Below are 144,179 nucleotides of genomic sequence, written 5' to 3' on the forward strand. Positions count from 1 at the left end.
CCCCCATCATATGCTGTTTTCAGATAATATTGTCTATCTCAACCTGAGGGTTGGTATCTATCAATATACCAGATTACCAGATAACTGACGTGTGTAGGTGTACCACTCTTCACAGGGCAAACATGGGCAGCGAAGAGTGCGGGGTGTGAGAGAGACCTATATTGAAGCGAGCCGAGACATCTGATGTTCTTATTCTAGTTATTCATGTTGTTCCTTACATTACCCCACAATCAGTTTATTTGTTACAGTCTCCACAATCCGGAGGTTGCGAGTACAGCTCCCTGCAAGTCAGGGGTAGTCATCACTTCATGGGGAAGTCTGCAATAATTCATCCTCTGATCACAGCGGCGCTTAAGTCTGCCCAAATACCCACCATGATGATGAATGTTTCATGCATATTTCTGGAATAGTTTTGCATCGAACAGGGGCGCATTTTTAAAACAAAGGGTCAGTTCACCAGCATTGGTATTCAAGCAAGCCTGCCTCTTCTGATGAGACGCTGAATGCCGAACCCGGTCTGCATTGTTCTTTGTGTTTAAACAATTCCGGAAGCTCGTGCGGCCCGATGAGATGTGCAAACAAAACTGCCTTTCATTTCGTTTTTATTCGGAGAGATAAAATGTTGGATGGAGACGCATTGCACGCTTGTTTAATTTTGTCATCTTCCAGCACCGCTTTGCTAACTTGACGTGAAGATTATCTGCTAAGAGAGTTCGTGAAACATTTCCCCAATCTGGTGACACGAATCCTCTAATAGCGCAATTGACGTAGATTAAATTGGTGATTTTAAAACAAATTCACATCCAGCTGAAGCAATGGAACTAATTATTATGCAGAGAATGAAAATAAATCCCAGATATGTTCTTGAAATTGTAACTGAGCCTCAATGTTTTTCAAGGAGGGCCCTGCACTGACACGTTAGTCTCTTTAGCTCATTGCTCGGTATTTGCACGTGGGATGAATGATATTTCTCCTGACGAATTACGAGCATTATTATAAAAAAAAATTACCAAACGGTTAACTTAATAGATTCGCACCGTACGTAGCCAACCGTGCTTAATCGGAGTGGCAGTCGGAGGAGAGAACACGACCGGAAGTCGTCCACCGTGGAGATGAAGCGATGAAATCAGCTCGTGTGCAGAAGCTAGATGGATTGTTACATCACGCGACCGATGGCTTGGGAGAGCGAGTGGATGATGATGATGAAGAACATCACTCGTAAACAATTGTTACCGCACGTACGAGTCGAGCACAAGAGACGCTGCTAATAATTATGAATGTCCAGTGCCTGCACCTCATCATGGACTTGCTGACCCGCCCATACTGGACAAAAAAGAGCTTCATAGCTCTTTCTGATCAACCATGGTCAATCCGCTGCTGGATGAAGGCCTCCCCAAGCCCCCACCACCTCTCACCATCCTGAAATTTAATAATCCACCTAGCGCCTGCACACTGATTCCATCGCTCCGTCTCCTCCGTTGCACGTTTTCTCGGACGCTTCCACTCCTTGGCTGCCCGCTCCGTGATTATTGCTGACCGTCGGCCATCACGTCCCTTCTACCATGACGTGTACCAAGCCACCTTACTGCCATGCTCTTGAATCCACATGGTTCTTACGTTCTGTCTCTCAATGTCATTTCGAGCATGCGCCTCTTTGCCGCGCTCCTTTGCGCACTTGTCAATTTTTTGGTCCTGTACTTTTGGTTTTAAACATACGTTGGGCCAACGTCGGCATGTTATTGGAACCGTTGGGACCAATGTTCGCCCGACGTTCCATGTTTACTGGGTTACATTCATACAAAAAAACACACACATTTGATGCATGGTGTGTGTAATGCAGGGTGCAGTCTCCAACTATTATTCAGTCCATCTCTCGAGTCCCCTATATGTTATGCAGAAGGGTCATTGCCCGAAACGCCGCCTATTCTATATACACAGTATATTCCATTTTAATGCCAGGGCACTTATGACGAATGCATTGAGATTATTTATATTATTTTGGTGGCTATAAATGTCCAGATAATGGGCCACTTTGTTGAGCTATCATTTGTGGCGAGGTCGCTCCTGAAAGATAAAAAGTTAATACATCGGTGGACTTTTGCCTGGTAGGATGGGGATGGTTTAGTTGTATTTGTTTGCGTTTGGGCGATTTTGTTTACCTTTCTTGCACTTTGCACTACTATCGTATTTTTTGTTTGTTTGTTGTTGTAATGTTCTTACCCGCCCCTACTGGGAGCTTTATAGCTCATCGGATTCCTCCTTGCAGTATAAATAAAATATTCTCATTTCTGAATACTGATCAGGTTTCACCGCCCCCCCCCCATCTTCCAGAAGCTGAAGAAGTCTACCGGAAGGTCGCACCCCAACCCTCTTACGCTTTATAAAGCCTCGCTACCTTGTAAGACCAATCTCAACCTACACAACCCGCCATTCGCACACGAAGTGACGGCGATTTCCACCATGGCGACCGTTGCCAGGTCGGGGCGCACTTCGAGGCTGCCGCGTGAAGTGGTCGAAGGCTCGGGCCAGACTCGGCAAGCAGGTGGCGTTTCGGGTTTCAGTTTTCAGTTTTTCAATTTCATTTATTAGGTATAGCCCTGTGAGCCATTCGGCTCTTGAATCGGGTGCAACCGCAACAAACAAAAAAACATGAACAAGAAAACATCTTAAAGTGACTATTTGCAAACAGGAAATCCAAGAAAAGACAGCTAAATATTGCAAAAAAACCACACGCGCACACACGCAAACAGAAACCTCCCACAGTGAAAGAGAAAATAATAAATTAAATAATCGCATACGACGTTTCGATTGCAACACAAGCAATCATCATCAGGTACAAATGAAAGAAAAAACAGAACCTAGTAAACTTAGAAATGTAATGCAATACAACACAGGGAGTCGGCTAACATAACAGTCAACACCCCACCTGGTTGATTACGTTCTTCCAAAGATTGCTAAATTTGAGAGACAAAATACAGACACGGAGACACATAGACACACAAGCAGAGAGAGAAAACACAGAGACACAGTGAGAGAGACGCACTCATAGGCACACAGGGGAGTAATTCTTGCAGGCACGAAAGCTCCAAAACACATTCCTCCTGCGGAGGGAGCTGGTAGGAACGTTGGGTTGCTCGGTCAATGGCCAGAGTCAACGCGGCGTGGTGTATTCCGCAAATATGCCCGACTGTGAGGGCGGGCACAAGCCGGCGTGAGTAGGTTAAACGTTGATCTTTATAAGGGCACCACGGGGTGACCAGCCCCTCCCCACCCAGCCCAACCCCTCCCACCCCCCACCCAGCCCCTCCCCACCCAGCCCCTCCCTGCATGACGGACGGACACAATAATCCCCTGTGGGCTGGTGGAACCAGGTGGGTTCCTACCAGTATAAAGTTTTTCCCACAGTGACTTAACTCGCCGGTCTTCCGGAAGATATCTTCCGTATACGGAAGACCTCTTCTATATACGGAAGATCTCTTCCATGTACGGAATATATCTTCTATATACGGAAGTTCTCTTCTATATACGGAAGTTCTCTTCTATATACAGAAGATTCCTTCCGTATACGGAAGACCTCTTCTATATACGGAAGATCGCTTCTATATACGGAAGATATCTTCCATATACGGAAGATCGCTTCCGGATACGGAAGACCTCTTCTATATACGGAAGCAGACCGTTGCCCAACCGAAACAACCCCCCCCCACCGCCCCAACAGGAAGATCTCTGCCCAAAACGGAAGATTGTTTTCGGTGTTGATCCGCGAGAAGACGGAAGAGTCGACCAACCCCGAGGTGGAACCATGGCGGGCGTGTGGTGGAGACGCGCGCTGGGGCTGCTGGCGGCTGCTCGGGGCAGGCTGCCGCCTCCCGCGGGCTGCTCCCTGGCGCCGAGGCCTCCTCTGCCTCTGCCGCGGCTGCGGCGGGCGCGAGGCGGAGCGGCCCTGTGGGCCCTGGGGGCGCTGGGAGCCGGCACGGTGGAGACGGCGAGGCGAGGCCTCATGACGGGGCCAGAGGCGGACGCGGCTTTGCAGGCGGTGAGGTGGTGGTGGTGGGTGGTGGAGGGGGGTGGGGGGGATGCGCTTTGTAAGTGGACCTAGCCTGGCACAGGGTGGCGATGGCTCCGTCAGTCAGTTAGGGGCGAATGTCGGGGGCCGGCGGTTGTTGGTTGTTGGTGTGGTAATGTGAGCATGGGGGGGGGGGGGGTGAATTTGAAGTGATGGGGGGGGGGTGAGTTGTGATGGGGGGGGGATGTGTGATGGGGGGGTGATGGGGGGGGGTGATGTGTGATGGGGGGGGGGATGTGTGATGGGGGGGGGATGTGTGATGGGGGGGGGATGTGTGATGCGGGGGGATGTGTGATGGGGGGGGGGATGTGTGATGGGGGGGATCTGTGATGGGGGGGTGATGTGTGATGGTGGGGGGTGATGTGTGATGGGGGGGGATGTGTGATGGGGGGAGGCATGTGTGATGGGGGGGGGGTGATGTGTGATGGGGGGGGGGTGATGTGTGATGGGGGGGGTGATGTGTGATGGGGGGGTGATGTGTGATGGGGGGGGGGTGATGTGTGATGGGGGGGGTGATGTGTGATGGGGGGGGTGTGATGGGGGGGGGGTGTGATGGGGGGGGGGGATGTGTGATGGGGGGGGTGTGATGTGTGATGGGGGGGGGATGTGTGATGGGGGGGATGTGTGATGGGGGGGGATGTGTGATGGGGGGGGGGGGGGTGATGTGTGATGGGGTGGGTGATGTGTGATGGGGGTGGGTGATGTGTGATGGGGGGGGTGATGTGTGATGGGGGGGAGGTGATGTGTGATGGGGGGTGATGTGTGATGGGGTGTAATGTGTGATGGGGGGGGGGGGGATGTTGGATGGGGGGGGGATGTGTGATGGGGGGGGTGTGTGATGTGTGATGGGGGGGGTGTGTGATGTGTGATGGGGGGGGTGTGTGATGTGTGATGGGGGGGGTGGTGTGTGATGGGGGTTGATGTGTGATGGGGGGGGGGTGATGTGTGATGGGGGGTGATGTGTGATGGGGAGGGGTGTGTGTGATGTGTGATGGGGGGGTGATGTGTGATGGGGGGGTGATGTGTGATGGGGGGGTGATGTGTGATGGGGGGGGGTGATGTGTGATGGGGGAGGGATGTGTGATGGGGGGGGGGTGTGATGGGGGGGGTGATGTGTGATGGGGGGGGGGGGTGATGTGTGATGGGGGGGTGATGTGTGATGGGGGGGGGGATGTGTGATGAGGGGGGGGGGGTGATGGTGTCCAGCTAGGCTCGGAGCCCAGAGCGCTGTGCGGACCCTGGTTCGAATTCAGGCAAGCCACCTGTGATGAAACCGGATCGTCAAATCTAGGGAGTTGTACGTACGTTGAACTTCTTTCGCACCGTACGTAGCCAACCGTGCTCGTCGAAAGGTGCAGGAACGTATGGTCTCGGACCGTTCACCAACGACTGCACGCACAAAAAAAATCCCGTTACGTTACACTTGGTTATGCACCAAGTACTTTGTTTACATTCCAGCTCTGACGATTAAAATATATGTTTGAACCGTGGTGCGAGGAGCGTGACAAAGCGAGTGTGAAAGTGCTGCGCAGCCCCTTGACTGCGTGATGGACAGAGTAACTTGGTTTTGGATCTCCCAGGCAGCTCTGTAATATCAACTTCCGCAGGCCGCTCTCTGCGAGAGATGAGCACGTGTGTGCTGCCGCTGCTGCATCTCATGCCAACGGCGCAGATGAGCACACAATTGCGTTCAAAAGGGATTCTGCTAACAAAATAAAGCCGAGACGAGGCTTGGGAAATAATCACGCTTCATTTTAATAAACAGAGTCTAAAAATAGAGTTTGTGTTTAAATAACCTATGAGCAAACCGCCCGGAATTAAGCACCAATCTGGTCAGATCTCAGGAGCTTAGCAGAGTTGTCCCTATATGGTGCTTGGATAGACCACCTCCATGATACGTCGAATAGGTGTTATAGTATATTTATCATTGTATAGAATTTTCTATATTTATCATTGAGTATGAATATGATGGCGATTTGAGTGGCAGATTTTGTACCAGAAATGCACCATGTGTGTAAGAAACAAAACTTAACTTGACTTGTCTAAACTCAACTATTTAAACTCCAAACTATATTTTATTTTACCATGTCAGGCACCCTGAGCTATAGAGCTTTTTTCAGAAGCGACCTGGCCACAAATGATAGCTTCACGAAGTGGCTTATCACGTGGAAATTTCTCGCAGCCACACACTCAAAATGCACGTTGATTCTAAATATTGAGGGAAAAGCCGCAGGACCTGGTCAAAAATCCATGCAGCTATCGGGAAAGAGACACGCAAACTCCAAATATACAGTTTAACACGTAGGGTTTCGTGACAAAAAATCATCCATAATCCAGGTTTCCAAATATACAATCGTCAGGGTCTGGATGAAACTCACGACCTCCTGTATACCAGGCGAGGTAGTTAATATCTCATAGGGCAGCAAAATCCATTGTCTATGTTCCCTCCCTTCACTAATCCTACACTGACCAGTGTCGTGACATATACTTGAGTCAAGTAAGACCCTTGACCCACACGGTGTGGGCAGTCATCCAGCAGTTCTGTACATGTTAGAATATTATTCATCTTTAGTAATCTCTGGAGTATAAGATGTAGCCGCTGTATTTTAAAGAAACATTTTTTGGAGGTGCGTCTTATAATCCAGTAGGCGTTTGTGAATGTGACCAGATTTGGGTAAGTTTTTTGGCAGCGGGGGTGGTGGGGCACACGTTTTTCAGTGTGTCTTATTTTCCGGGGCATCTTCTAATCTGGCGAATACGGTAACAGTGGCTAGTGGAGTGAGTGAGCGAGCTGCAGGCATGTTTACTAAACAGAGGTGCCCATAAGCAAGCCCGTTGCGTGCCGAGATGCCGGGTCATAACGCGGAACCCCGGGGCGCATCTGGTTATGGAGTTATTTTTAAAAGTCCCTCCGACCTCTTGTTACAATCATAGCCACGACTTTATGAACGACTCGTGAGTATATCAAGTTCATTGAGGGCATCAAGGTCAGAGTTATTTCTTATTCAAATGAGCATTGAGGCCGGTGCTCATTTCCTGTTTATAGTCTGGAGCCATTGATGGAAATTCCACCTTGCTATGGTGGGCAGTGAGTTAATCCATAAGACAATTACTGTTAATGTCCACCAAAAAGTAGTACTTATATATATATTTTTGGACCCCGGAGGAATGATGGGCTTGAGTCAAGGCCCGACCAGGATATGAATTCGCAACTCTCTCCGATTTACGATCCGCCAGCTCCACCTTCGAGCGGCGTGACAAGCTGTTTGGTCAAGTAGTTGGTGTGCTCACCACTGGACCCTTTACCTCGGGGCGCCATGGTTCACATCCCATTCAGCCGCCCAATGATCTCCCCAAGGCGTTATAATTTATTATCATCAACCAAAGCCAATGACCAAATAATCCCATCCCGTACATATCTCCAAGGTTAAGGAGAGTTGAGCCTGGATAGCGATTGGGTTGGTGACTACCACGCACAAACAGGTTTCCACAGGGCTTATGGGGCTATGTGGTGGACATCATTTGACAGTGCAGCAAATCTATGGTTGTACTGTTCTTTTATGTTCACTAACTCTGTTCCCCGCCTTCACCAACCTGCTCTGACAAGTGCGGTGAAGTATGGTCAAATAACAGTTCCGACCCATAGAGTCTGTGGAGGCTGTCATCCAGCCGTTGATTTATAACAGGTGCTATACGTGTACTCGTGTATGAACCAAAGCATATGGTTTGCAGTAAAGTGCAAGCTGCAAAAAAAACGACTCCTGACTTCTTTTAAAAACACAGACCGTGGTGTTCCACAGCTGTCAAAACACAAATATGACATTTCAAGTTTGTACTTGCAACTAAATTGTATTAATGTCTCTCCGAAAATAACTACGACCTCCCAGGTGTGCATTTAGAGGTGACCATGTGATGGCAGCACAGCAACGGATTCTTCAATCTGTGTGGAGCTTTGAGTGGTTTCACTGTCGTGTACATGGGTTTATTTGGGGTTCTCCGATTTCCTTCCATATGAAGCCAATCGCTCGTTATCGGAGTTGAGCAAACATCCCATTTGCAGGGACCTTACTGAAAAAGAATTGGTAGGATTCAGTGAGGTTGTCATGGGAATTACCGTATTCTCTAGCTTATTAGACAATCTCCTGATTATAATACAGACCAGTGTTCTTCATTGCAAGGCCCGCGGTCCACTTGCAGCCCCTGGTGGCCTTTAGTGCGGCCCCTGACGTGTGGCCCCCGACAATACACAAATGTGGAAACACCCCCATCATCTCGATTTAAAGCTTTCGTGACTGTAGGGATTCATCTTCTTGGTTTTTTCGGTAAAGTCATGTAGAAGGGAAATAATAAAATAAATAAAATAAAACATTATATTAATAATAAAAAATAAACATAATAAAATATGATGTTTTATTTTTATTATTTTATTATTTCCCTTCTACGTGACTTTACCGAAAGAACCAAGAAGATGAACCCCTATCATCGTGCTGTCAAACCCAATGGTTTCAAATCTGTGGCGGCCCTCACACGTCTTATCGGCGGAAGTGCCCCCCCCCCCTTTGAACATTAATGAAGAACACTGATACAGGCAGAAGATATTCCAGTAGAACAATTAATGTTGCTGCAGTGCACTCTGATGACGTAGTTCGGCAGCAGTCTACAACATCTGTGGGTTTGTATTAATTTTGGTTACCCATCCTAGCACTATCCTCGCTCAACCCCGCTTAATGTCTTTAGATTAAAGATTTAGTGAACGTTATGGCGGGACCCCGGGGTCCCATAAGCCCCCGGCTCTCACGTAAACATTATATTATAATGTAAACAAAAACTTTGCTCTTTTTCACCAATGGGTTTGAAGGATGGTGGCAAGTGTTGTCTTGTTAAACTATGCCGCCTTTAAAACTGAGAAACTTCTTACCTGCAGTACCTATATTTAAATACACTGTCGAAAAAACAATTTACACTCCTCTGTCAATCATCGTGTTTCTCAGTATGGATTTGTGAACACACTTTGTAAACGGTACATAAAATAGCACGCGTTTTCAATGCGCTGTTTAATATTGTAACAAGCGTTTATACCAATGTCACTCTACAGAGTAGTGGGTCGCCGCTCCTCTTATCCGCATTGATACGAGCGGTATGTGGGGACTATGGCTTAACCGCAAAAAAATACCTATCTGAACAGATGCATACGGACAAGAGAAGTATTATCAAACAGGAGGAATTGATGGTGCAACGCATCTCATCTGTTAAATATCTGCAGGTAATAGGATTGTCATCGATTGATCCTGGCTGCAGACATTGGTAGGTCACAAATAATAATGAAGATAAGAGAGCAGTTTCACTGTATTGTGCATACCGTGGTGACAAATAAAGGACCTAAGTCGTGTCGGCAGTTTGAGCAGCTTTGGATAAGACTTGTGATCCTGCCCATACCCGAGCATGGAGTGCATTCGCTTGTTCAGCTCTTCTGCGCATTTGTCCTCGCTGCTGCGCTTGGACACAACACGACAACAGAATGATCCGCACCAGGTGGGTCGCGGCGTTCATGTGCGCAGTGGGACGGAGTCGCCAAAAATAAATACGTTAATTACGATTTTGACTTCCGTCTATTCAGGACTCCGGGGTTCCGCCACAATGTTCAAGTGTGACCAATGTTAAAATGTGTGCTCAACCTTTCTATTGCCACCTTAGGCGCTCATAAAACACACCTGCTTACACCTGCAGGAGCACATCAGATGTGCCCGGCACACTTGTTGGTTTGTGCACATACACACACACACCCACGCGTACACGCACACAGGTGCGTGTGTTGGGCACTGGGCCTAAGAGCCAGGAATCCCAGGCACGGACCCCCTCAACTGCCTCCCCCCTCCACCAAATTCGGGGGGTAACCCTGCATTCCTCTAGTTTTGATCGGGAGGGGGTAAGTGTGTGCGTATGTGTGTGTGTTAGTATGTCTTTGGGGAGCAGTGGTTTGCACGCTGCACTTCGAACCTGGTGATCACAGTTTTATCCCTGGCTGTGGACAAGTGACAAATATTTAAACCAGTCCCAGGCCTCATGTAGGTCGACTCAGCATCACATGAGTACTTGCTGCAGTATGTAAACATCAGTACTCGAGAAACAAAGGCACCACGCACAGTGCCAGCCACGTTGTGCTCTCGTGTGCCCTGTCGGCGGTAATAGGTGCTCATTAACTGCACTCTTCTCAACAGTCGGTATGGCTAGAGGGAGATATTTGTAACTATGTGTGTCTATGGGGAGTGGTGGTGCAGTGATTAGGGCACTGCACTGCGATGCTTCAGTTCAATTTCCAGCCATGTTCAAGATCGGTAGCACATGCTATCTGAAAGAATCTCAGGCCTCACCTAGATTGACTTGGCTTTCAAGTGTACCTGCCTAGGGCCAATTTCTTACGGAACGGATCAAGCCTATAAACATTGGGTAGTTTATAGGCAAGCAAACCTGGCTCTTTTGATGAGACACAGAATGTCAAACCCGACCTAGAGTTTGCTTGTGTTGAACCAATGCTACTGATCTGATGGAGTCCCAGAAGGCCATTTGGAAGGTGGGTTGTGAAAAAAGGTTATTTTTTATCGGGAGAGAAAATTACAGTGGAGGAGGCATTTATTTTGTGCATCATTATAAGCACTGGGGAGACAAAGGTGACCGGCGGTGGTGCTCGCCACACGACCAACTCGTCCATAGTGCTGATCTTAACAGGTGCTCGCTAACAGCACTTTCGTTTGTTGTGAACACATGCCAGTGTGTGTTTTGGGGTGTTTGCAATAAATTGTCACCATTCGTGGTCATTTAAAAATCAGGTTAATGTTGCCTTGTTTTTCATGATCTTCAATACAGTAGCTTGTATGGCTTCGTATTTTGCTGTCATATCTCATGAGTTTTTTTTGCTCCGTTAGTCCAAATTTAACACTTGCGTTTAAATTGCACAAGTCACTTAATTTAACGCACGTATGCAAGAATCGTTTTCAACCGAATAATCGATTCGCGATGTTAAATGCCAAATAGCGACCTCACTACTCCGTTGCCACGCGATCTTGGTTACATTTTTGGCCACACGTCAGAAGTGACAGATGGCATCATCAGTGCTGTAGGGACTGGAAGGCAGGTAACCATCACCATCATCCCCTCATTTACAGTGCTCGCCTGCATAGGTGCTTGCAAACATCACTCTTCCTGAATAAGTTTCTCCTGACTCATGGGAATCTGCGTGTTCATGAAGGTGTGTGTGTGTGGGGGCATGTGTCTTTGCAGTTTGTGATTGTATTGGCTTTTTTTGGACGCTATTACAGTATGCGTATATTTTTTTAAAGTCGTACGTTTATGTGACTGACCAGAACACCCTGAATGTGCCCAATCTCATCCGATCTCTGAAAATAAGCAAGGTTTGAGCCTGGCTAGTACTTGAATGTGAGGCTGCCTGGGAATTGCTTGATGTCATGGGCTTAGGCTGCAGTTTGGCAAGGCAATCGCAGTACAGCAATGGATATCGTGGATCCGTTAGTGCGCAGCTCTGATTGGTGACCCCCTCCCTCCCATGTGCAATTGGCACGGTTGGCAATGTACGGTGTGAAAGAGGTTCAACAGACATACGTTCTCTGGCAGTCCGTGGGCCAGAGCAAATATCGGCGCCACCTGAGGTAGCAAAGCTTTCATCGTGCCAATTTATGTACGCGGCTAATGCGAGTGAATTTCTTAATAACCCATGAATTTCAAGTGGTTATCACAATTCACTGTTCTTGGCCACATTAAGAAATTGTAACCATCAGATTTATACTATGTGAAGCGGTACCAACTCTCTGATCTGGGCTCATGGACTAAGTATAGGTTCTGTGGTTTCCTTCCCACATGCCAAACACTCATCAATAGTATTGGCCAACCAGCCTGATGCAAGGACCCTCTTGAGAAAAAAGTGTTAAGATTCAGTGAGTTCTTCCTAGGTAGAGGGCATTGGTATCATTTAGAATAGACGCACGTATATGGACGCGGAAAAACTTGAGGAGGCCTGGGGGACACTGCACCCTGTTTCATATAGTTCTCACGTGCCTACATATACACACAAAAAGACAAAGATCTCCGTATAACCTTACAGACTTTTGGCGCAGGTGCTGTTAGCGAGCACCTATGAAGACCGGCACGGCACACGAGAGGGCGGGTGGCAAAAACCACGCACGTGTCGATATTTACACACCGCACCAGGTACTTATTTGAGGCTGAGTTGACCGAGTGGAGGCCCAGGACCAGTTGAGATAATCACCACTGGTGTTGGCCGTGAACGGGAATAGAACTCGCGTCGCCAGGTTCATAGCGCGGCACGCTAACAGCACCTCCACCGCTCCCCACAGACACACGTGTGCACACACATACATACACACGTACACACATTCTCACAGACGGATTGCATGTGTCTTCTGACATGGGTTGCGTGCGTCTACTTTATTTATTAAATTCTAAAATTTCAACTATTTAAAGTTTGCGATGGGCCGGCCAAAAACATTCCCTTCAATGTAACGTGCGTGCATACACGCAGACTTACACAGACACGCAGACACGCTCACTTGAGTAACACTTGTAACACACGCACGTACTCATACGTACACAGGCACAAAGCTCCCCCCGCCCCCGTTCGGCCTTTTGACCGAAGTGGCTGGTGGTGTTAGTGAGCACCTATTAAAACGATGCAGTGTGACCAGCGACACCGCCAGCTGCCTTTGTCTCCCCCATTGCCGCTGTTAAACACAACACCCCTGCACCAGGTAACGACTGTAGGTTGTGTCACCCGAGGAGAGTTCCGGGCAAGGTTAAGAAACGGAATGGTCACCGGTGAATCGTGACCAAGGGGAAACCACTACAGAGCAACCTAGCAACACATGTACACAGACAAAGATCCCCCGTATAGCCTTAACATACTGTTCGCGCAAATGCTGTTAGCGAGCAAGCACCTATGAAGGCCGGCACTGCACACGAGGGGGTGGGTGGCCAACACCACGCGGCCTTTGTCTCCCCAGTGGTGATTTTTGCACACTGCACCAAGTACTCATCTTCAGCTGAGTCGATCTAGATGAGGCCCGTATACGGTTCCGATAATCGTCACTGGCGTTGGCCGTGAGCGGGAATCGAACTTGGTTCGTCAGGTTCATAACGCAGCGCGCTAATCGCTACACGACCGCTCCCCATGTACACACACACGCACATGCACACGAATGGACTTTGCTACACATATGCATGTATCCACATTGTTCACCTACGTATGTATATGTATACATCTACAGACTTTATATTGATGTGGCACATGAGGGGGCAGCATGGCCAGTGCCATGCCCGGCAGCCTTTGTCTCCCCAGTACTGATAATGACACACAACGCATGGGCTACTCGACCTCGGTGAGGCCCAGGACTGGTTCTGATGTCACCACTGATGTTTGCCGTGGCCGGGAATCGAACTTGACTTGCTGGGTTCGTAGCGTTAACCGCAACATCTCCGCTCCCCACACACACTGATGCACACGTTGCACATATCCATGCACACACCTTGAGGTTAACGGAATGCTCACTCCTGCCTAACGCATTCGTGTGTAGTTTATGAATCATGCCGCAGCATGGTGTCTTATCTTATTTTACCCATGAATACTTGTTTTCAAGTTGAATATTTAACATTTTTTAAACAATTTTTTCTTGGCTGCGGGGACGTCACGCGAGCGCGTGCGCACGCACACACAGATAACACAGGTACGCAGCTACAGGTGAATTTACTCACTGACACACACGGGGACAAAGATCCGTGCTGTTGGTGAGCGCCCATTAAGGCGAGGGGGTTCAGCGGTCAGAGCAAGTGGCTCGCAATTGGTAGGTTGTGATTTGAAATGTTTGTTGGTGGGTGGTTGACTCAGCCCATTCCCCCCCCTCTCCCAGGTCCGATAAAATGAGTACCACTTTTTGGGGAAGTCCACAGTGCAAGTTCTATGGAAATGATGTACTTGTGCCATTTGTACTTTTTTTCTGATCCACCCCTACTGGATATTTGTGAAAAAGAGCTTCATGGCTCATTGGATTCCTCCAGTCTCAATAAAGATTCTGATTCTGGATAGATTCGCCCCTGCCGTAGGAACGAGGAATTCCCACCACCGACTCATTTGACCTTCAACTTTTGTTAAGGCGAGAACCGTATTGAAGAAGGTGGTGTGGCCAGCACCATGGCCAGTCGCCTTTGTCTCCCCAGCACTGATGTTCACACACCACACCAGCTACTCGTTAAAGGCTGAGTCGACCTAGGGGAGGCCCAGCTGGACCGCTTCAGATAATCGTCACCCATGTTGGCCTCGAGCGCGAATTAATCTTGTCGTCGGGGTTTGTCGTGCAGTGTGCCAACCGCTGAGCCACCACTCCCCACACAAACAGGTACACACACGCACAGTACACACGCATCGGGCACGCTCGCCGTTACATGCTTGTGAATGCCAACGCGCACGCACGTAAAGTTTTCATGGAATTTGTCGGCGGCAAAGAAAAAAAAAGTTTCCCAAATAAAAGACAATCGAGTGAAATTGAATTAAAGTTGAAACGCAGCTCCACATAAAGGGCGGCATGTGGAACGCGCACGCGGGTGTGTGCATAAGTATGCGTGCGTGCGTGCGAGAGAGAGAGAGGGAGGGAGCGAATGCCATGGTGACCGCCTGGCCCACAGACGCTTACACCGGCCCATGGCTCGCACTTCAAACTCACGCACGCCTCGCACCAAGTGCACCCGCCGACTCGCTCGCCGTCCTTGGGATCACATCCCATGCTCACGGTTGAACACTGACGCTTGGCTCGTACACTCACAAATTGCTAACATCTGCCTTTGACTGACACATGCTCGCTGTCACATCACTTGCGCCTTGCTCTGACTGACATATTTACGAACGCCTTGCACCGCCAGGAGGTTGTAAACCGATTCATTAGTGAGGGCCGATCGGACCTGTAGTTAACTTTGCCACATCTGATTCGGTGATAAAGCGAAAAGTAATTCGGGGGCAACCTATGTTTACAGATTTCTCCAGCTTGAAAATTATTCCCCTCTAGAACCGGTTTCGTGCGGCTAATATGACTACGGCGACGTGTAAATATAATTTGCGAGCCGTTTTGAACATGGTAGGGCTCATGACGATTAATTTGCTTTTTTTATCGTACCCGTATCGCCCCAATAAAAAAGGGGCAATGTCGTTTCGTCATGTGTCTGAGTGGGTTTGGTTTTAACCTCCCGGGTAAATCGAGGAGAATGGCTCGCATGTGGTCGTGGACCGTGCGCGGTGAAGTGGTGGTAGGCCCTGTATGCCCCCTTGTGCTCACGCCGTTCAAAATGTCACGATCGTTGATGCACAGCTGACACTTGGGAGAAGTGAAATCTGCTTTTCGCAGTGCTAAGAAAAGAAAAAAAGTTAACACCTGCTGGACCAGATGGAGTAACTGTGGACATCATCAAAGAAGCGGGGACCAGCTGTTGGAACAAAATTAGCGCGACCTATTTACTAAACGCTTGCGTAAAAATGAAATGCCTCAATCAAGGAACGATGTCTCAATCATTAGCTTCGCATGTGTGTCTAATAATGGTGTAATAATAACACTTGTAATTATTAATTATTGCACACATACCAAATCAGACGTATGTATGTTGAACTTCTAAGTATGAATGAATGTATATACACTGCACGTACGTATATACAATATGTGAGGAGTGAGTGTGGGGCACTTTGGAATGTGTTGGATTCACCGTAGCGCCGCTCTGATTAATGCGTTGAGGGAGGAGGAAGAGGCGAGCGTGCGTGCGTCTCTCCCCCCAAAACCACTTCTCGCCGCACTCCCTCCAAGTCTTTAGAGTCCTGGTTGGCGGAATCGCGGTGGAGACGGCTCACAATCAAAAATGTTTGTGCGTTCAAATCCAGCTCCGGGGAAATCTGAGGCCGTCATTTCACTCGAGTCGAGGAAATTAGCACTGCATTTTTGAGACCTACCGGTAGGGGTTTCCTCCCCTCCACCTCTCCCCTACAGTTGGACTCACCACACCATAGGAATTGTGGGATTTATCACCACTTCGTAATTTACGAACTGCTCGCCTGAGCGTCGAGAGGCAACAAGCCCAATTCACGCGCTGTTGACGAAACTTTTAATCTTTTGTCCGATTTTTTTTGCCAAAAATGCGTCCCATGTTTCCCCCGTCACCAAGGGCGCAGCAAATCGCCAGCACAACGTGTTCGCGACGTTTCGCCCTTGTTGTCATCATTGGCCATGCTCTATCCGCTGCTGGATGAAGGCCTCCCCAAGCCGTCTCTCATGATCTTGCCTTGCATATAAAGACAAAGATTCCCTGTATAGCCCAAACAGAATATTGGGGCAAGCAAGTGCTGTTTGCGAGCACCTATGAAGGCCGGAAACAGCACACCAGGGGGTGGGTGGCCAGCACCACACCCAGCCGCATTTGTCTCCCCAGTGGCGATGTTTTCACATCACACTAGGTACTCATTTGAGGCTGAGTCGACCTAGGGGAGACCCGGGATCGGTTCAGATCATTGTCACTGGTCTTGGCCGCGAGCGGGAATCGAACTCACGTCGCCGGGTTCATAGCACAGTGCGCTAACCGCTGCACCACCGCTCCCCACCGTGCACACAGTCCACATTGGCACCTGTACACGAGCTGATCTCGTCCCTTCCACTCTGACTGCACCACCTCTCGGGGCACGTTCCTTCCTTTGGCTGCCATTCCATCGTTAGTCTCGACCTCCGGCCATCGTCCCGGCGAGCAAGGTGCCCCTGCCAGAGGTCGCAAACGGGTTTTGATTCATTACCCGTACCCGTACCCGGCCGCACCAGGGTCGCAAATGGATACCCGTACCCTGCCGGGTAAGGGGACCCGTACGCTACCCGTACGCTACCCGAAATGAGTGACAAACAGTTACTCACCAGTGACTTACGGCCTACCCGTACCCGTACCCGGCCGCACCAGGGTCGCAAACGGGTACCCGTACCCGTACCTAGCCGGGTACGGGTAGCCAGGTATCGGGTAGGGTACGGGTATCGGGTACCCGGTTGCGACCTCTGGCCCCTGCCCAAGTCCACCCACTTAGTTTTTTTAGCAAGTCCGTGTGAGCCCTCGAACTTGCGTATGTTCGTTCATCCAAGCGTTCCTGATCCTGCATCTCGGTATAATTTCAAGCGTGCACTTCTCCGTGCTTCTTGGCACACTTTTCAATCTTTTTTCATTTGCTTTATCATCTGACCGTGTTTGACCGTGACCATATTTCTTTTTTATTTTACCAGGCAAAGCCCACTGAGATATATAGTTCATTTTCAGAAACGTCCTGGCAACAAATGATAGCTCAACGAAGTGGCTTGTCACGTGGACATTTTTTGCAACCAAATAGTCTAAACTCATGTTGATTCTAAATGTGGAGGGAAAAACCAGAGGACCCGGAGAAAACCCCACGTGACCATTGGGAGAACATGCAAACTCTAAATATACAGGCGTCGGGGTCGGGATCGAACCCACGGACCTCCTGTATACCAGGCGAGGGAGTTAACATCTCGCCACCGTGGCTGCCCCATTGTGATTGTGGTTACCCCATTGTGGTTGTGGTTATGTGTTGATGGTTCCTGTAGCTAACGCAGTTGTGTGGTTGTGCAGCATGGGCTGGTGGCGTCGGCCCCCGTGAGTGTGGGCCCCTCTCCGCCCGAGATGCGCTTCTTGGAGTTTGCTTCACTGCAGCTGGGGGAGCAGATGTACATGACCCCCCTGGACTTCCTCGACTCGGTGACCTCCGACACAGCCAGTGAGCCGCCACCACCACAAGCACCACCACAAGCACCACAGCCAAAACCACCACCACAACCAAAATCACCACCGCAGCCAAAACCACCGCAGCCAAAACCACCACAGCCAAAACCACCACAGCCATCACAACCACTACAACCACAACCTCCACCACAGCCAAAACCACCACAACCATAACAATCGCGACCACCATAACTACCACCACAGCCAAAACCACAGCCACAACCACCACCACAAGCACCATAGCCACAACCACTGCCACAACTACAACTGAGCACCATCAGTATCTTTAGATGCGGTCACATTTAAATGCTTCATAAATACAAATGTAGTTGTAAAAAACAAAATAGTACATATTCCTGGGATTATAAGATGCCTTTTTCTGCTGTATTTTAAAGTAAAAGTTAGGGGTGCCTTTTACAACCCAGCAGGTGCGTGCGTGTAACTTTTTATTAACACCGGGCACAAGTTTGGGGTCCATATTATTCTCTGGAGTGTCCGTAGAACACGGTAACACCCCCAATAACCACCACAAACACCACAAGCCCAAGGCTGGTAGTGCTGGGCCAGCGGTGGGTGGTTGTGAATAGTGGATGGCGATGTCGTGTATAGCGTGTGAGAGCGACGTGGGATGGGCAGTAGTTCAAGGCAGATAGATGGTCGTGTGGGATGGGCGATGGGTGGGCGTGGGGGGTTGCTGATGATTGATAGCTCATGGCAGGTGGTAGTTTGGGGTGCTTGGAGTGTGGTAGTGTGGAGTGGGTGGTAGTTCAGGGTGGGTGACAGGCTAGAAGTGTGGGATGAGTGGTGATTGGGGTGGGAGGGGACGAGTGGTAGTGCTGGGCAGGTGGTAGTGTGAGATGGGTGCGTGTGTGGGATGGGCGACGTATGTATGGCAGTGTTGGGTGGGCGGATGGGAGTGTTGGGTGAGCGGTCGATGAGGGTGGCTGATGGGTGGTAGTGCGGGGAGGGTAGTAATGCGAGAAGGGTGCTTCTGTGGGGAGGGTGGTAGTGCATGGAGGTTGATAGTGCGGGGATGTTGGGAGTGCGGGGAGGGCGGTAGTGCGGGGAGGGTGCTGGGCCCCGTGCCGCTCGTTAGCGCCTCGAGGCTGCGTGGTAACGGGCCGCGGATGCCACATTGCAGTCCTGGGCGGTACGTTACCACGGAGACACAACGACAAACAGCCTGGGTAAAGGTCGCTCCCCCGCCCAGCACCTGACCATCTCCTCTCTACTCTCTCATCTCTCCGTGCGCTCTCTCGTCTCACCCTCCATGCTCTCTCCCCCCCCACCCTCGTGCCTCTCTCCATTCTCTCACGCTCACACTCTGTGTCCTCTATCCTCCATCCTTGTCGCCCTCTCATTGTAATTTCTCTTCCCTCCTTTCCCACTTTTCTTCGCTGCTCTATCCGTCTCCTCTCCCTGACTCTTCGCTGCCATTGTCTCCTCCCTTTCTTTTCCTTCACTTTGTCTCTACCCTCCCGTCTTAAATTCATTCACTCTTCCTCTCTCCCTTCCTCTCCCTCGGCCGCCTTCCTCTGCTGCCTCTCTCTATCTCTCTTCATTTCTTCTGTCCCTCCACCCTGCCTCTCCTTTTTTAACCATCTCCCAAGATCTTCCATCAACTCGCCACTCACTGCCTGCCTCTCTTCTGTCATCTCTCTTTTTTTTATCTTGCTCTACTCCCCTCCGCACACACTCCACTCCGGCAAACCAAAGCTTTCTGTCGAAGCCCTCCGTTAACTTTCACTTCGTGGGAGGTCGCTCATTCTCCTCTACTGCCCCCCCCCCCCATAGTTACCGCGCACCTCTGATTAGTACGGTTGGCTACGTACGGTGCGAAAGAAGTTCAACAGACATTGTTTAGAACTCTGTTCCCCCTTTGCCGTCTGTCCTGCTGACTCCCGCTGTCCAAGTCCAGGCTTACGGCCCTCCTTTATTCTTCTCGCTATGACTGAATGCCTCTTTATCTCCATGAAATAAACATGCCCGCGGTTTCTGTGCAGCGTCTTGCGATTCAATTGTATTTAGAAGCGATATGACCACAAATTGTAATTTTCAATCCCATTCCTCCCACGTCTCTCCCACTCGTCCTCCCCCTTTCTCTCGCGCCCTCCCTTCTCTTTGAGTCTCTCGTCATTCCTCCCTGGCCGAGTGAGTGCGGGATTGTGTCGTACATCAGCGTTTGCGGGTGCGTGAGCAGGTGAGGCGGCGTGTGGACGGAGTGAGTGGATGAGCTCGTCAGTTTATGAGTGGGTAAGACAGTGAGGGGGGTTAGTGAGTATTCGTCAGTGACTAAGTTAGTGAGTGAGTCACTGGGTGGGTTAGTGTGTGCGTGTGTGTGTAAATTTGGCCAATGCCACCCTCCGACCCACCCCAGCCGCCCCACCCTCGGGACCCCCATTTTATTTTTATCTCTCGTCCTTGAATAAATTTCACTCTGTGCCGTGTTTGTCCGCGGTGCAAATTAAACGCAGCGGATTCCTGAGGGTTCATGGCTGCTGGCTCGTCTGTCTCTTTACTTAAACGCCTTTTAAAAGGGAAGAATCTTGTTTTTGTCTCCCACTTCTTTTTTAATATAAAATCGTCTAAATTTAAACGTGCGTGGGTGTGAGCGTGCGTATGTGCGTGCATGTCGTGCGTAAGCGTGTGGGTGCGAGAGCGTGTTCGTTCGAGTGAGTTTGTGAGTGCGTGTGTGTGCGTGCGTGTGTGCGTGCGTCTGTCCACGGTAGTGGGGAGCTGTAGTGTAGCAGTTAGCGCACTGCGCTACGAACCTGGCGACGCAAGTTCGATACCCACTCATCGCCAACACCAGTGAACCGGTCCTGGGCCTCCCCTAGGTCGACTCGCCCTCAAATGAGTACCTGGTGCAGTGTGTAGTAAACATCGCCAGTAGGGAGACAAAGGCGGCCGGGTGTGGTGCTGGCCACCCACCCCCTCGTGTACCACAGTGCCGGCCTTCATAGGTGCTCGCTAACAGCACTATATGGGGGATCTTTGTCTTTATGTGTGCGTGTGTCCACACATGAGTGTGGGTTGCAACAGTGTAGCAGTTAGCACGCTGTGCTATGAACCTTGTGGCCAGATTCTGATTGACAATCATGGCCACCAACACTAGTAACAATTATCTGAACTGGTCCGGGCCGCCCCTAGGTTGACTCGGCCTCAAATGAGCACCTGGTGTGATGTATAACCATTGCTACTCGGGAGACAAAGGTGGCCGATTGTGGTGTTAGCCACCCACCCCTTCGTGTATTGTGCCAGCCTTCATAGTCGCTTACCAACAACACTTGCCTCAACAGTCTTCTAAGGCTATACAGGAGGTCTTTGTGCATCATTGTACATGTGTTTGAATATCTGCGGGTGTGAGTTTGGAGGCAGTTGCCCTCCAACATCAGCGGAGGGCCAGAGGAGCGATGCTCACAACAACGAGCGTAGTGCCAGGTGGCTAAAATGGAGCAAGTTGGCACAATACAGGGGGCACAGATGATCCATCTGCCAGTCATCTCAGTCAGTCCACCCATGGCATATGGGTCTGTCCCGTGACGTGCTGCCAGCAGCGAGACTTTGTCACTTCACGTGGCCTCGGAGTGCACCTGGCCTGGCACTTTGCGCAAGCACCATGGTGACGTCACCGCCACTTAGTGGCGAATGGCGGTTGCTGTTTGTCGTGGTTCTGCGAGTAAGTGGTGGGGTAGCTATCGAGTGTGCAGGAGGGTAGAGCTGCACTCGGGCCCCCACGGGCTGGACGGGGGAGGGGGGGGACTGAGGCACCGGACTTGAAGACAGAGGAGGAAACAAAATTAACAGGGGGGGTCCCATTGCAGTCGTTGCACCAGGGCACCATGCCCATCGCGCTACACCACTGGGTGGACATGACATTACCGATTAATGTCGTTGTGTATGCGGTCCACGATAATTGTATTGGCAGTCTTTCCAAAGGCTCGTCAAGTTCAAATCCCGGTCGTGAGTCAACCCAAATCTCTCCGGGCAGCTTCATTCGGGACCACTTTACGGGAAGCTATCAATGGTTGCTACTTGCACAAAGACCGGCTCCCACCATGGGAATGTGGGATTTCCACTTCTTGCCGTAGGCCACCATTGAAGATTAGCACCACCCCATCATTAATTTCCAACGTGAAGGGGAGTGGGAGGGTGGAGGGGGGTGAAAGGGGTGGGTTGGGCTGGGGCGATGGAGGAGGGGTGGGAGTTGTTGGGGAGGTGGGTTGGCTGCCCCTAACCCCCTCTCCCTCCGTCCCCATTCTCCGGGCCCTGCTGGGATCCAGGTGAGCAGCAATCGTCACTGCCTCCCCCTCCACCTCATTGCCGTCACCTGCCACTCGCGCGTTGTTTGCGCCAGGTCCCGCCACGAGCGATAACGACCGTACCCACGTCGCAATTTGAGCAGTTCCGATTTGTTTGCTGACAATCTTTATTATTGACTGTCGATGCAGTGATTTGCCAGGGCTGCTTGTTGCCGTCTGGCTGGTTGTTGGTGGGGTGGGGGGTGATGACGACGATAGGGGCCCAGAGAGGGAGGAGAATGGAGAGAGTGAGCGATGGGAGAGTTATGTTTGATGGCTGTGCAGTAACGTAGCTATCCAGTGTGCAGGGGGTGACACTGCTGTATGTATGTTGTATTTTGAACTACTTCTGCACCATACGTAGCCAGCCACGCTAATCGAAGGTACGGGGAAGGACGACAAACTGGGATTCCAGGACCCATGCCAACCAAGCGATGCCACTCTGTCCCAACCTTCACCCCATTCAGGACTTCCAACTTATCGCCTTCTCTGTAGGGGATGTCTGTACCAAGTTCATCCCCCTCAAGACTATAATTCGTCCCTTCCTCTTGAGGGATATCTCCACTCACATCCACCCAATTCATGACTCGAACTCATCACCTTGTCCAATGGGCCATCTGCATCTTAAATCCACCCTGTCCAGGGCTCCAGCCTATCACCTACGCCTCTCTCCACCTGCAGCCCAGAGGCAGGCCCCCGCTCCCCTGCAGGTGTAAGACCCCCGCTGTAGTCTGGGTGCCGTGATCGCCAGGAGATAGGGCACAGCACTTAGGACTCTGCTCCCCGTCCCCACAAACACACCCGAGCCGTTTGGGCATCTCCCCTTTGCTTTCTCTCTCTCTCTCCTTCTCCCGTAGCCTCTTCGTCTTTCTCTCTCCACCACCTCCTCACCATCTCTGTGTTCGACCGCTGCCGCTGTGCGCTGCGGTAGATAAGGCACGTGCGCTTGGAACGTTACCGGGCACGAAGTTACTGCCTCCTTATCAGCAGCCGCCCGCGTTACGGCTTTGGATGGCGTGGTTCACGTGCGCCTTTGTTTAAACACCGCTGCATACACAACAACAACGACGACAGCCATTAAGTGGTGGTCGTGGTGGTAGTATCATCACCGTTGCAACCGTGCCAGGCTAGGTGCGCTTTGGGACCGTGTAGAATGACGTAGGTTTACTGGCACATTGACACACGAGCGTGCATATTAAACTATAAACTGAACTATTTTTATTTTACCAGGCAAGGCCCACTTAGCTATATAACTCTTTTTCAGAAACAACCTGATCACAAATGATAGCTCAACGAAGTGGTTTATCACGTGGGACTGGATAACAGCCAAATACTCTTAATGCATGTTGACAAATGTGGAGAGGACCCGGAGAAAAATCAACGCGACCACGGTGAGAACATGCAAACTCCAAATTTACAGCAGACATTAGGGTCGGAATCGAACCCACAACCTCCTGTATACCAGGCGAGGTAGGGAACATCTTGCCACCATGACGTCACAAGAAGTGGCGTCGATTTCACGAGGTCACTTGCACGTTTTTCCACTAAAAGCTCCGTCACATGGCATGGGGTGACGTCACTGCTGTTAGCGCGAATACATTTTATACGAGCACGTCATGTAAACTATCCGCAACGCCGAAAGAAAAATTCGGCAACGCTGAAAGAAAAATTCCAGATTACCCAGAAAAATCTGAAGCGCTCAAACCCTAAACTCATCCCGATCATCTCATGTTTTCAGATCAATCCGAAACAATAAATCTTTCGGATTGTCCATAACCTCATGAGGTGTTAGCTGCCCTAATGCTGCTGTGTGGCAGGGAAGCTCCCAGAGGCAGACCAGACGATGTTGCCCTGGGTTCGGAGGTCCTTAAGTGCCTTGTTCTGTGTCTTTGCCCTCTCTGCTTAGGCTGGACGAGCAGGAAGTTCATCACAAAAAAAGTGAGTTTCTCCATCCATCAGGTGCCCTTTTTTCCAGCGTGTGCGTGTGACCGATCGTCTATGGGCCGTAGATACCTGCGTGTCGATGCGAGTGTACGTGTACACACTCGCACACACATACAGCACTGTTGTCGCTCCACCATGGGATGAGGGCCCTCCCCCGTGCCGTACAGGTCTTGGGGGCTGTTTGACCTTACTTCACGTTGGTCAGTGCGGGTTGGCGAAAGTGGCGAGTGTAGAAGTACAGTACAATAATGGGTTTTGCTGTGCTCCCCATCGCGTAACCCCCGAGCCAATGACAACCTTTTTTGAGCATCGCGGTGGCCCTTCCCAACACTATCTAGGCTCAAACCTGCTCAGCTTTTGGTTTCTGAGATCAGATGCATTCTGGGTCATTTGATCATCGGCATATCTGACTCTGTTTCTGGGCCTTCGCTAGGTTGACTTGGCCAGAAGTAAACGCCTGGTGCAGTGTGTAAATATTAGCACTGAGGAGACAAAGGCGGCCGGGTATGGTGCTTGCCACACCACCCCCTCGAGCGCCATGCCAGACTCAATAGGTGCTCGCTAACAGGACTTGCCTTTGCCGTAACAGTCTGTACAGCTATGCAGAGGTATTTTTCTTTGTATGTGTGTGTATGTTTACTCGTGTAAACATGTGCGTACGTGCATGCGCGTGTGTGTGGATGTGCAGGAGGCTGATCGACTTCTCAAAAACACCCCCAAGTTAAAGGAAGGGTCGCTCAACTTTTTCACCTCCCAGGGCCACCGTGGTGACCACCGCAGCTACTTCAATTGCACAACCACAGCGACTCGCAGCCACGCGAACCAACCCAGCCACGCGAACCAACACACCCACAGCACACACCACACAGCCACAGCGCCTACCACACGACCGCTCACATCACTACTCGTGCTTAACGAGGGCCGTACTGTACGGTGCAGCGCGCACCACCCAATACGCCACCGTCCCTGCCACGTTTGGGAGAATTCTCGTAAATTAAAAGAATAAAAATCTCTTCTGCAACCGATTTCTGCCGTAGGTGGTGCACTGCTCTGCGAGATTTCTGAATGGATTCTTCATCTCACAGCAGTACGCAGCAGATGATACGGTTAGGATTAACCGCAGAAATATAACCTAAAATATTCATTATAAATGGATGGACGGCCACATATGTTGTGCATTGCTTACAGGAATAAAAGCTTGGTTCCGATATGCTTAACCACGACCACAACGTCCTCATTCTCACACTCACGCGCAATCACGCAAACACACATGCACGCACACCCTAACACCCTGTCATGCGTTAGGGTCTAAACTGTGCCGTTCTGTCCCTACCCCCTCCCAGGAATGCTGTCGTACACGGACTACCTCTTCCTGGTGTGCATCCTCACCAGTGAGTCCCCCGCAGAGTCAATCGCTGTGACCACCAACAGCACCACAACAACGATGACTTAACAGCACAACAACCACCGACATCACGGCAACCACCATAAAAAATATGACACCCACTAACATCACAGCAGCCACGTGAGTGAGTGGTCGGCGGATTGTCAGCAGGCAATAGTGAGAGTGCTTGGTGGAGCACGTGAGCGTGAGTCTTCTCACGCTCACGCGGGGAGCTCTAGCGGTTAGCATGCTGCGCTAGAAACCCGGCAGCCCGAGTTCGATTCCCGCTCATGGCCACCAACATCAGAGACGATTATCTAAACCGGTCATGGGCATCCCCTAGGTCGATTCAGCGTCAAATGAGTAGCTGGTGCGGTGTGTAGACATTGCCACTTGGGAGAGAAAGGTGGCCGGGCGTGGTGCTGGCCACCCACCCCCTTGTGTGCCATACCGGCCTTCATTGGTGCTTGCTAACTGCACTTATCCCAACAGTCTGCTTTGGCAATATGGGGGATATTTGTCTTTGAGTCTTCTTAGTCAACTCATGGCACGGGGGTCTCTCCCTTGACCTCCTCCCAGCAAGCCTTCGACACTTCACGTGGCCTCAATGTGGACATAGCCTGGCACACAATCACCGTGGTGGCGTCACCGCCACTTAGTGGTGAACGGCGCTTGTTGCGAGTGGTTTAGAATCGAGGTGCATTTAGAGGATTTGGCTGCTATACATTTCCACGTGAAAAGCCACTTCATTGAGCTATCATTTGTGGCCAGGTCGCTTCTGAAAAAGAGCTATGGAGCGCAGTGGGCCTTACCTAGTAAAATAAAAATAGTTCTCGTTCGTTTGGTTGGTGAATTGTGTGATCAGTTGAATATGCACAAGAGTCATGAGCGTGCGAGCGACTGAATGAGGGCATGGGGGGGGGGCTTTGCGTGTCTCTGCCACAGAGCCCCGTGCCGGCTTCCAGGTCTTCTTCAAGATGTTTGACACCGATGGAAATGAGCGCGTGGACAAGAAGGAGTTCATGAAGGTGCCCGCAGCAAGAGGCCCACCCCCACGCCATCGCGGCCCACCCGCACTCCCCTCACCCTGAGCCGAGGCAGCTTCGCTGGCTCGGTCGGGGAGGCTCGTAATGGCCAGGGCAAGACACTAGAGCCGGCGAAGCTTGTAGCCAGATTCAGAATATATTTTTTTATACTGGAGGAATCTGATGAGCTATAAAGCTCTTTTTCAAATATGTCCGGTAGGGTCACGGGGTCAGAACGTTACAAAAACAAACAATGCAAAAACACGATAGCAGGGCAAGGTACAGGAAAGACAACACAAATCACCCAAAAACATACAAATAAAACCAAACCATCCCCATCCTACCAGGCAAAGCCCACGGAGTTATTAACTTATTTTTTCACAAGCCAACCAAGTGGCTTATCATGTGGACATTTATAGCAGCAAAATTATCTCAATAATGTTGCTATTTGATTCCTGCTTGCGATTGGATAATTTGCGGGCAATTAACATTTACTTTGGGCAAATTTGGACCATGACCCTGGCACATGCGGCCTATACGTTTTGCAATCGTCAGTATCCACTTTAAAGCGTACGGCACGTGTCTATGGTCAATACGTACAAAATGTAATTTATTTTTAGTTGAGTTTGTTGTTCTCCAATTGTAAATGTTGCGGGTTCACAGTGTGCTGAGCTAACATGTAATTACCACGTGTTGTTTACGTGACAAACCTTACTAATTGGCGGTGGTGGCGGGTTTAATGACACATATACGCGATCTAACCCAAAAAACCTCTAATATGGATAATATTAGTCGCGAAAGCGTATGTGTTGAACTGACCCGAGTTCGATTCCTTCTCACGACCAATAACCACAGCAAATATCTAAACCGGTCCTGGGTTTCCCTTCGGTCGTCTCAGCCTTAAATTTGCATTTGGTGCGTTGTGTAAAACATCGGCACTGGTGGGAACACGTTTCTTCGGAGTGGGCAGATAGGAACTTGGTTGGACAGCGCATTCGTGCGATCCGTGTCATGCGGCGCAAGCTGCGTGGGGCGGCGCGTCACGTGGTGCTGAGCCCGCCCGAAGCGCTCTATGAAATACAAATCGAGGGCGTGGCTATGCACGACAGACAGACAGACAAATAATCCCTGGTGGGCAGTGTGGAACTGTTGTTCCTACCTGTATAAAGACGGCCATGCGGGAGTGCTGGCCGCCCACCGCTTTGTGCACCGCGTGTACGCCTTCATAGGTGCGCGCCAACAGCACTTGCCACCAATAGTCTGTTAAAGGCTATGTGGGGTGGGGGGGCATTTGTCTTTGTGCATCTGTATGTGCGACGCAGCTGCTGAAAATTTTTCGGAAAAAGAAGGAAAAATCTACGAACTCACTCGAAGAGACCACAGAGGTGACGCACACGCATCTATACACGCACGCACGCAGCTCTGGGTGGTGATGTGAGCTGCGATGCAGGTGGCAATCGATGTCGTGCTGCTCGTGTTTATACTGAAGTCGATGCTGATCATGGTGGTGGTGGTGATGGTATTGTAGATGTTGATCGTGGTGATGGGTGGAGCGGTGGCGTAGTGATTATCTCATTTGAGTTGCCGGTCCTGGTTGACATCAGTGATGGATATCCAAAGTGGTCCTGGCCGCCCCCCCGCCCCCCAGGTCGATCAGCTTCAAATGAGTACCTGGTGCGGTGTGTAAACACCAGCACTGGTTAAACAAATGCGGCCGGGCGTGGTTTTCCGGCCACACCACCCCCTCGTGTGCCGTCCCCGGCCTTAGTTTATGCCTGCTTAACAGCACTTGCCCCAAAAGTCTGTGTGGCCTATACAGGCTGTCTTTGTCTATGTTGTCTTTGTTGATGCTGATGTTTTTGGTGATTACTATCAATTACGATTTGCTTTTACAATAGCACCCTTTACACCAGGGTGTCTTGGAGAATTCTACACACGATAGGAAACTTGCATCGCATCTCCTCTCAAACAATTGAAAGGGCACGCCCAGTGACAGCTTTCCCCAGGGCCACGAGATAACTCGGCACTTGGCCTGTAATCCGTCATTCGAGCAGTAGAGGGCGATGATTGCTGCGTGTAATCCCAATTGATTTATGACGATTGTTGGTGTAACGATGCATCGATATTAATGCTTGAACTCGCAGTGCATGTGTTGAATCGTGTGTGTGGTGTGTGTGGTGTGTGTGTGTAAGAATTTATGTTTTAGATTCACTCTTGTTGTACCCAATGGGTTCATGTGACCTCTGCAGTCACTCAAGGCCGATGCATTCACTACATTGTAATTGAATTGAATCTCAACCCTTAAAGTTATCAACTTCCCTTGGTGTGAGGTAGCAGTGGGGGGGGGGGGGGCGGTGGTGGGGCGTGGCGGGCTGAATCCTTCCACTCTTAATAATGATGATAGTGGTAACGATATAGTTAATTTTATTTAGTTGTCCACTTTACGTGCGTTGATTGTGATGTTTGAGCGATCGAGCGAATGTCGGTGGCGATGTCGCTGACGGTGGTGTTGGCCGTGTAGGTCGTGGGGGGTGCCCCCCCTTTGGAGACTACGCTCGTCCTTCACCTCTTCAAGGATCAGTCCCTGAGCTACCAAGAGTTTGAGAAGTGAGTCGCCTCCTCACGTGGTCCACGTTTGATTTGTGAATCGTTGCTTGGTTTTAACGAGAGCGGACCTGCAGGAGGACCGAGTAACAATTAACGTTTTCTACGAATCAATGAATCACCACGATTCGTGGTCACGATTCGATTCCTGAAATCTAAATCGAAAACAAACATTTTCAAGCAATAGTGGTTGAGACGGAACGGGGCGGTCGCGCATTTGTCGATTGTTGCAGAGGTTCGCGGTTCACATCCCAGCGGCCGTCCTGGTTCATACTTGTGGGTAAATGATACGCGCCGTCTGCTTCACAGTCGACGCTAAACATCACGTGACGCGAGTCGAAAAAAGATTGGGCCACGTGTGCCAGCGTCACGGTTCAGATTTTGCCAGATTTCTTTAAGTTACGAACGATGGTGCCCACGCGCAGGTTCATGGTGGAGCTGCAGGGCGAGGTGCTGCGGCGCGAGTTTGAGGAGCTGGCGCGCGGGACGGGCCGCGTGACGCAGCGCGAGTTTGCCAGCGCCGTGCTGCGCTACACGGGCGCGGCACACCGCGGGCGCCGCAACCTCGACTCCGACGAGGTGTGCACTGCACCTTCTCCAACTCCACCTCCTCCGCCTGCTGCCTGACTCAGTGCGGCAGAAAACGCCAAACCACACGTCTGCACACACCACACCTCTTCACATACCACACCTGCAGACGCCACACCTCTTAACACACCACACACCTCTTCATGCATCATCCCTCTTTACACCCCACACACTACCCATTTATTTGACCGTTTGCGCTCTGATCCACGTGCTCCTCTTCCTGATTCGCAGTATAATTCCCGGCTTGCTCCTCTCCACGCTTCTTCTCTGCGTACCCTCAGCATGTTTTTGTTTTGTTGTCTTTGCTAGTGTCCATGCTTTTTATTAACCTCTCATAGCAGGTGATGCAGACTGCTTGAACGTAACAGTGACAAGCAACGATATGTGCAATATTACTGCGTTTGTATTATTTGTTTCCTAAATGCTTTCAGAAGGATGGCTCTCGTGGTAAGTGTGGAAGGATGACTGGTGGTAATTGCTAGTTTGCGATTCCTAGCCTGGGCGCAACATCGGTGGCCAATAATGGTTGCACCCCTTCATAGGCCTCCCCTAGGTTGACTTGGCATGAAATTAGTGCGTTAACATCAGCACTGGGGAAACAAACGTGACCGGGTGTGACCTGACGACACCACCCCATCATGTGCACTGCCACCCCTAATAGGTGCTCGTTACCATCAATTGCCTGTTGGGCCTACAAGGCTACATGAGGCTCTAGGTGTGTGTCTGTATCGGGGTGTTGTGTGTGCTGTGTGCGTGTCGACTCGGCCTCAAAAGAGTACATGGTGCGGTGTTTAAACATCACCAGTTGAGAGACAAAGGCGGCAGGGCACGGTGCTGACCACCCACTCCCTAGTGCCGGCCTTCATAGCTACGCTCGCCAGCAGCACTTGCCTCAACAGTCTGTTAAGGCTATATGGAGGGGGGGGGGGGTCTTTGTTTTTTTGTGTGTGGTGTTTTATGCATATCATGTTCCGTCTGCATGTGCTATGTCTGCGTGGCATGCTGTCCGTGTAGTGTGCCATGAGTGGTTTGCTGTGCGTGGCGTACTGTCCGCGTGGTGTGTCATGCATGTGATGTGCCGTGAGTGGTGTGACGCCCGTGGTGCGACGCTCGTGGCGCCACACGTGCCGAAGAGGCTGTGCTTTGCTGCCGTGCTTCCCACAGGGCATCACGTTTGAAGAGTACCGGGCGTTCTTCCAGTTCCTCAACAACCTCGAGGACTTCACCATCGCCGTGCAGATGTACACGCGGGCAGGACTGCCCATCGGACCGGGTACCCGGGGGCATGTGGGGGGACACACGCACAGGGATGCATGGGGGTGGGGGGGCATACGCTGTGACACATGGGAGGACACGCACGGGGACAAAAACAGGGACGCACGGGGGAACACACACGGGGATGTGGGGACACACCTGGGGACACATGGGGACACATGGGGGACATATACAAGGACACATGGGAGAACACGCGGGGACACACCGGGACACACCGGGACACGTGGGGACACACAGAGTGGAGACACTGTGGGGACACGCAACAAGGATACAGTTAGGGGACACACATTTTGTAATATGTGTCGTGTGATGTTGATGATGATGTGCACTGTTTTTTCAGTGTGTTGTGTAATGCCGTGTGTTGCGTGCGATGCTGTTGTGATGTGTGTCATGTAATGCTGTGCGATGTGTCTTGCGTACTGTTATCGTGTAATGTGTGATTTTGGTGACGTGTGTAATGCTGTCGTGGCGATGCCGTATGCACTAATGTCGGAATGCTGCGTACTAATGTCGCGATGCTGTCGCTCTGCCTGACGCTGTGCCGCCAGATGAATTCCGCCGCGCGGTGCTGGTGGTGACGGGCAGCCCGCTGTCAGCGCGCGTGACGCGTGTCGTCTTTTCCCTGTTCGATGCCAACAATGACGGGCGGCTCAGCCAAGCCGAGTTCATCGGCGTCATGCGGGAGCGGCTGCACCGCGGGTTCAAGGTGCGACCACGCGCATGCAACTACGCACATGCAACGACGCGCACGCAAGCACGCACACACAACCACGTGCACACAACCACACGCACACAATCAAGCGCAATCTTGTGTTTAGTTTGTTGTCCTTTCCCCGCACCTCCGATTAGCGCGGTCGGCTATGTTAAGTACGAAAGAAGTTCAACGTTCTTGCGAACATACATTGTGCGCACCCACTTGCAACCACTCGCACGTACAATCACACGCAACCGCTGCAACCACGTACAATCACCCGCAACTACGCAATCACGATCGACCGCACACAGCCATGATGAACCATGTACCATTACTTATAACCACGTGTAACCGCGTGCACGTACAACCGCGATCAACTACGCGCAACCATGTGCAATCAAGTATAAACTCAAGCAACCACGTGCAATCAAGTGCAACCACGTGCAATCAAGCGCAACCAGGCACATACTGCGACACCATGATGTAGTTACACCACACCAAATTAACACGACACTAATCCCAACACCAAACTTAAACACCGTGCCACCAGATAAAAAAAAATATCATATCATGCTAAAACAACACACGACCACATTAAATATAAACAATACTACGCCACCTGGCAATATGACACACCTCCAATGCGTTCCACCGTTACACCAAAACATTCTGATGGCAAATGTGCAGTGGAGACATGATGTCCATGCAATGTGTCAGTGATGTGATGTGGTCTGTAATGTCCGTAATATTTTAATATTGCCTGCGATGTTGTAATGTTGTAGTTATGTCTGTTGTAATATTGCTTGTAATGTTGTCAAGTTTCCTGTTATCTCACAATGTTACCTATGATGCCGTGATGTCGCCTGGGATGTTTTGACAATGTCCTGTCGAGTTGGAGCTTCATGTGATCAACCAGGTTGAGAACGCAAGGGACCAGTGTTAGTCTCATTTGCAAGAGTGAATTGGGTCGCTGAAATGGCAAAAAAGCTAAACTAATTTTAGGGTACAGCGATGAAGCAAACATAAATCGGAGCCAAATATAACTGTGTCATTTCAGAAATAGAAAATATTCTAAAAATATAAATCCGTGTTAAATAAGACATTTCCTGCAGCGTAATGTTGGCTCGGGGACATTATCAGACCCATTGTAGCACAATTACAAATTAAGTTACAGATATACAAAACTGATATTGGTGTGGCTTTTGTCCAAATATGTAAACAGACGAGGATATATTTTGACTTAAAACTTTCGTGACTGCAGGAATTCATATTCTTGGTTCTTTCGGTAAAGTCACGTAGATATCATTTTTTTTTATAAAAGCAAAAAACCACGACGTTTCGATCGCAACACAAGCGGTCTTCATCAGGCGGAGAGAAAAGACAAAGAAGACCGCTTGTGTTGCGATCGAAACGTCGTATTTATTTGCTTTTATTTATTATAAATTTTTAATTTTAACTTTTTTTTTCTATCTACGTGACTTTACCGAAAGAACCAAGAAGACGAGGATATATGATGTCAAAATGCAATTTGTAGGCGCAGTCATCGTAAAGAATCTGAGAGCGTAGCATCAAACTGTGGTTTGTCCGTGATTGCAGAGCGTGCCGTCTGTGGGTCGATCTGGGTACGTGGACTGCGTGAAGAGGGATATGGTCCGGGGCCTCCAGGAGTTCCGCAGGATGTACCAGAAGGCCTGATGGCATCGCCGCATCACAGCCGTCTCATCACCACGTCACGTCACGTCACTCTACGTTCTACACGCGTCATCGTGTCGCATCGCGTCGCGTTACCCCACGTTCTGCACTCACCACGTGACGCGCGCCACGCAACTCGCGGCTCATCCCACCGCGTACCGCATCGCGTCAGCGTTTCATGATCTCGCGATGCCGTAGCGCTGCGTCGTCGCACCACGCGGTGTACCTATACGCGTGGCTGCAAGCAGCCCACGTCTCGCGCACAGACGTTGTACGGCACGCCACATCACATCACATTTCATGGCACGTCACCGCACGCACCGTGCTGGGATTGAACCCGGGGTCAGCCTTAACGTATGTGCATCTGTGTGGGGTGAACTCAATTGTGGAGGTGGTGGTCTTTTGGCTCTGTGCGTGTCCGGATCTCTCAAGCGTCTCTGTTTCTGCGCGCGTGTGTGTACCTTTGTATTTTTCACTCTCCGTGCCAACGTCTTTCTGTGTTACTCTCGTGTTTCTCTGTGTCTCTTCCACCGTCTTGAGAAATGTTGTCCCTCAAACGGTTTTCGGCGCCGCTCACAGTCCACGGGTAGCCGCCCCAGTCGCCCAGCCGGACCCGATTGGCCTAACAGCCGTGTGGAAGAGCTTCAAGTTAATTTGTTTTCAATTCGATTAACCAGCTGAGAACTCGAGAGACCCAAATAGTCTCGTTTGCAAGAGTGACCTGGGCAGTCTGCTCTGCCAGCAAGACTGCAAAGTGATGTTGATGATAAGTGTGATGATTGTTACCTACGATGAAGACAATCTCATGGGGTGGTGGCTGGACTAACGATGTTATAATAAAAATATTGATAATTGGGGGGGGGGGGGTGGGGGGGGCGTTTGATGCCTTTTGAGGTGTCACTTATGCACTTGCACTGTTGATGGTGTTGGTGTTTATAGTGGTGGTTTTGGTATATGATAAAGAGAGTGAGCTTTTTACATTTCGCACAAATGACGTAACAAGGCTACGCTGCTGCCGAACTAATCAACATTGTGACGCTGCTTTGGCAGTGTCGCATAAGTCCAAATAGACAAGCAAAAACTGTACACATTCGTAAATAACATTGCCCTGAAAGGAAATAATATATAGCTATAATAGGCAACATTTTGGATAATGGGCCCCACTGTTTTAAAGAAGTGCCATTGTAAGCAAGCTCGCATGTTACACACATTCAACTTAGTGCATTGTTATTAACGAATGTGTTGAGTGTTATCTAGACCGGTGGCTGTGTCTGGCTGCACTGTGTTGTTATACAGTAACATGTAACATTTTGCGGAGTTTGCAGTATATTGTGGGGGAGGTAGGTGATTCTCGTGATGCTGTGTGGCTGAAACATGTCCAGGACAACTGGCGTGCGTTGATTGACAGTGATTGAACCTGCACCCATTAAATTAGCACTGCTTGTCTACCTGATTTTGGATTATCGGTATTCGCATAAATGTCCTGGAATGCAGAATATGCTCCATTCAACACGCAGTATTTAGCTGCTGCGGATGCTGCATTATGGGAAATGCTCTCTTTGCTGGTTTCTGTCTATACGTATATACTGGTTTCACCTTTACCTGCGATCCTCAGTACAATATATATCCCAGCTGGTGTACCCGACAGGTAATCTCAGATTTACCTTTATAATCTGGTGCAATGTAGTCGTGCTCCAATGTCTGGTAAACCCAGAGCAGTTTCACCCTTATTGTGTGTGGATCGTCGGTACAGCACATTACCACCGAATTACCGGCACAATTATCGAAGGTTGATGCGAGGCTTTTGTGAAAGCAGTGATGTCAAGTGTGAGTTTAATTGAAATGTAATCCTCAAAACCAAGGCATGGGCCCTACCCCTAACCCAACCATGCCTCTATTCAAACTCCACCAGTCCAGGGTTGGACTCGACCACCGGGTCACAGGGAATGTACCAGGAGAATGGCCCAGGAGTTCAGTCGTCACACTCGCTACGAATTTGCAGCCCTTGGGTGTCAATCCACTGCTGGATGAAGGCCCTTCCCCGTGCCGTCGCTTCCGTGGGTGACGTTTGCCCACACGTCACCACGTTGGTCATTGTGGGGGTGTTGAAGGGTGGGAGCAGGTAGGAGTGCCCAGAACCGGTTTAAGTGTCACTCGCCACTGATGGTAGCCGGGACCGGAATCAAACTAAGGTGCGTGGGGTACATGGCACAGTGTGAAAACCATTACACCGCCGCCCCCCCTCGCCACGCTGATCTACAACTTCAATCATTCGCCGCACAATTGGGAGTCCAGATTTAAGGTGTTGGGTTCGAGAGTGGTGGTCCAAATCCAGGGCATGCCAATTCGAACAAATGCATGAGCTTCCCAGTGTGCCCCCATTCCAACCATGGATGGTACCCAACCCTAGACCGACCCTAACCCCAAACCCGAACCGTGTACAGTCCACGTCCACCAGTCCCATCGGACGCATCCGGCGTGCACTTTCGGACTCCGTACATGGGCAGCGCTTACCGACGCACCTTTGGGGCTTCTTGTGTGTAAATGTCGTTATTGGGATGTATAATAAACGATGTTGGGTTGAGAGAGCCTGTGATGTGTGTTGGGTCCTCGGGTGACGATATCTCGAAAGGTAAAGTTCCAGTAAATTAGCGAAGCAAGGGCGGGGGCGGCCCCGCCCGCCCTCGGCGCCCTTTCCAAAGGGGCTCGAGGCGGACCTCGCAATGCTGTGGGTGTCACACGTGGGGGTGGGGAGGTTGGTATTTGACCATACTTCGTCACGCTGGTCGCTGCGGGTTAAGGCAGGGAACATAGATTCAGGAGCACAAAGCTACACAAATGTAATAGATATTGCTACACTACCATCTGCTGCCCGCCACGTGCATCTGCTGTATTGAGCAGAATGAAGTGAATGTTTTGAATGCTGGCCACAGAAACGTGGGATTTCCGCCGCTGTTTCTACGGCGGCCAAAGGAAGTGAACGCTGCAAGATGAATGCCTCCTTCGGCACGGGAATTGGTGGCTCGTAGCGCCACCATGTGGCCACTTTATGACAATACATTAATTCCGCTCACGGGGGAAAATACTTGCCCCTTGAATGCCAGGGTCCGTGTCCCTTTGGTGTGTCAGGTAAGTGGTCGTGTCTGATGAGTGTCAGGTGAGTGGCGAGTGTTTAATGCATTAGGAAGCGAATAGGGAATCGAGAAGGTGAGGCGTTAATATAGGGATGGAGGGAGGTTGAGGAGGGCTGCTTGATGTACAGGGGGAAACACATTCCTGCTGAGGGAGCTGGTAGGAACGTTGGGTCAATGGCAAGGGTCAACGGCGGCGTGGTGTATTCCGCAAATATTCCCGACTGTGAGGGCGGGCACAAGCCGGCGTGAGTAGGTTAAACGTTGAGTTTTATAAGGGCACCACGGGGTGACCAGCCTCTCCCCACCCAGCCCCACCCCTCACCCAGCCCCTCTCCACCCAGCCCCACCCCTCCCATTTTTGGATTCACGACCGACGGACGGTCACAATAATCCCCTGTGGGCTGGTGTAACCAGGAGGTTCCTACCAGTATTAATTCCAGTGGAAGAGCGCAAGGATGGAGAGTGACTGAACACGAGATGGGGCACAGGGAGTAGGAGAGGCAGCGACAGGGAGAGAAGATTGGGAACGAAGAGGAGGGGACGTAGAAGGAGATGAGAGAGGCGCGATGAGGTGGGGCAAGGCCATGAATACATGTAAAGAGGACCGCGTCAGCGCACTGGCGGAGCCAGTGGGGGTGGGGTGGCACGTGCCCCCCCCCTCCCCCCAATGATCCGATCGAAATCCCTAAATTCGATCGGATCATTGGGGTTTAGTAATAAATCGGCATTTTCCGACCCCCAGTGCCACTGTGTAGCATATTATGTGCCACGGACTCTGAGATAATATGACAATAGTCTGAGTCCATAATTTGCAATACGTAACGGCAAAGCAGTTATAAGTGACTCAGAATTGTGCGCAGTTGCGTTTACAGGACACACGACTTCCCTGAAGGCATCAACACCTTCAGCGAGCGCGATGCCGATCACACAACGCGTTTCCAATTCGACCCTCGATCGATGGCTGCGCATCGCCGCACACGCGTCGAATGAAAAGCAAGGGACAAGTCCTTACTTACTAACAACTCCTCTATCATGTTTCATTGCTGGAGGGGTTGCCCCCCCCTCTACCTAAAAATCCTGGCTCCGCCATTGGCGTCAGGTACAGTATTTGAAAAGACAGATGTGCAGTAAGCACATTGGGTGGGGGGTTGGTGGGTGGGGGGTGGTTTTGGGTGGGGGGGGGGTTGGTGGGTGGGGTGGGGTTGACGGTAAGTGGGGTGGGGTGTAGGTGGAGTGGGGGGGATAGGTGGGGGGGATAGGTGGGGTGGGGGGGGATAGGTGGGGGGGGGTAGGTGGGGGGGATAAGTGGGGGGATAGGTGGGGTGGGGGGGATAGGTGGGGTGGGGGGGGATAGGTGGGGTGGGGGGGGATAGGTGGGGTAAGTGGGGTGGGTGGGCTAAGTGATGTGGGTGGGGTGGGGGGGTAGGTGGGGTAGGTGGGGGGGTAGATGGGGTGGGCGGAGTGTTTGGGGGGGGAGGAGAGGAGCGGGCGGGGGGGGGGCGTCTCCACCCCTCGTGCACCTGGGATTGATAGTTAATTAGTGACGTCACCAATTAAAAGGCGGCACGTGACCCGATCCCCAACAATTCGAAGATGGCGATGAGCCCCAGAGGAGTGAGTGGTCGGCTTGGGACCGAAGTCGTTACTTTGCGTGTACAATATTAATCATGTTCAGCGGTAACTTTACGTTTAAACGTTATATGTGTATTATTCATCATACACATTTGTCGATTTCGCCGCTCGTAGCTGTATAAGTCTCTGTTTGTTAGAGTTGTTGGTGATGTGCTGTTTGTGGAATGTTGCCATTGTGGTAACCGCTTTTAATAGTCGTTAACTCTTTCGGTAAGTATAAACTTGAGTACGATGGTCGTATGTTCCGGATAATAAGACGCACCTTTTCCCTGCTTTGTGATTTAAAGCAAACGTTGGGGGGGGGGGGGGGTGCGTCTTACATTCCGGTGTGAGTTAAACAGATCTTGTTAAACTTTATTGACACGGAGCGTCTTATAATCCGGACGATAGGAAGCGATGTAATGTTAACGACCCCCCCGCCCTCCCCAGAGAGGTGATGTAGAAACCAGATTCCGATTTGTAGACCTACGAATTCGTTCAAATTGGTTCACCTTCGACTTGGTAAAGGTAGATAATCATGATTGCAATGCGATTGCCTGTGATCGAATGATTTCGGCATGAGTGGTTCTCGAAAGCCAAGCAAGGGGTAAAAAAAACCCACCCTGAGCCTGGAAAAAAGCCACTGAATTAAGACTTAACGTAACTCTACCCCAGACTGGAACAACAACAACAAAAGATCGAGGCACGGACACTCGCTGATGCTTTCCCGGGTAAACAATCGACATTAAATATCTATATACTGTAACTAGAGTGCTTGGATGCAATAGGCAGGGCCGGATTAAGGTTCTTACTGGTAGGAACCTCCTGGTTACACCAGCCCACAGGGGATTATTGTGTCCGTCCGTCGTGCAGGGAGGGGCTGGGTGGGGCTGGGTGGGGAGGGGCTGGGTGGGGAGGGTGGGGAGGGGCTGGGTGAGGAGGGTGGGGAGGGGCTGGGTGGGGAGGATGTGGAGGGGCTGGGTGTGGAGGGGCTGGGTGTGGAGGGGCTGGGTGTGGAGGGGCTGGGTGTGGAGGGGCTGGGTGGGGAGGGGCTGGGTGGGGAGGGGCTGGGTGGGGAGGGTGGGGGGGGCTGGTCACCCCGTGGTGCCCTTATAAAACTCAACGTTTAACCTACTCACGCCGGCTTGTGCTCGCCCTCACAGTCGGGCATATTTTTGGAATACACCACGCCGCCGTTGACCCTGGCCATTGACCGAGAAACCCAACGTTTCTTACCAGCTCCCTCCGCAGGAATGTGTTGTATCCCCTTAGGCACTTATGTTTCGTAGGTCTTCCGTGATAAGTTTATAACAGTTGCCGCTGCTGCTGCTGCCAATGTTACTGACTACTCTCACCGTTGATCACTCGCTAAAGCTGATTTAAAAAAAGTAATAAAAAAGACTTTTTTAAAAACACGCTTTAATGAAATGTACCGTACTGGTAATGGAAGAACTCCACGACTCCAGGAAGTGGCCCCGAAGCTTGCCATAACGTAAGGGGCCGTGGTGATTTACAGCCAACGTTAGTTGAGCGTGGACAATTAGACCCAAGCCGAAACATAACATATAAAAATGATGGTTTTAAAATATGTTTTGGATTTGTTTTATGATAGAATATAGCAGAGGTGGGACAAAGTCATTGTTATGCAAGTCCAAGTCGAGTCGCAAGTCATCAAATTCATGACTCGAGTCTGACTCGAGTCCAAGTCACATGACTCGAGTCCACATCTCATAGGTGGGACAAAGTCATTGTTATGCAAGTCCAAGTCGAGTCGCAAGTCATCAAATTCATGACTCGAGTCTGACTCGAGTCCAAGTCACATGACTCGAGTCCACACCTCTGGAATATAGTATTGTCATCCGTATGACATAAGTATACCAAGTTTACAGTCGATACCACATTGGGAAGTGGGTTAAAATTGAGTTGCAAGATTTGAGGACACGACAACAACAACAGAGTGAGTTAATAGAAAGCGTGTAAAAATCAACCATAGGACGACCACAACAACGCTTGTCTTCCCTTGCGCTGGCGCTACTGTGTTGAGAATGAGATGGTGCCAAAAACGCCATTGTAAGATGTTACTGCTAATTTTGCAATGAAAACATCTCGATAAGTTCATCTCCGGCGTGAATTTCTCTCGCCCTTATGAAAAAAAAAACGATTGACATTACTGCCTCTTTTAATATATATACTCTGCCGATCCTTGATATGTACATTTATTTATTCAAGAATATATCTTGCAAAAAAATGTATCATACAAACAACATAAAACATGGTCACAATTATGTTTTATTCCTGGGCCTTTCAGTTTTCGTTGGCTCCAGACGCGGTGCCTACCGTGCCTATTGGATGATACGGCCCTGGCTAGAGGCAGCTCTGGGGCTACGTGGTGGGCAGCCCAGAGCAATGCAGCCAACGCATCCCATTGGTGTGTTGGCTGTACTGTCCTCCCAGGTCTATGGTCCCTGCCTTCACCAACCGGTACGGACCAGCGTGGTTAGAATACAGGATTGACCCCCCTCCCCCCAGACCTCGCACGGCCTGTGGAGACCCCCCTCATCCAGCAGTGGATTGACAACAGGGCCTGGGCGTTGTTGCCTGCGCCTAATCCGTGCTGTTGTTCCCTACACACAGCTCGTGCCTGCTTGGCAATGGACCCCTTGGCCTCTGGCCTGGAAACTGGCCCAGTGGCCCGGAGACATCACCACCCTTCTGGAAGGAGAGGTAACACGAACCGGGGCAGCGCACGCGGTGTGTGTGGTAGTGCAGCGGTTAGCGCACTGTGCTACGAACCCAGGAATCCCGAGTTCGATTCCCGCTTAATGCCACCTTCAGCGATGAATAACCGAACCTGTCCTGAGCTTTCCCCAAGGTCGATTCAGCCTTAAATGCCAACAATCCTGGGTGCCAATGTATGCTGTACGAGGATATTTGTGATGTGGGCTGGTACAACGGTTAACGCACTTCGTTACAAACCCAGCGACCCTGTAGCTAGGTCCGATTCAGTGACAGGTTACATCTGTGGCGAGTGATTTAGATGAACCTGTCTTGTGTCTCATCTAGGTCGACTCCGCTTTAAATGATTACCGGTGACAAAAAGGCAGCTGGGCATGGTGCTGGCAACAGTCCGTTATCGGCTGCACCAGGGGGATGGGGGGGGATCTTTGCTTTTGTGTGCTTATGTTGATGGTCGGTTGCAATAAGGTGGCCGGTTGCGGTGGTGGTTTGGCAGTTGTCATATGGTGGCAGTGACGATACTGTTTAAATAACCAACGTTTTTGGGTTGGATCGCGCTATTTATAAATGTGTCGTAAACCTCCACCACCCGACACGGCCAATCAGCAAAAAAGTGTCACGTTGACAAGACAAATAGTTCACTACTTTAGCCCACCGGTGTGTTGAAGAGTGAAACCACAACATTTACAAAAAATTTTAGTACGACGATACTGTTGTTGGTATTTGGTGGTTGCGGGTGTATTTCTGTGGATGCAGTGCTGTCACTGTGTCGCTGGTTGTGGTTGATGTTGCCTGTGGTGGTGTGTGTGTGATGGTGACATTATATAAGGGGACTCCATGTAGACTTTGGCTGTGTTCTAGTGGTGGCTGTCCATGAGGGGTTGAGTATCGTGTCAGTGTTTGCCCAGGAATTCTGTCCGTACATAGCGGCTGGCCTTCTGGCGAGGGCGGCCGTTTCAAGAAGACTTCCGGCGAGCGGGCGGGGGGGGGCGGGGACCGCTGTATTCATAGAGGAGATGTATCCTGACGTGGCCTCTCTCAAGGGTCGGAAAACCTGCGGCTCCGGAGCCGCGTGTGCCTCTTATAGGACTGCATTGCGGTTCTTTAAATATTGAAGGGTTTTTTTTGTTACTGAATTGTAACAAAAATTACTTTTATTGTTATTTTGGTTGCCGACCCCTTACCATGGGAGGTCCAGTTTACCATGGGAGTCCAGTTTACCATGGTTAGGAGTCTGCAACCTGCTACTCCGGAGCAGCATGCGGCTCATTATTTATTAAAGACCACCATCTGGTATTCACGTGGCATTGCGGCTCTTGGAATATTAAGTGTTTTACCAAATTCGAAAAAATGGCTACGCCTGTTATTTTGGGTGCTGACCTCTGTCCTAGCTGTAGCACATTTGCCAATTGCAGCAGAGGTTCAACGGTTCGAATCCAGCGGCCCCCCTGACGAATACTGCTGCTGTAATAATCGTAACAATGCGTGCCTAAACGTTAAAAGATCCCGGGACATCATTCGCGAGAGTAGTTCATTGTGTGCCGACGTCGCGGTCCAATTTTTGCGAAGGTTGAACATTTTCCCGCAAATTTCTCAATTATAATTATTCATAGCAAGTATCTTCTCCCCAAATGGAGGACCACAGAGCTTGGGCAATTGTTGGTGCCGCTTTCTGCCTGCCTCACAGCTTTGTCTTTGTTTTTCCTGCCCTAACGAGCTAAATGGCCTTTTATTCAAAGTGGTTATAGTGGTATATTTGCGGATGTTGTTGTTGTTGTTATTGTGACCAGGTTGGCCCCTGTACACGCGAGGTTGCGGTCCAGGTGTCCCCGCGCCGTGACTCCTCCGTTCAGTGCGACCTGGAGGGCTCCATCCACGTCCGCCCAGATCTGAGGCCACGTCCACTTCTTGGCCAGAGGCCAGAGGTGGGACAAAGTCATTGTTATGCAAGTCCAAGTCGAGTCGCAAGTCATCAAATTCATGACTCGAGTCTGACTCGAGTCCAAGTCACATGACTCGAGTCCACATCTCATAGGTGGGACAAAGTCATTGTTATGCAAGTCCAAGTCGAGTCGCAAGTCATCAAATTCATGACTCGAGTCTGACTCGAGTCCAAGTCACATGACTCGAGTCCACATCTCATAGGTGGGACAAAGTCATTGTTATGCAAGTCCAAGTCGAGTCGCAAGTCATCAAATTCATGACTCGAGTCTGACTCGAGTCCAAGTCACATGACTCGAGTCCACATCTCATAGGTGGGACAAAGTCATTGTTATGCAAGTCCAAGTCGAGTCGCAAGTCATCAAATTCATGACTCGAGTCTGACTCGAGTCCAAGTCACATGACTCGAGTCCACATCTCATAGGTGGGACAAAGTCATTGTTATGCAAGTCCAAGTCGAGTCGCAAGTCATCAAATTCATGACTCGAGTCTGACTCGAGTCCAAGTCACATGACTCGAGTCCACATCTCATAGGTGGGACAAAGTCATTGTTATGCAAGTCCAAGTCGAGTCGCAAGTCATCAAATTCATGACTCGAGTCTGACTCGAGTCCAAGTCACATGACTCGAGTCCACATCTCATACGTGGGACAAAGTCATTGTTATGCAAGTCCAAGTCGAGTCGCAAGTCATCAAATTGATGACTCGAGTCTGACTCGAGTCCAAGTCACATGACTCGAGTCCACACCTCTGCCAGAGGCCGCAAGCCCAGAAGGGCCAGTTGGTGCGTGCGACCTCACGCGTGTGCGCCCTCGTGTGTGACTGACAAACCGTGTCGGCATCATCACCTTAACCTCACATTAGACTAGTTGTCAAATTTTCAAGTTTATTTAGTTTAACCAGGTGAGAATTGACAAGACCAGGATAGCGTCTCATTTGCACAAGTACAGCAGGTGAAGCAAATTAAAATCGGCGCAAAAAACAACTGTATCGTCAGATGAGATATCGGAAATATTGCACAAAAAATAAATCTGTGCTGAATAATGCATTCCCTATCGCGCAAGTTGGCACAGGCAAATTGTTCAAAAATCACAAACATTCAATATAGGGTGACTATTTTGCTAATATGTAAATGGGAAAGGTTATATGAAGTCAAATGCCATTGCAAGTGCAGTTATAAAGAATTGACCAAATAAAATTGTGGTTTAGATGGACACTTTTGTTTATATGCCTATATTTCTATTTGGGTTGTGCTTCAGATTTTCGGATTCGATTCGAAAATCTGACCTTGCTATGAAATTGGGGATTGCTTTTAGGGGAATACATTTTTTCTAAATAAATGTGCAGTAAAATGTTGCTTATGCTTGCATCCTGTTATTATAAAGCAATCACTTTTATTTGGACAATTTTCTTTCTTTCCATACAGGGGAAGGCCTCTTCACCATGTGGAATCGGCGCAATATGCTCCTATGTACCCTTGCGCCATCCGCAAAACGTCATCGCCACGGAAGGGGTTACCAGAACCAACAGTTCCCAGCCAGCAGGAAGTGACGACATCACCAAAGCCCAGGATCAAGGAAGTGATGTCGTCAAAGCCCAACAAGCAGGAAGTGACCCGGCCAATGCAGAAAGTGGGGGGGAAGTTGAAAGCGACCATGTGACCGAAGGGCAGGAGAAAAGGAACTACCCGTCGTTTCAGGTATGTGGGTCATAATCAGATGTTTGCGATCCTGGAGCCTTTCCGCGTGGTTCCAGGAACCCTGCATGCTGTATGTTCCTTCCTAGCCAAGGTTGTTTCCCATGCCGTGATAATTTTTCTTGTGTCGGTCACCCAGGTTGAAATGTTTGCTGTCTTTTGGGCAAGCCCTTTGGGATTGGCTTATGTTTTGTCAATCAAGGGTTGAGGTTTTCCCAGTGTGCACGGGTCGGCCTGGCATCTTGGCGGGAGAGCAAGCGGCTTGCAATCGGAAGGTTGCGAGTTGAATGCCTGCTTTTAGGGGCTTGGCTCGTACCACTTTGTGGGAAAGTCAACGGTAATCGTCGTTTTGATAGACTCGCCCCTTTCCCTGGAACGTGTACATTTCCACCACTGGCTCAGGGCTGTAAGCAGGAGGTGAGCACCTCCTCGATGCTGATTTAAACAGGAAATCACTCTTGAAATGAGTGAATCAAGTTGAGATTTCCCCCATTGTGTTGGCGAGCATGGCTGATGGACTGGGCTCATAATTCTCCCACGTCTGTGCGTGTGTGTGCGCGTGTGATTTTAGTTTCTGGAACAGAAGTACGGTTATTTCCACTGCCGGGAATGTGGCACACGATGGGAAAGTGCCTTCACCTGGTGCGTGTCCGGCACCTTCAAGGTAAGCAGCAGGCGCACGAGTAAAGCTACCAAGCATCCCGGTTTGGCTGGGACAGTCATGGTTTCAGAATGGTTCCTTCAAAGTTCTGATGCATTTGTGGAAATGCATTTTTATTATCCCTAGTTTCAAATGTTCTGGCTTTATAAAATATATTCTTTGGGTCTTTCGGTAAAGCCACGTAGATAGAAAAAATAATAAAAAGATCACGTTTTGATCACAATACAAGCAATCGTCATCGGGTGAACAAATAGCGAGAGAGCTGGTGAGGCAGGATGTTATAAAGGTTTGAGATGGGTGTAAGCCCAAGGGTCATAAGCGAAGTGGGTGGGGCTAGTGATGAAATTTGCATCGGAGAGCTGAGCTACCTCCACGACGAGGCTGCGGAGGTGGCCCTTGTATTATGAGAGATTAGCATGTCAATCTAAGATCGTAGAGCCACCGCCACATGAAGGAAAACGAGCAACGGTGGCTGTGTTAGTGAGACATTAACCTGTTAATGTAACACCAGAGAGTCGAAAATAACTACTGAACATCACAGCCAGTTATGACTTAACCTGTTGAATAACGTCCTTCCAATGATTTCTCAGTTTGTACCCATATTCTTGGTTGAAATTGTGTCTCTTATATATCTGGATGGCTTCATTAACAAATCTTTGCTGATAGCCAGTGGGCTTGTAGAGTACCTTCGTCTTGGAAAAATCTATTTCGTATGAGCCCACAGCATTAAAACAATGCTCGGCCACGGCTGAGGTATTGGACCTACCGTGTTTCAAATCTGCCTTATGTTCACGAACACAGTCCGAGACATGTCGCTTAGTTTCCCCAATGTAACTACTGCCACAGACACAGCTTAGTTTGTAGACACCGGGGTATTGCTTGTCAGGGATCACATCCTTCACAGATGGGATCAGATCACGAATTTTATGTCCTGTGTTGAATCGAACCTGGATCTTTTGTTTGCTCATGATTTTGGAAATCTTTTTGGTGACCCCTGCTATGTATGGCAAGGTGATGGTTTTGATTGGTTCCTCAGCTGGTTCTTTCCCAACGGTTAGGGTGATAGTTTTATGGATTGTGTAGTCTGAATATCCATTCGTCTTGAGGGCTAGGTCTACGTGTTCCAGTTCACTGGCTTAGGTGGTTATGGTCAGAAATACATTGAGCTCTATGGTGTAGAGTTTTGATGAGGGAATTCTTCTGGGATGGATGGTGGTGGGAGTCAAGTTTTAGGTAGGCATCCATATGGGTGGCTTTCCTATAGACAGTGTCCAAGAATGGTAACTTGCCATCCTTTTCCACATCCATGGTGAATTTGATAGCTGGGTGTATGGAATTGATGTGTTTTGAAGAATTGGTCCAGAGCTGGTAGGCCATGTGGCCAGATGACGATCGTGTCATCTACTTACCTCTTCCAAAAGGAAGGACGTAGGTTGGATGCTTGGATGGCATCTGTCTCAAAATTTTCCATGAAAACATTGGCTTCAAATGGAGATAAGGGATAACCAATTGGGGTACCTTCAACTTGTTTGTGGAATGTTCCATTCCAGGTGAAGGCAGTGTCTAACCAGGGCCAGTACATCAGCATTCGGTCCTTGTTGGACCAAATCTTCAACGATTGCAATGGTGTCTGGAACAGGAACTTTGGTAAATAAAGAGACTACATCGAAACTGACAAGCAAATCACCTGGAGATAGTGAGATGTCCTTAATTAACCATATCAAGTGAGTTGAGTTTAGTACAGCTGAGATTGTCTTACCAGTGAATTGTTGTAAGGTCTCAAGACAGATATCGGGCCAGTTTGTGGGTGGGTGAGTTAATGGTGGAGACGATAGTCCGAAGGGATTTTTGGTAAGCCGTAAAATCTGGGTGGCCTCGCAGCAGAGGGTTTTAAGGAAAGCCGCTTGGTTGGTTCGATTCAAGATGTCGAATCGGTGATGATAATGTTGGTTTTCTTAACCAGGCGGTTGGTGGGATCTCGATTGATTTTGGTATAGCTACCATCATTAAGTAGGTCCTGAATTTTGTTGTTGTATGTGGTTTTGTCCATGATGACAGTAGCATTTCCCTTGTCGGCTGAGACGATGACTGTCATCTCTTTTTTAGTTGAGGAAGCTCAATAATATAGGGAAAGGGGCGGAGCTACCTGAGTAGTGGGTGGGGTTGGCAGAAGGGTAGGTGGGGCCTGTGGGTAGTTGGTGAGTCCAATATCAGATGGTGAGTCTACTCACTGGGTGAGGATAACGGTTGAGTGGACGTATGGCTATCGAAAGTGGTTGAGGCTAGGAGAGGGAGTTGTGACGGATGCTACTGGGCAGTTGAAGGCAGTCAATCTCCAATAACAATGGAGGGCAGAGGAGCGATGCTCATAATAACGAGCAGGCAGCTAAAATGCAGCAAGTTGGCACAGTAGGGGGTACAGTTAGTGCATCTGCCAGTCATCTCAGTCAGCCAACCCATGGCACCTGGGTCTATCCCGTCGGCGAACTTTCGACACTACACGTGGCCTCAAAGCGCACCAGGCCTGACACGGGCGCCGTGGTGACGTCACCGTCACTTAATAGCGAATGGCGAGTATTGGTAGCTGCCAGCTCACCACGTGTCCTCTTTGAGCCTCCCAGAAATTGGTAACTTGTGTATTAGCGTGTTTGTGAGAAGCTTGTGGTGGTGGCACCTTTGTGGTGGCAGTGTGGGCATTAATCTGTGCGAGGGAAACGAAGGTGTTCTGGTACATTGGATTTGCTGGACCCTCCACACCCCCATGTATGTGCTGCTCTACATGCCTTAATAGACGCTCAATAATGTCACTTGCCCCAAGTATCTAGAAAATGCCTTCTGGTTCAATGAAGGACCTTTGTATTTTGTAATTGATAATATTGATATACACTAGGGATGTGCTAATGATTTTCGTATTGATTAAAATAATAACAATCGGGCCGAGATGCACGATTTCTCATGATCCCAAAAATATTTTAACTCGAACCACAAAATGAAAGTGGTGTCACGAACACTACTTCACATCCGTGCTTTTTGCTCCAAAGGTGGTGTCACGTGACATCGGGTGACGTCACTCTTGTTAGCATGTGGACTCAGGTGCCACTCTCTCTGTATGTTCAACTTCTTTCGCACCGTACGTAGCCAACCGTGCTAATCGGAGGTGCAGAGAAAGGACAACAAACTAAACACAAAAAGCAGTTCTGAAGAAAATAATATCAGTCGAAAGTTTCAGTTTTCTTAGATCACACCCTCTCAATTTGTTATTTCTGGTGTAAAATTCAACTTCTGAAAATTACATTTCTAATTTGTTCACATTTAAAGGTTGTTTCGGATCGCCCTCTTTCATCTGCTTCTGTGTCTATGCCCCTATATAATATTACTCGGTGTATTTACTGTAATGCATTTTTCAACTTTAACGAGCAATGAGTAGATATTAACAGATTGTCTGTAAACTTGCGGTGGCTTCAGTTTTAACAGCAAATGGATACAGCCAGGTGACGTGACCTTGAAAAATAACAAACTTGAATTTTCAGTACATTCCTAATGTAGGCTGTAAATTATCTTAAAACTGAAAAACTTTTCGAAATTATCGTAGAAAACCTGAATTTTCAATCTGAAACGCATCCCAGATATATACACAGAAGGACTTGAAGGAGAATAACGCGGTCTGGAGGAAAGCACGAATGGAAGACGTTTTTCCAGCCTCATAATTTGCTGTTACGTGACAACTGATGGAAGAGTGGGGGTGGGGGGGGGAAAGAGATTGTATACTTGTACGGTGGTACATGTTAAACTGCGAAAAAATATTTGTCGAAAAACTATGCCAAACTTTTAAAACAATTTTGTCCTTGGCCAAAGGAAAAGCACTTTTTTTGTGCAGAGTGCATTCGCAGTGGCAAATTGGGGGAAATGTTGGCGTTCACATTTGATGGGTACGATCAGTGGTCGAAATATGCAGCTATACGACAGTACCGCCATACCGGCTGCATCTCAAAACAACAATCATGTAAACCAGCACTTCAGAATGGTTGCTGTGCCCATGCTATGATGTTTCTGCAGCAGAGGGGGAACTGAAAAGGACATCAGCTGCAGGAAGAATATTTCATACGGGGAACTTTCGATTTCCATATCGACCACTGGTCACCTAGTTACAATGATATGGGCAATGCCTGTGATTTATTACAAACATAGCAGATGATGCCACTCCTCTTTTTCACCAGGTTTACTTCAAGCAGCTTTGTCGGAAGTGTCAGAAGTCCTTCAATCCTTACCGCGTGGAGGACATAGTGTGTTCGGTGAGACACCGAATGCGTGCAAGAATGAAATGGCATGCACGTGTGCGTGCGTGCGCACGTGACTGGGGAGTGGTAGTGTAGCGGTTAGCACGCTGTGCTACAAACCTGGCGACCCGAGTTCGATTCCCGCTCGCAGCCAACACCAGTGATAGCAATTATCTGAACTGTTCCTGGGCCTCCCAATAGGTCGACTCGGCCTCAAATGAGTACCTTGTGCAACGTGTAAACATCGCCACTGGGGAGACAAAGGTGGCCAGGTGTGGTGCTGGCCACCCATCCCCTCGTAGCGTGCTAGCCTTAATTGGTGTCCTTGAACAGCACTTGGTCCAAAAGTCTGTGCAAAGTCTTTGCACGTGACTGTGTGCGTGGGTGTGGGAGCGGTGGCGTAGTGGTTTGTGCACTGCTAAGAACCCTGTGCCCTGAGTTACATTCCCGGGCCAATGGCAATTACTTTAACTGGTCCTGGGCCTCTCCTAGTTTGTGTGACTGGTGTGCTGTGTAAGCATCAGCACCGAGGAGACAAAAGATGGCTAAGCGTGATGCTGGTCACACCACCACCCATTTGTGCAGCGTGCCGGCCTTCATAGCTGTCTCTTAACAGCACTTGTGCCCCAGCGGTCTATAGCTGTAAGGGGAATGTGTTTTTCGTGTGTACCCTGTGCTATGCACATCCCATGTGAGTCCACCCTTGAGTGTGCATCTGTAGTATCCATGTCCTCCGCGAGGATGCATAGCTTGACCTGGGCTCTGTCACCACTGCAAATAAACAGTGGAAAACCACCCGTACCATGATGAGCTGTACCACGAGCGTGGCTCGTATGTGCCAGTGGAAAGGGAAGGAGGGGGAGGGGGGCGGTGGCGGCGTGCTATGAGTTGCCCTGTTTGTATATCCCCTGCACTCGCGTGTATTTTGTGCATGTGTCCCCTATCCCCCCCGTGCAGCGGTGTTCGCGCCCCGTGTGCGTGTGCTCGTCCGTGCAAGGCCGCTCGTTCCCGCGAGCCCCGCGTCGCCCTCACCGCCAGGACCTGTGCTCGCGCTGCCGCGGGCGGCCGCTATCCTGCGTGCGCACATTCAGCTTCAAGTACATCCTGTGATAGCCCGCTCACCCGCGCATGCGAGCGTGCGTGCCGTACCAGGTGCGCCGCTGCATTGCGCAAAGGCTCGCGTACATCGCAACGCTCGACACAGTGCCACGACATGTCTACGTACGAATACACAATTCGCCAAACCGCGCCGATCAACATGGAGTATGGTCAAGTGATCCTCGTTGTTGTGTGTCTGCTGTGCCCTGCGTATGTGAACGCCGCGGTCATTGTTCTACGCATGCCACCGTGTACTCTGCCATGTACACAGGAGCACGTATCATGCAACACATGTACACCACCAGCACCCTAATTAGTGTCCTACACATGTATGTTGTGCACACAAGCATGTACACGACATTACGTATAAGAAAATGCATTGTCATGCACTACCACGCCCTGTCCTACACGTGGTAACGTGTATATATCCACAAACCCACACTAAACCAGGCCGAGTGCAACTCAAGCGACATACGACTACCACTACCTGACTGCGTGCCTTGTCCTGTACGTCGTTCAATTTGCACTTCGACGTGCACATGGGACCATATGTATGACAACGTGCGACATGCACACACCCCCATCCACACACGGCACTTCTTATAACAGCGTAGTCTGCAGCGTGTAGGGGCACAGCATGTTAATGAAGCACGTCGGAGACACAACCCCTTCACCAACCCACACTGACTAGTGTGGCAAAATACGGTCCAATGACCCCCATGACTGCATTGTATTCATAACAGGCTGTAAATTAAGCTTCGACTTGGATTGTATTCTGTAATCACGCATGCACACTACACCAGTGATTCTCAACCTTTTTGGTATGTCAGCCCCCCCACCCCCCCAAATTTAAAACCACTGATTCCCTGCGCCCCCCACCCCCCTTCCCTAGGTTCCTAAAGTCAGAAATCGCGTGTCCTCCCCTCTAGTCAACACGGTGCTAGGAATGTTAGTGAAGTGTTTGTTTCAAGGTGTGTAATGGTATATTTTGTCGCCACGATTCGACGCTGACATTCCCATTGCACGTTCAAACCTTCCCCTGCATCGTGTCCATCATGCCGCAGCAAAGGCAACTCGCGGGTGGCTAAGAACCCCGCTGCACTACATCTTGTTATCTTGTGTCGCCACATTGTGCACAACAAATAAGACACGCGAGTGGGTCGGTGGGACGGGGGTCGTGGATATTTCGCGGGACTGGTGGTCAGGTCTCCACAGTAAGCCCCCTCGTGTGAGTTCGTAAACGCACTCCGCTTCTTGTGGTTGTCTGCCACTGTTTTTGAAACCCAGAAGCGCCTGCACTGAAAATGGATCGATGAGATTTCAATAAATGTAATGAAGCACGCCCCCATGCCTGTGTGCCTGTCTAGTCCGATAGTGTGTCTCCAGTGTGCTTGTTTGTAAATCACAGCATCGTTCTCTACTTTATAAGAAGCACTTTTCTCCGCCCCTGTATTTTTAAATCTTTTATATTAAGTTCACTTCCTTGCTTGCTTGCGCGCTTACGACCGTGCAAATCTTTAGGTCGTTTTTTAACCCACTTCCCATGATCCAATCGAGCTGACATTTTGCACACACTCGTTGTGCGTGAGAATTTATTTTCGTGAAATTTTTTTTCCATAACTTTACACTTTCTAGGAAAAAAATATATATTTAATTACCAATTGCTTAATGGTGGCAGGCAATCATCTGACCCATAGGTGGCAGCCATCTCAAGCCAGAGGACGAGAGGACTCTAGCCGCCACGCATATAAAGGATTTATAGTGAAAAACTTTGTTTTTACGGGTTAAATTTTTAAGCTATAGTTGGGGGGGTTGTGTGGGGGGTCTTATAATCCGGTAGCTGTGGGTAGCCAGAATTTATTAACTTAATTGACACGGAGCAAAAGTTTGGAGCGCGGCTTTTAATGCGGTGAATATGGTGATAAAACCTTGCATTTACAACGTGAATGTGAGTAGCCCAAAAGGAATTTCCACGCTATGTATTTAAAAGCCAATCGTCAGTGTTGGCACGCAGCCTTGTTAATTCGGACATGTATGTATGAACGTTGAACTTTTCGCACCGTACGTGCGAAAATACGCATGAAGCTAATGTAATTTCGGAAGTGACTTGGCAGATCTGTAGTGGTTTATTGCTCTTTGCAGGGGCTCGCGGTTAGTGCCCCAACGGCGGGCCTGGTTAATACTGGGTGCTTAAGAGTGGACGTTAATTGTCTCGTGACATTATTATTAAAAAAGGGGTAGGGATGTGTGCCAGCTTCATGGTTACACATTTTTTTTGTATTGCAAATGAATTCCTCATTTTGGAAATTATTTGGTTACAAAATAATAATTTGATCACATCAACCCACTTGCTGATCGTGCGTGGCAGGCAGACCTTGTTATCCCACAACCTATTTTGGGCTTAATTCCTGCGAGTTCGTTTGCTGCCACTCACGTTTGATAATGTATGCATGTTGAACTTCTTTTGCACCTTGCTAATGGGGGGTGCAGGGAGACGGACCACAAACTAAACACGAAAACGCAGTTCTAATAGCATCATTTACAGCGGTGATGTAGGCATTCGCGCACCGTGTCATGACCTTGTAACCTGGGTTCCAATGCCTGGCCACGGCGAACATCAGTGGCGAGTCACATGGCTCATTTCGTACCGAGCACCGAAACTCGCCGACGAAGCCCAGGAAATTACCCTCGAACCCGATCTCAAAACCGGCCAACGAACCTGCTACTGACCAGCCAGGGTGAAGTATGGTTAAAGGACCAACGTGGCATTAGGAGGCCCTCCATCCAGCAGTGGATTGATGAAGCTGTAGATTCATGGTAAATGACAAACTCGTCACCATGACCATACGCCATGGGTTCGGTATTGGTGACGAAGCATTTGCCGTTGCAGCACCAACGTTTTGGAACAACTTCGTTTCCTCCCTTCACACTGTAATTCTTCCTGAAATAAATGTCCTGATGCAAAATATTAGCGCTGGATAAAGCCACGTTTCCGAATGTGATTTGTAACTTTGATCCTCGTTACCCGGGTCTCGATGGTTATACGTGCCACTTTATTGAGGGATTGTGTGATGTCTCGGTGTGGTCTGGGACTGTGTTGTTTTGCTACCTTGCCCAAGCTTGCATTTAGGTGTTGTAAAAACCGGACATGTCAACTTTTATTTAGTGACTTGCTTATCTTTTTATTCTATTGTTGTACTCCTATCGGTTTTTCCTTTTGTATCGCTTGTAACTTGCGACACCTGTCCCCTTACTGAACACTCATCTGTCAACCCATGCGGGTTACCCGTATTCTTGTGCAGATGGGACTTTGTAGGATGAACGTTGAGATTTATAAGTGTCACAGGGTGACCAATAAGGTCTAAATTGGTCTGTAATCAGGTAGGGCACTGATAAGGGGTTGACAGGTATGTAGTGGTGAATGTACGAGTGGTGAGTGTACAAGTGGTGAGTGTCATGGTGAGTGTACTAGCGGTGATTGTCTATGTGTGTGTTTCCCCCTTGTAATGGGACTTTGCAGGACGAACTTTGAGATTTATAAGGGCACTGGGTGACCAAAAAGGTCTGAATTGGCCTGTAGTAAGGTAGGGCATTGATAAGGGATTCACAGTGAACATGCGTGGGGGGTAAAATAACTTCGTATTAGCTCATCCCGGATTTTCTTCCTCCTCCTCCATTCTCAAATACACCAACCCAAGATTCTGGTCGTGGGAGTTTCAAAACTTCCCCCATAAAAAACGCAACAAGAAGCTGCTAAATGACGTCATGTCCACGCTCGGGGGAGGAGCGCGTGACGCCACTTCCCGCGTTGGAGCGGACGTGACGTCGCGGTGGCACGTGACGGGAGCGCGTGACTCTTCCCCCCCCTCCCCCCTTAATAAGGGAGCGCGTTGCTCATGTAGCGCTGTCGCAGTCGTCGCTGATGTAGTTTCTCACCCCTTTTTGTTTTCTCTCTTCCCTCTCATTCCATCAAACCGGTTTAAGTTTCTTGATTTGTGTTTAACCTCCCCCACCCCCCCACGACTCCCACTCATGGCCGCGTGAGAGGAGAAGGAGGAGGAGGAAAGAACGGGCGGGGGGAGTGTTGGAGCGCCGCGCCGCCAGCAATGGGGTGCTGCTTCAGCAAGGAGAGCGGCGACTCGGAGCAGGTGAAGAAGGTGGTGGTGGGTGGGGAAGAATTGAGTCGATGTTTATGTTTGAACACAAATGTCCTGTTACGTTACGACGATATCCTCCCACCCCGCCCGCTCGCTCCGGGCCTAGAACGCCGTGCGGCCAGCGACGATCGGCACGAGGCCAAGTTTGTAAATTTAAAAACAACGTGGTGGTGGTGGAGGTTGGGTGGTGGTGATGATGATGGTGGTGGTGGAGGTTGGTTGGTGGTGGTGGAGGTTGGTTGGTGTTGGTGATGATGGTGGTGGTGGAGGTTGGTTGGTGGTGGAGGTTGGTTGGTGGTGGTGGAGGTTGGTTGGTGATGATGGTGGTGGTGAAGGTTGGTTGGTGGTGGTGGAGGTTGGTTGGTGGTGGAGGTGGTGGAGGTTGGTTGGTGGTGGTGGAGGTTGGTTGGTGATGATGGTGGTGGTGGTGGTGGAGGTTGGTTGGTGGTGGTGGAGGTTGGTTGGTGTTGGTGATGATGGTGGTGGTGGAGGTTGGTTGGTGGTGGTGGAGGTTGGTTGGTGGTGGTGGAGGTTGGTTGGTGGTGGTGGAGGTTGGTTGGTGGTGGTGGAGGTTGGTTGGTGGTGGTGGAGGTTGGTTGGTGATGATGGTGGTGGTGATTCAGCAGCAACGCTGCCGCAACGCTTGTCGTCCGAAGTAGGGTCGACTTCACCACTCGAGGGAGCTCGACTCGAGAGATAAGAGAGGGACCCCCCCCCCTCCCGTGAAGAGAGTATGTTAGGCCTACTCTTCCACGCTTAGCCAGACGTATTGAGTAAAAGAGGGAAGTTGTTGTTGAAGCACAGCGGTGCGTTTTCTTGAAACGGGACTAGGCCAGGGCTCGGAAACCAAAATAATTCGCAAAAAAAACATCGAAATATGTCGAGAGCCGTCAATGCAACGGTGGTGAATACACAAGAGACGGTGGTTCTGGAGCATTCCGGAGCCGCAAGTTGTCGACCCCCCTCCAACTGCTTAGTCTATTACAGTGTTATTACTATTATGATGATCATGACTTGGGGGGTGGTGAGGGAATTGCAGAGTTGGAGCCGTGCGAGGTGAAACAAAGCTGGTGGTGCTGTCAATGTGGAAGCGTGCGGCGGTGGTTGAACACCGCGTGGGACGAGACACGAGATTGGGGGGTCCTGGTGTGGAGTGGATTACAAACCACGACATGGGGGGGGGTGGGTGAGGAGGTTGTCGTTGAGGTGAACGCGTGCGGTAACAGTAACCATGGTGTGGCAGCGAGAGAAGAGTGACAATGATGCGGCTGGACAGGGTTTGTAAGGGAGTGGAGGAATTACTTCGTTACGATTGTAGGGAGCAGTTGCGAGGGAAGACGCGGAAAAGAGACCGGCCGCGCCTTTGACCTGCAGCGTGGTTGGATGACAATTTGGATGGAGCAATTGATAGACGGCGATCCTTTAGCGAGTGGTTAAATGGTTGGTTAGGCGCTCTGCATAGGTTTACTGGATGTGTGCATGAGACGGAGGAGCTGAGGGGTCGGATCTCCCCTTCAGGAGTTCTCGACATGGGGAGGCGATTTGGCTCCAGTGCGGCACTGGCCCCGATTTACGGCTAAGCTTGGCTCCGTTGCGCTGGAGAAACAGCTCCTCTCTCTTACCTCTTCACCGTGCCTGTTTTGCCATTCGTATAACCCCAGCGAGAGAGAGATGTGTCTTTAATATAATCTGTGAGAGGGCGAGAGACGACGAGACCCTGGCATGGTGCGTGCGCGGCGGCGGAGGTTGTAGTTGTTGCGCAGTGAGGTTGGGTTGGCGGGGTGGGGGTGCAGTGTTTGGAATTTCAAAGCTTTCGGATGGGAGAGGAACAACGTGGGTGGGTGGATGTCGGGGTGGGTGGGTGTAGGGGTCGGTGGGTGGCTGTAGGGGTGGGTGGTTGTTGGGGTGGGTGGTTGTTGGGGTGGGTGGTTGTAGGGTTGGGTGGGTGTAGGGGTGGTGATTCTGGGAGAGCGATGAGCGCGCTGCCCTCACGAACCCGGTGACCCGAGTTCGATTACCCACAACACCAGTGTCGATTACTGTATTTGAACCGGGTCCTGGACCTGCCCCGACAGCCACTCGGCCTCAAATGAGTAGTCGGTGCGGTGTGTTAAGTCGTCGCCACTGGGGGAGACGAAGGCGGTCGGGCGTGGTGCTTGCCACCCACCACCCCCCGAGTACCATTTAGGCCTTAAGAGGTGCTCGCCAACAGCACTTGCGCATACTGTCTGTTAAGGATACACGGGTGATATGGGGTTATTGGTTTAGGTGGTGTGTGGAGATGGGGGTTGTGTTGGTTTAGGTGGTGTGTAGATGGGGGTTGTGTTGATTTAGGTGGTGTGTTTAGATGGGGGTTGTGTTGGTTTAGGTGGTTTGTGGAGATGGGGGTTATTTGTTTAGGTGGTGTGTGGAGATGGGGGTTGTGTTGGTTTAGGTGGTGTGTGGAGATGGGGGTTGTGTTGGTTGGTTTTTATGTGGTGTGTGTAGATGGGGGTTGTGTGTTGGTTGGTTTTTAGATGGTGTGTGGAGATGGGGGTTGTGTTGGTTTAGGTGGTGTGTGGAGATGGGGGTTGTGTGTTGGTTGGTTTTTAGGTGGTGTGTGGAGATGGGTGTGCGTTTGGTGTTTCATGTGTTTTGTTTTTGGTGATGGATTAGGGTGCTGTCATTGTTACGTGGTGTGAGTGGGGGATGAGCTTTTGTTAAGTGGTATGTGGTTGTGTCTAGTTGTGCGTCAAGTTTGGTAGTTCCTGAGTGTTTTATTGGATAGTTTTTTGACGAGCTTTGCTTTGTGAGGTGTATGGAGTGTGGGGTGTGCTGTTAGTCCATGAACCCCAGACCAGATGTTTCATTCGTCGGTAACAACTGAGGTGCCAATGGTTCTCATTTGGCTATGCGGCCATTAAGGGTGAATTGCATGATAACCGATTGAATTGAGCGGACTATCAAATAATTTGTATTGACCATATAAATAAATCGCTACCAACCTAACGTTTTGCTACCTAGATACCAATTCATGCTTTGGCCGATGGACTATGTTTTAGGTGGTATGCTTTGGTTGTGAGCTCTGATAAGTGGCGTGTGGGGGTTGGGTGGTGTAAGAGGGAGTTCTTTGTTTGGTGGTGTTCGATTGTTGAGTAGAGTGGTTTGTAGTAGTGTGTAATGCTGTGCATTGGTTGCATCGTGCGGAGTGATGCATGAGAACGTGGTGATTATTCCATGTTACACGTGGAGCTGTGAGTTGCATGTGGTGATATGTGGTCTTTATATGGGACGTGGGGGGCTTGGTTTCGCGAGGTTTGTGGGGTGTGCGGGGTTGGGAGTGAAGTGGTCCAGTGCAGTGGGTGCAGAAGGATGTGGAGCTGATTGGACTTGCCGATGACTGGTACCAGCAAGTATCAAGATCAGCCCCTGGAGGAGGTTCATGAAGGACGCTGCTGGGGAGTTGGAGGCAGTCTCCCTCCAGCAGCAATGGAGGGCAGAGGACCGACGCTCACAACAACGAGCGGAGTGCCACGGGGCTAAAGCGCATAGTTGGCACAGTGGGGAGCATAGTTGGTGCATCTGCCAGTCTTCTCTGCCAGCGGGTCTTTGACACTGCATGTGGCCTCAAAGTGCACCTAGCATGGCACAAGTGCCGTGGTGACGTCACCGCTACTTAGTGGCGAACGGCAGTTGTTGGGGTTTATTAGATGATCTGTGTGCTGGGATCGGCTTGGGGAAGTCGTGTTGGTGTGTGGGTTTGCTTTTGTATGTTGGCGTTTGGGCCGCGTTAAGTGATCTGTTGGCTTGAAGTTTCCTGGTTTGGGGCATGCGTGGAGCTTATTTCTCGAGCTTTCGTTACGCACGACTGCACTCAATCTTCAGGAGTTGAAGTAGTAGTGCGTGGCGAAAGCTGGAGAGAAGATATGCCTAACACAGCCGAACCCAGAACACCACACTTTTAAGTCGTTTTGCATCGCAGGCGTAAATTGTTTGGCTTTGTTTTATGCTGGGGGTGTTTGTTCTTGGTGTGGAGGTGTGCGAGGGTTTTTGTGCACGACTGCATTTGTTTGGATGTGTGACTCGGGGTGCGCGAGTGACATTTCCTCTGAAGCTTTGTGCATGTTGTTGTGCATGCATTAGCAGACTGAAGAGGTCAAGCCTCTCATTGACCCGGTGTCAAACCTCAGCCGACACCCCAATGGGTAGGACCGCTACCCATACACGCATATACGCAGTACGACACATATCTACAGATAGTCGCACAATACACCTAGACTTGTGCGGCAAGTGAAAATATATTTCACGCTAATATGACACTGTATAATTCTTACGTTATATCCACATGTAGACATGGTGCAAATGCACGTATGTGCGTTGCTTGTAAGTCAACCGCTAAATGCCGATGTCCCCACGCTGTGAGGATGTTCTGTGAGATATTTGACCATTCTTCATCATGCCGGTCAGCGTGGATTGAAGGCCAGGGAGCATATATATGTGAAAGCGTATAAATACAATACCGCAATAGATTTTGCTGCACTGCCGCCTGCTGACAACGTAGCCCCGCAGCAGCCTACAGTACCTGATGTGTGCATGGCGGTCGCCCATCTGAGCACCGTTGAGGCTCAACAGCTTGGATTGTGAGCATTTCAGATGTTTTCCTCATAGGCAGCAACACATATATGAACTAAATACTAAATGACAGACAACACAAAAATCCCCTATATAGCCTTAATAGACTATTGCGGCAAGTGCTGTTAGCGAGCATCTTATGAAGGCCGGCACGGCACACGAGGGGGTAGGTGGCCAACACCACGCCCGACCGCCTTTGTCTCCCCAGTGGTGATGTTTTTACATGTGCCAGGTAATCATTTAAAGCTGAGTCAACCTAGTGGAGGCCCAGTACCGGTTCAGATAGTCATCATTGGTGTTAGCCGTGAGTGGAAATCGAACTCGGATTTGAATCGCAGGGTGCTAACAGCTACACTACTTCTTCCCAGCAATAGTAAATTTATACACGGCATTTATCCACTCATACACCCCATACCAACCAAGACCTCTCCATGCAGGTCACTCTTGCAAATTAGACCTAGCCTAATCTTTGAAGTTTTCACCTGTTTAAAACAAAAACGTAAAGCATACTATTTAACACGCATGTACACTGTTCATCCTGTGGTTCGTGATGTGAGAGGTGGGTGGGGATGATTCTGCATCCTGTCTCTGCTTACCTGTCATGCCTGGGTCTTGTCACCGTGTCTCCACACATTGGAACCGCATCTCTGTGTCAGGGCCGACTACCGCTCGACGAGTCAGACCACGGCCGTGTCCTCGCGTCATGAGTACGAGCAGTCGGCGCTCAACCAAATCCTCGTCAAGACTGCCAAGTACGCACTCGTGTACTCGTACACGTACCCATACCTACTTGCCATTGCACGCGCTCACGTTAAACTGGAGCCTTTACAAAAAATGGCGAATATGTCCTGATGTGTATTGACACATGTACCCATACGCATCATCACACACACTTGTGTTAAATTAGAACCTGGAAAAAAACTGTTGATTGCGTTCTGTAATAAGTGTTTACTTTTAATATTGTGGGTAAAACAACACCCGCGCTGTCATTCTCTGACTCCGTGGCTGTTCCTTGTGCCAGGATAGGTGCACTTTCACACCGATTGAAATGGCAAAAGTTAGCCGACGAGAGTAACAAGAGATGGGCACAGATCTTATTCTGATACACACTCAAGTTTTTACATCCCCATATTTTCGTGTATACCCTTTTCCACACACACTGACTTGTACTGACGTACACAGACAAACTTTTGAACATGTGCACCCCCACGTACCCTAATACGTACTCGCCCGTAGTCAAATGGATACATGGATATGTCTACGTGCCTGTGATGTGCTTTGCTTTGTCACGTGATTTTGCCGGCGGTGGTGTTTGTGTTGGTTGTGTCAGTGTGTAACTTGTCGTCGTGTTGTCAGTAACATAATCGATGTGTCGGCCACGGACTCGCACGGCATGGAGCAGCACGAGTACATGGACCGCGCACGGCTTTACAGGTGGGCACTCGCACGGGTAAATAAGTGGCATTGTTATTCCAAGTATTCTTATTTATTTCTTACCTGACTTCAGAGACACGTTATATTTACTGCCCGACAAGGACACGTAAACGAATTGTGTTTATACACAGGGAAATGTGCACGTGGAGTCTGGGCCTACCATCCTGGTCTGTGGGTGTATTCATTTGATAGTGTTCATAGCAGAGGTGTGGACTCGAGTCATGTGACTTGGACTCGAGTCAGACTCGAGTCATGAATTTGATGACTTGCGACTCGACTTGGACTTGCATAACAATGACTTTGTCCCACCTATGAGATGTGGACTCGAGTCATGTGACTTGGACTCGAGTCAGACTCGAGTCATGAAATTGATGACTTGCGACTCGACTTGGACTTGCATAACAATGACTTTGTCCCACCTCTGGTTCATAGTAAGGTGGATGTTGTTATAATGCCTTATGGTGATGGTGGCATTGATGTCAATGTTGCCTGTCCTTGCGTGGCAATGGCGGCGGTGATGATGCTGTTAGATTTTGTTGTAAGTGTGTACGTGTATAAAGGTGGCTGTGTTGACGGCGATTGTGTTGACGTTTTCAGTGCGCGCGTGGTGATGGTGGGCAGCTCGTCGCACGGATCGGCCTGGGCTAAGCCTCCGTCCCTCATGACGCTGACCACTCAGCCGTTCCACGTGCTGGCCAGTCCCCTCGTGTCGCACTCCGACATCACACAGGTGCTGGCTGTGGTGGCACCTTCACATGGGGGATGCCCCATGTTGCCTTCGGTTGTTTTGTCCGGTGTTAAGTCTCAGGCGTTGATGATGGCAGTGGTGATGTTGCATGCCTGACGTTCTGTGTTGGTATCGAGGAGGAATGGTTTCCTGTCCATATCGGTATGAAGGGTCAAGAGGTCGTCACGCCCAATGCCATTGATACCACCACAAGTGCCATTGTTGCCTTCCACTCTTAGTGTGTAAAGTCGACACCCGACCTTTGAGTTCTGCTCCTGCAGGTGAACCATGATGTCTTGTCGGCCGATGGCACCCCAGACACTGGGAAAGGAGTGGCTACTTGGCTTCACCGTATAACATGAGTTGAGATTCGCGATGGTGTTTAAGTAATTGGAGAAGACGCAGGTGTCAGCAGTTTTAGTGTGTGTATATATATCTATCACCAGTGATGGTGTTGGCATTGATGGTGCTGGCACCTGTGTTGCTATCCGTGGTATGTTCAAAGTTGGCTGTGACCGTGGTGATCGTATTGATGCAAGCTCTAATAGTGCTAGCCTCAACGGACATCTTGGCGTAGCCTGTGACAGTATGAATGATGGTTTTAATTGTGTTTGCGTTGGTGTCAACGGAGAAAGAATTCAGACTGGTGGTGTTCATGACGGTCTGTGAGTGTTCATGGTGGTGGTGTGTGACAAGGGTTTATGGACAGTCGTGACAGTGTTGGTGGCCTCGTTCTTGGCGTGCAGGTGGCGCGGTTCGCTGCTTACGCCTCAAACGCCGGGGCGCAGGTGAAGGTCGATCACAAGGAGGAACTCGTCGCCCACTTCAACATCCCGTGATCCCGTGCCCGGGAAGTGACGTTGCGGCCCACTGGATGTGATATTGCTGCCCTCCCCGCCCCCGCAAGTAGCATCGTCGCTCCGTGGAGGCGGCAATCTCCAGCCAGTGACATCGCAAACACGCGGACGAAAACGGCGTCACTGGGCGACGCGTAGCTCTGAACAGGAGGCGTGGTGTCGAAGCGCACGTGAAAGTGACGTCACATTGTACAGAACGTGGCATTGCATTGTAAATGAAGTGGTGTCACAACGCACATTTATTAAAACGCGAGGCAGTGCCGTTACTGGATACTGAAAGGGACAAGTCGCTTTCACGTTTTGCAAAAAAAGGTGGTTGTGGTGAGTGTACGTACGAGCGTTTGTGTGCACGTTATACGAGCGCTATTTGAATGGTCTCAATGCTAACTCCACATCAAATTCAAATTTGAGGTTTCTCTATTCACAGGTTTGGCTGTTACTGCTGCTTTATTTTCCTTATTGCACATTTTTTTAAAGTGGGGTTTTAATTACCTGCAATGCAAAAATTAGGAGCCCTCATCGCAGCCTCACCTTCACGTTGCATACACAGGAAGAAGGGGCATCGCAATCCACGGCAAGTGATGTCACCACGCAGGCATTCAGAAATTCATCGGCACAGAAGTTGGCATCTGCACCTACGCTCAGTTAGGAACTTTTAATGACCAGATGTTGGCGACATTAAGTGCTTCTGATTGCTCTTTAATTCTTCAGGCAAACTTTTAAGGCTTGCGAATTGATTTGGACACAAATTGGTTGAGATTTGTTGTCAGTTTGGGGCCCCGCAGGTGGGAGGGAGCCAGTAGTTATTTTAACGTTAAAAGAGCCATACTACGGGATGATCTGCGATGTGGGCCCGGATCTCATATACCACCCTCACCTCAGTTTGTGGACACCCGGCGAATTAGCCTTCTACCATTGGCCAATCAAATTTGGGCATCACTTGCAAGGCCATGTTGAGTTGGGGTGGCATCAGCAATGATAAATATGCTGTTAATTCTTTGTTTTGATTTATATTTTTATCCTTTGATTATGTGATGCACGTGGAACTGCACAGAGGAGATTGGTTGTTGTGTGGAATCTGTTCAATTTAGTCCATGCAAATCAGTTTCCCCTCCCACTTGGATTTGCTTGCTCTGGGGAGGGTGGGGGGTGGGTCTAATTTTTGGAATGGGGAAGCGGTTGGAATGGTAGAGCAAAACATATAATATTTGAGTTGTAACATTTTGCTGTCTTGTGGAAGCTTGTGTTGAAATAAACAAAAAATCGTTATTTCATCCATAACCTCGAGGGGTTTTCTATTAATCGCAAATAAGGCTACGATTTTGGGATGTTAATATAAAGTTGAATTCACGACTGAGGTGTGAAAATAACGGTGACCTCTGGATAGGTCACAGAATCGGGTGTTTCTGCAGTCGTATCCAAGATTTCACAGACTAAAAATTCATGATCTGATTTACTGACCTGACAAAATTGTAGCCTTGTAAGTGACCTTCCCTCGGGTGTCAGGAGGTGGGGGGGGGACTATCTCCTTTAGAAGGAATCTCGCCTTCGTACACCAGCATTATGGTGCACATTGGTTTGTTACAGAGGGTATGAATTGTGTGCATGGCAAGCGGCTTGATGTGTAATTTACTACTATATTTACCCAAGAATGTCAGTGTGTAACGTGCGTGACGTCACTCCACGTCGACCAGCCCCCCTTAGTAATAATCATGAATAGGTTACGTCCTCCACATGGACCCGCCCCTCATTAATAATCAAGAGCGGGTGACATCGCTGCATGGAGAACCCCTCTCAATAATCAACAGGTGACGTCTTCCAAATGGACACCCCCCTTACTAATAATTAGCGGGTGACGTCACTCCACATGGGTGGGCGAGGTGCCTCCCCCCCCCTCCTCGGCGTCAACTTACAACCCTCGCTACAAAGGCAGAACCCTCACGTCGCGATCTCCGTCACGCTGTTGAGACATCAAAAGTAAAAAAGGCCGTCCTGCTGAACAAGGGATTATAACCTTAAAATGAAATAGGTCTTAGTCACTGCGGCCTTACTAATTGCACACGAATTGATGCAATGAATATCACGTCGCGGTCTGCTTTTTGCTTGCAAGTTTCAGATTTACTGAAATACACCCGTCCTTGGACGGGCAAAAGGCGAGTTCTTACATATTCAACAAGCCCGTCCATAAGGTGGAGCCGATTTTGTTTTTCAAACTGCAATCTTCGTGAAACTATTACGTTAGGGACCTGAAGCCTTTGTCAGGTCTAGCCCTCCACCACCTGCTCACTGCTGCTGTGTGCTGGTGGTATAAAACAATTGTCAGATCACCTTAAACTATTTTTTACACCGAACGAACTAAACTTATTTTACTAGGTAAGACCCACTGAGCTATATAGCTATTTTTCAGAAGCGACCTGACCACATGATAGCTCAACGAAGAGGCTTATCACGTGCAAATTTATAGCAGCCATATACTCTACACGCATGTGTCTAAATGTGTAGGGGAAAACCGGAGGACCCGGAGAAAAATCCACGCGACCAAGGGGAGAGCGACACGCAAACTCCAAATTTACAACTGGCGTCAGGGTGGGAATAGAACCCACGACATCCTGTATACCAGGCGAGGTAGTTAATATCTCGCCCTTGTGGCGCCCGGAAGTATGTATGTTGTATATTTGTGATCATCAATAGCACAGGATACTTTAGTTTTGGTTAAAATTAGTTCTGCGCTGTAAAACAAAACTTGAGCAAATTCTGTGACAAATGATTGTTACGCACAATTATTGATATTAGCACCTAAGGGTATAGTGTCAAGCAGTGGAAGTTTACAGCGGTGGTGGCTGGTTCTTCCCCCGAAAGTTTTTAAACATCCTCAGGCAACCTGCCGACGTGTCATCGTGCCACTTAACAGTTTTGGACACAGGTGCAATCGTAACGTCACGGAATGCTTGAGCTGCATCACATGGTAACCCCCCCCCCCCCCCGACACTGAAAAGGCAAATGTTAACAAAAAATAAGTTCCATCAGAGGCGACGAATAATGTCAAAGCGACTGAGATTCCAATTGTGTCTACATCACAACTGTTTATTTTAATTCGTTCACTATTCAGAATAGAAATTTATACTGGAGGAATCCGATGAGCTATAAAGATTTTTTTCACTTGGCCAGTCGGGGTGGGTCTCAACGTTAAAACAACAAAATGCAAAAACACGATAGGAGTGCAAAGTATAAGAAAGGTAAATAATATTCTTGGTTCTTTTGGTAAAGTCACGTAGAAGGGAAATAATTAAATAAGAACCGAGAATATGAACCCCTGCAGTCACGAAAACTTTAAATCGAAAGGTAAAGAAATCACTTTCAATAAATATGGAAATAAAACGACAATTTTTTCTTACCAGGTAAATAAAGCCCACTGAGCTATCGGCTTAATTTTCAGAAGCGATCTGGCCACATATGATAGCTCAACAAAGTGGCTCACCACGTTCGAACTCATAGCAGCTAAATAATCTCAAACATTACAGTGGATGCGGCAACACCAAAACCTCAGAGCCTGCTGCCCAGTATCCAAACTGGGAATTAGGTAAACCGCCCTCTTCCTCCGCCAAAAGCAGTGACAACGGGGCATTGGGTCACGTCACCTTTGTTAGCATGAAAACCGCGTCAAACTATAGCTCGAATGGCCCCGGAGATCTGACGTAACATCAAATTGTCCATCCAATCTGAACATTCAAAAAACTTTTTTTAAATCTGACAATCGGCCATCGTGCGTCGTACCCTAGTGATTGAGCCTTGTTTTGCTAAGCTGACACCACCATCATTCTGCGGATCCAGAATTGTGACTCAGCAGACTTCAAGAGCCATCACCAAATCTGATGGACGTCATCCTCGAACCGCGAGGGACCTGTCTACGACGACGCATAGTGCCTATGGGTCTGTCGTCTTATTCACCCTCCCACCATAATCACACCCAGATGGACTGACCAAAGGACAGCGGTCGTGTGCTCTGGCGAACGTAGAGACAACAATGTTGTTTCGCTTTGTCTTGGTGGAGGGGTGGGTGGGGAGTTGTTTAATGGGCCCCCTCACCACCACCCCCGCCTCCATCCACCACAACCTGACAACGGGGGAGGGCAGGAATACATGTTCTGGAAGTTGGAGCTCAGTCTCTGACAGCTATATCTGAAATTAAATCCTCGTCCAGGAGTCGGCAACCAAAACAACGAGACGTTTTTTTCGAATTCGTAAAAATTTAAATATAAAGCGCCGCAATGCATGTGAATACGAGACGGTCCTCCGTGAGCGGGGAGGTGGACGTCGGCCCCCACAACACTGAATATCAGGTGAGGAAGTTAACATCTCGCCACCATGACTGAAACAAGCGACGACTTCTGTTCGCTCAACAATCAGCCTTAAGTTTCAAACAACGCACACAAAATTTTTAAAAGCAAAACCTTGGTTGCATTATGCGAAAAAAACCCATCATCTGCACTTCCTCAAGAAGTGCATCGTGAACCTCTTGTAAAGTCTCCATCAAGCAGTGATGCTCGATGACTGTGCTCTTGTGTCCTGATCAGAATCAGAATATACTGGAGAAATCCGATGAGCTATAAAGCATTTTTAACATATGTCCAGTAAGGGAAGATCAAAACGTTCCAACAACAAACAATACAAAAACACGACATCAGTGCAAAGTATAGGCAAGGTAAAAAAACACTTTAAACAATATTCAAATATTGTAAAACTATATATTTTTTTATCTTTCCAGGTAAAGTCCATTGAGCTATTCTTATTGCTGAGGATAATATCGGTGCAAAGTTGCCTATCACCGTATCCGGTTGTTGCGTCATTCCTAAAAGTAGGCCATTGTGTGCCGGCGTCAGGGTCCAAATAATCCAAATTCGAAAATTACACCGCAAATTACACAATTGGGACAGCAATCATCGCCCCCCTACTGGTACGCTAATGCACGATCGCAGGCCCCGTGCTGAGCCACCGTGCGCCCACAGGTGCCACTAGGGGGCGCCCTTTCTAACGTTCGAAAATGTCATGTAAAAGCGAAACTATCAACAATTTTTTTTATTTTACCAGGTAAGGCCCACTGAGCTATAGCTCTTTTTTCAGAAGCGACGTGGCCACAAATGACAGCTCAACGAAGTGGCTTATAATGTGGAAATGTACAGCAGCCAAATACTGTGAACGCACATTGATTCTAAACGTGTATGGAAAAACTGGAAGACCTGGAGAAAAATCCACGCGACCATGGGGAGAGAGAGGGACACGCAGACTCCAAATAGACAGGCGTTAGGGTGGGATTCAAACCGGCGATTTTTTTGTATACCAGGCGAGGGAGTTAACATCTCGCCACCACGGCGTGAAGATACGCCTCGGTGTATAGGGCACTATATAGGGTGGCGTAATAGTACACATAGGGTTTCGGTATTATATCTAGTTTTACACTGGCATTAAAAAATCTTAATAGTTTATTCTTACGGTTAATATTTGTTTCTCATCATTATTCATAGATATTTTTCTTCATTTTCAGATGACATGCAACAATGGAAAGAACATTTACTGAGTTGGGACGAAACAATTGATACATGTTCAAAGATTACACCTGTTAAAAGAAACCCGTCCTGAATTAATTTAAAAAGAAAATGTATAAATGCATTTATGTCAATGGAAGTCAGCTTCAACATTTGTTAAAATAAATAAAATAACCCGATGTGATTTATTAAAATAAATACACTAACCCCGTGTGTCCTGACATTTGGGCCACCGTGTATACAACATACACAATTGTCATTATTGGCATTATGAACGATATTCACGATAGGGCAGTACGGTACTTTGATCAAAGTGCGATACGATTATCGTGGAGCTTACAATATCAATATCGTCACGATAATATCGTAAAATATCGTCACGATAATATCGTGCAATTCGATAACACGTCGGAGTAGGGGGGGTTGTGCACGTGACGCGTGACGTCACTCCGGCCACGTACCCGAGGTGACGTCGGCGATGTCGGCGTCAACTTTCGAACCGGCGCAAACAGTCGAGGCGGCCGCGGGAGGCAGCGAGACGATGTCGGAGCATTTCGTGAAGCCGGGTGAGGGAACTTCGCAGGGCGGGTTGGTTTCTTGAGCAGCGCGAAGTTCACCGGTGCGGCAGTCGGTAGCGGTGCCGAGAAAAGCCGGCTTTTCGGGCCTAGCTTGATGTCGAAGCCTAGCGTTTAGCCTGATGCCCCTGCCGGGCAGGGCGTCGGCGCCTCGGCCGGAACCCGCAGTACCGACGCGGTGATGTGGCCGATGTGTTCACTAACAGCGGGCACACTCCGCAGAGCTGCGTGGAAGTTCAGTGACACGGAGTTCCGTGTGTTAACGACGCCTCCATAAACACAAGGGGGACTCGTTTGAGTCGAGTGGTACCGGCCCTGCATTGCGCTTGCTGACAACATGCTACATAGCCGATGATACTCCGATGTTGTGTTATGTGCACGTATGAATGTGCTTGCTGTCTTAATGTACGTGTTTCCGCGACTGTTCGTGTCCACGTCTCTGTGTACCCGTGTGCAGGAGCGGTAGTGTCACGGTTTATCCCGCTACGCTACGAACCCGGCGACTCGCGTTTGAATCCCGCTCACGGCTAACACCAGTGTCGATTATCTGAACCGGACCCGGGCACCCCCGAGGTCGACTTTGACCTCAAATAAGTACCTGGTGCCGTGTGTAAACACATCAGCACTGGGGAAGCAAGGGTATTAGGGCTTGGTGCATGCCACCCACCCCGTGTGGGTGTGCCGTGCCGGTCATCATAGGTGCTCGCAAACAGCACTTGCCCCAACAGCCTAAGGCAATATGGGGGATCTTTATATTATTGTACCCGTGTTCCTCACCCTTCCATGTAACCCCCAAACCACCCTCACATGACACACTGCGTTCCTGCCCCCTGCCCATGTGTGTCCCCAATACAGGGAACCTGGATCGTGGCTGGAACGACCCCCCAGTATTCTCATTCTGCACCCAGAATGCGACGCGGCGAGGGGGAACCCCCCTCACCAAGCGCGTTCCTCCCCCTCAGCTCACAGGTGCTCATCTCATAACATCGATAACCTACACACAACGGTACAGGTATCGCTCGATTCACGAAAAGCGATGCGTTCTCCAAAAAAGCAGGCGTAAAACGAAATTTCGTAAATGGGAATAGCTTTTTTTCCTATTAATTTAATACAGAACATAAGGGATGTGATTCGGACAGTCATTCCAACTCTATCCCTAACCTAAACGACATACACCTATTACACTTTTCACAATACAAATATAATAAAGAACAAATATAAAAACTATTGAATATTTATTAATTTCAAACAAAATTAAACTTTTTCAGAAAACGCACCAAAAGATCTGCATGTTGGAATGACTCATGGCGCGTGCCGTGTGGTATGAAATTTCTTTAACGCAGAAATTCGATTTCGTAAATCGAGATTGATACCTTTAATGTGTTTACAAGGCAAACCATCTTTAGTCTGCGACATGTTATATTATGGGCACAATATAAATAAAAGTTGAGACAATGATAATTAGCGTTGTGGAGAGCATACGGTAAGTAACACAATAGATAAGCAGACAATAGATATCCATAGAAATGCCTACACACAACAAATGGTTTGTGCAAAAAAATTAATGGAGACGTTGACAAGACGGGGTTAGTGTAATAGAGAAGGGTGGAGGACAAAGATACGTTGGAAATGCCAAGGACTTCATAAAGGAAAAGAGACCGATGGGGAGAAAGGGCAGCAGGAGGATGTTAAAGATATAAACAGGTCAGAAATGGAAGAGAGAAGATATATATCGGGGGTCATAGTGAGCAGATTGATGAAGAGTGAGGACGTGTCGGATATAGTGAGCGGTGCGTGTGGCATAAATGGGTGGGAGAGTGAAACGAGGAGCGAAGTAAAAGGGAGGGAGAATCGAGAGTTAACGAGTGCTTTTCATTTCAGGGGGAACCACCTCCACCATTACATCACCCCAGGTGTCTCTGACCCCAGCAAGCGCCCCGCCCTCCAGCGTGGCCCCGCCCTCCAGCGTGGCCCCACCCCCCAGCGTGGCCCCACCCCCCAGCGTGACCCCACCTCTTGCACCACCCACCCCTGAGACCTCTGTGTCCGTGACCCAGGAGGAGCCCAGTGTGGAGGTGGTGCTGGAGACGCTCACCTCCCTGCTGACGGGGTGCCGCGGCCACGTTCAGGTGAGCCACCTCTCGGCGGACTCGCCGAGTGATATAGTACCGGATATGCAGCCGATAGTACCGGGTTTGTAATAAAGGTGCTTGCACCCACCACCAACCACCCTCCCCCGTGTGCCTCGCAAAACTTGCAGGATGCTCACAATAAAGGTGCAGCCCTGCAATTACTAATATATACTACGGCAGGCCGAAGAGCCTCCACTAGCGGGAGCTCTAGAAACCTCCTCCCGAGGGTATTTTGGCCTATCCTTTGACGCTGGCCAGGCATCTTCGAACAGGGCAACAAGACTAACCTTAACAGAGCTACGTGTTGTTAGTCAGCTATTTGATGCTTGTGCATTGGTGCTACCAGTGTATTATGCCCGTCTTTTTAGAATAAGCTCATAGGTAGCACTTTCCTCAATAGTATTCTCATAAATGTCATATACAGGCAAACCTCTTCTAGCGCTGTCTCCGATAGCGCTGTTTTGTATCATGCTGCGTTTACCAAGAACGCATTGCTATAGGAGGTCTGCCTATACATGTTGGTGTGTTGTACTTGTAGGGCCGCATATGTGATGACATCGGTCGCAAGCTGGAATTGCTGCGAGAGGCCTGGAATTCTGGGAAACTGAGTGACTTGGTCAAGAGACGGCTTGGAATGCTAGCAAACGGTAACGCCAACACCATAGCCATCAACACCACTATAGCCATCGACATTAACCTCAAAATGACCATCCTTAACCTTCATGGTTGTGATCATGTCTATGATATGCTTGTGCTTTTCTAGGTCGCTGTGTTCTTGTGTGTTCTTACTTGTTCCCATGAGTCATTTGTGTGCCTCTGCCTATTCCCATTGGGGCACCGCATTGGCAAGATGTTAACTGCCTCGCCTGGTATATAGGTCCTGGGTTCGATCCCAACCCTGACGCCTCTATATTTCAAGTTTGTGTGTCTCTTCCCGTGGTGGTGTGGATTTTTCTCCAGGTCCTCCGGTTTTTCCCTCCACATTTAAAACCATGTGTTTATAGTATTTGGCTGCTATACATTTCCACATGATAAGCCACTTAGTTGAACTATCATTTGTGGCCAGGTGGCTTCTGAAAAAGAACTATATAGCTCAGCGGGCCTTACCTTGTAAAATACAAAGTTACAGTTAGTCATATTTTCCCGCTCCTTTACGTTTGTCTCCACTCGTCTCTGTGTTCGTGCCAGATTTGCGGGCGAGCGCATGGACTGAGAGTGAGCGCCGTGTCGTGTCGCTCACGGTCGACCACACGAGTGAGGTGGGGCCCTTCATGGCGGCCGTCAGGAGGCTCCTGTCCGAAGCTCGCTCGCTATCGCTCCAACAGAAGCAGCAGCAGCTACAAGAACCACCAATGGAATCATGTCGTCAACAAGAAACACAACAACCATTGCAAACACTGCAGCAAACAGAGCAGTCACTACCACTACCACCATCAGAACAGGATCCCGTAGACCCAGATCCAAAACCAGATCTGCCTTCCGAACAACACCTGGAGCAGCCACAATCTGAATATGAACCACTGCAGGAACAAACCCACTCACAACCAGAACCAGTCGTACAACAGCTAGAACGAGTGCAATTAGATCAGTTGCCTTTGGAACAACAACTGGAACAAGCATGTCCTGAACAACCACAACTGGAACAACATCCACAACCGGAAGCTCGTTGTGATTCAGAACCTCTGCCGGAGCCAGAAATGGAAGTTGAGCTGGAAGAAAAGCCAAAACTGGAACCACTTGCGGATATAAAGGAATAATTGGAACAATTCAGTTGGAACAAAAAACACGAGGACTTAATTTGGATTTGGAACTGAATGTGAAACAGGATCAGCACATGGGAGAGCATCTGGAACTGAGACTAGATCTAGAACCATAGTTGTGACTATGGCTGTGTAAATTCGCTTGCAAGGCACAGAACCAGAACCTCGGAAAGGAACTGATGCATGCCACACTGTGCCGCGCACTTGCACTTACGAAAACCGTCACTTCCATTGTTAAAATTAACAACTGCTTTACTTTGCATTTTTAATCCCACAAAGTGCATTTAATCTAACGCTTGAAGTTATGAATAAAATATTAACCACTCTGAAGTAATTTGTATATGCTTTGTCATGGATTTAATTATCTGTCATTTTATTTAACCCAAGGGGGCTCATTGGGAAGCCTTATTTGCAGCAGAGAAACCTATGATCTTGGTACACGTTTATTATTTTAAACAATGAAATTTTACGAATACAAGTTTAACAATTTTAGAGTATATATATAGTTTTAACCTATCTACGTGACTTTACCGAAAGACCCAAAGAATATGAATTCCTGCAGTCACGAAAGCTTTAAGTCAAGATTTTAGAGTATATTCGCTGCACCCGTGGTATGGGAGTGTAGGCGAGTCGCTGCTGTAAGGCGAGCGGGGTGCATGCTGCAGCGAGCTCTGGGACTACACCATCTGCCAGCAGCTCACCGAGGCATGATTTGTGAACGTTTCCATCTACCACACGTAACATATTTGTCTTATACATTCTTAATACAAACATTCTTTATTTAAACCGAGGGCTCACCGAGACCAAAAGTCACTTACAAGTGTAACCTGGCCCACAAAGCATTACAAGTAAACAAACAGTCGAAATGCCTGATATCATTAACCTTTTGTCAATTTGGTGTGAAAACAAAGCTCAGGACTTTGTAATTGCACGTGTGAGACAAGGCGACATGACGCAGGTGTCGAGTTGCGAGTGGGTAGCTACAGCACGGGCGACGTGGAGAAGAGGTTGATATGTGATCCCTTGCACTGCTCCCAGTGTCATCATTAATCTTTAAGCCGGCCATGAACCTGAGAAATTGGTTGCGCAACCGGTTGCTTGCCCTAGAGACACTCCAATTTCAAGCATTGATCTGCTGAGAAATTTGTAGCGACGTATTTCATCACGTGCACACTTGCGAACTAGGGTTAATTGCAGTCTTGAAAACGCGGTTTATTTTCCTTGTTGCACGACTACTCGGTCAGATGTGGACAAGGCAGTTTCAGGCGATTAAGTTGCATGATTTTGACAGCGATTTGGTTGCATAACTGATCGCGTGGATGTGGACGCGACTTTACTCAGCATTGCAGCTCTATTACGTCGAGTCGTGCATTTTGCCTCTTGAAATCTCAATTCGCATCGGTGAACGTTGTCGCAAGAACGTTACGCATGGACTGGCTGGACGGTGAGAGATGGTGAACGTCAACCCCGAGTAATTGTAGTAAGTCAGCCTGTGACAAGGCCAGAAAGACTCAATCCCCCGTGCAATTTTCACCAATTACAACGCCGCACCCTCCCACACACACCCAACATGATGCTCACTTAGCCCCCGCGTGACAGCGTCTTGAGTCACAACCGCGTGTCTGACTCCACAGCACGGGACTTGCAGTTACGGTAGGATCCAACAGATCTGGGACGAAATTCAACCTCGCGTGAATCCGTGTTTCCCCGAGTTACCCTCGCTGTGCCCATTCTCCAGTTCAACCCTCGCCGATGGAAGTCGTCGTCACCACACCCGGCACGTGTCCACCATGGCGCGGAGAGAGCGCACCAACTCGGGGGTGACGTCGCCGCTCAGGGAGAGCGCCAGCAGCACGGGCCGCCCCCCGGCCTCGCGGCTCACGTGCCCCGCCACGTTCCGCGCGCACACGTGGCTCATAGGCTGCGAGGGGAGTGGGGTGGAGGAACACGGCGCCCAGAGAAGGAACGGTGAGCGGCACGGGCTGGAGAGTGGAGGCGCCGCCGCCGCCGCTCTTGAGAACGGCACCGACCGCGGTGCGTGGTTTGCTCACCTCGTCTTTGCCGAGCAGTACACGCGAGTCACAGCTCGGGGGTGGTATCCCTTGTGTCCCCTGCGGTGCCGGCGACTCTGATGATCCCGGAGGCCCGTCCATTGCCGTGAGGCTCACGACGAGGCCCAGACGCGGCCGCTGCGTCACCAGGACGAGGACGCGGTCCGCGAATGCGCAGCACAGCGCGTCTGTGTGCACGCCGCCCACCACGGCACTCGCCTTGCGGGAGCGGACAGCGGCCTCGGAGGCCATGGAGTGGACCGGAGAACTGCAGGGAGGAAAATACGCGGCAAAGACTCGACACCACATGGCGTAAAATAACAAAGAAGGCGGTCACCGCGTCGCGTGCTTTCAAGATGCGCTTCTGCGGCCGTCTGGAACGCTCTTCTGATGTTAGGAAGCCACTGGCGCTATATGCACTTTTAAATCTAGGTTATGAAACTAATTTCTTCATAAACTTCCTTTTGTCTTGACTTAAAGCTTTCGTGACTGCAGGAATTCATATTCTTTGAGTCTTTAGGTAAAGTCACGTAGAACAATAAAAAAAAAACTACGTTTCAATCGCAACACAATCGTCATCAGGAGGGATTTCTTGTGTTGCGATCGAAACGTAGTTTTTTGTGAAATTTTGTTCTACGCGACATTGCCTAAAGACCCAAAGAATATGAACTTACTTTTGTGTTTAGTTTGTTCTTACCTCGCACCCCCATTGGCTCGATTGGCTACGTACGGTGCGAAAGAAGTTCAACATCCGTACAGCAAACATTTCGGTGACTAGGGTCACTCTTGCAAATGAGACGGGCTATCCTGGTCTCTGTTAAGAGTTCTCAGCTGCTTAAAACAAATACACTTGAAATTAAAACAGAACAGACGCTGCTGGCTTACATCAGCTGATGCTGTTGGGTGACATTTGGTTTGGAAAGGCCGAGAGATCTTTAAAACGCGGGGCGTGAGCGGCCCTCGCAAGCCTGACTCACCTCCATTAAGAGGCACGCGCCAGGGTGGACATTCCACATTACCGTGACGGGGCCACCCACACGATATAATGACCAATGTATGAGAAAAAGGAGTCATTACTGTACAAGAACAATAACGGCGCGGCAACCATGGAAAGGAACGAGTCCCCCAGAGTGCGATGTAAACCGGGGAGAGGGGAGCGATAAAACCTGTTCAGGTGCAGGTTGCCGGAGGTGGATTATCACACCAGCGGATCGACCACGGCTGACAAAAAGGACGACAGAGCGCATCACACGGTAGCAGTCAAATTACCACGCGGGTGGAGCGGCGGCCGTCAGGAAGTGACGTCACGCGCAGCCGGCGTGATGACGTCGCCGGGTCGCGAGCACGAGCTCCGTCGCCGTGGTGACGCTGCCCCCAGAGGTTCGCGTGCGTTCTCTGCGTGATGACGTAACCACGCCGACGTGATGACATCACTACATACACACACACTTGGGTCTTTCGATAAAGTCACGTCGATAGGTTGCGAGCCCGAGCTCCGTTGGCCTGGTGACGCTATCCAGAGGGTCGCGCGCGCCCTCTGCGTGATGACGTAACCACGTCGCGAGCTCGAGCTCCGTCGTCATGGTGACGCTACTCATAGGGTCGCGCGCGTTCTCTGCGTGATGACGTAGCGACGTCGTGAGCTCGAGCTCCGTCGTCCTGGTGACGCTATCCAGAGGGTCGCGCGCGCCATCGGCGTGATGACGTAACCACGTCGCGAGCTCGAGCTCCGTCATCATGGTGGCGCTACCCATAGGGTCGCGCGCGTTCTCTGCGTGATGACGTAACCACGTCGCGAGCTCGAGCTCCGTCATCATGGTGGCGCTACCCAGAGGGTCGCGCGCGTTCTCTGCGTGATGACGTAACCACGTCGCGAGCTCGAGCTCCGTCGTCATGGTGACACTATCCATAGGGTCGCGCGCGTTCTCTGCGTGATGACGTAGCGACGTCGTGAGCTCGAGCTCCGTCGTCCTGGTGACGCTATCCAGAGGGTCGCGCGCGCCATCGGCGTGATGACGTAACCACGTCGCGAGCTGGAGCTCCGTCGTCATGGTGATGCTACCCATAGGGTCGCGCGCGTTCTCTGCGTGATGACGTAACCACGTCGCGAGCTCGAGCTCCGTCATCATGGTGGCGCTACCCAGAGGGTCGCGCGCGTTCTCTGCGTGATGACGTAACCACGTCGCGAGCTCGAGCTCCGTCGTCATGGTGACGCTACCCAGAGGGTTGCGCGCGCCATCGGCGTGATGACGTAACCACGTCGCGAGCTCGAGCTCCGTCGTCATGGTGACGCTACCCAGAGGGTCGCGCGCGCCATCGGCGTGATGACGTAACCACGTCGCGAGCTCGAGCTCCGTCGTCATGGTGATGCTACCCATAGGGTCGCGCGCACCCTCGGCGTGATGACGTAACCACGTCGCGAGCTCGAGCTCCGTCATCATGGTGACGCTACCCATAGGGTCGCGCGCGTTCTCTGCGTGATGACGTAACCACGTCGCGAGCTCGAGCTCCGTCGTCATGGTGACGCTACCCATCGGGTCGCGCGCACCCTCGGCGTGATGACGTAACCACGTCGCGAGCTCGAGCTCCGTCGTCATGGTGACGCTACCCAGAGGGTCGCGTGCGTTCTCTACGTGATGACGTGCCCACGTCGCGAGCTCCGTCGTGACACTATCGACAGGGTCGCGTGCGCGCGCCGTCGACGTGATGACGCCACCGCGTCGCCCGCGCGCGAGGGCTCTCCGTCGCCCATGGTGACGTCTCCCGCATCCGGGCCCGTGCATTGTTCTTCCGCGTGACGTCACGCGCAGGAGTGGAGGTAAATAATGGCGTCGTGAGGGCCGCCCGTTCCATGGACCCCGCGCAATCCGTGGCATCGCGACGCCGCCGCCCGCAGTAGCCGCCCCGGATCGCGCGGAGCACGCCCCTCGCCGTGCCACGGTCACGTCCACGCGGATATTTCCTCCTCGCGACGCACTTAGGTGAGGAAAATCTGCGGTGAAAAAATCGCGATGCCCCACCGGCGAAGGAGACGGGCAGAGACGAGGCCGTTTTCCTCTCCCGTGACAGCAGCAGCAGCGAGTGTCGGCGAGTGTGCGGGCGGCTCGTGTCAGCGGCGAGTGTCGTCGGCGAGTGTGTCGGGGTGTCGCGTTTGAGTGTCAGGGTGAGCGCGTGTTTATTTGTGTGTCGGTACGAGCGTCGTCGGTGTGTGATGGAGTCTGCGCGGATGAGCGCCTTGTTGTGTGTTTGTGTCATTTTGTATATCCAGTGGATGGGTGTATTTGTGTCGATGTTTACGTGAGTTTGTGTGCCTTGGTGTGCGTCTGTGTGTGTGTGTTTGTGTTCGTGTGTATTTGTAGGCGTGTGTGTTTGTGTGTGTGCCTGTGTTTTTGTGTGTCTTTGTGTGAGTGTGTGTATAGCTCGCTTCATACGTTTGTTTTTGTGTGGTTGTATATTTTTGTGTGTATTCTGCCTATATGTTTATGCTCGTGTTTGTGTATTTTGTGTTTCCGTGATTCTGCGTGTCTTTATGTGTGTGTGTGTTTCTGCATGAGTGTATTTTACTCTCTATTAATGGGTGTGTATTTGATTGTGTTCCGTATAGTTGTGTGTTTTATGCCTTTGCGTCATCTGTTTTTGGCTGTGTGTCTGGGTGTATATATCTGCGTGTGTCTGTTTTCGTGGGAACTTAAACGCGCGTGTCTGTGTTTTTGTGTGTCTGTATCATATGTATGTTTATATGTCATTATTTCGCTGCTGTTTATGTGCACTTGCCTCCGTTTCTTTTTGGCACATCACAGTTTTGTCTCCGTGCGCGTGTCTCCGCTGTAGGAGACAGAGACATGGAGCTCAGGGTCGGTAACAAATACCGCCTTGGGCGCAAGATCGGAAGCGGTTCCTTTGGTGACATTTACCTGGGTGAGACACACACCCCAGAAGACATCACAACAGCCATCATCATCATCATCACAGTGTCACAGCCATCATCATCATCACAGTGTCACAGCCATCATCATCATCACAGTGTCACAGCCATCATCATCATCACAGTGACACAGCCATCATCATCATCACAGTGTCACAGCCACCATCATCATCACAGTGTCACAGCCACCATCATCATCACAGTGTCACAGCCATCATCATCATCACAGTGACACAGCCACCATCATCATCATCATCACAGTGTCACAGCCACCATCATCACAGTGTCACAGCCATCATCATCATCACAGTGTCACAGCCATCATCATCATCACAGTGTCACAGCCATCATCATCATCTTCACAGTGTCACAGCCATCATCATCATCACAGTGACACAGCCACCATCATCATCACAGTGTCACAGCCATCATCATCATCACAGTGTCACAGCCATCATCATCATCACAGTGTCACAGCCATCATCATCATCACAGTGTCACAGCCATCATCATCTTCACAGTGTCACAGCCATCATCATCATCACAGTGACACAGCCATCATCATCATCATCACAGTGTCACAGCCATCATCATCATCACAGTGTCACTGCCATCATCATCATCACAGTGTCACAGCCATCATCATCACAGTGACACAGCCATTATCATCATCACAGTGTCACAGCCATCATTATCATCACAGTGACACAGCCGTCATCACAGTGTCACAGCCACCATCATCACAGTGACACAGCCATCATCATCATCACAGTGACACAGCTATCATCATCATCACAGTGACACAGCCATCATCATCACAGTGTCACAGCCATCATCATCACAGTGTCACAGCCATCATCATCATCACAGTGTCACAGCCATCATCATCACAGTGACACAGCCATCATCATCATCACAGTGTCACAGCCATCATCATCATCACAGTGTCACAGCCATCATCATCTTCACAGTGTCACAGCCATCATCATCATCACAGTGACACAGCCACCATCATCATCACAGTGTCACAGCCACCATCATCACAGTGTCACAGCCATCATCATCATCACAGTGTCACAGCCATCATCATCATCACAGTGTCACAGCCATCATCATCTTCACAGTGTCACAGCCATCATCATCATCACAGTGACACAGCCATCATCATCATCATCACAGTGTCACAGCCATCATCATCACAGTGTCACTGCCATCATCATCATCACAGTGTCACAGCCATCATCATCACAGTGACACAGCCATTATCATCATCACAGTGTCACAGCCATCATTATCATCACAGTGACACAGCCGTCATCACAGTGTCACAGCCACCATCATCATCACAGTGACACAGCCATCATCATCATCACAGTGACACAGCTATCATCATCATCATCACAGTGACACAGCTATCATCATCATCACAGTGACACAGCCATCATCATCACAGTGACACAGCCATCATCATCATCATCACAGTGACACAGCCATCATCATCATCACAGTGACACAGCCATCATCATCACAGTGTCACAGCCATCATCATCATCACAGTGACACAGCCATCATCATCATCACAGTGTCACAATCATCATCATCATCATCACAGTGACACAGCCATCATCATCACAGTGTCACAGCCATCATCATCACAGTGACACAGCCATCATCATCACAGTGATACAGCCATCATCATCACAGTGACAGCCATCATCATCATCACAGTGACACAGCCATCATCATCACAGTGACAGCCATCATCATCATCACAGTGACACAGCCATCATCATCACAGTAACACAGCCATCATCATTATCACAGTGACAAAGCCATCATCATCACAGTGACACAGCCATCATCATCATCATCACAGTGACACATCATCATCATCACAGTGACACAGCCATCATCATCATCATCACAGTGTCACAGCCATCATCATCATCACAGTGTCACAGCCATCATCATCATCGTCACAGTGACACAGCCATCATCATCACCACAGTGACACAGCCATCATCATCATCACAGTGACACAGCCATCATCATCACAGTGACACAGCCATCATCATCATCACAGTGACACAGCCATCATCATCATCACAGTGACACAGCCATCATCATCATCACAGTGTCACAGCCATCATCATCATCACAGTGACACAGCCATCATCATCATCACAGTGTCACAGCCATCATCATCATCACAGTGACACAGCCATCATCATCACAGTGACACAGCCATCATCATCACAGTGACACAGCCATCATCATCACAGTGACACAGCCATCATCATCATCATCACAGTGACACAGCCATCATCATCATCACAGTGTCACAGCCATCATCATCATCACAGTGACACAGCCATCATCATCATCACAGTGTCACAATCATCATCATCATCATCACAGTGACACAGCCATCATCATCATCACAGTGTCACAGCCATCATCATCACAGTGACACAACCATCATCATCACAGTGACACAGCCATCATCATCACAGTGATACAGCCATCATCATCACAGTGACAGCCATCATCATCATCACAGTGACACAGCCATCATCATCACAGTGACAGCCATCATCATCATCACAGTGACACAGCCATCATCATCACAGTGACACAGCCATCATCATCATCACAGTGACAAAGCCATCATCATCACAGTGACACAGCCATCATCATCATTACAGTGACACATCATCATCATCACAGTGACACAGCCATCATCATCATCACAGTGTCACAGCCATCATCATCATCACAGTGTTACAGCCATCATCATCATCACAGTGTTACAGCCATCATCATCATCACAGTGTCACAGCCATCATCATCATCGTCACAGTGACACAGCCATCATCATCACCACAGTGACACAGCCATCATCATCATCACAGTGACACAGCCATCATCATCATCACAGTGACACAGCCATCATCATCACAGTGACACAGCCATCATCATCATCACAGTGACACAGCCATCATCATCATCACAGTGACACAGCCATCATCATCATCACAGTGACACAGCCATCATCATCATTACAGTGACACAGCCATCATCATCATCACAGTGACACAGCCATCATCATCATCACAGTGACACAGCCATCATCATCATCATCACAGTGTCACAGCCATCATCATCATCACAGTGACACAGCCATCATCATCATCACAGTGTCACAGCCATCATCATCATCACAGTGACACAGCCATCATCATCACAGTGACACAGCCATCATCATCATCACAGTGTCACAGACATCATCATCATCACAGTGACACAGCCATCATCATCATCATCACAGTGTCACAGCCATCATCATCATCATCACAGTGACACAGCCATCATCATCATCACAGTGACACAGCCATCATCATCATCATCACAGTGACACAGCCATCATCATCATCACAGTGACACAGCCATCATCATCATCACAGTGACACAGCCATCATCATCATCATCACAGTGACACAGCCATCATCATCATCATTATCACAGTGACACAGCCATCATCATCATCATCACAGTGACACAGCCATCATCATCATCACAGTGACACAGCCATCATCATCATCATCACAGTGACACAGCCATCATCATCATCACAGTGACACAGCCATCATCATCATCACAGTGACACAGCCATCATCATCATCACAGTGACACAGCCATCATCATCATCACAGTGTCACAGACATCATCATCATCAAAGTGTCACAGCCATCATCATTATCACAGTGTCACAGACATCATCATCACAGTGACACAATCATCATCACAGTGTCACAGCCATCATCATCACAGTGTCACAGCCATCATCATCATCACAGTGACATAGCCATCATCATCATCACAGTGACATAGCCATCATCATCACAGTGTCACAGCCATCATCATCATCACAGTGACATAGCCATCATCATCATTATCACAGTGACACAGCCATCATCATCATCACAGTGACATAGCCATCATCATCATTATCACAGTGACACAGCCATCATCATCATTACAGTGACACAGCCATCATCATCATCACAAGTGTCACAGACATCATCACACCGCAGTGAGACAATGATAGAACATTATAAAACAAAACGTATTTTTCACTAGAAACTATTTTTATTTTAGCAGGTAATGCCCACTGAGCTATACAGCTCTTTTCCAGGAGCGACCTGGCCACAAATAATAGTTCAAAGAAGTGGCTTATCACGTGGAACTTCTTTCGCACCGATACAGTCACAGAGTACAAACATCAACACGCCATGGTGACACAAACATCAACACGCCATGGTGACACAAACATCAACAGGCCATGGTGACACAAACATCAACACGCCATGGTGACACAAACATCAACAGGCCATAGTGACACAAACATCAACACACCACGATGACACAAACATCAACACACCATAGTGACACAAACATCAACACACCACGATGACACAAACATCAACACACCACAGTAACACAAACATCAACACGCTATGGTGACACAAACATCAACACGCCATGGTGACACAAACATCAACACAACATGGCGACACAAACATCAACACGCCATGGTGACAAATTATCATCACACGGGGTGACGCATTCAACAGGACACAGGCATCACCACAGTGACGTGTAATGGGGGTAGCAAAATGTTAACTCCCTTGCCTGGAATGCAGGAGGTCGTGGGTTCGATCCTGACTCTGATGCATGTATATTTGGAGTTTGCGTGTGTTTCTCCCCTTGGTCACGTGGATTTTTCTCCGGGTCCTCCGGTTCTTCTCTCCACATTTAGAATCAATGTGTGTTCACAGTATTTGGCTGCTGTACATTTCCACATTATAAGCCACTTCGTTGAGCTGTCATTTGTGGCCAGGTCGCTCAGTGGTGTTTACCTGGTAAAATACAAAAATTATAGAATGGATCGTCATCGTAGAACGCAGCGACACAACAACAACAACCGCCATTTGCCACTAAGTGGCGGTGACATCACCACGACGCTTGTGCCAGGCGATGTGCACCTTGAGGCCACGTGAAGTGTCGAACGCCCGCTGGCAGGAGGTCACGGGGCAGACCCAAGTGCCACGGGTCGACTGACTGAGATGACTGGCTGATGCACCACCTGTGCCCCCTACTGTGCCAACTTGCTGTGCTTTAGCCACCCGGCGCTCCGCTCGTTGTTGTGAGCGTCGCTCCTCCGCCCTCCGTTGTTATTGGAGGGCGACTGCCTCCAACTGCCCAGTATCGTCCTTCACGAGCCTCATCCACAGAGGCCGACACACACACGCACATCGGCACGACACAGACGACGGCGTGGACACGAGGCCGACACCAGTTGCCGGCCTCCACCGGGAGCAACAGCCATCCCCATGTGGCCCAAACATGTGGGCGGTGGGGGCTGCCCAGCCCAGGGTTCGTTACGTAAAGGGCAGGTCGCTCAGCTGGTCGGGCCGGTGCTGTCGCTACATTGCTTTGTGTTCTAATCCTTCTCGGGCGGGGGGGGGCCTTGCCGCTCTCTCATGCTTAAGTACGTGGTGAGTGGACTGCGTGTGTGTGGAGTGGCCCACGTTTGTGTGTGGAGTGGCTAACGTGTGTGTGTGGTCTGGCCCGTGCGTGCGTGTGGAATATCTTTTCCGTAAGGAGTGGTGGTAGCGCAGGGGTTGGTGCCCTGCAGGGGTTGGTGCCCTACGCTACAAACTAGGTGTCCTTAGGTGCTATTCCTGGCCATGGCTAACACCAGTGGATGAATATCTGAACTGGTCCCCGGTCCCAGGCTTCTCCTAGGTGTTACTCAGCCTTAAATTAGTACGTGGTGTGGTGTGTAAATATCAGCACTGGGGGAGACAAATTCGGCCTGGTCTGCCCACACCACCTCCTCTTGCGCCATGCTGGCGTTTACATGCCCTCGCCCCAACAGCTTATGCTACACTGGAATAATGATTGTGTTTGGAGTATCTTGGGTGGCGTGGTGTGAATTTTTCTATGTGTGTGTGGCATGGGAGAAGCCGTAGTGCAGCGGTTAACCCGGGTGACGATTATCTGCACCAATCCTGGGCCTCCCATAGGTCGACTCGGCCTCAAATGAGTACCTGGTGCGATGTGTAAACATCGCCACTAAGCGAGAGAAAGGCGGCCGGCCGCACGTTGTGCTGTCCGCTCACTCCATCGTGTGCCATGCCGGCCTTCATAGGTGCTACTCGCTAACAGCACTTGCCCCAATAGTCCGCTTCGGCTATACGGGGGATATTTGTCTTTTTGGCAACGACCTACACTGCAGCGGACCACCGTCCTCCACACGTTCCCTCTCGGCGGTAGCAGCAGCAGCAGCAGCAGGCGGCAATGTGGGGTGGGGGTCATTGGGCAGGGCTGCTAGGCGGGAGCTCTTCTCAGTAGGCTGCACTCAGGGACTCCGGTGGGGGGGGTGCACTCAACCTTATCTCACAGTGACGCAACCCTTGAACACAGATATCGACACGCAGTGCCACGAGCATCGAGCACCGACGCAACGTCAACGACACGCAAACAAGAGACGCAAATGGAGGACCCAAACATCAACACGGAGAGATGAAATTATAGAACACGGACACAACAATTGACATACAATGACACATCACAGTGTCATTGTATGTTTGTGTGTTGTGTTGAGTGGCGTGTGTGTGGCCCCTCCACACACTCGGCCTCAAATGAGTATCTGGTTTGGTGTGTAAACATTGCTACTGGGGAGACAAAGGGGGACGAACGTGGTGCTTTCCCCACCCACCCCCTCGTGTGCTGTTGCGGCCTTCATAAATGCTCGCTATCAACACTTGCTCCAACAGTCTGTTCAAGGCTATAAAGGGGGATCTTTGTCTTTTGTGTGTGTGTGTGAATGTGTAGTGGCCTGTGTGTATGTGTGTGTGGAGCAGGTGGCAATGTGAGTGGGGGGGTGATGGGACTAGGGTGGTAGGGGCAGCTCACCCGGGGACTCTGGGGTCGTGTGGCTGCACTCAGGGCTGAGCTGCTTGCTCTGTGGGGGGTTTCGCTATCGAGGAGTAAATTGACTCTGGAACGGGGATTGTGGGAGCACTGAGCTCACTGATCCCCTGTGCCGCTGTTATGGAAACGCTGTGATGAGAAACGTCACCCTCATTTGTTGTCATCATAACAATAATAATTGTAATAAATGTTTGCTATGAACAAGAGCCATTGCCCGAAACGTCGCCTGTTATGTGTTGTTTTCCTTTTAGGGTAGTGTTGGTCATGATGAAAGTGTTAGGTTTCTGTTCATGGTGCTTGCGCGCACCACTGCCAATACAGTTTAATTTAATTTAGGTGACTGCTAGGGATGTGTTGTTGATTTTCGGCATAACCTGCACAAAAAAATAAAAATCCAAATATAGCGTCGAGAAACCAAATTTCAGATGATCAGGAAAACGTCATTCTTTGGGCCTTTTCTGGAAATGTAACGACGTCGGAGCAAGTCACGGCGCATTCCCGACGTCCCGTGCAAGGTTTTCCCCATCTCACGTGGTGTGCTGCTTTGCCATTGGGAGACGTCACTTTTGTCAGCACAAAATTCAGGTTTAACCGGTACGTAGCGTATGTGATCTGAAAATCAGAAATTCTGATTTGAAAAAATGCAAATCGATTTTTTTCAAAAACCTGAACTCATCCACTGCTCATATCTGCATTGCTGCTTAAAACATTTTTATTTAATTTCATTCGTACACAGTATATGTAATTGTGTAATAAAGACAAATGTTTGTAACCCATGTCCAGCCACTGGTATTGAGGGTGTGTGGTGACTATTGAGGTGTGTGTTTCGTTGGGATGTACTGAATATTCGACTTCATGTTAAATCTTAGTTGAATTAAGATTATTTAAAAATATATATTTTCTAATTCAGCCTGTTATATTCAAATTAACTTTTATTTCAAATCATTTTTAAAATCACATTTTAATATTCTCACAGTCCCTGACCAGCACTCACGATTATTAAGGACCTTTATGATGGTAGGCAGGCCCGGGCAAAGCTGCATTTTCTGGGTGTCGTAGCCATTTATTTTTACCTTGGGGTACAACAGGGATGTCCTCTGGCCCCTACACTATTTAACATTTCTTGACCACGTAGTTTGAGAATTAATGGCTTTACCAGAGGAATTTACATCTGGTATAGATACAGTGGGAGGCTGATTGATGTCTCGGTGAGGTTGATGGATGGCTCCCTGTTGATGAACAATATTTTATTTATGTTGATGACTTGGTAATTGCTGCTCACTCTATAAAATGAGGTTGGAGGCTCTCCTACTGAACCTGGAGCTTGGTGACAATTGTGCCTCACAGCAATAAGTTCTTGGGTTCAACTCCTGACTGGGGAACCTTTCATTGTAGAGCCTGTATGTTCTCTCTCGGTTCTGTTATAGTTCCCTCCAGGTTCTCCGGTTTCTATCCGTAGCTAAAATAAAACTACATACGCTGTAACTAGTGTTGGCCGCATGACATCGCTAATGCTGAAAAATTACCTGTTAAATTACACAATTGGGATTGCACACAGCAGCAACATTGCTCCCGAGCGCGAAAAAAACACGACTGAAAAACGAGTGAGTCTGAATGGGTAAACAATCACAATTTATTATTATTGATAAACGGTTGGGGGGGGGGGTTTACTGTCATTCCCACCATGTGTTCGAACACTCCACCCCATCACGTCTCCCCGAGCACCGGCGTGGTTGTGGAGAGGGTGGAGGAGTTGCCGTGTCCCACATTCCCGTGTTGAATCGGCGGTGGCCACATGTACGCTTGGACTGGCCATAGGGCAGCAGTCCGGACAAATTCCCGGAGGGCCGGTCCATTCTGAGGGCCGGTGGACTGCTCTGTGTGGGGAAATGGCAAATGTGATTAGAATAAAAAAAATATATGTTATTACCTCTAATGTGTACGCTTCATTACTTATTTATGCTCTCAGTTGGCATCAAATCCCATATTTGGCAGCTACAAATATTCTTCCTCACCGGCCCATTTGTTTTTTGGGCCAGCCCCAATCGGCTAATGAGATCGCACGGCAAAATTACGCTAATACGTCGTCACATCCCACATCTAGCTACGAGTCCACAGTTTGTCGCACAACCCAATAAGAAAACATTGTCCATAGCCCGAATTTGAGCCCCGCTGTGCTTACAAATGTCTGGGCCGATTCTGAGGGCCAGTGGACCGGTCTGTCACTGGCTGCACGCGTTTGCCGCGTGCCCGGCGGGTGGCGTGCGCGGACGCTCGTCGGTAACTGGTGCGCGGGCTGGTCTCCTCTCCTCCTTGTTCGCAGGGACCAACATCGCCACGGGGGAGGAGGTGGCCATCAAGCTGGAGTGCGTGAAAACCAAGCACCCGCAGCTGCACATCGAGAGCAAGTTCTACAAGATGATGCAGGGTGGAGGTACACCACCCACAAAGACGAATATCCCCGTGTAGCCTTAATTTACTGTTGGGGCGAGTGCTGTTAGCGAGCACCTTTGAAGACTGGCATGGCACACGAAGGGGTTGGTGGCCAGCACCACACCGAACTGCCTTTCACTCCCCAATGGTGATGTTTGCACGTCGCACCAGGTATTCGTTTGAGGCCGAGGTAACCTAGGGGAGGCCCAGGACCAATTCAGATAATCGTCACTGGTGTTGACTTTTCCGGGTTCATAGCGCAGCGCGCTAACCGTTGCACTATGCTACCCACACCCTCGCATCTGCCCACACCCTTGCACCGCTCCACTCCCCTCCGCTCCCCACCCATTTCCACCCCACTACTCTCCACCCCCTCCACACCCATCCACTCTGCATCCGTCCCCAGTGGTCTCTGTTGGGCAACGCGACAGGAATCTCCGCCTGGCAATCGCGCTTTAACACAAAAGACCTCGGTGACGCGGATTGGATTATGACATCCTGCGCTGCAGCGTGACCTTGTTGCTGACAGGCTGTAGGAATACTAAAACGCAACTGGGACACAACAGCGTTGTTTTTAAGCAGACAGACAAATGTTGAGTAAGAATTCAGCAAGGGAGGGGGGAGTGCTCTGCCTCCTTTAGACCACCCACCCCACTCCTCACCCCCTATCCCCCCAACCCCCCTACCCCCCTACCCCGTCACTGCGGGGGCTGATGGCATTTGAGGCTGGGCTTGTTTTCAAACTCGCGTCAATCCCCGCAGCTGTGCGGCTGCCTCCCTGCCGCGCTTCAGCAGCGCAGGGCGTCTTGCTCTATGCAGCACACACAGGAGAAACGTGGACTTACCAACGCAAGGCCCCAACTCGATACCTAGGCCCTCCTGCCCTGTACAGCAGACGCAGGAAGAACGTGTACTTACCAACGCACGGGTCATGCGTGTTGCACCGGTCAACTGAACCCGACACTGGTCGCCCCTGAGCTGCACTGCCTGTCTCTCCGTTGCGTCCGTGGCTGTGTGTGTGTGTGCTCGTGTGTGTGTGTGCTCGTGTGTGTGTGTGTGTGCTCGTGTGTGTGTGTGCTCGTGTGTGTGTGTGTGCTCGTGTGTGTGTGTGTGCTCGTGTGTGTGTGTGTGCTCGTGTGTGTGTGCTCGTGTGTGCGCGTGTTCTCGTGGGGAGCAGTGGCGTAGTGGTTAGCACGCTGCGCTATGAGACCGGTGGCCCAAGTTCGATTACTGCTCACGGCCAACATCGGTGACAATTTTACTGACCGGTCCTGGGCTTCCCCTAGGTCAACTCGGCCTCAATTGAGTACCTTGTGTGATGTGTAAACATCACCACTCGGGAGAAAAAGGCGACCAGGTGTGGTGATGGCCACCCACCCCCTTTGTGTGTCGTGCCGGCCTCCATAGGTGTTAAGGCTTTACAGGGCATCTTTTTATTTGTGTACGCGCAGGAGTCGTGGTGTAGTGGTTGATCCGCTGCACTGTGAACCGGGCGACATGGTTTCATTTCTAGCCACGGTTGACATCAGTTACAAGTGGTGTCCGAACCCATGCTGGGCATCCCTAAAGCCAACTCAGCTTCAAATGAGTACCCAATGTGGTGTGTAAACATCTGCACTTGGGAGAAAAAAGCGCTCTCGTTGTGATGCGTGATCCTGGCCATACCATTCTGGCCTTAATGGGTGCTCGCTAACAGCATGTTATCCAACAGTCTTAAAGACTAAAAACAGGGTGTCGTTGACTTTGTGTGTGTGTGTGCCACAGTGGGAATCCCCACTATCAAGTGGTGCGGTGCGGAGGGCGACTATAACGTGATGGTAATGGAGCTGCTGGGGCCCAGCCTGGAGGACCTCTTCAACTTCTGCTCCCGCAAGTTCAGCCTCAAGACTGTGCTGCTGCTCGCCGACCAGATGGTGGGTGCCTCTCTCCCTCACAGGGGCTCCCCACCGTTAAAACTAAACTAGACTTGTTTTTGATGACGTAAGGCCCACTGAGCTATGTGTAGCTCTTTTTCAGAAGTGACCAGGCCATCACGAAGCGGCTTATTATTACGTGGACATTTATAGCAGCCAAATACTCTGAACGGACGTTGATTCTAAATGTGGAGGGAAGGACCTAGAGGCAAAATCCACGCGACCATGGGGAGAGAAACACGCAAACTCTAAATATACAGGCGTCAGTGTAGGGATCGAACCCACAACTTCCTGCATACCAGGCGAGGGAGTTAACATCTCCGTCCAAACCCCTCACCGCCTCCACTGGGGCCCGTTGCCCCCTCCCTGACGCCGTCGCAGTCCTCGGCGCACACTGAGCAAGTTCCATTCGTTCTGTGCGCGAGCAGATCAGTCGCATCGAGTACATCCACTCGAAGAACTTCATCCACCGCGACATCAAACCCGACAACTTCCTCATGGGGCTGGGCAAGAAGGGGAACCTCGTCTACATCATCGACTTCGGCCTGGCCAAGAAGTACCGTGACGCGCGCACGCACCAGCACATTCCCTACCGCGAGAACAAGAACCTGACGGGCACGGCGCGCTACGCCTCCATCAACACCCACCTCGGCATAGGTACGACATCGACATCCATCTGTCAACACTCACCTGGTCATAGGTACAACAACGACATCATACATCAACATTCACATGGTCACAGGTACGACACTCTACCTCCATCATCCATCAACATTTCGATTTAAAGCTTTCGTGACTGCAGGGATTCATATTCTTGGATTTTTCGGTAAAGTCACGTAGAAGGGAAATAATAAAATAATAAAAATAACACATAAAATTCTCACGACGTTTCGGCCACAACACAAGCAGACGACCTCAGGTGAGGGCCCTGACCCGCCATGGCCGTTCCGTTTTGCGCCACAGAGCAGAGCCGGCGGGACGACCTGGAGTCCCTGGGCTATGTGCTCATGTACTTCAACCTGGGCTCACTGCCCTGGCAGGGCCTCAAGGCGGCCACCAAGCGCCAAAAGTACGAGCGCATCAGCGAGAAGAAGATGTCCACGCCCATCGAGGTGCTCTGCAAGGGATACCCCTGTGAGTGACGCGCTGCCGTGGGCCGCAGCAGTGGCCACGGTGCTGACGGTGGCTGTGGCTGTTGCGACGGCGGCGGCTGTTGTGGTGGTGGCGGTGGTCGCGGTGGTGTTTTGCTAAGTGCCTCTGCGATTAAAACGCACATTTTTACATGCGTGGTTTACATGCAGATGTAAACACCGCTACGTTTGATCTTTCTCATGGTTGTAAGCGGAGGGGTTGACTGTTCTTTGTTTTAAATTAGACCAACATTGCCCACGCATGTGAATTGGATGACACGGCTCAGGGTGGAGGGTGGTTGGTGGAGGAGGTGTGATGTCACCACCGTGCACTTGCCCGCGCGTTCTAGCCATCCAGCAGAACTTTAAAATATAAAAGGACTTCAAAAGCTGTCATCGATACACACACTGCTCTGTTGGCCAGTTGTGTGTCTGACAAGATACCTCCAAATCTCAAAATACCTGTTGAACCTTGACCTTTGCTTTTATCAAAGTAATTAAGTTCAAACATTTCCTGAATTAGACCTGTGAAAGATTAAACCCAATGATAAAAGATAGTGGACGATAGGCATGTGACAATTATTCATGCAATGATTGGTCATTATTCAAAACAGAATCAATTATAATATTGCAACGTGGCGAATGTGAAATCCGTATTGGCTGCAGATGTAAATAACTAAATCCATTAAACAGCCTGATGCGCGTATTGTGACCATGAGAATTGACGCTTACCCGATGAAGCTGTGATGCATCGTTACACACCTCGTGTTACCCTAGCCCTAGTCGCGCCACGGTTGCCGCCCCCTCCACTCCCGCATCGAGCTGCGTGTGACCCCCCCCCCCCCACTCCTGCACGCGGAGCTGCGTATGACTGTGCCGTCCCCCCCCCCTGCTCCCGCGTCGAGCTGCGTGTGACTGTTTGCAGCCTGCCACTCCATCCCACGGAGCTGCGTGTGACTGTGTGCCATCCCCCCCCTGCTCCCGCGTCGAGCTGCGTGTGACTGTGTGCAGCCTGCCACTCCATCCCACGGAGCTGCGTGTGACTGTGTGCCATCCCCCCCCCTGCTCCCGCGTCGAGCTGCGTGTGACTGTGTGCTGTCCCCCCCCCCTCCTGACTCCCGCGTCGAGCTGCGTGTGACTGTGTGCCGTCCCCCCCCCCCTGCTCCCGCGTCGAGCTGCGTGTGACTGTGCCGCCCCATGCCCACCCGCCCCCCGCCGTCCCCGCAGCCGAGTTTGCGACGTACCTCAACTTCTGCCGCTCGCTGCGATTCGACGACAAGCCCGACTACTCGTACCTGCGGCAGCTCTTCCGCAACCTCTTCCACCGGCAGGGCTTCTCCTACGACTATGTGTTCGACTGGAACATGCTCAAGTTTGTGAGTGCAGGCGCGTTTGCGTGTCTCAACCCGGCTGCGCCGCAGCGCGCACCGCAGTGGTTGACGAGACGGCGCTCACTGATTGGTTCCTCCAGTTACTCGCTCGCCGGCGAGCAGACGCCTCCTTGTACTATAGGCGCTCAATAACATCACTTTGCCCAAGTATCCCTAAAATGTATTCTGGTTAATGAAGGACTTTTGTATTTTGTAATTGATAAACGCTGAGGATGCGCTCGTATTGATCAAAATAATTTCCCATGTTCCCAAAAATATATTTAGGCTCAAACCACAAACTGGAAGTGGTGTCACTAACACGACTTCACATCCGTGGTTTTCCCACCAAGAATGGTGGTACGTGGCTTTGGGTGATGTCACTTTTGATAGCATGTGGACTACGGTGCCACTCTGTATGTTGAACGTACGTAGCCAACATCGCTAATCGGAGGTGCGGAGGAAGTACAACAAAACTAAAACACAAAAAGCAGTTCTCAAGAAGTTAGTTTTCAATCGAGATGATTTATAAGTGCACGGCTGCAGTGGCTTTTTCATATCGGAAGGAAGAGCGTTCTAGACAGCCATAGAAGCACACCTGAAAGCGCGAGATGCGGTGCCCGTCTTTGTTCGATGGTTTTCTAAAAGCCACTGCGAGGATGACCAGAGTTTGCGTGATGGTTTATGTTCCTTGACGAGATTTTTTTAATGATTTATATCTATTGCGGTTTAATAATGTTTGTTGTTTATGCGCAACATTTTTTACATTTAATGGTGAAGTTAAAATAGTAATTTGTGTGAAATTAGTGGAACGGATTTCTAAACAGTGTTGAACCAGTGTGGAACGGGTGTGGAACGAGTGTGGAACGGGTGTGGAACGGGTGTGGAACGGGTGTGGAACGGGTGTGGGAACGGGTGTAGAACGGGTGTGGAACGGGTGTGGAACGGGTGTGGAACGGGTGCGGAACGGGTGCGGAACGGGTGCGGAACGGGTGCGGAACGGGTGCGGAACGGGTGCGGAACGGGTGTGGGAACTGGTGCGGAACGGGTGTGGAACGGGTCTGAAACGGGTGCGGAACGGGTGCGGAACGGGTGCGGAACGGGTGTGGGAACGGGTGTGGGAACGGGTGCGGAACGGGTGCGGAACGGGTGTGGAACGGGTCTGGAACGGGTGTGGAACTGGTGTGGGAACGGGTGTGGGAACGGGTCTGAAACGGGTGTGGAACGGGTGTGGAACGGGTGTGGAACGGGTGCGGAACGGGTGCGGAACGGGTGCGGAACGGGTGTGGGAACTGGTGCGGAACGGGTGTGGAACGGGTCTGAAACGGGTGCGGAACGGGTGCGGAACGGGTGCGGAACGGGTGTGGGAACGGGTGTGGGAACGGGTGCGGAACGGGTGCGGAACGGGTGTGGAACGGGTCTGGAACGGGTGTGGAACTGGTGTGGGAACGGGTGTGGGAACGGGTCTGAAACGGGTGTGGAACGGGTGTGGAACGGGTGTGGAACGGGTGTGGAACGGGTGTGGAACGGGTGCGGAACGGGTCTGAAACGGGTCTGAAACGGGTGTGGAACGGGTGCGGAACGGGTGCGGAACGGGTGCGGAACGGGTGCGGAACGGGTGCGGAACGGGTGCGGAACGGGTGCGGAACGGGTGCGGAACGGGTGCGGAACGGGTGCGGAACGGGTGCGGAACGGGTGTGGGAACGGGTGTGGGAACGGGTCTGAAACGGGTCTGAAACGGGTCTGAAACGGGTGTGGAACGGGTGTGGAACGGGTGCGGAACGGGTGCGGAACGGGTGCGGAACGGGTGCGGAACGGGTGCGGAACGGGTGCGGAACGGGTGCGGAACGGGTGCGGAACGGGTGCGGAACGGGTGTGGAACGGGTGTGGAACGGGTGTAGAACCGGTGTAGAACCGGTGTAGAACCGGTGTAGAACCGGTGTAGAACCGGTGTAGAACCGGTGTAGAACCGGTGTAGAACCGGTGTAGAACCGGTGTAGAACCGGTGTGGAACCGGTGTGGAACTGTCTGCGCACCCGGGTGTGAGTCAAGCTCGTGCGAGGAGCCTGCGTTACCGTCTCCGCTGTGTTGCAGGGTGGGGGCCGCAGCCACGAGGAGGCGGAGCGTGAGCGCCGTGAGCGGGAGCGCGAGGAGCGCATGCAGCGTGCGGTGCCCGCGAGGGCGGCGCCCAGCGCGCCCGGCCCGCGTGGCCGCAGCACCCAGGACGCCGTGACGCCCGTGTCGCCGGGACCACAGACGAGTGCGTGAGGGGCCACGGGGGGGAGCACGGGGGGGCACGGGTGGCATGGGCACGCGGAGGGGATAGGGGGGGTCACGAGGTGCACGGGGGGGCCACCGTGTTTACGAGGGAGGCACGGGGACACGGGAGACGTGGAGACACAGAGATGTGGGAGGGGGAATGTGAACACGATGGTGTTGGGTCATGGGTACATGGACAAAATAGGGACACATGGGGACATTGAAATATGGAAACATAGAGACCCGGGGACACAGGGACACAGATATATGGGGACATGGGGCCATTTGCACACAATGGCACTTGTAGACAATGGCATTTGGACACGGACATGGTGACACGTGGCTGATTGGGAGTGATGAGTGAGTTGAGTGGGTAGGGGAGTATCTGTAAATGGAGTCAGGCGAGACAAATCGATCGTGAGTCGGCAAGTAGGTGGTGAATGCATGCGTGTTGAGTGAATGTGAGGAACGGGTGGTGACAACTGGACATCTGTGAAAAGAGCTTCATAGCTCATCGGATTTTGATTCTGACTGGTGGGGGGGTGGTGAATGCATGCGACATGGTAAAATCGGTGCTATGCGTACCCCCCCACCCCCCCCCCGTAGCGAATACATCCCCGCGGCCGCTATCGCGGACGGAGCGCGAGCGCCGCGTGTGCATGAGGCTTCACCGTGGGGCCCCCGCCAACGTATCCTCGTCCGACCTCACCGCTCGGCCCGAGATGACGCGCATGTCCACCTCACAGGTGGGGAGGCCACGCTCGTGTTCGCTCGCGACGTTGTGCCCTCGTACATTCACTCGCAGCGTTGTCCACGCGTACGTTCACTCGCAACGTTCACTCACGTCCACTCTCAATGTTGTCCACTTGCAATGTGTCCACTCGTACATTCACTCGCAATGTCGTCCACTTGGAACGTCGTCTGCTCGCAACCTCGTCCACTCGCAACGTCATTCACTCGCTCGCACACCAGCTTGGACACGTGTGCTCGACGTGTTCACTCGCGACTCAACGTCGTTATCTCATGGGTGAGTACTGCGGGGGTGCGATGACCGTACGGTACGCGCTGTTGCAGCTGACGGCACGTACCGGAGGCCGGTTTTGCGCAGGCGTCGTCTGTGTTTGAAAAGGTTGCTCGCAAGTTGCTTAAAATGCAGAGCAGTCATCCCCCACTACTACTGCTACTCCTGTGAAAATCTGGCAGGCCACTCCTGAGTCTTTTGGACTCAATGAGGATTTCCTGGGTAAATGAGTGAAGTTCACTCCCACGTTATGTCACGCGAACCCGCATATTTACTCGCGCTCGCATTCACTCACATTAATTCACACTGACGTTCACTCGCGTTCACACACACTCGCGTTCACTCACATTCGCCTCAACTGGCACTGGTGCTCAGGTTCACTCACACTCGCGTTTACACACACTCGTGTTCACTCACATTCGCGTGCCCGCACCCTCGAACACGGAAAGCTCGCTCTCCACCGCTGATGTCCCTGTGCTCCCGGCCACGTTGGTTGCCGTGTGAGTGTGAAGGCCTCGGTTAAACGCCCTCTCACGGGCGACTCCTCCCCGTGTCTCCGTGCTCTCGCCACAGACGAGCATTCCCTTTGACCACCACGGCAAGTAGGCCTTCCTCCCACTACTGGTCGTTTTGAGCGTGGTGAGTCATGCGAAACGGATCGCCTCTATACAGCGTACCACACATCCCCTCTCTCCCTGTACCACACATCCCCTCTCTCCCTGTACCACACATCTCCTGCCTCTATCCTCATACCACGCATCATGTTGTCAACATGCTCCTGTGTTGCCTAGTGTTGCTTCGTTTAACCGGAGTGACGGGCCCTAACCTGCATTACCAAACTATGCAAATGTTTAGCTTAACTCGGTGTAATTTTTTCCCAAACTATTTTATTTTACGGATTTTTTAAAAGTACTTTAACCAAGCTAACAAATGTGCTGATTTGCACAGAAGTGTTGTGACCTGCAGTGTTCCAATGGTGGTTGAGCGTGACAGATGAGATGAGACTGTCTTGTAGACCAAGTTTTCAGCACGGGAGGAGGGAATCTGAGCGAAGTTTACGTGGACGCTGACTAACCACGATAGTGGCGATAGCAGAGCGATTACTGAACCTGGTTACACTCGACAAACGTTAAACGTTACCCGTGTTACGTGCCTCGCCTGCTTGCGTGTGCGTGCGTGTGCGTGTGCGTGCATGCGTGCTCGTGTGCTCGTGTGTGTGCTTCGCAGTTTGGTCCCGCGCTCTATCGGGGCCAAGGCCTGAAGAGGTGACCGGGCCCCCTGAACCTCTGCGCACGCACGTGATGACGAGGCGCCAGCCCCACCTCCTCCTCCTCCTCGCCCCTCGGGGAGTGGACCGAGACCAACAGCGGATTGGGGCGGGCCTGTTTGGCGTTGTGGCGGCGTACGTTGGAGTATCCAAGCGGGGAGGGTGCTTAGTGATCGTGTGTATGTCCTTCACAGGTGTATTACGCCGTTTTGTTTTCCCGTCTGGTGTTGAGAGTGAGGCCGTGCAGAGCCCCCAGTGTCGTAGGCAGCCACGTCGAGCAGGGTGCGAGCCTCTGCAGCTCCTTCTGTCTGTACGATGCTTCTCCAGCAGTCACAGTAGTGCTCTAGACCTGCAGTGCTTTCTATGCAGTGTAAATAGCTTTCTTTCTTTTTTTATTATGACTTTCCAAATCGCTGTGTTCAAGAGGACCCACTAGAGTGGCGAAGCCGTAGCTGTCGTGTGGTGTAGCTGTAGTCCAAGGCGGTGGTTTTTCATGTAGCCCAAGTAGACTTGGTTATCGTTGTGACGAGGGGAACAAGCGTTAGTTACATCACGTGACAATTGATTCTGAATAAAACCCCTGTGCTCTGATGGTTTTTATAAATGTAACCAGGGAGTGCACCCACCGCTCTTATCACGCCCCCTGCCCCCTCCCCTCAGATCCCTCCCCCTGCCCCTCTGACCCCTCCCCCTCTGATCCCTCCTCCCTGCCCCTCTGATCACCCCCCCCTATCCCTCTGACCCCTCCCGCCTGCCCCTCTGACCCCTCCTCCCTGCCCCTCTGATCACTCCCCCCTATCCCTCTGATCACTCCCCCTGCCCCTCTGACCCCTGCCCCTCTAACCCCTCCCCCCTATCCCTCTGATCACTCCCCCCTGCCCCTCTGACCCCTCCCCCCTGCCCCTCTGACCCCTCCCCCCTATCCCTCTAATCCCTGCCCCCTGCCCCTCTGATCACTCCCCTCTATCCCTCTAATCCCTGCCCCCTGTCCCATCGATCCCTATCCCTCTAATCCCTGCCCCCTGCCCCTCTGATCCCTCCCCCTCCGATCGCTCCTTCTGCCTCCCAGCCCTGCCCTCCTGCGCTGCCTGCTGCCCCGTGCGATGCTGCCCTCGTTTGTTTTACTTCCCCCCCCGACCCCCCTCCCCTGCTCGTGTCTCCCTCCCTTCAAAGTCGTCACGTCTGTCCGTTAGTAGCTGTGTTCCGCACTAGTCCAAATGGCTCGCCGTTTTATTTGTTTTTATTTACGTAACTTATTTAATAAATTACCCTCGCTCCAGCCCCGTTTTTACTCCCACAGCTGTGAACAGACCCCCCCCCCACACACCCCATCCTTGCTTCATGTTAGCAGATCCGCTGGGAGCCCCCGTCCCCCCGTATCCGGACATCTGTGAAAAGGAGCTTGGTAACGCATCGGATTCCTCCGGTCGAAATAAAGATTCTTGATTCTGAACCGTGAGGCATGGCGGGGGGGGGAGCTGCGCGGGTAACGTGTCGGAGTCACGTGACCTTCGAGAGGCAGTTGCGCATTTGCAATCGCCGAGTCAACACGTGCTGCCCCCCCGCTGCCCCCCACTGCCCCTCCCTGCCCCTCCCTACCCCCCTTACCGTTGCACACCACCTCCCCCAACTCTCCATCGTGTACAGTTCACTGCGACCCAAATCAGAACCCCCTCCTCCACCCTCTCACTGCTTTTGCAGCCTCCGTTTTTTGATTGTTGCATGTACAGCCACTTTTAGTAACATTTTGTGTAATGTCATTATTATTATTTACTATTTGTAATTGAAATGTATTTGTGTACGCAATACTTGTAAATAAAAAGGACTGCACATAATATGTCTGGCATGTGTGTGTGTGTGTGTTGAACTTTCGCGCCGTACGTAGTAGCCAACCGTGCTAATCGGGTGTCATGTCGCGTACATTGGTAAGCGTACACACTGATTTTGCGCGTACTTGCGTGTTCTGCGCTATTCCGTGTCTCGTTTATACCGTGGCGTTTCAGTGTGTCCACCTGTGGCACTTGTGTGTACTCTCGGTGGCGTGAGAAGGGTGCTTTGGTGGCGAGATGTTAACTACCTCGCCTGGTATACAGGAGGCCATGGGGTCGAGCCCTACCCTGACGCATGTATATTTGGAGTTTGCGTGTCTCTCCCCGTGGTCGCGTGGATTTTTCTTCGGGTCCTCCCGGTTTTTTCCCCGCCACATTAAGAAACATTTGGCTGCTATACATTTCCAAGTGATAAGCCACTTGAGCTATCATTTGTGGCCAGGCCGCTTCTGAAAAAGAGCTACATAGCTCAGTGGGCCTTACCTGGTAAAATAAAATAAATAATAGTTGAAAGATGCTGCATTCTTGACCAATGTGCACTTCTCTGTAGTGGAACGTCGTGGCCCCTTTCCCACTGGCACATCCGAGCCGAACCAGCGCGGGCCCATTCGTGGCACGGGTGGTATTCTTTTCCACTGGCTTTTGACGAGCCGGAACCAAACCGTGATATGCTGGCCTCGCAAGACATCTCAATCTGGTGGGGTTGGCTGGGGGGGCGCAAGGGGAAGATGCATGACGTCAGCACACAGTGTCACTGCGCCAGAAACTTGCACCGTTGTTTCAACGTCCGAAAAAGAGCTTCATAGCTCATCGGATTTCTCCAGTATAAATAGAGATTCCGTGGTAGTTCCCTTCGTGTAATGCTCTCAGAATAAAAAAAAAAGATTTGCTGGCTGGCTGGAGGGACGGACGTACACGTGGCGAGACGTTAACTACCTCGCCTGGTACACAAGAGGACGTGAATTGGATCCCGACCCCGACACCGGTTTATTTGGAGTTTGTGGTGTCTCTCCCCGTGGTCGCGTGGATTTTTCTCCGAGTCCTCCGGTTTTTTCCCCAGCACATTTAGAAACATGCGTATGTCGCTGCTATCAATTTCCACACGACAAGCCACTTCGTCGAGCTATCGTTTGTGGTCAGATCACATCTGAAAATGAACTAGCTCAGTAGGCCTTACCCGGCAAGAAAGGTAATCATTGTACGCTTATTGCTCGAGACCGTTTTTTTCACCGATTTATTTCCCCCATGCGATTATTGGTTAGGCCAAAAACAAACTGACGACAGACACTACGTCGCTCGAGATGCGTAGGGTGAAGATGGTTGGTGAAGACACGGAGGCGTCGTGTTTGGGAAGAGGTGGGGAGGAGCATGAATCGTGTTGGGTGTTACGCGGTCGTCATACCACCAATCTCGCCGCTAGAGGTCACTCTGACACCACGGATCGTGGCGCAAGCTCAGGACCCCCCCAGTATCCAACCGCTGGACGCGCAGAGAGGGGTCCCCCTAATTGAGAGATAACTCACGGGGGTCACCGGGTCACCCCCCTCCTCCCCAAACTCCATTCTGCGTCTCTCAACACAAACAACACAACATGCGTTTGATGTGTTTACCAGCTTGGTGACGCCTTTCCAAACATTTTCACGAAGCAGCAGGCAGCGTTTGATTACGCAAGCAACACGCTGGGCCGGTTTCGACCCTCTGGGTCTCATCGGCAGTCATTTGTTTTTAAGAAGGGCCATTGTCCGAAACGTCAACTACAAGTGTGTTTCATCTATGGGACCTTTTTTTTACCAGTATACAAAATGTGGGGGTACCCTTTCTGGCAGGGAAATAGGTGTTAAAACGTATTCTTATTTTTCACAATTTCTGATACTGGCAAAAAGGTCCCGTGGATACAAGTGGTCGACCCGAGCTCTAAGTGCTCTGGGACTTGCACTGCCGTTGCGCTGTTCGCCCTTTGGCGTTTTCTGGTGTAACACTGGGACAGAGACAAGGGCCGTGAAGAAGGCTGTCTGGTGTAGGTCAATCAGTGTCAACAAACAATGCAGACATTGTGCATTCATCAGAGCACGCCTGTTTGCACGTTTTGCCACAAAGTACGTGTGGTCAACGCAGACATGATGCCTTGCAAAAGATGTGCGGACTTGGTGTTCGAACACCTAAACACCTCCAGTTTTATTTTGAACAGAGGGTACAAACCTCGTCTTATTTTTCATGAATGCCATTTTTAGTTTTGTTCTTTGAAGGCCAAGCAGTAGTCTTGACGAGTGTGTTAGGGGGGGGGGGGGTATTAATTAATTATTTTTTTAATTCATTGATTTCATGATCAGAGCCAGGCTTGAGCAGAACCAAATGTTGCTTAGTCACCAGACGTTGCCGGCACGAGCACTCCGTATAATTCGCGCGATGCCACACACTCCATTGGTGCCATGGTGGCGAGATGTTCACTACCTCTTCTTGTATACAGGATGGAGGTGGGTTCGATCCCCACCCTAGACGCCTGCGATATATTTGTAGTTTGCGTGGTTCTCTCCCAGTGGTCGCGTGGCTTTTTCTCCGGGTCCTCCGCTGTTTTACCTCCACATTTAGCATCAACGTTCACGCCTTTCGAGTATGTGGCTGATATCAATTTGCACGTGATGAGCCACATCGTTGTGCTATCATTTGTGACCAGGTCGCTTCTGAAAAACAGCTGTACAGCTCAGTATGTCAAATAAAAAATAAAAGGTTTAATCTAGTAGTTTATTGCAAACTTATCTTGGCTATTGTAGTTCTACATGTAAAATGCGACATCTACTTAATTATAAAATCACGTTTGATGAGCATAATAATAAAAAAAAAATGTAATTTTATATAGTGTCGTTCATGCCAATTACATCCCACAAAGCTGCACGTTCATTATATATAAGGCACCAAAGCCTACGCCTGTGCACAAAGCTACGAGCACGCAGATGGAAAAACTCTCAAGAAAATTTAAATGAATATCAGGAAATAAAATGAATCTCGCCAATCCAAAAGGAGCACGAACAAAATGCAAAAACGTTCTCACGACAGCGAAATTTCATCTACGAGGTCTCAACATCCCAGAGGACGATCGCAACTTCTCCACATCGATCAAATGTCCAAAATGTGATTACTCATATATATGTGTCCGCGTATGTCTGGATGAATAAAAACGGTCTTTAGTTCGATTTTTAATCATACTAAAACTGTGATGGAGTCGCGATTTGTCGGAGTTAAGTCAGGGTGAGGGCTGGGTAAGGGTTGGGGCTAGAGTTAAGTCAGGGTGAGGGCTGGGTTAAGTTTGGGGCTAGAGTTAAGTCAGGGTGAGGGCTGGGTTAGGGCTAGAGTTAAGTCAGGGTGAGGGCTGGGTTAGGGTTGGGGCTAGAGTTTAGTCGGGGTGAGGGCTGGGTTAAGTTTGGGGCTAGCCCGTGAAGAATTTGTAAATTACACAGGCCCCAAAAAGCCTCCCCCCCCCCACTTCGCCGCCCCAAATAAAAAAGTGCCAACATAAAAAAGCTGCACACCGCGTTATTCTGGAACGGAGCAAGGTTATTTATTGTAGGAGCTTGCGAAAAAAGAGACAATGGATGGGGAGGGAGTTTCAAAGTTGAGCAGCGCGAGTGGAAAAATCTGAAAATGAATTGGCGTTGACGTGCAGTGTGGCGGGCGGGTGAGCGGGCGGGTGAGCGGGCGGGTGAGCGGGCGGGTGAGCGGGCGGGTGAGCGGGCGGGTGAGCGGGCGGGTGAGCGGGCGGGTGAGCGGGCGGGTGAGCGGGCGGGTGAGCGGGCGGGTGAGCGGCCGGGTGAGCGGGCGGGTGAGCGGGCGGGTGAGCGGGCGGGTGAGCGGGCGGGTGAGCGGGCGGGTGAGCGGGCGGGTGAGCGGGCGGGTGAGCGGGCGGGTGAGCGGGCGGGTGAGCGGGCGGGTGAGCGGGCGGGTGAGCGGGCGGGTGAGCGGGCGGGTGAGCGGGCGGGTGAGCGGGCGGGTGAGCGGGCGGGTGAGCGGGCGGGTGAGCGGGCGGGTGAGCGGGCGGGTGAGCGGGCGGGTGAGCGGGCGGGTGAGCGGGCGGGTGAGCGGGCGGGTGAGCGGGCGGGTGAGCGGGCGGGTGAGCGGGCGGGTGAGCGGGCGGGTGAGCGGGCGGGTGAGCGGGCGGGTGAGCGGGCGGGTGAGCGGGCGGGTGAGCGGGCGGGTGAGCGGGCGGGTGAGCGGGCGGGTGAGCGGGCGGGTGAGCGGGCGGGTGAGCGGGCGGGTGAGCGGGCGGGTGAGCGGGCGGGTGAGCGGGCGGGTGAGCGGGCGGGTGAGCGGGCGGGTGAGCGGGCGGGTGAGCGGGCGGGTGAGCGGGCGGGTGAGCGGGCGGGTGAGCGGGCGGGTGAGCGGGCGGGTGAGCGGGCGGGTGAGCGGGCGGGTGAGCGGGCGGGTGAGCGGGCGGGTGAGCGGGCGGGTGAGCGGGCGGGTGAGCGGGCGGGTGAGCGGGTGCTGTAGTGGGAAGCGGTGGTGACGCTACGAACCCGGTGGCCCAAGTACGAATCCCACTCACGACCAACACCGGTGGGGAATATTTGTATCGGTCCTGGGCCTCCCCTATGTTGACTCAGCCTCAAATTCGTACCTGGTGCGATGCGCAAACATCGTAACTAGGGAGACAAAGGCGGCTGGGGGTGGTTTTGGTCCCTACCCACTGCCCCTTCGTCGTGTACCGTTCCGACCTTCATATGGTGCTCGTTAGCAACACTTGCCCCAACAGTCTATGAAGGCTATGCGGGGGATCTTTGTCTTTGTGTGTGCACGTGTGTGTGTGCACGTGTGTGTACGTGTGTCTGTAGGTGTGTACGTGTGTATGTGTGTGTACGTGTGTGTGTGTGCATGTGTGTACGTGTGTGTCTGTAGGTGTGTGTACGTGTGTATGTGTGTGTACGTGTGTGTACGTGTGTGTGTGTGTACGTGTGTGTCTGTAGGTGTGTGTACGTGTGTATGTGTGTGTACGTGTGTGTACGTGTGTGTGTGTGTACGTGTGTGTGTGTGCATGTGTGTACGTGTGTGTCTGTAGGTGTGTGTACGTGTGTATGTGTGTGTACGTGTGTTAAAACAGCGGCGGTTCATGGCTCCAGGTTGCACCGCGGGTTTTTCACTCTCACGTGATCACGCGTGCAGGTGGATCATTTGTCATTGTTATTCACCCCAGCCAGTCACACACACACACAGTAACACACGCAGTAACACACACATACACACACATAGACAGACACACACACTGACACAGTGACGCTCCGGCTGTATTTAACTAAACGACGCCGTAGTGTTTAATCGCAGTGATGTGGCTGCTGCGTTTCAACCATCGCGAAGCCGACCCATCGTAATGTATTACGTATGTATATATGTACAAAAAAACTGGCTGATTTTGGTCGCGAAAGCCTCGACGCTTTAAACCGAATGTCTTCTTTGCCGGGTTAGAGCGTGACGTTGGTACAATGCCAATTTTCAGCTGTGCCCTCCGCCACCCGACAGAGCCGGACTCAAATCTAGTTGTCATGTTGGGGGGGGGGGGGGTGGAGGGTGGAATTTTCCGATTGATTTTGGAGTTCTTCAGCCGAAGCGGAGAAAGGATGCGGTGGAATATAAAAAAAAGCGAGCTCAATGTTTACACGACGTTTCGCAACCAGCATCACCGGGAGGCGTTCACAGCAGTTCACGTCCCATCACGCGAATTATTTTCCTGATCCGGGTCGTACGGGTGGGTGGTCGTGAAACCCGACGATGAAAACGAATCAACAGGCTTTAAGCCTTTCCAGCAATAACGAATACCGGCGTTAAGGTGGTTAAACGCCGAGTGAGACGCCTCTTGCAGTAGCCACACGTCAGACTTGTGGTAAAACAGGCAAACAGACGTCATAATTTGATACGATCCGAGCTCTCACTCCCGCTAGCCCCCCCACCCCACGCCCTATGCCCGCTCTGTCTCTCTCTCTCTCTCCATCTCCGCTCCCCCACCTACCCCCCCCGCCTTGCTCTCTCCCCCCGCTTTGTTCTCGCTCTCCACTCCTCTCTCCCTCCGCTCTCCTCCGATCTCTCCCCGCTCTCACGGTGTCACACTGTGGTGTCACATCAGTGTCACATAAACCTGCGTAGACCATTACATCTGCAGCCAACCGTGCTGATCGCACGTCCGATTGGCACGGGTGGCTACGTACGGCGCGAAAGAAGCTCAACACGCGTCCATACAACATACATACAACATACATACAACATACATGTTCATTGTTGAAGGGGCCCTCAAAATCCGTAAACGCCTGGCTGCAGCTCCCCCCCCCCCCCTCATTGCTATCAGCAATTGAGGACCGTATCAGATCAATACATCTCACAGCGATAACCACAATTATTCGAAGGAGGAAGGCCACGGACGATACGATTATCGTGCACGCCGTATATATCGTACGATCATCATCATAATGACGACGCGATGTCGCCGTTCTGCACGTTTGGTTCCTACCGCCGGGCGCCGCGCGGTTTCACTCGCGGGGTGGAGCTGCCGCCACGCGGGGGCGCTGTCCGCTCCCTCCCCTCGCACTCACGCACTCTCTCTCTCTCTGTGTCACTCACTCACTCAATCACTCTCTCACTCACTCTCCACTCACTCTCTCACTCACTCACTCAATCACTGTCTCACTCACTCACTCTCTCACTGTCTCACTCACTCACTCACTCTCTCACTCACTCTCTCACTCACTGTCTCACTCACGCACTCTCTCACTCACTGTCTCACTCACTCTATCACTCACTCACTGTCTCACTCTCTCAATCACTCTCTCTCTCTCTCACTCTATCACTCACTCACTCTCACGCACTACTCACTCACTTACTCACTACTCACTCTCTAACTCACTCACACTCACTCTCTCACTCACTCACTCACTCTCTCACTCACTGTCTCACTCACTCACTCTATTACTCAATCACTCACTCACTGTATCACTCTATCACTCACTCACTCTATTACTCAATCACTCACTCACTGTCTCACTCACTCAATCACTCTATCACTCAATCACTCTATCACTCAATCACTCACTCACTCACTCTATCACTCACTCACTCGCTTACTCTCTCACTCTCTCTTTTTTTACGATCAGAGGAAACAAGAAGATGCTCGGTGTATTCGGCACTTTGCTTAGTTCATCATTTCGTTTTTTATTTATTTTCAATTTATAATTTTAAACTTTGCTTTATGTAAACCACCACCTCTAGCTCACTCTCTCGTTCACTCTCTCTCGCTCTCTTTTTTTTAAATACAAGTGCTGCATCTGCACGCAGCCCTTCAGCCTCCGATGGGTAGCTCATTTCTGCATGCAGAGCTCTCCTTCATCTGCCACCGAGCACACGGCCTCCTCCAGCGCCCACTGATCCTTGAAGGCCGGCACGGCGTGGGTCAGCCGCGCCGCATGGCGGAACTCCAGCCCACACACCCTGGCTCCGACCAGAGCGCGGAAGATGCCCAGGCTGCTGGCCGGACGTTTCCCCTCCATAGCCACCTTCCTCGCCCTGTCTATGGCGAGCTTGGCGTAGCCGACGAGCACGTTGACCAGACCCTGACTCTGTCTCTCACTCTCTCACATTCTCACTCTTTCTCCGCGTTCTTCCCACGCTCTCTCTGCACTCTCTCCCCACGCTCTTTCCTCATTCCCGCCCCACACTCTCTCCCTGCGCCCTCTCCCCACGCTCTCTCCTCGCTCTTACTCCCGCTCTCTGCCGCAAGCTCCCCGCGCTCATTTCCCCGTATGCCCGCTCTCTCTCTCTCCCACGTTCTCCACCTTGCCCCTCCCCCCCCTTGTTCTCTCCCCCACGCTATTTTCTCTCTCTCCATATATCTCTCCCTCCGTTCTCCTCTTCCTATCCCCCCCCCTCTCTCTCCCCCTTCTCTCACCGCTCTCTCCCCGCTCTCCCTGCTGTCTCTCGGCTCTCCCTTTGCTCTCTCCCTCCGCCATCCCCGCGCTCTCCCCCCCCCCTCTCCCCCTCTCCCCGCTCTCCCTCCGCTCTCCCTCCGCTCTTCCTTCTCTCCCTCCGCTCTCCCTCCGCTCTCTCCCCGCGGTCTCTCCGCTCTCCCTCCGCTCTTCCTTCTCTCCCTCCACTCTCCCTCCGCTCTCTTCTCCCCGCTCTCCCCGCTCTCCCCACTATCCCTCCGCTCTTCCTTCTCTCCCTCCGCTCTCTTCCCCCCTCTCCCCGCTCTCCCCGCGATGATGTCTCGGCGGCGTCGGGAGCGCCTTTCGGGGATGCGAGGCGATGTAACGGGGGAACCCATCCACGTTGCTTCCCTCCTGCGGGAGCGTGGTCTCGGCAATGAATGTGAGGCAGTCACGCCGCAGTGTCACGCCAGTGTCACGTCGTGGATTCTGGTGTCTCGTTCGCTCCATACCGCCCCCTCTCATCTCTCCTCCTCCCCCCCCCTCATCTCTCCTCGTCTTCCTCATCTCCCCCCCTCATCTCTCCTCGTTTCTTCACCCCCCGCCCCCCCCTCTCATCTCTCCCCCCCTCTCATCTCTCCCCCCCCCTCATCTATCGTCCCCCCCCATCTCATCTCTCCTCGTCTCCCTCACCGTCGTCTCTCCTCGCCGTCTATCTTCCCGCCATGAAGAAGGATTCCCCGTCTCCTAATGAAATGGCTCCGCGCCGCGCGGATGCGGATATCGACCCGGAGCCCAGAGTCCCTGTCACATCGAGGGGGGGGAATGGCGAAATGGGGATCAAGGGGGTCTAGGGCTGTGTCTCGGCTTAGTGAGCCCTAAACCTCACCCGGACGTGCAGCCCCACCCCAACTTGAACCCTATCCCTTACCCTTATACCTTCCCTGAACCCGAATTATTGCCCGACACCTAAGCCCAAGCCCTATCTCTGGTGCCTAACCCGAACCGCTAAACCTATCTGTAGCGCGAACCCCCTACAACTAGCCCTAAACCTATCCCTAACCCCTATAACTAGCCATAAACCCTACAACTAGCCCTAAACCTAGCCCTACCCCCTAAACCTAGCCCGAACCCCTACACCTAGCCCTAACCCCTAATCCTAACCTCTAACCCTAGCTTTAGCCCTAACCCCTAGCCATAACCTCTAGCTCTAGCCCTAACCCCTAAACTAGCCCTTCGCCCCTAATCATCGTCCTTATTGGAGTTATTTGGCTGCTATGTATATTTCCACGTGACGAGCCACTTCGTTGAGCTATCATTTGTGGCCAGGTCGCTTCTGTAAAAAAAAGAAGAAGAACTATTTAGGCCCAGTGACCCTTACCTGATGTAAGATAAACACCAGGCATAGTTCAATAGTCACCTCTAAACACGACTCTAGCACTAACCCATAAAACCAGGGCCTCGCACTCACCGTCTCCTGCAGCACCATGCCGGGTGAACTCTTCTTAACACGCGATATCAGCAGCTACTTAATGCAATGGCAACTCGCTGCGCCCAGCCAGACGTCGGGAAACGTCTCGCGCTGCTCAGGCTACACGGGGGGAGGGAGGGGGGGGGTCTTTGCATTCGTGGAGGTGGTGCGGATTACTCCCGGCGCGCGTGAGGTGTGTGTGTAGTGAGTGGTGTGTGTGTAGTGGTGTGTGTGTGTCTTGCTGTAAAAGAGGAGTAGAGATGTTGTGAAGAGGGGTGTGTGTAGTGGTTTGGTGTGTGTGTAGTGGTTTGGTGTGTGTGTAGTGGTGTGTGTGGAGTGGTGTGTGTGGAGTGGTGTGTGTGGAGTGGTTTGTGTGTGTGGAGTGGTTTGTGTGTGTGGAGTGGTTTGTGTGTGTGGAGTGGTTTGTGTGTGTGGAGTGGTGTGTGTGTGTAGTGGTGTGTGTGTGTGTAGTGGTGTGTGTGTGTAGTGGTGTGTGTGGGTGGTGGTGTGTGTGGGTGGTGGGGTGTGTGGAGTGGTGGGGTGTGTGGAGTGGTAGGGTGTGTGGAGTGGTGTGTGTGGATTGGTGTGTGTGGAGTGGTGTGTGTGTGGAGTGGTGTGTGTGGAGTGGTGTGTGTGGAGTGGTGTGTGTGGAGTGGTGTGTGTGTGGAGTGGTGTTGGGAGTGTAGCGGGGTTAGCGCGCTGCGCTACGAACCTGGCGACCCGGGTTCAATTCCCGCTCACGGCCAACACCAGTGACTATTATCGGCACAGGTCCTGGGCCTCCCCTAGGTAGACTCAGCCTCAAATGAGTACCTGGTGCGATGTGTATACATCGCCACTGGGGAGACAAAGGCGGCCGGGCGTGGTGTTGGCCACCCACCCCCTCGTGTGCCCTGCCGGCTTTTATAGCTGCTCGCTAACAGCACTTGCCCCTGCAGTCTGTTAAGTCTATACGGGGGATCTTTTATCTATATCTTCCTGTTCTAGAGGTGTGTGTGTGTGTGGATGGGTGTTTACTGCTAAAGAGGTGTGTATTGCAGTTGTTATTAATCACATTCATCACGACTTCGTGTTCGCGCGCGGAGTCTTAATTGATTTGGCTCCACGTTCATGCGGTAATTAACGCGGGCCACGTGACGCAGGCCCCTCCCCCCACCACCCCCGCCCCCCCCCGCCCCCCCACCCCCCACCAAAGCGCTGTGAGCTTTGAGATTCATTTAAATATGAATCACAAGTCGCGTGTAAGGCCGTATTAATGAGAGCTCACGCTGTCTCGCGCGCGCGTGCACACACACAGAGACGCGCGCGCGCGCGCGCTCCTGCGCACACACGGACACGTGCAGACCAAGACACAGACAAATGTCCCCCGCGTAGGCTGTTGGGGCAAGTGCGCTTGTTAGCGAGCACCTATTGTAGTCGCTGCCTGCGTCACGTGGAACGCGTGCGCACACACACACATACCTCCAAAGATAAATATCCTCCGTATAGGCTTAGACTGGTTGGGGCAAGTGCTGATAGCGAGCACCTATGAAGGCCGACACAGCACACGAGGGGGTGCGTGGCCAGCACCACGCCCGACCGCCTTTGTATCCCCAGTTACTACGTTCACATAAGGTACTCATTTGAGGCTGAGTCTACCTAGGGGAGGCCCAGGACCTGTTCAGATAATCGTCACCGGTGTTGGCCGTGAGCGGGAAGCGAACTCGGGTCACTGGATTCGTAGCTCAGCGTAGCGCTAACCACGACACTACCGCTCCACACGTACACACACACACCCACACACACCGCTCCACACGTACACACACACACCCACCCACACACACACACACCCACACACACCGCTCCACACGTACACACACGTACCCACACACACCGCTCCACACGTACACACACACACCCACACACACACACATACCCACACACACACACATACCCACACACACCGCTCCACACGTACACACACGTACCCACACACACCGCTCCACACGTACACACACACCGCTCCACACGTACACACACACACCCACCCACACACATACCCACACACACCGCTCCACACGTACACACACACATACCCACACGTACACACACACACATACCCACACACATACCCACACACATACCCACAAAGATAAAACAAAGATCCCCCGTATAGCCTACAGACTGTAGGGGCAAGTGCTGTTAACGAGCCCCTATGAAGGCCGGAACGGTACACGAGAGGGTGGGTGGCCAACACCACGCCCGACCGCCTTTGTCTCCCTAGTGGCGATGTTTACACACCGCCCCGGGTACTTACTTGAGGCTGAGTCGACCTAGGGGAAACCCAGGACCGGTTCAGATAATCGTCACTGGGGTTGGCCGTGAGCAGGAATCGAACCCGTGTCGCCGGGTTCATAGCGCAGCGCGCTAACCGCTACACTACCGCTCCCCACCACACACACATACCCACACACACCCACCCACACACATACCCACACATACCCCCACACACACACACCCACACATACCCACACACAACAACAACCGCCATTCGCCACTAAGTTGCGGTGACGTCACCACGACGCTTGTGCCAGGCCATGTGCAACTTAAGGCCACGTGAAGTGTCGAACGCCCGCTGACAGGAGGTCACGGGGCAGACTCAGGTGCCACGGGTCGACTGACCGAGATGACCGAGATGACTGGCTGATGCACCACCTGTGCCCCCTACTGTGCCAACTTGCTGTGCTTTAGTCACCCGGCGCTCCGCTCGTTGTTGTGAGCGTCGCTCCTCCGCCCTCCGTTGTTGTTGGAGGGCGACTGCCTCCAACTACCCAGTAGCGTCCTTCACGAGCCTCCTCCACAGAGGCCGATCTTGACACCGCTGGTACCAGTCATCGGCAAGTCCACTCAGCTCCACGTCCTCCTGTACCACATCACTCCATCTCTTCTCTAGCCCGTGCCGCGCCCGTTTAGCCCCCTCGATCTGGCCGAACAAAAGCTGTTTAGGCATGCGGTGGCTGGGCATGCGGGCTACATGACCCAGCCAACGCAGCTTTGCCTGCCGGAGGAGCTCACCGATGGGACTTTGCCCGGATCTTTCAAGGATTTGTGAGACACAATCCAGCCTGGTTAAACCCAGGATGGATCGTAGGCAGGCTCTTAAAGAGAGGGGACCACCAGGGCATCCTTCCAATCCTGCGGAACCCGTCCAGTGGTCCAGACTGTTGTTATGATGTCATATAGGGCAGTCTGTGCACAAACGCCACCCTCCCTGAGCATTTCGCTTGGGAGATCATCTCTGTTCGGTAACCACAAACACACACATACCCACATACCCACACACACATACACACATACACACATACCCACACACACACCCACACACATACCCACACACACACAAAGATAAAGATCCCCCGTATAACCTTAACAGACTGTAGGGGCAAGTGCTGTTAGCGAGCACCTATGAAGGCCGGAACGGTACACGAGGGGGTGGGTGGCCAGCACCACGCCCGACCGCCTTTGTCTCCCCAGTGGCGATGTTTACACACCGCACCAGGTACTCATTTAAGGCTGAGTTGACCTAAGGGAGGCCCAGGACCGGTTCAGATAATCGTCACTGGTGTTAGCCGTGAGCGGGAATCGAACCCGGACCGCCAGATTCATAGCGCAGCGCGCTAACCGCTACACTACCGCTCCCCACATACCCACACACACACATATACCCACACACACCCACATACCCACACATACCCACACACACACATACCCACACACACATACCCCCACACACACATACCCACACACACCCACATACCCACACATACCCACACACACATACCCACACACATACCCCACACACACATACCCACACACACCCACATACCCACACATACCCACACACACACATACCCACATAGACATACCCCACACACACATACCCAAACACACATACACATACACATACCCACACATACCCCACACACACATACCCAAACACACATACACATACCCACACACACATAGACACACACGCGCGCAGGGCATGCACGCACTCGCTCTCGCTGTCTCCCCGGTGCGTGAAATATTGATCGATTTATGCTGAACACACGCGGAAAGGGAAGCGCGGGGAGGGGGGGCGGGGGAGGGGAGGATGGGGGGCGGGGGCCGAGGGGGGGGGGCGAGGTAATTAACGAGCGAGGAGCCGCGCACGTGACCCCGCCAACATTACGCACCCATCACCATCACATCACACGTCACCCTACCACCATGACCATCACCCTACCATCACCATCACATCACACGTCACCCTACCACCGTGACCATCACCCTACCATCACCATCACATCACACGTCACCCTACCACCATGACCATCACCTTACCATCATCACATCACACGTCACCCTACCACCGTGACCATCACCCTACCATCACCATCACATCACACGTCACCCTACCACCATGACCATCACCCTACTGTCATCACATCACACGTCACCCTACCACCGTGACCATCACCCTCCCATCGCCATCACATCACACGTCACCCTACCACCATGACCATCACCCTACTGTCATCACATCACACGTCACCCTACCACCATGACCATCACCCTCCCATCACCATCACATCACACGTCACCCTACCACCATGACCATCACCCTCCCATCACCATCACATCACACGTCACCCTACCACCATGACCATCACCCTACTGTCATCACATCACACGTCACCCTACCACCATGACCATCACCCTCCCATCGCCATCACATCACACGTCACCCTACCACCATGACCATCACCCTACTGTCATCACATCACACGTCATCCTACCACCATGACCATCACCCTACTGTCATCACATCACACGTCACCCTACCACCATGACCATCACCCTACTGTCATCACATCACACGTCACCCTACCACCGTGACCATCACCCTACCATCACCATCACATCACACGTCACCCTACCACCATGACCATCACCCTACTGTCATCACATCACACGTCACCCTACCACCGTGACCATCACCCTCCCATCGCCATCACATCACACGTCACCCTACCACCATGACCATCACCCTACTGTCATCACATCACACGTCACCCTACCACCATGACCATCACCCTCCCATCACCATCACATCACACGTCACCCTACCACCATGACCATCACCCTCCCATCACCATCACATCACACGTCACCCTACCACCATGACCATCACCCTACTGTCATCACATCACACGTCACCCTATCACCATGACCATCACCCTCCCATCGCCATCACATCACACGTCACCCTACCACCATGACCATCACCCTACTGTCATCACATCACACGTCATCCTACCACCATGACCATCACCCTACTGTCATCACATCACACGTCACCCTACCACCATAACCATCACCCTACTGTCATCACATCACACGTCACCCTACCACCGTGACCATCACCCTACCATCACCATCACATCACACGTCACCCTACCACCATGACCATCACCCTACTGTCATCACATCACACGTCACCCTACCACCGTGACCATCACCCTCCCATCGCCATCACATCACACGTCACCCTACCACCATGACCATCACCCTACTGTCATCACATCACACGTCACCCTACCACCATGACCATCACCCTCCCATCACCATCACATCACACGTCACCCTACCACCAAGACCATCACCCTCCCATCACCATCACATCACACGTCACCCTACCACCATGACCATCACCCTACTGTCATCACATCACACGTCACCCTACCACCATGACCATCACCCTCCCATCGCCATCACATCACACGTCACCCTACTACCATGACCATCACTCTACTGTCATCACATCACACGTCACCCTACCACCATGACCATCACCCTACCATCATCACATCACACGTCACCCTACCACCGTGACCATCACCCTACCATCACCATCACATCACACGTCACCCTACCACCATGACCATCACTCTACTGTCATCACATCACACGTCACCCTACCACCATGACCATCACCCTACTGTCATCACATCACACGTCACCTTACCACCATGACCATCACCCTCCCATCGCCATCACATCACACGTCACCCTACCACCATGACCATCACTCTACTGTCATCACATCACACGTCACCCTACCACCATGACCATCACCCTACCATCATCACATCACACGTCACCCTACCACCGTGACCATCACCCTACCATCACCATCACATCACACGTCACCCTACCACCGTGACCATCACCCTACCATCACCATCACATCACACGTCACCCTACCACGTGACCATCACCCTCCCATCATCACATCACACGTCACCCTACCACCGTGACCATCACCCTCCCATAATCACATCACAAATCACCCTACGATCATCACATCACACATCACCCTACCACCGTGACCATCACCCTACCATCACCATCACATCACACGTCACCCTACCACCGTGACCACCACCCTACCATTATCACATCACACGTAACCCTACCACCGTGACCATCACCCTACCATCACCATCACATCACACGTCACCCTACCACCGTGACCATCACCCTCCCATAATCACATCACACATCACCCTACCATCATCACATCACACATCACCCTACCACCGTGACCACCACCCTACCATCACCATCACATCACACGTCACCCTACCACCATGACCATCACCCTACCATCATCACATCACACATCACCCTACCATCATCACATCACACGTCACCCTACCACCGTGACCATCACCCTACCATCACCAACACATCACACGTCACCCTACCACCGTGACCATCACCCTACTGTCATTACATCACACGTCACCCTACCACCATGACCATCACCCTACCATCACCATCACATCACACGTCATCCTACCACCATGACCATCACCCTACCATCATCACATCACACGTCACCCTACCACCGTGACCATCACCCTACCATCACCATCATATCACACGTCACCCTACCACCGTGACCATCACCCTACCATCACCATCACATCACACGTCACCCTACCACCGTGACCATCACCCTACTGTCATCACATCACACGTCACCCTACCACCATGACCATCACCCTACCATCACCATCACATCACACGTCATCCTACCACCATGACCATCACCCTACCATCATCACATCACACGTCACCCTACCACCGTGACCATCACCCTACCATCACCATCACATCACACGTCACCCTACCACCGTGACCATCACCCTACCATCACCATCACATCACACGTCACCCTACCACCGTGACCATCACCCTACTGTCATCACATCACACGTCACCCTACCACCATGACCATCACCCTACCATCATCACATCACACGTCACCCTACCACCGTGACCATCACCCTACCATCACCATCACATCACACGTCACCCTACCACCGTGACCATCACCCTACCATCACCATCACATCACACGTCACCCTACCACCGTGACCGTCACCCTCCTCTCATCACATCATACGTCACCCTACCACCATGACCATCACCCTACCACCATCACATCACACGTTACCATCACCCTCCCATCACGATCACATCACACATCGCTAATCGCCCTAACCATCATCACATCACGCGTCATCATCATCTCACCACCACCACCACCATCATCACATCGCACGTCACCATGACGCAGCACCACCGGCACGCTCTCGCCATCTCACACACGACGCGCAGCGGACATGTTCCGCGCACGCTGACGCCAGGCAGACGAGTGCAGCCTCCCGCCATCGAACCGCGAGGCGTAAATCGCCACGTGGCACGGCCCACCAGGTAACAGCTGGCACACCTGGGCAGACGCGTCCGGGGGGAGTTGGGGGGTGGGGTTCAAAGGCGCGGCCCTTGCCAGCTGTGAGGCGACGACTGTGTGCGAGCAACCGTCGATGCCACGGGTACCTTTCGGGGGCCGTGCGCTCACGGTGTTGGGGTCAAGGTGTTGGGGTCAAGGTGTTGGGGGCAAGGTGTTGGGGGCAAGGTGTTGGGGGCAAGGTGTTGGGGTCAAGGTGTTGGGGGCAAGGTGTTGGGGTCAAGGTGTTGGGGGCAAGGTGTTGGGGTCAAGGTGTTGGGGTCAAGGTGTTGGGGTCAAGGGGTCGGCAACCCGCGGCTCCGGAGCCGCATGCGGTGGCTCTTTGGCTTCTCCCTTGCGGGCAGCCGTTAAAAAACAGACTTAAATCTTTAAGAAAAGACATTAAACGTGAAGATAAATTATTAAATATGGCGGTGAATGGGGTCCACTGCGAAATGTCTTGGTGACAACAAAATTGCACAAGAGTCAAACTGTATTGTTAAAGAATAACTAATGGAAGGCGGGGAGGGGTGGGGAACAAACTAAAATAGACGCAGTTTATTCCGTCAACTATGTCATTTCAGTTATGAATGTGCATAACTGCTGCTGTGTCTGTGTCCAAGAAGTGGCTCTGTGCGTGATGCGTTTCTCGAACTATTCTGCTCGGAGACAAATACACAAACGACGGTGTGGCTCCTCTGCCTCTTGACCGGAGTCGGTGCTGATGATGTTCACACCTCACGGGTGGCCTACCTACCGATACTCACCGATGCGCACCGCTACACAAAGATCCCCCGTATAGCCTTAACAGACTGTAGGGGCAAGTGCTGTTAGCGAGCACCTATGAAGGCCGGAACGGTACACGAGGGAGTGGGTGGCCAGCACCATGCCCGACCGCCTTTGTCTCCCCAGTGGCGATGTTTACACACCGCACCAGGTACTCATTTAAGGCTGAGTCGACCTAGGGGAGGCCCAGGACCGGTTCAGATAATCGTCACTGGTGTTATCCGTGAGCGGGAATCGAACCCGGGTCGCCAGGTTCATAGCGCATCGCGCTAACCGCTACACTACCACTCCCCACTACACAGTCACTATTACACACCCAGAAAAAAACAACACAAACCCCCCCCCGCCCAGTCACCAGTGAACGCTCCCCGGTACACACACACAAAACATACTCACGGTACACACTCGCAGTACACACACACACAAAACATACTCACGGTACACACTCGCAGTACAGACTCACACACTCAAAAACACACACTTCCCGATACACGCTCAATCACCAAACACACACTCGTGCCAATCCACATTCATACAGATCACTCGCCGTGACACACACACACGTTATTCCTACGTGCATACAGGAGGGAGAAATATCTGCCGGTAAAGCCTTACATAGACTATTGAGGGCAGGAATTGCAGCACCGATACGATTCAGGCTGGCACGGAATACTGCGGGGACGGGTGGCCGAGACTACGCCCGGTCGCCTTTGTCTCCCCAGTGGTGATGTTTACACACACCGCTCCAGGTACTCATTGCAGGCTGAGCCGACCTGATGGGGAGGCCCAGGACCGGGTTCAGATAGAGGTCACCGATGTTGTGGCCGTGATCGGGAATCGAACTCGGGTCGCCGGATTTGTAGCGCGGGGACGCGAACCACTGCACGAACCGCTCTCCATCCCTAGACAAAGACAGATATCCACTATACAGCCTTTAACAGTCTGTCGGGGCAAGAGCTGTTCGCGAACACGCCCGACCGCCTTTGTCTCCCTAGTGACCGGGAAGATCTCCCACCCTTTCAGCTTCAGTTGTTTTCTTTCAGTTTCATTTATTAGGTATAGCCCTGTGAGCCATGCGTGCTCTTGACTCGGGTGCAACCGCAACAAACAAAAACATGAACAAGGAACATCTTAAAGTGACTACGCGCAACAGAAAATTCCAGGACAAAACACGCGCACGGACGCACGCGCACTGGCACGGACGCGCACGCGCACGCCCTGGCTTGTAACAGGTGTCCGTGGCGCGGTGATGAATGCATCCCCCCCACCCCCGTCTCGAGGCGCATATTTACGGGTGGTAATCAGGGCCATAAATCAGCGCGGGCCCGAGCTGCCAACCGCCTTTGTTAGCGGATAAATTAGTTCTGTAAGCAGAGAATCAATCAAGAGCATCCCGCACCACGCCACTCGGTGTCCGCAAAGTTTTGAGGGTTTCACGGGGCGGCTTCGAGGTTTCGGATGGCTCGGGCTAATCCCTTCGGCGGGGGCTGGGCGGGTTAGGGCGGCCGCCTCCGGGCGGGGGGCGTCTGACTCGTTGGCGGGGCGGTGACGGCGCTGCAGGCGGCGGGGTTGAGGGTGGTGAGCAGTGGCGGACTGGGACGATGACAAACAAATCGGACGAGGCATTTTGTCAACACGCCGGGGGCCAAATTGCCGTGCGATCCTCGTTGGCCCATTTGGGCTGGGTCCAAAAAAAATATTTGGGGCTGCCGAATATGTGGGGACTGAGTGCCAACTGAGATCGTGAATAAGCAATGAAGCGTACACATTCGAGGGATTAAAATATTTTAATGAAAATATGTATTTCATTTTTTTTTATTACTCTGATCACATTCGCAATTTACCTAGACGGACCAGTCCACCTGCCCATCGGATTGGATCGGTCCACCGGGCAATTTGATCCTAATGGCGATACCCCGGGGTACCAAATAATACTAAATGGCCGAGGCAATTAAATACTTTATTTCTGGGACACTTTTTTTTCCAGGGGTGTACTTCACTCAATCAAAAATCAGTGCGACTCCGCGATTTCGCTCGCACGCACCATAGTGCATCGAGTACAGCTCGTCGAGATGAGTCGATTGCCGCATCGCCGACCATCAGCAGACGGGGTACTATGGTGCCCCGGGGTACCGCCATGAGGTTCATTTGGCCCAGACTGCCCTATGGCCAGTCCGGGCCCTGCTGGTGAGGATGGCACCTTGCTCCGGGCTTCTCCCCGGGGCGTGCATCGCTACGGTTTTGGTTTGGGGTCTGGGAGCCCAAAGGCACCGAGGGTCCAGGGTTCAGGGGTCTGCGGCTGACAACACCTTCGTAGGTAGAGGAGTAAGGAGCGGGGGAGATGGCAGGAGTCGAGTATAGGTACCTCTCTTCATTGGAGCACCCGACCCACGCGAGCGCCAGACCCCTCACGGTACGGGTGGGTGGTTTTCCACCGGTAGATGTACCGTGCTATGCTGGCCCCACAAGACATCAACAACAGGTCCAGGGACGAGGCTAACGGCGCATTCATTACGCGTGACGCGAGTCAGTGTCCAGGGAGTCTACATTCGTCTCGAGCTCGTTCAGTGCGTGTGACATTAGCAGCACGGCTCGGTTCGGCTCGGCTTTTGCAGTGGGAAAAAAAAGCACGCACACAACTTGGCGTCTCCTGAACTGGACCGCCGGTGGCTCGGCAACGGCCCCGGCGCGGCTCGGTTGTGCGGTGAGAAAAAAAAATTAAAGTTGTGCTCGGGGGAATAGTAGGGAGTTTGACACGGAAAGTCGGGGCGAGTGTTCGGCGTTTTTGTGAACGGAACTTCGCGTGTGCGCGAACCCTCGCGACGCGAGTGACGAAAAGTTTTCTCAGGGGTGCCTTTGTCCGGGCGGCGAGAGCCGACAACGATGACGACGAGGACCCGGCATCCTCCTCGCTCGCTCGCGTTCCTGAACAACCACAGGCCCGGACTGGCCACAGGGCAGCAGGCCGGGCAAAATTAATGGGCGGGCGGTGAGCCGGGCGATTCCGAGGGCCGGGGGAAGGCCGCTCTGTGTGGGATGTGGGGACATTTCAAATGTGATCCGTAAAAAATTGAATATTTATTTGTTTAATTAAAATATTTTATTACATCTCATGTGTACGCTGAATTGCTTATTTACACTCTCAGTTGACATTAAGTCCCCACATATTCGGCAGCCCCCAACGATTTTTCTTCACAGCACCCCCTCCCCTCCCTGACCGACTGCAGGAACGTGTTCCCACCATTATCTATTTAAACTACAATTTTGTTTTTGTTACCAAGAAATGGCCCGAATGAGCAATAACAGCTCTTTTTTCAGAAGCGACGTGGCCACAAACGGTAGCTGGCCGAAGTGGCTTATAATAATCACGCGTCAATGTTTCTCAGCCGAATCACTCTAAACGCGTGACGTTCATTCTGAACGTGGAAGAGAAAATCGGAAGACCCGAAGAAAAATCCACGCGACCACGGGGAGAGAGAGAGAGACATGTAAACCACAAATATACAGGCGTCGGTGTCTGGCTCGAACCCATAACCTCCTGTATATCAGACGAGGGAGCTAACATCTCGCCATCGTGGCGTCTATTATATGGTCTGTTTAAAGTCGTCACTCACCTCGTGTTTCCGACCACTACAGAGCCAGTCAGTGGTGGATTTTCCGCGTTCCTATGGCGGGGGACGAGTCTGCCGAGAGGATAACCACTGGCTGTCGACTCCCCCCACAAAGTGGTACTTCATTTCTAGATTTGAAGCTTTCGTGACTGCAAGGATTCATATTCTTAGGTTTTTTCGGTAAAGTCACGTAGGTAACAAAAAATAAATTAATAAAAGTAAGTGCTGTGACGGTTCCACCTGAAGACGGAAGCTTGTGTTGCCTCCGATACGTCGTGATTTTTATTTTATTTTTATTTTACTTTTATTAATTTTTATTTTTTACCTACGTGACTTTACCGAAAATACCTAAGAATATGGTACTTCATTTCCCTGCAGTGAAATGATTGTCCGAGTCACCCCCCCTCCCCCACCACCCATCCCCACCTCCAACCAGGAATTGAACTCCGCGACCTTCCGAGAGATTTCGCTCATCCACCGCGAGCCACAACCACGCCTGTTGGATTTCAGCGCCGTTTGTCGCTGGCCGCTCGAGGCCTCTCCGGGCCCCCCAAATTTTGAGGCCCGCGTCGAGCAAACCGCGTTGAATGCACGAACGAAGAACGTCAACTGGAGATTGGTCATCATCAACGTTTTTGGGTTTAGATCGCGTTATTTATAAATGTGTCGTAACCCTCCACCACCCGACACGGCCAATCAGTAAAAAAGTGTTACGTTGACAAAAGACAAATAGTTCACTGCTTTAGCCCACCGGTGTGTTGAAGCGTGAAACCACAACATTTACAATTTGAGTACGACGTTTCGCTGATAACGTCGTACTCAAATTGTGGATGCAATTACCAGCGAAACGTCGTACTCAAATTGTAAATGTTGTGGTTTCACGCTTCAACACACCGGTGGGCTAAAGCAGTGAACTATTTGTCGTTAGTCAACGTGACACTTTTTTACTGTTTGGCCGTGTCGGGTGGTGGAGGGTTTCGACACATTTATAAATAACGCGATCTAAACCCAAAAACGTTGATTATGAATAATATTGGTCGCGAAAGCCTACGTGTTAAACTAGAAATTGGTCAATAAATAAACAAACGGATAAAGTCCCACAAACCCTTCCCCGGTTTGCCGCTCGGTGGACGCGATCGCGATGCCGCTTGAACCCGAACCGCGCACCTCATTTGAATATGCTGGAGTTATACGTCACGTATTTCAAACTTCACACGGACCTAACGTCCTGTTTTAATTGCCCAGCGGGGCCCTGTATTTGGCCGGGCTTATTTCCCGCGTCGCTTTATATTCCGACCCCGTTGTGCTTCTTGTTGGGCCCTAAATCACAACTTGGGCCACGTTGAGTTTGGGACCCGGGTTCCTCCCCGGGGTTAAATAACAGAATCCCGCTCGAGTTTCATAAACCTCACACAGCCCCCCCCCCCCTCTCCTCCTCCCCCCCTACTCGGCGTTACCTCTTTCCACCGAGCAGTGGTTGCAACCACACCAGATTAGCACGGTTGGCTACGTACATTGCGAAAGAAGTTCCACGCGCATACTCTATTCAAGGCCGATAGAGGAGGATTTCTCCACAACTCTGGCTGTCGCCTGATGCGGCTGGTTGTTGTAATTACCGGCGAAACGTCGCACAACGAATTGTAAATGTTGTAGTGGGTTTACTCTCCAACACACCGACGATGCGCGCTGAACCTATTAACGAATTGGCACGTTTTGTTTACGTGACAAACCTTTCCAATTGGCTTTGTCCGGCAGTGGCAGGTTTCACGACACATTAATATTGACGCGATCTAACCAACAAAACAAATCAACCTTTATTATGGATGCATACCTGCCTACCTACACAGTTGAGCCGATGGGCAGCGCCGCGCGTGGTGGGGTAGAGTGTGGGTATACATCTGGCCAGCGTAGGGAGAGGAGGCCAAACACAGCGCTGCACCCTCGTATTCGCTCTCCGCTAGAGCTCCCTCTGGTGTGGCTTTAGTTTTTTTAAATGTTGCCACAGGTGCAACACATTGAGAGAAACCTGGCTACAGCAAACAAGCAAACAAGAAGATGCTCAAAAGCAACCACGCAGGGTCAAGTTCCCGCACGGCAAAGGTCGTGGGTCGACATCGTGCTACGACCGGCACAAACCATACGGACTCCGTACCCTGTCCTTGCTCGCCTTACACATGCACTGGAGAAATCCCATGAGCTATGAAGCTCTTTTTAAATCCTTTATATTAAGTTCACTTGCTTGCTTGCTTGCGCGCTTACGACCGTGCACATCTTTCGGTCGTTTTTTAACCCACTTCCCGTGATCCAATCGAGCTGAAATTTTGCACACATACTCGTTGTGCGTGACAATTTATTTTCGTGAATTTTTTTTTCAAAAATTGGACACTTTTTAGGAAATCTTTTTGTATATTTAATTACCAATTGCTTAATGGTGGCAGGCAATCATCTGACCCATAGGTGGCAGCCATCTCAAGCCAGAGGACGAGAGGACTCTAGCCGCCACGCATGTAAAGGATTTATAGTGAAAAACTTTGTTTTTACGGGCTAATTTTTTACAGATGGCTCCTAGAACGCGTCACTTGGATGAACAAAAACATTAATCGCTTCAAGTCTGCGGACAGGTTCCATCAATTTCACGTAAACATGAAAGGTAATCTGAGGTTCAAAAGCGATTTAAAATGAGGACAATATTTTTTTTATAGAATCGAATGATGTCAACTTGTAGTAACGTGGCGCCACACGGATAGAGGTCGACTCAGAGAGAGAGGACGACTCAGATAGAGAGGACGATTCAGAGAAAGAGAGGACGACTCAGAGAGAGAGAGGACGACTCAGAGAGAGAGAGGATGACTCAGAGAGAGAGAGGACGACTCGGAGATAGAAAGGACGACTCAGAGAGAGAGGACGACTCAGAGAGAGAGGACGACTCAGAGAGAGAGGACGACTCAGAGAGAGAGGACGACTCAGAGAGAGAGGACGACTCAGAGAGAGAGGACGACTCAGAGAGAGAGGTCGATTTAGAGAGAGAGAGGACGATTCAGAGAGAGAGAGGACGACTCAGAGAGAGAGAGGACGACTCAGGTGCGTGATGAGGAGGAGGAACCACAGACGAGCCAGGAAGACAGCAGCAGCAGCCAAGCAGAGCCGGTGCCAATTCCCCCACACCAAGTTCTGCGGTCCTCTACCTACGAAGGTGTTGTCAGCCAATGAATGAGTGTTTACGTGTGGGAGAAAACCGGAGCTAAACTAAACGATAAAACGAAACTTTTTATTTTATTTTACCAGGTCGGGCTCACCGAGCTACGCAGCTCTCTTTCAGGAGCGAACTAACCGCAAACGAAAGCTCAACGAAGTGGCTCATCACGTGGACATTTAAAGCAGCCAAATATGATACTTCAAATGCATGCTCCTAAAATGTGGAGGGGAAACCCGGAGAACCCAGTGAAAAATCCACGCGACCTCGGGGAGATTACATGCAAACTCCAAATATACAGCAGGCGTCAGGATCGGTATCGAACTCACAACAGTAAATGTGTGTGGGGGGGGGGGGCTAGCTTAGGAGTTGTCAAACAACGGGGGGGGGGGGTGGGGGGGGTGAGCAGTTTGATCGCGGGCAGCAGCGGCACGAGGATGCGACGACGGGAAGTGAAGCGGCAGCGAAGAATTAGAAGAAGAGCGGTGGGCGAAGGGTGAGCGCGTTTAGCGGTGACCAAGAGGTTGTTGTTGTTGGTGATGGTGGTGAGCGCGTTTAGCGGTGATCGCCAATTGATCAATTAATTACCCGCGGCACGTGACACCCCCCCTCCCCCCGCATGCGTCTCATAGAAATCTCCCTGCGGAGTCTTTGCGCGTACCACGTGACGCACGTAGTGAGACTTTCTAATCAGGACAAAGAGACCCCCACCTCCGTGTAGCAGCTGTTGCTGTTAGCGAGCACCCATGAAGGCCGGCGCGGTACAGGAGGAGGGGGTGGCGGGGGGGAGTGGCCGATGGCCAGCACCACGCCCGGTCGCCTTTGTCTCCCGCAAACACTTTGTTGGCGAGTACCTATGAAGGCCGATACAAGCAATCAGCAGCCGCAAATTCGCCACTAAGTGGCGGGGTGACGTCGCCACGGCTCTCGCGGCAGGCCACGTGAAGTGTCGAAGGCTCGCTGCTGGCAGGAGGCCACGGGACAGAACCATGTGCCATGGGTTGACCGACTGAGACGACTGGCAGATGCACCGCCCGTGCCCCCCCCCCTCCACCGATTTGCCAACTCGCTCAGCTTTAGTCGCTCGGCGCTCCGCACGTTGTTGTGAGCGTCGCTCTTCTGCCCTCTCACCACCGATACTTGCACGCACTCTGAAGCTCACTCTCTCACTCGCAGCCTCACACCGTCACACACCACTCAGCCTGTCACACTCAGCCTGTCACACTCAGCCTCCCACACTCACCCTCTCACCCTCCCACACTCACCCCGTCACACTCACCCTCCCACACTCACCCTGTCACACTCCCACACTCACCCTGTCACACTCACCCTGTCACACTCACCCTCCCACACTCACCCTCTCACCCTCCCACACTCACCCTCCCACACTCACCCCGTCACACTCACCCTCCCACACTCACCCTCCCACTCTCACCCTCCCACCCTCCCACACTCACCCCCCCACCCTCCAACACTCACCCTCCCACCCTCCCACACTCACCCCTCCCCACCCTCCCACACTCACCCTCCCACACTCACCCTCTCACCCTCCCACACTCACCCTCTCACCCTCCCACACTCACCCTCTCACCCTCCCACACTCACCCTCCCACCCTCCCACACTCACCCTTCCACCCTCCCACACTCACCCTCTCACCCTCCCACACTCACCCTCCCACTCTCACCCTTCCACCCTCCCACACTCACCCTCTCACCCTCCCACATTCACCCTCTCACCCTCCCACACTCACCCCCCCCCACCCTCCCACACTCACCCTGCCACACTCACCCTCTCACCCTCCCACACTCACCCTCTCACCCTTCCACACTCACCCTCCCACTCTCCCACACTCACCCTCTCACCCTCCCACACTCACCCTCCCACACTCACCCTCCCACACTCACCCTCTCACCCTCCCACACTCATCCCCCACACTCACCCACTCACCCTCACCCACCCACCTCACCCTCTCACCCTCCCACACTCACCCTCCCACTCTCACCCTCCCACACTCACCCCACCCACCCACCACACTCCCCACTCCACACCCCACCCCCCACCACCCACCCCCACACCACCCACCACCCACCCACCCCCCCACACCACACCCTCACACCCCCACACTCCCACACTCACCCCTCCCCACTCCCACACTCACCCCTCACCCACCCACTCCACCCACCCACACCCACCCTCACCCCTCCCACACTCACCCTCCCCCACCCACCACCTCACCCTCCCACACCCCCTCACCCCACACTCATCCTCCCACACTCACCCTCTCACCCTCCCACACCACCCTCTCACCCTGCCACACTCACCCTCTCACCCTCCCACACTCACCCTCCCACCCTCCCACACTCACCCTCCCACACTCACCCTCCCACTCTCCGACACTCACCCTCCCACCCTCCCACACTCACCCTCCCACACTCACCCTCCCACCCTCCCACACTCACCCTCCCACACTCACCCTCCCACACTCACCCTCTCACCCTCCCACTCTCATCCTCCCACCCTCCCACACTCACCCTCCCACACTCACCCTCTCACCCTCCCACACTCACCCTCACACTCTCACCCTCCCACTCTCACCCTCCCACTCTCCGACACTCACCCTTCCACCCTCCCACACTCACCCTCCCACACTCACCCTCTCACCCTCCCACACTCACCCTCACACTCTCACCCTCTCACTCTCACCCTCTCACCCTCCCACACTCACCCTCTCACCCTCCCACACTCACCCTCTCACCCTCCCACTCTCACCCTCCCACCCTCCCACACTCACCCTCTCACCCTCCCACACTCACCCTCACACTCTCACCCTCCCACTCTCACCCTCTCACCCTCCCACACTCACCCTCTCACCCTCCCACTCTCACCCTCCCACCCTCCCACACTCACCCTCCCACTCTCACCCTCCCACTCTCACCCTCCCACCCTCCTACACTCACCCTCCCACCCTCCTACACTCACCCTCCCACCCTCCCACACTCACCCTCCCACCCTCCCACACTCACCCTCTCACCCTCCCACACTCACCCTCCCACTCTCACCCTCTCACCCTCCCACACTCACCCTCCCACCCTCCCACACTCACCCTCCCACACTCACCCTCCCACCCTCCCACACTCACCCTCCCACACTCACCCTCTCACCCTCTCACCCTCCCACACTCACCCTCCCACTCTCACCCTCTCACCCTCTCACACTCACCCTCCCACCCTCCCACACTCACCCTCCCACACTCACCCTCCCACACTCACCCTCCCACTCTCACCCTCTCACCCTCTCACACTCACCCTCTCACCCTCCCACTCTCACCCTCCCACACTCACCCTCTCACCCTCTCACTCTCACCCTCCCACCCTCCCACACTCACCCTCCCACACTCACCCTCCCACTCTCACCCTCTCACCCTCCCACACTCACCCTCCCACACTCACCCTCCCACACTCACCCTCCCACTCTCACCCTCTCACACTCACCCTCTCACCCTCCCACTCTCACACTCACCCTCCCACACTCACTCTCTCACCCTCTCGCCCTCTCACACGCACACACGCAGCCTCTCTCACTGAGTCGCCCTCTCACGCGTGGCTGCTGCTCCCCCTGGAGTCGTAGGGGGTCATCTCGCCCCCCCCTCCATCCCTTACCCCCCGGCACGGCGATGTTAATGAGCGTTGCCATGGTGACGGGGACTCTGGCAGGCGGGACGGAACCCAACGAGAGGGGTCCCGCTCTGTCATGAAGGAGACTCTTGCGGCGGCGAGGGGGGGGCGGGGTTGAGGGTATGGGCGGGGGGAGGGGTGATGGGGGGGTGAAGGTGGAGGGGGGGGGAGTTGTACCCCCCCTCCCCCTTCTCTTCTGCTAATTAAAGTGCGGGGTTGGAGTGGTCCCTGTGTAACCATAGCGACGCTGCGCGTTAGTCACGTGCTCCGGAGAGGCTCTAATTGAGCTGGGGCCGGAACGACTCCGCTCCGACCGCCCGAATCGGCGCTCGGTGCAGGCAAAGAAACAGCCCCCCCCCCACTACTCAAATGGCGCTAAGGCCCCCCCACCCGCCCCCACCCCCCACCACCCGCCTCCATTCCTGAAATGTGGCTAAGGCTCCCCCCGCCCACCCCCCACCCCGCCCCCCCCACCCACACGCCCCCCCACCCCAATGCCCCCACCAATCCGCCCCCCAACCCCCCACCCCATCGCTCCCACCCCCCCCGCCCTCCCACCCCCCCGCCCCCCACCCCAATGCCCACACCAACCCGCCCCCCCACCCCCCACCACCCCGCCCCCACCCGCCCTTCCAATCCCCCACCCCAATGCCCCCACCAACCCGCCCCCCCCCCACCCCCCTGCCCCCACCCCAATGCCCCCACCAACCCGCCCCCCCCCACCCCAATGCCCCCACCCACCCGCCCCCCACTCCAATGCCCCCACCAACCCGCCCCCCCCACCCCCCTGCCCCCACCCCCCACCGGGGGATTCGTGAAGCGACAGGGGGTGGGGCAAAGGCGACGGCTCCGATTCAAATGCCCCCCGGGAACGTGACGTGCCACTCCGTAAAGATCCACAATTCACTGTGTGACACGATGTTTGTTCCTGGGTACTAAGTGTTATTTCTTAATTGCTTATGCCTCAAAAGTATAGAAAATTGGTTTTATTCCCCACAAACTTCTCTTTCGTGACCAGGACTCCGTGTGAACGAAAGACACAAATGCGCATTAAAAATAGATACATTTCAAAATATCACTGTCCTGGTCACAAAGGCAAAGTTTGTGCGGAATAATAGCCACTTTCTGCACTATTGAGGCATAAGCAATTCGGAAATAACACGTACTATGCGTCTCATCAGTGGCGTAGTGACGTAACATTATCGGCTTGGGGAGGGGGGGGGAAATCGGCTCAGGTGGGGAGGGGGGGGCAATGTTCGTGATTTGTCTCGCACGGTCGCACCTAGAGGCTTTTGTTTACATGCCTCTCTCTCGCGGCTCCTCACGCCCTATCGCATCATCATCGTCACGCCTCACGGTCTCGAACATTTAACGCTGTATGGGAGGGCGGAGCGGGGCGATCCGTCTACGCTAAATGCAGCATACGACAGTATACTACTACAGCATACTACAGCATACTACTACAGCATACTACTACAGCATACTACTACAGAATACTACTACAGCATATTACAGCATACTACAGCATACTACAGCATACTGCTACAGCATACTACAGTATACTACTACAGCATACTACAGCATACTACTACAGCATACTACATACTACTACAGCATACTACTACAGCATACTACTACAGCATACTACAGCATACTACTACAGCATACTACAGCATGCTACTACAGCATACTACTACAGCATACTACAGCATACTACAGTATACTACTACAGCATACTACTACAGCATACTACAGTATACTACTACAGCATACTACAGCATACTACTACAGCATACTACTACAGCATACTACAGTATACTACTACAGCATACTACAGCATACTACTACAGCATACTACTACAGCATACTACAGCATACTACAGTATACTACTACAGTATACTACTACAGCATACTACAGTATACTACTACAGCATACTACAGCATACTACTACAGCATACTACTACAGCATACTACAGCATACTACAGTATACTACTACAGCATACTACTACAGCATACTACAGTATACTACTACAGCATACTACTGTAATGCGGGCGTAAGCGACCTTCCGGAGGTGACGTCACGGGGGGTGGAGTCATGTGACGTGGGGGTAAGGTTCGGGGCTTTAAGCGGGTAAACCGGAAGGGGAAGGTAGTCGGGGTGTGAGCGGAAAAGAGTGAGGCCACGCGGGCAAGTGTGGAGAGGGGGGGCGCCGACGGCGATCGGGAGCCAACCCCGAAGATAAGAGGAAGCTGCGGAGTGGTGTGCAGCTGGGGAGGAGACAGCCAGGAGGGCTGCGTGTTAGAGGCAGCGGTGTGGCTGCCAGGAGGAGCTGCGGAGAGAGAGAGAGAGGGGGCTGCTTGTTAGAGGCAGCGGTGTGGCTGCCAGGAGGAGCTGCGGAGAGAGAGAGAGAGAGCAAGAAGCTGTGAGAGCTGCGGAGGGAGAAGAGCAGCAGAGAGTACAGCCAAGGGGGGCTGTGTGAGAGAAACAGCAGCGGAGCTGCTGTTGTGGATCGGGCCGACATTGGAGTCAGCACCGTGGAGAAGCTACAGAGTAAAGACAGCCGTGTGGGTGTACAGCACGAACCGAATAATAAAGGACACTGAGCCAGACATCGTGGTCCAGTCGTTTATTACACTGGTGTCGGAAGTGCAACGGCATGTCGAAACAAGTGAGGAAGAAAGTTAATCCGGCGCCTGCATCGGCTTCTTCGTCCGACGACGACGAACTCCCTCCAACCACGGATCCTGTTGGGGTGGTGGAGGAGAGCCAGGCTGAGGCGACCACGGGAACGGGAGTGGAGGATGTTGGCGCGGTGGCGGGTCCGTCGACATCATCAGACGCGGATCAACGATGGCAAGCGATGGCGGTACAACTGGAGGCACTTAAGGACGTCCTGGCGCATCTATGCCATCTCGTCGCGCCAGGGACGATGGATGATGCAAGTGGTGCTCCGCGGGCCGCCACGTTGCCTGTCCTGCCGCCGCCATTGCCCACGCGGCAAGAGGCCGCCATTTTGCGCGCTCCGTGGCGCCAAACCGCCATCTTGGCCACGCCGCGGGCCGACGCCATTTTGAATTTGCCATCACAACCACCACCATTGGAAGACGGCGGGAAGAGGAGTCGGAGTCGCCACCTTACAACGGTTAAAGAATTTTCCGTCGGTGGGGACTGGAGCGCGTTCGCCTGCCGCTTCTTGGCGGCGGTACGCACAGCAAGATGGACCGATGCGGAGGCTTTGGAGGTGTTGCCGACTCTCCTGGACGACGAATCTGTCCGATTCTTCCGTTCCATAGCGACCGATAAGAAGGCAACTTTATGTGGTGTTTTTCAAGAAATGGCCGATGCTTATGAGCCACCAGATGATGCGCATCGGCGATTCGCTCAACGACAACGAGCACCAGAGGAGTCGCCCGTGGCGTTCAGGGGTGCGGTGCTGGAGCTGGCCATGGCAGCTTATCCTGAGACGCCACAGGACCTGCTTGAGCCTCTCATATTAGGGAAAATGTTGGAGCTGTCTCGGGATCTAGGGATCCCCATGCCTGTGTGTGGGCATGAGAAGCTAACTTCCCGGATGGCTGCTAAGTGTCTCGATGCGCAATTCAACCTCCGTCGCTGGAAACAAGTGACGGCGTGGACGGGGGGGCCCGTCAAAGATGGGGATGCGCTGGGATGGAACCCTGCGCAGGCCGTCTATGTTCCGGATGACCGGGGCCCTCAACAACTGACGGCCGCCTCCGCTCCATGGACGGGACGCGGCGGGCCGAGACCGCGCGCGGTGCTACCAGAACGGGGCCGTCAGGAGGCGAGGCCTGCGCTTCGGCGCAACGAGGCCGAATGTTTCCGCTGCGGGCGTAGGGGCCACTACGCCAGAGACTGCTGGGCCCGCTTCCCGGCTCCGCCGCAGCAGGAGGCCTCGGCACCGGTCAAGTCGGCTAAAGATCCTCCGAAACAGGCATGTCGGCACGCACCAGACACTCGGCAAGGCTTTCCACCTCACCCACCACCTGTGTTGCGCGATCCTATTGTTGTTGTTAAAGAAAGGCCATCGACGGGGCCTTGTCATTCAGTTACGCAGTGGCGCAAATTGGCACGGAGAGTTGTCGCGGCCGCTACGGGTTCGTCCACTGTACCGGGGTCCATACAAGGTGTGGACGTGCGCATTTTGGTCGACTCGGGGGCGTCTGCGACTATTATATCGGATGTCATTTTCCATCTGTTGGGCATTCCGTCGGGGGCTGTGCGTCCGGTTTATGGGTCGTGCGTCGCTGCGAACGGGGGTAGCATGGGCATCGTGGGTCAGGTGGATGCTAAGATATCTATTGGGGATGTGTCGGCCTCGGGTGTTGTGTTGATATCGAGATCTTTGGCGGTTCCTTGTTTGTTAGGCACCGATTTTTTGGCTAAGATGCCCATTTTGATCAAAATCAATGAGAATTGTATTGAACTGCCGGGGGGCCGTCAAATCTCGTTTCTGCCGTCGCCCTGGGGGCGACCTGCTTCGGCCGTACAAGTGCAGGCGCTGTCCGTCGCATCTGTGGACATCCCACCTGGTACACAGATGCTTATACCCTTGCGGTATCGGAAGCCCCTGCCTGATCGGCTAGGAGCAGTAGGGGTCTTGTTGTCACCGTCCGCCACGATAACAACCGGGTTGGCGTTAGTGGGGGCACAGACCATCGTCCGGCCGGATCAATTACCGTTTTTACAGGTGCTTAATGCGGGGGGAGAAAACGTCCGTGTCCCGGCCGGTACGGTTGTGGCACATGCCACTACGGCGTTTGCGACCCATGATTGTCCACATAGCCGGGGAGTTGTTGCTGGGGTTTCCGAGCCAAGGAGTTCGGATGATCGTTGGGTTGCTCAATTATGTGACGAAAATTCTTCCCTGTCCATGGAGCAACGTGGTGCGCTGCGTAAATTGTTGTTGACATATTCCGATGTGTTCAGCTCCGATGATTTGGATTTGGGCCGCACTTCCTTGCTTTACCATCACATTGAGACGGGCGATGCTGCCCCTATTCGATTAAATTCGCATCGGATGAGTCCTGCGGAGCGAGAACACGTACGGGGGGCAGTGGAAGACATGTTGGCTGCGGACATTATATCGCCATCTAACAGCCCATGGGGCGCTCCAGTCGTCTTGGTTAAGAAGAAGGATGGCAAATTGCGATTTTGTGTTGATTTCCGCAAATTGAATAAGATATCGGTGGCAGATGCGTACCCTCTGCCGCGTATGGATGACTCCCTCGACGCATTGTCGGGGGCTAAGTTCTTTTCCACACTGGACCTCTCTTCGGGATTTTGGCAGCTTCCCCTTGACGAGTCCTCACGGGAGAAAACCGCATTCCGTACGCCTCAGGGGTTATTTCAATTCAACTGTCTCCCGATGGGATTGAATGCGGCCCCTGCTACATTTCAAAGATTGATGGAGCTCGTTTTGACGGGGTTGCAGTGGGAGACATGTCTTATATATTTGGACGATATCATTGTCTTCAGCCGCACATTCGATGAACATTTGACGCGGCTGGAGACAGTGTTTACGAGGATGCGTTCTGCCAAATTGAAATTCAAACCAAAGAAATGTCACCTACTGCAACGGTCCGTCCGCTATTTGGGGCACATTGTGAGCGCTGAGGGAGTGTCCACGGATCCGGAAAAGACGGCGTGCGTCCGGGATTGGCCGACTCCGGCCACCGTGGGGGATGTTCGGCGGTTTTTGGGATTTGCCTCGTATTACCGAAGATTCGTGCCGGGTTTTGCGACGATTGCGAGGCCCTTGCATCTCCTTACGGGTAAAGGACGGAAGTTTGTTTGGGGACAGCCGGAGGAGGCGGCCTTTCGGAGTCTGCGTGATCTATTGGCCACGGCCCCAACATTGGATTATCCCGATTTCGATCACCCATTCATTCTTGATACGGACGCGAGTGACACAGGTATTGGGGCGGTGTTATCACAGTCTAAAGGGGGTGTAGAGCGTGTCGTGGCGTATGGTAGCCGAGTCTTGTCTCCTGCGGAAACCCGCTACTGTGTCACTCGCAGAGAACTATTGGCGGTTGTTTTTTTCCTACGGCAATTTCGACCATACCTCTACGGTCGTTCTTTTATTGTGCGTACGGATCATGCGGCCTTGCAATATGCCCTTAAAATTGACCAGCCATCCGGACAGTTGGCACGTTGGTTGGACACGCTACAGGAATTTTCCTTCCAAATTCAACATCGGAAGGGTGTGCGCCATGCGAACGCTGACGCACTTTCCAGATTACCGCGGCGCGGCCCTTGTAAATGTGAGTCGGGGACGCATAGGTGTTCGCCGATTCCAAACCCCCCTCAGCCGCTCACGCTGGCCGTCGAGAAGTCGGACACTCCGATGGAACCGGGACCGGCTGACGGGGTTTTGAATCTGCCGCGGTCTGTCTGGATCCGGGAACAGATGATGGATGAGTCATTGGTGTCCTTGCGGAAGCGGTCTGCTAAGGACAATGGGAGTCCGAGTACGGCTGTGGGGCCGCAAACCGCTCTCCGAGATGGTCTGCTTATGTGGCGGGAGGGGTTCCAGGAACGTTGGCGCCTGGTGGTACCAACGTCCTTGCGGTTCGAGTTGATTAGAACCCTCCATTGTGACACTCTCTTACATTTAGGGGTGCAGAAGACCTTGTTGACGTTGCAACGTCATTATTTTTGGCACGGCATGGCGACAGATGTCGTAGGGCACGTGCGCGCGTGCCCTGCGTGTGCACAACGTAAGCCGCCGAAACATCCTTACGTGCCGCCTCTCCAGTCGATTCAGGTGTCTCGAGTCAATGAATTGGTGGCACTGGACATATTGGGACCTTTTCCACCATCGGCGAGGGGTAATAAATATTTGCTGGTAGGGGTTGAGTACCTCTCCCGTTGGCCGATGGCCTGGCCGTTGCCCGATCAGTCGGCCGCGGCCATTACCGACGCCTTTTTGTTTGGGTATATTATGGATAAGGGGGCGCCTGAGAGACTCCTCACGGACCAGGGCAGGAATTTCTCTTCTAAATTATTGGCGGAAGTGTGCGCGGGCCTTGGGACTAAGAAAGTACGGACATCCCCATACCATCCGCAGACGGATGGTATGGTTGAACGGCTGAACAGGACATTGTCTGCCATGCTTTGCCATACCGTGAGTGAACAACAATCAGATTGGGATCTGCACATCCCCGGGGTGCTTTCGGCGTACAGGATGACGCCTCATGCGGCTACAGGATATTCGCCGTTTTACCTTATGTATGGTCGGGAAAACGTGCCGCCGGTGGATGTGCAATTGGGAACTGGGGTGAAGGGACCTCGGAAACCACTTCCTGAATACATCCAGGACACGGTTCGCCGAGTCACGGAGGCGCGGGAGAATGCCCGCGTGGCTACGGCCAAAGCCCAGGCCCGGAACGAGCGATATGCGCGACGGTCTGAGGGGGAGTGCCCTTGGAAGGTTGGGGACCTAGCCTGGCTTCATTGTCCACAGGTACGTCCGGGGACCTCGCCGAAATTGCACAAACCCTGGCATGGTCCCGTACGCCTCATTGCGGTTCCCAACCCACAGACAGCACGCGTCCAGATTGGGTCTCGTCGCTGGGTTGTGCATACGTCGCGCTTGAAACCATATGTTGCTCCCTTACATGATGCGTCATCCCCCAATATTGCCTTGCCGGGGTCTGTTGCTGCTGACTCTCCCCTGCCTGCGTCCATTGATCTCGCTAGAGCGCCTGTCGTACCTGTTCCAGACAGGCCGGCCGTGACATTGCGGGGGACGAGGGGCCCTGCTCGGAGGACGCCTGCCAGGTCTGCGGGACCTTCGAGCCCTGCAGCCCTTCCGACCCAGCTGCGGGCACGGTCACAGGACAAGCCCAAGACTAACTCTTTAGAGACACGGGACGGCGGTGGACTTCCAGCTGCGACAGGGGGATTACCCCCTGTCGTTCCTCGACTTTCATCGCGTTCCCGTTCTGCGAGTGGGCCGCCGACCGTCCGGGACGGGCCGGCGACCCGCACACGTTCCAAATCGCTTACGTTTCGTTGATTGTTGCTGTCTTGTTATTTTTTTCTTACAGTTGTATTTATTGCATGCTTTTGTACGATCGTTGATGTTGATTGCGTTGTTGTTGTTCTTGCTGTTACATTATATGCTTAGTGTCCTTTAGGGGGGGAAGCTCGGTTCGCCGCATTACGATTTGCTATTGGTCAGCCGAGGTCGGCTGGGATTTTTCTACGGGGGTGGGTGGTGTAATGCGGGCGTAAGCGACCTTCCGGAGGTGACGTCACGGGGGGTGGAGTCATGTGACGTGGGGGTAAGGTTCGGGGCTTTAAGCGGGTAAACCGGAAGGGGAAGGTAGTCGGGGTGTGAGCGGAAAAGAGTGAGGCCACGCGGGCAAGTGTGGAGAGGGGGGGCGCCGACGGCGATCGGGAGCCAACCCCGAAGATAAGAGGAAGCTGCGGAGTGGTGTGCAGCTGGGGAGGAGACAGCCAGGAGGGCTGCGTGTTAGAGGCAGCGGTGTGGCTGCCAGGAGGAGCTGCGGAGAGAGAGAGAGAGGGGGCTGCTTGTTAGAGGCAGCGGTGTGGCTGCCAGGAGGAGCTGCGGAGAGAGAGAGAGAGAGCAAGAAGCTGTGAGAGCTGCGGAGGGAGAAGAGCAGCAGAGAGTACAGCCAAGGGGGGCTGTGTGAGAGAAACAGCAGCGGAGCTGCTGTTGTGGATCGGGCCGACATTGGAGTCAGCACCGTGGAGAAGCTACAGAGTAAAGACAGCCGTGTGGGTGTACAGCACGAACCGAATAATAAAGGACACTGAGCCAGACATCGTGGTCCAGTCGTTTATTACACTACTACAGCATACTACAGCATACTACAGTATACTACTACAGCATACTACTACAGCATACTACAGTATACTACTACAGCATACTACTACAGCATACTACAGTATACTACTACAGCATACTACTACAGCATACTACAGCATACTACAGTATACTACTACAGCATACTACTACAGCATACTACAGCATACTACTACAGCATACTACTACAGCATACTACAGCATACTACAGTATACTACTACAGCATACTACTACAGCATACTACAGCATACTACTACAGCATACTACAGCATACTACAGTATACTACTACAGCATACTACTACAGCATACTACAGTATACTACTACAGCATACTACAGTATACTACTACAGCATACTACTACAGCATACTACAGTATACTACTACAGCATACTACAGTATACTACTACAGCATACTACTACAGCATACTACAGTATACTACTACAGCATACTACAGCATACTACTACAGCATACTACAGCATACTACTACAGCATACTACTACAGCATACTACTACAGCATACTACTACAGCATACTACAGTATACTACTACAGCATACTACTACAGCATACTACAGTATACTACTACAGCATACTACAGCATACTACTACAGCATACTACAGCATACTACTACAGCATAAGACAGCATACTACTACAGCATACTACTACAGCATACTACAGCATACTACTACAGCATAAGACAGCATACTACTACAGCATATTACTACAGCATACTACAGTATACTACAGCATACTACTACAGCATATTACTACAGCATACTACTACAGCATACTACTACAGCATACTACAGTATACTACAGCATACTACTACAGCATACGACAGCATAGTACTACAGCATACTACAGCATACTGCTACAGCATACTACTACAGCATACTACGACAGCATACTACGACAGCTCGCGCAGTAGCTCTGTGCAATTGACGTGTATCTCATGGAATGAATGTCCGCGTGAAAGCGTTTTCATGATAAAAACATTATTTTAACCGAATTTTAAATGAGCGTTTGTTATTTGACACTGTTGAAAACAAATCTCATTGTGGTTGTCAAGAGCGTCTTCCCCCACTCGTAGCTTTGGGGGGGGGGCAAGACATCCCCTGCCCCCACGCTAGTTATGCGACTGCTTCTGACCCCTTCTCTCATCTCGCTACGCCTCCATCTCGTGTCGACGTATCTCCTGTCATCTCGCGATAGGAGTCTATACGTTGAAAATGGGGGCAGCCTCCTCCCCCCCCCCCACCAAGATAAACTAAACTATGTTTTTTTTTGACAGGTAAGGCCCGCTGAGATATGCGACTCTCTTTCAGAAGCGACCTGGCCACGAATGATAGCTCAACGAAGCGGCTCATCACGTGGACATTGACCACAGCCAGAAACACTCGAAACGCATTTTGATTCTAAATGTGGAGGAGGGTAAACCGGAGGACTCGGAGAAAAATCCACGCGACCACGGGGGGAGCGAGCGAGAGAGAGAGAGAGACAGCACGCAAACTCCAAATATACAGCAGCAGTCGTCAGGGGTCGGGATCGAACCCACGACCTCCTGTACACCAGGCGAGGTAGTTAACATCTCGCCACCGCGGTGTCCCATACAGATATCATTTATGCTTCGGAACCCCAATGGGCCACCACCTGCACCCGATTAGTTTCCATTGCGTCTCAATCGCTCCAACTCTCGGCGCTGCGTGGTTTGTCGACGCGACGAGAATATATTTGCATCCGCATTTGCAAAGCAGGCAACAGATCGCTTCTTGTCCGGGCGGCTCCAAACACCTCGCAGCTGGAGGAGAAGTGGGGGGGAGGTAAGAGGAGGCAGGAGGGGGATGAAGAGGTTCGCGCCCGGGTCTCTTCACCTGCTCACTCTCGCTACCCCCCCCCACCTCTCCACTATGCAGGAGCGTGGTGGCGTGGGCGAGGGAGCGTGAGAGAGTAGACTTTTTAAGACTTTTTATAATTTTATTTCACCAGCGACAATTGCGCTGGAATATTTCAATGCATTCAGTATGCCTGCCTTTATGGCAACAAAAAAACACACTTCATCATCACGCACCACATCGCCACCGTCCCGCAGCCAGTGTCCGGTGTGCTCATCATTCGGGCTCTCACACCCCTTTGCCTAACAGAGCAGCCCCTCCACTCCCACCTCATCACCCTCCTCCTCGGCTGGCGACGGCGGTGGTGGTGCCGTCTTCGTGAGAGAGTAGAGAGCGCGGAATAGGAGGCGGTGGAGGAGAGCGTGGGAGAGAGTGAGTAAGGGAGCGTGCCAGGGAGGCAGCGTGATGGGGAGAGCGAGAGAGAGGGAGGGAGCCGTGAGAGAAAACAATTACGTAGAAAACAGGGGGCACATAGAGAGAGAGAGTAGGGCGAGGGGGGTATAGATAGAGGGGGTAGAGAGAGGGGGTAGAGGGATAGGGAAGGGGTAAGGAGAAGGAGCAGAGCCTGCTTCTTCGTGTTGATCTTTGTGTCTACGAAGAAAGAAGCACAGATTGATTTTGTTGCACGTAAAATCTTTCATTGAAAAAGGGGAGGGGGGGGAGCTGATATCGCAATGTAATGGGGAAAAACCCATAAAACTAAATGATGAACGAAGCAAAGTGACGACTAAACCGAGCATCTTCTTCTTTCCTCTGATCGTAAAAAAGACAGGGAGCGTGAGAGGGGGGGGGGGGAGCGTGAGAGAGGGGGAGCGTGAGAGAGGGGGGAGCGTGAAAGAGAGGGAGCGTGAGAGGGGGGGGGAGCGTGAGAGAGGGAGGGGGGATGAGAGAGGGGGGAGCGTGAGAGAGGGGGGAGCGTGAGAGAGGGAGGGGGGATGAGAGAGGGGGGAGCGTGAGAGAGGGGGGAATGAGAGAGGGGGGAGCGTGAGAGAGGGGGGAGCGTGAGAGGGGGGGGGAGGGGGGAAGCGTGAGAGAGAGGGGGGGAGTGAGAGAGGGGGGAGCGTGAGAGAGGAAGGGGAGCGTGAGAGAGAGGGAGGGGGGGAGCGTGAGAGAGGGGGGGTGTGAGAGGGGGGGGGGCGTGAGAGAGAGGAAGCGTGAGAGAGAGGAAGCGTGTGCGGGGGAGCGAGCGAGAGACAGGGAGGCAGCGTGAGAGGGAGAGGGGAGGGAGAGTGAGAGATGGCGCGTGGCCGCTATCTCCAGGGTTGTCTCCATTCATCATCATCTCGCGCGGCTCCCAAATCAAACGCGAGACGAACGCGCAGATGGAGGCGGCGATGGGAGCCGCCCCATCCCCTCCCCCCTCTCCCTCCCTTCCTCCCTTCCTCCCTCCCCCAGTATCGCTCGGTTCTGATTTACAGCTGGGAAATCCGAAGGGGGGGGGGAATCTCACGTTTCCGTGGCCCCATTTATTCTGCCGCGACACAGATGTGACGGATTCACAACGCGACAGACTGACTGACGCAGCCACCGACGGCGTTCGACGGAATCACAGACGGAGTTACAGACGGAATCACAGACGGAATTACAGACGGGGTTAGACAGAATCACAGAGAGAGTTACAGACGGAATCACAAACGGAGCTACAGACGGAATCACAGACGGAATTACAGACGGGGTTAGACAGAATCACAGAGAGAGTTACAGACGGAATCACAGACGGAATTACAGACGGAATCACAGACGGAATTACAGACGGGGTTAGACAGAATCACAGAGAGAGTTACAGACGAAATCACAGACGGAATTACAGACGGAATTACAGACGGGGTTAGACAGAATCACAGAGAGAGTTACAGACGGAATCACAGAGAGAGTTACAGACGGAATCACAGACGGAATTACAGACGGGATCACAAACGGAGTTATAGACGTTATCCCAGACGGAATCCCTGACGGATTCACAGAAGGAATCACGGACCGCCGGTCTAATGGGACATCTGGTGCGATCACACGAAGCGCGTCGGTGTAGTTGCTGTAACTCCTGTCTCTGGTGTTGTGGCTGTTGGTGTTAAATCGATAACTGCCTCCATTCTCAGTGGGCGGGAGCGCATCCACGCTGGGGGTGCAAGCAGGCACCTCGCCAACAGACCGGACCACGAGCTCTCGAGACAGCAGTAGATACAACAACAACAGCCAGATAAACTAAACTAGAAACTCAACATGTTTTATTTTGTAGCACTATTTCAGAAGTGACCTGGCCATCAAAAATGGTTAAGCGCGACGAAGTTGGCTCATGATCGCGTGGAAATGTATAGCGGCCAAAGACTCTAAACGCGTGGTGATGCTGATTCTAAATGTGGAGGGGGGAAACCGGAGGACCCGGAGAAAAATCCATGCGACCACGGAGAGAGAGAGAGACACGCAAACCCCAAATACACAGCAGCAGGCGTCAGGGTCGGGATCGAACCCACGACCTCATGCATGACCAGGCGAGGTAGTTAACATCTCGCTACCGTGGCGAATATAAACTGTAATTGTGATCCGTGCAAAGGCATTCTTTTAGACGACATGTCGTGTGGAGTGTACTCCACCAACACAGCTGGTGCTGCCGCTTGCTCGCTGCTGCCCTCGAAGCAGTAATACATCGGCACGTTTGACTGTCTCGGGTGAAGGAGGGTTTACGACACAATATTTTATATTTTTCGCGATCTGATCCTTAAAAAAAAAAACATTCATGAAATCACCCCTCCTTCGTGGAGGCTCTCTCCTCTCTCCCTGCAGTTCCTTCGAGTAGAAATCTGTCAGCAGTGACGTGAGCACAGCGATTGCAGGGCCGCTCCTTTAGATTTACGTGCGAAATTTATGATTTGCCTTCCGGCGCAGCAGTAACAGCATTGCCGGATTAAGCTAGTGCGGGGCCTATAGCACATGTTCTAAAGGGGAGCGAAATAAATCATTAAAACAAATACATATTAAAACAGGAATTTTTGTACTTGTGTAGTGTTGTAAAGGACGGACTTCTAAACTTCTTTATGGCACACACTGTTTATTATCTTAATACACAGTCCCTATCACACTAAGGGGTATATGGTCCCCTCACCCGTTACCCTTAGAAGGTACTGCCTCGGGACCTTGCAGGCTATCTAATCTCCCTGCTATCCCAGCGTCCTCTGGCTGGACCTAGGGGATCTCTCCCCGACCACTGGTTACTCTGAGCCCTAGCCCTGATAAGGGCTGGAGGGCTTGGTCCAGGGTCCTAGATGTCTTCGGCCGACTTGGGTCTTCGTGTAGCAGAACTTGCCAAGAGCTCTCAGCGCTCTGGCTTTTATACCTGTTCGTGGCCGGGTTGTCCAATCCCCGGCCACCTTGTGGGACCCTTCGATTGGTCCTTCCCAATCTGGCGTTTGGATCCTACCTCACCCCATTTGACCCTGACCGTTTGATTGAGCGGGAAACCCTTGTTTACGATCCGCTCTCTCACAGTTTGCCAACAGCGAGTAGTTAACACCACTACACTTGCATTGTAAAGTAATTGTATGGTTTAATTTGCTAGACAGCCAGATAATGCGACAAATCGCTAACCTTAAACACGCAGTCGTTCATAACAGTTGAAGGCGGTATAGTACTATAGCAGTGTCATGTATGATGGCACTGTAGTGTAGCGACAGAGCACCGAGTGAGTGGCGCTGTATGTGCGGAGCCTCTCCCTGGCACCAGAGTGAGTATACCAGGGGCACGTGACCGGATGAGGTGGTAACGAGGACCAGGGAGGAGGTGAGAGGAACACGTGATGTGGGTCCTGAACCGTCGAGAAGGATCTGGAAAAGGGGCGGGGCTAAGGGCGGGCGCCTGGCCACGCAGCAGCGGATAAAAGCCGAGTTCCAATGGGGATTGGGGTTGTCCATCTCTGGGAAGAAATCCTCGGTCTTCGTGGGTCCTCGGTTTCCGGTTTTCGCGCACGATTTAGTAGTTATCCCATCCAGCATGTAAATAGACCCCTCCGAGTGTATATGGTTGCTCGTGTTGGTCACCATCCTTAGTCGTTATCCCGTTAAGTAAAGAGTTACCTGTTGAATTTCGATTTAAAGCTTTCGTGACTGCAGGGATTCATCTTCTTGGTTCTTTCGGTAAAGTCACGTAGAATGGAAATAATAGTAAAATAATAAAAATAAAACATAATAAAATAATTCTCACGACGTTTCGGCCACAACGCAAGCAGCCGTCCTCAGGCGAAGAACAGGTCTGTCGAGAAGACAGCGTCTGAGTCGAAACGTCGTGAGAATTTGATTTTATTATGTTTCATTTTTATTATTTTATTATTTCCATTCTACGTGACTTTACCGAAAGAACCAAGAAGATGTTACCTGTTGCGTTAGTGAATAAACGTGTTGCCTCCAAGATCGAGTGTGTGCCTCAGTTGAACCCACTACACTACTGTAATAGAGCAGGTTCAGAAATCACTCGACCGGAATTGATAGCTTGAAATCGTTTAGCGCGGAGCCCTTGAAAGTGCGGGGCCCGTAGCATGTGCAGCTACTTTTGCTACGAGGATAATCCGACGCAGCAGCAATCAGCATCGCCCCGCGCCAGCGAGCGAGCGAGCGGGTGTGCGCGAGTGAGTTTGGTGAAGTTTCGTTTTTGAGTTTTTATTTCATTCGTTACGTCGCACGGCGTATCCCGTGCAGTCAGCTGGCCCCGGCGATGTTACAACGGGGGATCCGTGGTGCTGCCTACGTACAATCAGCAGCAGCAGCAGCAGCAAAACAGAGACAACAACGAAAACCACATCAATATTACACTATGAGACATCTCCTTTACCAGTGGCAAAATATAGTAATAGGCTTTTACCCTTTCAACTGGTACAAAAACTGATACCGACTTCAAGGACAGTGCATATCATTATCAGAGTTGTTTATTTTCGTTTGCATTTTGACTGCTTGTGTTGTGGTTATTGCAAACATGATCCCTTGTATAAAGGTATCAGTTTTTGTACCAGTTGAAAGGGTAAAAACCTATTACTGTACCACATCAATATTGCAGTTGAGTACAGAAGAGTCGTGTATAAATAGAACACAAATCACAAACGAGGTATTTAAAACTATAAACTATGTTTTTTGTATTTTACCAACGTGAGGCTCACTGAGCTGCAATGCCGCTTTTTTTTTGCAGAAGCGACCTGGCCACCATAAACGAGAGCTCAACGAAGCGGCTCATCATCACGTGGACACTTACAGCAGCCAAAGACTCTTAAACGCGTGAGGCTGATTCTAGGCGTGGAGGGCTAAAACCGGAGGACCGGGAGAGAAAACACCAAGGGACCACTTAGAGAGGCAGAAAACATGCACACCCCAAATATACAGCACGTGTCAGGGGTCGGGTTCGAACCCACGACCCCATGTATACCAGGCGAGGTAGTTAACATCTCGCCACCGCGGATTTGAGGCTGAGTCGACATTGCGGAGGCCCAAGACCGGTTGAAATAATCGTCACTGCCGTTGGCCGTGAAGGTGGAATGGATCTCTGGTTCGTAGCGCAGCGCGCTAACCGCAACACCACCGCTCCACACCACTCCAAACACACCCCCCACCCCGTACCGCGCCCTCTGAGTTGCGACGACTCTTTCATTGGCAACTTGCTACCGAGTAGCCGAGCACGTGCGCGGTCTTGATGGAAACAAACGCGAATTAAGAGAGATAGAGATTTTATTTTAAAAAAGACCCAGTGCAAATATGAATATACAGAGAGCAAGAGACGCCGGTGGGACCGAAAATAAAGTTAAGAACAAGTTCGACATTTCAGCAGAGCAGGGATCGGGGTGGGGGTGGCTGAGAGTCGCGGGGGTTTCCAGGAATGTGCTCGCGGAGATTGTGCGCGGATTCTTTCACGGCGGTGGCGGCGGCGGAGGTGGCTGGGCTCCCCGCGTGTTTGTTCAGCGGGGAAACACAAAAAAACAAATATCCGAACCCCCGCTCTCGTTGCGCGCTGAGATCACAGCGGGCGCGGGATATTTCTCATCATTAATAGGGAGGGGAGGGGGGTAGGTGGGTGGAGGGTGGGGGCGGGGGGAGGGGAGGGGCTGGGGCTGCGCCCACAACTCTCTGAGTTTTATAATTTGTTGTGATGTTGCTCTGAGATTTATTGTTTATTGTGATGTTGCTCTGAGTTTGATTATTCTGCCCCATCCCCTCTATGACCCCAGCTCCAGTACCTCCCCCCACCCCCGCCGAACCCTCCGACCACCACCATCTCCTCCCATACCGCCGCTCTCTCTCGCTCTCTCTGCCTGCCCTCTTGCCCTCTCTACTTTGTTTTTCCTTCTCTCTCCTCCTCCTCTACGCCTGATCTCCCACCCTCAATCTCTCCGCTCTCCTCCACTCTCTCCCCCATCTCTTTCCCTGCTCTCGACGTCTCTCTCCCCCTCTCATACCCC

The 144,179-nt window shown here is 51.7% G+C and overlaps 6 protein-coding genes across 12 annotated transcripts; 5 read left to right on the forward strand and 1 right to left on the reverse strand.

Annotated features, from left to right (window-relative positions):
* Positions 1-3,730: 3,730 nt before the first annotated feature.
* On the forward strand, positions 3,731-35,987 carry LOC144932672 (calcium uptake protein 3, mitochondrial-like). The gene is made up of 12 exons (XM_078856987.1): positions 3,731-4,036; positions 17,747-17,891; positions 24,104-24,135; positions 24,830-24,908; positions 25,485-25,532; positions 26,471-26,553; positions 27,873-27,935; positions 29,072-29,157; positions 29,580-29,733; positions 30,907-31,015; positions 31,566-31,723; positions 33,308-35,987. The coding sequence occupies exons 1-12, from the start codon at positions 3,803-3,805 to the stop codon at positions 33,404-33,406; spliced, it is 1,290 nt and encodes a 429-aa protein (XP_078713113.1). The 5' UTR covers positions 3,731-3,802; the 3' UTR covers positions 33,407-35,987.
* A 1,116-nt stretch (positions 35,988-37,103) lies between these two features.
* On the forward strand, positions 37,104-51,122 carry LOC144932334 (zygote arrest protein 1-like). The gene is made up of 7 exons (XM_078856274.1): positions 37,104-37,166; positions 40,783-40,872; positions 42,675-42,809; positions 44,251-44,523; positions 45,092-45,184; positions 49,399-49,473; positions 50,416-51,122. Exons 1-7 carry the CDS (start codon positions 37,104-37,106, stop codon positions 50,566-50,568), a joined length of 882 nt encoding a protein of 293 aa, XP_078712400.1. The 3' UTR covers positions 50,569-51,122.
* Positions 51,123-54,417: 3,295 nt separating this feature from the next.
* Positions 54,418-63,623, forward strand: LAMTOR1 (late endosomal/lysosomal adaptor, MAPK and MTOR activator 1). Of its 2 annotated transcripts, none has more exons than XM_078856989.1 (6): positions 54,418-54,704; positions 58,836-58,897; positions 59,981-60,076; positions 60,681-60,758; positions 61,356-61,488; positions 62,232-63,623. In XM_078856989.1, the coding sequence occupies exons 1-6, from the start codon at positions 54,663-54,665 to the stop codon at positions 62,322-62,324; spliced, it is 504 nt and encodes a 167-aa protein (XP_078713115.1). In that variant the 5' UTR covers positions 54,418-54,662; the 3' UTR covers positions 62,325-63,623. The 2 variants fall into 2 exon arrangements, with proteins under 2 accessions (XP_078713115.1, XP_078713116.1); XM_078856990.1 differs by having other exon boundaries at positions 58,839-58,897.
* Positions 63,624-68,197: 4,574 nt separating this feature from the next.
* On the forward strand, positions 68,198-72,668 carry SRA1 (steroid receptor RNA activator 1). 2 transcript variants are annotated; one of them, XM_078856991.1, is made up of 5 exons: positions 68,199-68,451; positions 69,316-69,429; positions 70,342-70,589; positions 71,131-71,239; positions 71,781-72,668. In XM_078856991.1, the coding sequence occupies exons 1-5, from the start codon at positions 68,364-68,366 to the stop codon at positions 72,347-72,349; spliced, it is 1,128 nt and encodes a 375-aa protein (XP_078713117.1). In that variant the 5' UTR covers positions 68,199-68,363; the 3' UTR covers positions 72,350-72,668. The 2 variants fall into 2 exon arrangements, with proteins under 2 accessions (XP_078713118.1, XP_078713117.1); XM_078856992.1 differs by lacking the exons at positions 71,131-71,239; positions 71,781-72,668 and having other exon boundaries at positions 68,198-68,451; positions 70,342-70,986.
* Positions 72,669-72,782: 114 nt separating this feature from the next.
* PSMG3 (proteasome assembly chaperone 3) lies at positions 72,783-75,724 on the reverse strand. Of its 4 annotated transcripts, none has more exons than XM_078856995.1 (3): positions 75,673-75,724; positions 74,404-74,671; positions 72,783-74,273 (listed from the first exon to the last, which is right to left on the reverse strand). In XM_078856995.1, the coding sequence occupies exons 2-3, from the start codon at positions 74,653-74,655 to the stop codon at positions 74,118-74,120; spliced, it is 408 nt and encodes a 135-aa protein (XP_078713121.1). In that variant the 5' UTR covers positions 74,656-74,671; positions 75,673-75,724; the 3' UTR covers positions 72,783-74,117. The 4 variants fall into 4 exon arrangements, with proteins under 4 accessions (XP_078713121.1, XP_078713122.1, XP_078713120.1 ...); XM_078856996.1 differs by lacking the exon at positions 75,673-75,724 and adding an exon at positions 75,570-75,663; XM_078856994.1 differs by lacking the exon at positions 75,673-75,724 and adding an exon at positions 75,381-75,663.
* Positions 75,725-78,215: 2,491 nt separating this feature from the next.
* On the forward strand, positions 78,216-97,448 carry LOC144932677 (casein kinase I). Of its 2 annotated transcripts, XM_078856998.1 has the most exons (10): positions 78,216-78,321; positions 87,651-87,761; positions 89,525-89,673; positions 90,102-90,330; positions 90,637-90,807; positions 92,031-92,179; positions 94,265-94,430; positions 95,036-95,175; positions 96,024-96,089; positions 96,678-97,448. In XM_078856998.1, exons 1-9 carry the CDS (start codon positions 78,246-78,248, stop codon positions 96,054-96,056), a joined length of 1,224 nt encoding a protein of 407 aa, XP_078713124.1. In that variant the 5' UTR covers positions 78,216-78,245; the 3' UTR covers positions 96,057-96,089; positions 96,678-97,448. The 2 variants fall into 2 exon arrangements, with proteins under 2 accessions (XP_078713124.1, XP_078713123.1); XM_078856997.1 differs by lacking the exon at positions 96,024-96,089.
* Positions 97,449-144,179: the final 46,731 nt, after the last annotated feature.

The sequence above is a fragment of the Lampetra fluviatilis genome, chromosome 5 (genome assembly GCF_964198595.1).
Source record: "Lampetra fluviatilis chromosome 5, kcLamFluv1.1, whole genome shotgun sequence".
NCBI classification, from domain to species: Eukaryota; Metazoa; Chordata; class Hyperoartia; order Petromyzontiformes; family Petromyzontidae; genus Lampetra; species Lampetra fluviatilis.

Excerpts from the sequence above, each read along its gene's own strand:
- SRA1 (XM_078856991.1), top strand. The coding sequence starts at position 68,364 with ATGTCGGCGTCAACTTTCGAACCGGCGCAAACAGTCGAGGCGGCCGCG. Across the intron at positions 68,452-69,315 it reads GGAGCATTTCGTGAAGCCGG|GGAACCTGGATCGTGGCTGG; the intron begins GTGAGGGAACTT and ends TCCCCAATACAG. Across the intron at positions 69,430-70,341 it reads TCCTCCCCCTCAGCTCACAG|GGGGAACCACCTCCACCATT; the intron begins GTGCTCATCTCA and ends TTTTCATTTCAG.
- LOC144932334 (XM_078856274.1), top strand. The coding sequence starts at position 37,104 with ATGAGGTGGGGCAAGGCCATGAATACATGTAAAGAGGACCGCGTCAGC. Across the intron at positions 37,167-40,782 it reads TCAGCGCACTGGCGGAGCCA|CTCGTGCCTGCTTGGCAATG; the intron begins GTGGGGGTGGGG and ends CCCTACACACAG. Across the intron at positions 44,524-45,091 it reads GGAACTACCCGTCGTTTCAG|TTTCTGGAACAGAAGTACGG; the intron begins GTATGTGGGTCA and ends GTGTGATTTTAG.
- PSMG3 (XM_078856993.1), bottom strand. The coding sequence starts at position 74,712 with ATGTGGTGTCGAGTCTTTGCCGCGTATTTTCCTCCCTGCAGTTCTCCG. Across the intron at positions 74,274-74,403 it reads TACTGCTCGGCAAAGACGAG|CCTATGAGCCACGTGTGCGC; the intron begins GTGAGCAAACCA and ends CTCCCCTCGCAG.
- LOC144932677 (XM_078856997.1), top strand. The coding sequence starts at position 78,246 with ATGGAGCTCAGGGTCGGTAACAAATACCGCCTTGGGCGCAAGATCGGA. Across the intron at positions 87,762-89,524 it reads CAAGATGATGCAGGGTGGAG|TGGGAATCCCCACTATCAAG; the intron begins GTACACCACCCA and ends TGTGTGCCACAG. Across the intron at positions 92,180-94,264 it reads ACTGGAACATGCTCAAGTTT|GGTGGGGGCCGCAGCCACGA; the intron begins GTGAGTGCAGGC and ends GCTGTGTTGCAG.
- LOC144932672 (XM_078856987.1), top strand. The coding sequence starts at position 3,803 with ATGGCGGGCGTGTGGTGGAGACGCGCGCTGGGGCTGCTGGCGGCTGCT. Across the intron at positions 24,909-25,484 it reads CACCTCCCAGGGCCACCGTG|GAATGCTGTCGTACACGGAC; the intron begins GTGACCACCGCA and ends ACCCCCTCCCAG. Across the intron at positions 27,936-29,071 it reads CACTCGAAGAGACCACAGAG|GTCGTGGGGGGTGCCCCCCC; the intron begins GTGACGCACACG and ends TTGGCCGTGTAG.
- LAMTOR1 (XM_078856989.1), top strand. The coding sequence starts at position 54,663 with ATGGGGTGCTGCTTCAGCAAGGAGAGCGGCGACTCGGAGCAG. Across the intron at positions 58,898-59,980 it reads CTCAGCCGACACCCCAATGG|GGCCGACTACCGCTCGACGA; the intron begins GTAGGACCGCTA and ends TCTCTGTGTCAG. Across the intron at positions 61,489-62,231 it reads CGCACTCCGACATCACACAG|GTGGCGCGGTTCGCTGCTTA; the intron begins GTGCTGGCTGTG and ends CTTGGCGTGCAG.